Here is a 114,521-nt window from a genome sequence, read left to right as displayed (position 1 = left end):
AACTGTTGATATGGGAGTGGTGACTGTTTTGGTAGATTTGCCCCATTTAACGCTTATCCTCAGTGAACCAGCTGTGAATTTATTAATTGCAGATGTTACATAACTCTTCATACTGTAACTGAGTAAAAAATAAAACAGGGAATGCTGCCCCTGCCTGGTGAAACTGTGTCATTTCACTGTAAGTGAATCACTACTTTACTTACTGTCCCCCCAAGTACCTGCTTTACCTGGGCTGCACACTGCAAGCAACAAGGTATAATCTCTGTAATAGAATAATGGTTGCATAAAGCCACATATCAAGTCTTAATAAGTTAACTTTATATTTTATCAGGACCCCATCTGTCCTGACTCCATCACAATCAGGTTGTGCCTATAGGAAATCAGAAAACTACTGAAGTCCAAACAGAGCTTTCAAAAACACCTCAAATTACTCACTATGCAAAATAGCACATAATAAAAATATGCATGCATAACTAATGTTAGTACACCATTTAAATTTTGCAATAGGACCCAATTTTAGTTACTTTATATACATACATAATATGTTAAATATACTACACAACTACAGATCACAAACTAATCGAGCATTTGCATCAAATTATCCTTAAACAGAATTGACTCATTGAGGCCCATCTGGTAACCTAGGGGATTCAAACAGCCTATTGTGAGTGCTTTAAAAGGCTGTGTGTGTCTCACACACACACACACACACACACACACACACACACACACACACACACACACACACACACACACACACACACACACACACACACACACACACACACACACACACACACACACAGTAGCTGAGGTTTACCAACTCAAGGCTTGTATTGCCAAAACCTGGAAAAAAATGACAGCATCCATGTATGGAAATCAATAATCAGACAACTTATTGTTTTTTCTATTAATTAATTTATTTTTAATTGTCTCAGCGTTAATATTCCAGTGTTTTAGGACTTCACTAGCTGTAAAACGGATCCATGTAATAATCAATAAAGGGAAAAAAAACAATGGAGAGAGCTTTAACTAGTAGTGGAGTTTCAGTGTACTGTATACTTATGGTGAGTGATACTTGTGCATCATGACGTACAACAACTGCTTTTGACTTAAACTTACCCAGTCATATGTAGTCAAAAGTATGACACATTTTTGTGATCTTGAATAACAATCAGATTCACATCGTTTGACATACAAATGCAACTTTACACCCATAAGCACCAACTCGCTCACACACAAGCACACAGTAATGGAGGGGCTGGTGGAGTGCTTCATCACAGGCGTGCATCTGGAGTTTTGAGGCTGTCTAAGTGCTGCTGTGCAGGCTCTAGTCATACTCCAAGGAAAGTCACAGCTGTGTCCCTCTCCTCCACCAGTTCAGCTGCAGTGGCATCCATCTTTGATTTGGAAAAATCATTGATTGCCAGACTGTCCACGATTTTCCAGGTCTTGTTCTGAAAAAAAGAAGTACCTTCAGTTTTGTTCTTTGATCTATAATGTTTCTAGAAATCCCCAAAATTTTATTTAATGCAAACTTTAATTTAAAAAGAAACAAACAAAACAAAATCAAAACAACAAAAACCCTATTCAATATAAAATCCACATCCAAAAAAAAGACAATGGAGGGTAATGCTAGTCTTAAGCTGCACTGAAAAGATGATGCTAGCTGCTAGAAGAATGGAGACAAAGTGAGATCGAGGCTTACCTGGATCTGGACAGGGAATGAGTAGATTAGGTCTTCAGGGACTCCATAGGAGTTGCCAGTTGAGTAAACACCCATAGAGGTAAACTCACCCTTAAAAAGGAAAAAACCTCATTAAAAGTGAATTTAAAATAAAATGCAGCCTTTCCAAATACTTTGCATCACTGACAATAGAACCATATGTAACCTGTCAGAAATCTGAAGCCGTTTTCACACCCGCAGCATTTAGTCCATTTAAATCAAACTCTGGTTTGTTTTACCCCTCTGGTGAGGTTCATGTGTGTTGGTTAAAACACAGTAATGGCACTCAGGTGTGGACCAAAACAACCGCACCACAACCTTTTGGAGGAAGTGGTCTTGATACGGTTCCAAGTGAACTCCAGAGCAGTTCGTTTATGGTGTGAACCTGAGCTGACCACGACAAAAAACAAACAACGACTACTTGTTTGTCCAAGTTTGAGCTTTTTTAAACACACACACACACACACACACACACACACACACACACACACACACACACACCCCTTAGTGAGGACCCTCATTGACATAATGCTTTCCCTAGCCCCTTACCCTAACCATCAAAAATGAATGCCTAATCCTAACCCTTATCCTAAACCTAACCATAACCTAATTGTTACCCTGACACTAAAACCACATTTTGAGCCTCAAACATGCCTTTAAATATGTGAGGACCGGGTTGTGTGTCCTCACAAGTGACTGCTGGTTCTCACAAGTATAGTAGAATGCAGATTTCGGTCGAACGAACGACAGACAGGTACTACAGATGTGCAAAGGTCTGTGCAGACTAGTAACCATCTGTGAAATGAATGCAAAGTGTGTCCAGAACACAGGACATTCTTTCTGCATTTACTTGCCGCAGACACATCTGGCCAGTGACCAGACTGAATACTCAGTGGTTTGTAGTGATGCATTTTGGTGTCCTTGGAGTTCTCTTGTATCTTTTTCTAGTGTTTTGATTTGTTTTCACACAGGAAAAAAAATCCAAGTTTATAAACTCAATCGTTCTGCTACGATGAAGGAAGTATAAATAAATGAAAAATAATCTAATTTGCTACAGTGCATCTTGAGTATAGGATCTTGTTAGATTTAGGAACCTACAGTTTGTCAAAATAGTTGCAAATTAATATCAATGGTGCAAAGGGGGCATCATCCTAACATGTCAAAAATAATGGTGGTCACCAGTGCTACCCCTCAGTGTTCTAGCAGATGCACCTATAGTGTAAACTTGAAAATCTTCGGTGAGGACCTTTGACCTTGAGTTTTAAACTCATCTGAGATTTTTAGTAGATGCACCTATGGTATCAATATGAAAAGCCTACATCACCCCATTCCAGTTATTGCATTCACAAACTTGAATGTCCATGCCACTGTCTGCCCAATGACAATACCCCAGCAGGCTTTTACAGCTGAGGGGTAAAAAGTGCAAAATGGATCTTTAAACGTCAGAATAATTACTTCTTATCAGAACAGTGCAACATGCAAAAATTCCCAAATGACCGATATAACAAACAGATGTAGGATTTACCTCATGGGTGCCTGACCAGATGTCTCTCATGTGGTCACAGATGGCCTTGGCTGCAGACATGGCACTAGAAAGTTTCCTGGCCTTGATGACTGCAGCACCTCTCTGTTGCACAGTCTGCAAAGTAAGAACATGGGCCATTAAATGAAAATGCAGGAGTGTTATTGAGCTCTGTGACTAGGTTTGATTTTGAGAATCAGTTCTCTTTATCAACTGGACTCATGTAAATGCTGCCCCTGCCTACTACTACTATACTTACTGTCCCCCAAATATCTGCTTTACATGTGCTGCACACTGCAAGCAACAAGGTATAATCGTGTTCTCCCTTTGTTCATAAGTGGCAGATTGACACAAGGACCGGTACACTGTTTGTAGCGATGCAGAGATTGTTGTAATGAAGAGAGCTGATCATGACAGTGAAGCTGTCAGGTAAGGACAGGAACATAGGGTATTGCTACAAAATGTGTGAAGAATAAGATTAGAGACAAGCACCTTCTAGGTAAGGGTTGTTTCAGGCATACCTACCTGAAAGAACCCAGGATAGACCCAACAAATATGACTTGGAGGTTTTGGAAACACACCCTGAGGATTTTTGACCATTCTGCAAATCTTTGAGGTTTTTGGTTCCCAAAAAAAACAAAACAAAACAAAACAAAAAAAAACGCATGTTTTTGAATGTCTTCCAGAAAATATTTTGCTTGAAGGAAAATTACATGTTTGCTAGCAGAAAAGGGGCCTCATACAAGTGCTTATAGTTTGTCTTTAGAGCAAGCTCAAGGCTGACTTCTCTGTAGCCATTATCACTTAAATTTAGTCAGTGGTGCTCAAGGCTCCAAAATAAATGTGGCATTTGAAAAACTGAACTCCAAACCTATAACCACATAAAATTAGACTGTTTGCCTATACAGATGAATAATTTTGCAGTTCAAATAGACTTGGAAAACAGGTGAGTATATCAGCTCAGCCTAAAAAAGGGACTTCATGTCTTACTGACATCTGCCCGCATGAACAGTGACCGGAAAACTGACTATTGTGCAAATTTAAAAAAAAAAAGAAAAAAAAGAGCATTGTTAAACCACAAATGTAACCACTAATGTTCAGAACCATTAATCTTATTAGGAGTGTCAGGATGAAGAAAAGATAGAACAATGAAGTAAAATATGAGGATTATATTATAGGCCTTTTCTCAAGCACAGCCAAAAGCATCCGAGTGCGAGTACACTCCAGCTATAAAATATCATGCTTTCATCTAGAAATCAATAACTCACAGTAATGAAATCGCCTTTAAGCCAATCATCATCCTTGATTGCATCAAAGCAGGTCAGCTCACTGCCGGACATGTTGACCTTGCAGTGGTGAACATCTGGGTATTGTGTGGAGGAGTGGTTCCCCCAGATGATCACATTCTTCACCTGAGTGGCTGGAATACCACAGCGCATTGCCACCTACAGGATACGAAGAAAAGCCAGGTTTGCAGTCAGCCAAGATTAACAATGTGGCTGCCAAACGTCTGAGACCACCATCAGAAAGTGAAAGAAGTGAGAGGACTGTACCTGAGAGCGAGCCCGGTTGTGGTCCAGACGGGTGAGGCAGGAAAAGTTCTCTTTGGGGATAGAGGGAGCAGACTTTGCTGCAACCAGACAGTTGGTGTTGGCAGGGTTTCCCACAACCAGCACCTGAACACACATAAACCAATTTAAAAACATATGCCATGCAGATTTTATGTCTTATTACTATCATGAGTAAATCGAGCAAACTTGTATTATGCAACACCGAGAAGGGAAAAATGTTTTGGCATCAGGAAATACTTCATTAGGATTTTGCCATTTTTCCCAGAAGCACAAAATGTTTAGGAAACATTTCTATTTGGCAGAGGCTGAGAAGTTTCTTTCAAATTTGCTCACTTGACAGGAAGGGAGTGTTTTACATCAGAAAATATGCTTCTAATTACCTTCACAGTCTTCTTGGCATACTTATCCAGGGCAGCTCCCTGGCTCTTAAAGATGGCCACATTCGCTTTAAGGAGGTCCTTCCTCTCCATACCCTCCTTTCTGGGCATTGAGCCCACCAAGATGGCTGCATCCAGGTCCTTGAAGGCTACCTCCTCTTTGTCAGTGGGTATGATCTCTGTAGAAGGAGAAAATTAATTGACAATAGGTTTTTAGTACTTTACTCTTTGGCAATTTGTCAACTTTGAACCTTGAGAGGGATTATTAAGTTCATAGTGGAATTTGTTCCTGAAGGGAAGCAGTCAAATCAAATGTGACAATTGGAAAAAAATGAATTCCTTTTAAATTAATGGCACATCAGATCTTTACTGCAATATGGGAACATGGTGTCAGCTCCTGATAAAAGTTGCATGAGTAAAAGTTGCTCACACACACACTCCCTAAAACTGTTATAACAAAAGAACATGAGGTCCACAGGAAGTCCTTCCTGTTTGTGTTGTGCATCTGACATTTACAGTGTTGACTCTTTAATTGTTTGAGACAAAGCATCACTCTAAAGTGCAGTCATAAGATTTAGAAAAATGGTGACCAGTTTGATGAGAACTGCATTTATCTTTGTCTTGATGTGCATGAGGTGTTGTCTTTGCATCGTGGCTGGCTAATACAGGGGCCTCTTTCAGCCCCCGTGCAAACAAAAGCAAAGGACAGCACCATTGCAAAGTAAAAATTCCAGGTCACAATGGAGATGGCACATAGTGGCGCCTCATGACTGAGTCCATGACAGCAGGAACGAAACACACAAACAAACAAAAAAAAAAAAACTGGGTCCATACAAGAAAACGAGCCCATTTGTGCAAACCAAATCTTTAAAGCATTCAAGAAAAACCACCACCTCCAACAAAAATGGTGTAGGTTCCTCTTATTAGCTAACATCTGCTCATGGATCATATTTTGGGATATGTAGGTATAGAAGGAAAGGTGGATTAAAACATTTACAAGGTGATCCCTCTGCCAAAAAAAAAATAATAATAATAAATAAAAAAATCCACACACACACATGAAGAAATGGTATCTGTATAAATGGAAATAAAAACAAAAAAATAAAAACACCATTGTTTGCCTCCAGCAAGGCATTCTTTTTCATGAACGATGGGAAGATTGAGCGTGAGTTGGAACAGCAGATCTCATTTGTCATATGGTCGTTTAAGAATTTATTTAAGTGTATTGAAGTATCACAGGCAGTTCTATTATTAACAATAGAAAAGGCTGAAAGCAAAGAAAAGAAAAAACAAAAAAGATAATTTAGCTACTTCTGCTCTCAAATATCCCACTTGTCAAAAAAAGAAAAAATGCCTATACAAAAAAAAACTAAACAAAAGAACACCCAAAAACAACACCACAAAAAAAAAAAAAAAAAAAAAAAAAAAAAAAAAAACCCCACACACTGGCATTGCTCAATTATTAAAGGACTACCTTTCAGAAGTGGAAGGGCACAGTCCTGCAGCTCCATGACTACACCTTCCAGGACCGGCAGCATGGGGGTGATGTCCAACAGGAGCAAAATGATTGGCTGCCAGAAGAAAAAGGAAATAACTGAATTTAAATGCAATTGCATAATAACCCCTGTATACAATTACATGTCAGCAGGAGACTTAGTTCTCTGCGACAGCATGGGAAGGCCTAAGCCATGTACCAATTGGATCAAGTGCTCTTGGCACAAGATCCGCTTCATTGACTTCAAGGACAGTCCAGGTTGATCTGGGCGGTCATAAATAAGCTAGTGTAACCTGATCAATTTCCAAAGGAACAACATACAGTATGTGCAATGTCATCCCAGATATGACCTGGAAAATTTGTGACAGTCCCAGCTGTCAGTTTTATGGGTGCGCCTGGTGACAGGCAGAAGGAACTGAGTGTTTAACAAGCGCAGGGCAAAACCCTTCTTTACCTGGTCTTGGCCAAACACATCTCCTTTGGCAATGCTGAACAACAGGGAATAGGCAATCTGCCCAGCAGCACCGGTCACCAGAACTCTAATAGGCTCAGCCTGCAAGACACAAGGTGAAGAAATCTGCTGTTAACAATCACAGTATTGAATTCTCTCATAAGACAAGCATGAAAGTTTAACTGGAGCTGCACGTGGGCTGGGTGTCCATTCTTGTCTAAAAGATTTAGTAAAGCAGGGGGTGAGTTCAAAAATAGCCCTGTGCCTGCAGACACGATTTAGGGTTGCATAACAAACGAGTATATACTTGGGGGATCAGGTTCATCGCCATCTTTGACACTTATTCGATAGCATCAATTTAAAATAACCAAAATAAGAAAAGTGTCACGTGACTTTGACACGAAAGGAGACTTTTTAAATAAAGTCAACTTTTGAGTCCTCTGGTTGGCTGCGTCATGCCGTGAGCTAGAAACAACGCATACCTTACTTTGTGAATTTCCTGCATTAGCAGGGTGAATATCAGTTTAATCTCCAGTGCAGAAAAAAATAAGTTAACCAACATATTTACTGTATCTACTCACCATACTGCCAAGACAAGCAAGACGTCCCTCACGTTTCTCTGTTTCTCCCACTTGTCGCTCAAGCCAGAGGTCACTCGTATTTAAGCTCTTTTGATTACGACACTTACAATCGCCAAACGGCAGCTTGAGGATCCATGTAGTTGTAGTTTTCATCGTTTGTGTAGTCTTTTAGGTATTTTTCAAATGCTACATAAATAAGCCAGCTTCAACAAGAAAGGTATTAGCAAGCAAATAAACAATCCTACAGACTGCAGTACCGTTACCAATGCTATAAAAAAGGCTCCTCCATGATATCGATATTTACTGTGCTAGCTGGTTAGCATAGCCTTGGAAGATTCGCTTACCGTTGCTTAGCGACCTTGCTAGTAGCGTGAGTGCAGTTTGTCATTAGCTTAGCAAACAGATGCACAGACAAACAGATGGTGCATTTAATTTGGCAGAGCAGTGAGATGATCAGGTGAGACTATCTTTATATATCGAGGTATAGTACAGTTCGTACAAGTCTACGTTAATGCTAGTTGCTATCTATCTGTAGTGAACAGTCAGTATGAAAGTTTTGTAGTAGCTATTAAGTTTAAGAAAACGCTGAAGTCAATCGGGTGGAGAAAGAACAGACACTGCTGCAGCCCTCGTCAATGAGATAATTGAGGTGAGTTGTTAATAACCTGCTTCTTTCGATATCCCCGTGTCCTTCATGGCGGCGGTGTTATGGACCATTCTACAATTGCAGGATATTTTCTGTTGTCTCACGTGAATTTGAAAACAATTCATGCACAAAATACTAGAACATTTATTTGTTGTGTAAAATTAAACCTGCACTGGGACAAAATGTAAACCTAGTAGTTGAAAAAGTGGTCCCAAAATATTTAAAATGCAAAACAGCCTCCCCCCCGCATGTCAACTAACAGTAAAATACTTAAAATACGTTATAAATCTTTTGTTGTTATTGTTTTTCTGTGTTTGTTGACATATTTCTCCTATAATACAGCAATAACTCAGAACAATAATTATCCTCTGCAAATTTTGTCCCACCGTATATGCACAACCCTGATACTGAAACCTATTCAGTCTGGGAAGGGAAAAGACAGAACCGTCCCGAAAGAAGACGAAATGGCACGATTGAGTTGTGTGTTAACAATATGGGTCAACTAAAAGTCAGACCTCTTTGATACATTTAGCATTTTTCCCTTGTAGTATGTTCTGACTAGACTGAGTCAATGCAACCTTGTTACCCGTGTAACCAAAATAAAATTAATTAATTTAGGTTTCCTTCCTTTTATATAACTACATTTATCCTTGACTGTCACAGTGCATTAGGTTCCAGAGCTCACATCTGTCAATTACCTGTTTTGCGCCACTATGTTAAATACATATAAAGCGAAGCATAACAAAGTAATATTTTATTGAGAAAAACATTTCTGTTTACCTGAACATTTTTTTTCTAATCTACAAATTCAAACTCATATATCCATTCTGCATACAAGTGTTTAATCTGTTGCCTTTGTAATGAATAGTATTTTTAAGATTTCAAAATAAATGCTGAAATTCCTAATAAGGGTTGACTACTGAAAGGTTGGTTAAGATAGATTTTAAGTTGCTTAAGTTAACATAAATTAAGTCTTAATTTAATGAGTATTTAGTATGAGGGTGACTATCTTTAATCTAATGGTCAAAGATTTATTGAATAATACTTTTAAAATCAACGTTTCCAGACTGAAGTATTGGCAGCAGGGTTGTGCCAAGCATAGCATACAGTAACTAAAATATCTTATAAAAAGTGTATTTTTGATTTTGAAGTTGGACAGATACATTTTTTTTAACAATTTTTTTGTTTTTTTTAAATATATAACAGAAATTTATAAAATGAAAGGTTGCATTTTTTTAAGCATAAATTGTTCTTCAGTTGTAGTTGTGCTAACACAATAATCTTAATAGTTCTTTATGTAAATTCTTTTTGTAGTTTTTTGCCTTTAAAGTAATCGTCTGGACCTATCATAGCCAAGGTATGACAGAGTGAAGTATTTTTTAAAGGAAAGTCTTTAAATGTGTCTTTATTTGCCCATTATTGTTAAATTGTGCTTGAATATAAGTTATGATCTGTTTTAAACGAGTCCTCTCCTGTTGTGAGTCTCCTCACCTGTACTTCCTCAGGAAGGGAAGTGTTTCTTTCTGCTATCTTGTTTTAAGTTGATCGGTTGGTTGAACGTGAGCATCAATATTTTATGGCTTCATTACAGGCTCATTACATGACTTGAACAAAAAGCAAATGAGATACTGTTACACCTGAATGGTATCAGACTTACTCCAGACTAAACCGAATACCAATTACATTCACAGCCCCTGTTTTTAGACACTTTGCTAGTAAATGAGTCATATCAAAAAATGATATATATATTTAAACTGTTCAGTTCAATTCAGTTTTATTTTTTCCCTAATCGCTTTTTGACGCAATACCAGGTTGGACCTGTTTTACCTTCAGAATTGCCTTAATTCTTGATTTTCTCCATTGGCTGCACATCCATGATGTCATGCTCCCATTCCACACCAATCCAAAAGTGGTGTTTTGGCTTAGATCCAGTCCAAACACCACTGTGTTTTATGAACTACATCTCAAGATTTGATGGCTGTGGAGAACATTTGAGTTAAGTGAACTCACTGTTATGCTCAGGAAACCAGTGTATTCAGAAGTTGGGTACAATGCTCAGGTAGGATGTGGTGTTTACTCAGTGTCCAAGGGCATGTGCAAAGAAAATATTCCCATTATCCCATAACACCATTAACCCTGGAGCACCCATGGGGTCAGATCCGACCCTATGGGTTCTCCAGGGTTAAAGCACCACCAGCAGCCTGAACTGGTGATATGAGGTGGTTTGTATTTTATTTTCAGCAAGTTCTGATCACACTGTCCAAATGTTGAAACAGAAATTAAGACTCATCAAACCATGCAGTGTTTTACAAACCCTATATTATCCAATTTTGTGATTCTGTAGGAATAAATCACCTTTCTACCGCATTCTGATGCATGGTCTGAACTTCAGGAGATCAGCCATTGTCTATGTCTAAACGGATTGAGTTGTTGCCGTGTGATTAGCGGATTAGATATTTTGGGCAAATGAGAAGTTGAACATGTGTATCTAATAAAGTGACTAGTGAGTGTATATTATTCTGATTGAGGTATTGATAGTTTGAGCACATTTGTTTTGGTTCGTTTTTTGATATTTGGGATTGTTTTGGTTATTTGTAGATAGGAGTAGGCGTATTTGGACGTGTAAGGGATGACAAAGTGGCTTACTGATGTCAAAAGCTTTAGGACATCACAGTTTCCCCCCCCCCCCCCCCCCTTTTTTAAATTGAAATTGAAGCAATTCAAGTTAAGTTATCATCTGTCTGTATAATGGCAGTGTGACCACTACACTCGCTGATGTATTATTAAACTAGTGCTGTAGTCTGTGCTGTTGTGAATTGTGAGAAAAGGTAAAGCAACAAAGGATAGACTTTCAGGTCAGGACTTTATCCTAAACCAAGACTAGAAAAACAGTAGGTTTCAAATGATTTCTCCAGACTTAAACTCCATCGAGCTGGTTTGGGAACTGGACAGAAGGTTTTGAGTAAGTAAACTACAACTGCAACAAAGCACTGGAACAAACACAGCAGGAGTTTTATCCACATTAGAGACAGACTGCAATGAGTAGACGTGTTTGGCTGATGAATGAATGGATAAATTTGTCCAGCACCAATCAATAACATCTCAGATACGTGGACATATTCTTTATCCATACTTCTGTGGCAAAATTGTTTTTATCATCTTATAGGAATTGGAAGTGAAAAGCGATCTTATACTCCTCATACCAATTTACTGTCTTAAAGATACATTTTTGTAATTATTATTCCATTGCAATAATGTTTGATTGCACACAGCTGCAGACTAAAGTTTGCAAAGCTGAAATCTTGCTTGACAGCGGTCTAGCGACTGATGGACAAGGGTCAAAATAATTAATCAAATTACATTCACATATTTTCCTCAGTCCAAAAGTGTCTGTAAAGCCTAAGGCACAAGATTAACCCAAACCACCACCAATTCTCTATCCAAAGCCTAAATCTGCCCCATCTGCTAGTGACAGAGGCCTACACCAATGCTTCTCTTCTCAAAAGGCTCTGAATTTGATAGCCTGATTCATAGCTGTTTGAAGCAGCTGCTGCAACCTGGCAGTGCTCCTCTGAGGTGCAGGAAGATTTTTACCCCTCTGCGTGAAAGGTACTTGTGTCTTTGAATGATATCGGAAAGGGACAAACAGGTTTTCACAGCTTTGTGTAGGGCTGCTGTTTAAACACAATGTCTGCATAGTATTATGTTAGTTTTTTAAGAAGTGAGATATTGTATGGTCTACTTATTTACATATAGTTTTTTTTTCTTCACTTGCCTCCCATTTTATAACATGAAGGAGTGAGATTTCTGGGGGGGATATATATGCCACTGTACCTGAGATGGAGCCAGGATGCACTGTGCTTTAAGTTAAACCACGAACCCAAAGATGGCAACTTTTCATGGCAACCATATTCCTGTTTGTTAACTGTATAAGCTTTATAAATAAAAGCAAAGCTAATAATGCAAATTTGTTGTGAATTAATAAGTTAATACAAGTATTTTACCTCTCAGTGGATTGATTGATGGATTTCCCCCTCTTACAGATGCCCATTAGAACTCAGAAACGGTTCATTTGATGTATGAAAAACATTAAATCTTGATGGATTCAGGTTGGACTCATTAAAAAGACACAAATATCATTTTCACAAAGTGAAAGTTTTTTGACTGAATATGGTTCATAGTTATAATTAAAAGCATAGTTAAAAGTTTTCGTCAAAATGTGGTATTTGCAGCTGACTTTTAAATCAAAACTCTGAGCATAACCTGCTTCAGTCTAGTCTGTGTCCAGCATAAGTTACCGTATCACTTCTGACCCAATGAAAACTTTGATTTTAAGCCCAATATACCCCGTTAAGCCATTAATATCATGCGTTCCACTCCATACCTCTGTGCGATCAGGTGATTTTAATATTGTTTAATATTAGAGATAATTAATTTTTATGTGAATTAGGTCAAAATCACACTGTTACTGAAATTTGTCAGCATTGCCTTGTTGTATTTCTTTTACCTGCTTGATTTAGAAGTAACTCCATATTTTGCTAACTCAGTGATAATGTTGTTTACAGGATATTCACCTGCCTTTCAGCTAACCTACAGCCTCAAACTTGTTGACCCACTGAAATCATCCAAAATCCCCCAAAGGTTTATAATGACATGCCACGTGACCGTGATGACTGCGCATATTCAGAGGAGTTTGTTGTTGCTGTCACTCCCGTGTTTATTACCATGGCAGTCTCCACAGTCAGGTTGACATGAGGGGATTAGCATACTTTTCTTTGTTAAAAGGAAATCGGAATGAAACCAAGAAAAGCAGCAGCACACATGATAATATCTGGTGCCAGTTTATTTGCAGAGCAGCCTGATGTTCTGTGTTTGTGTGTGTGCGTGTGCGCCAGGTGAAACCGGAGCACCGAAAGAAAAATAGAGGTGTGAAAGTTTCCCCATGCACAAATCTTAAACCACAAAAACACACTCACACATGTGCAGTGTGATCACTCTCAGTGATGTCTAGATTTTATGAACATATATGTCCACACATACAAAGTACATTTCAAAATCTGGATAAGTGCTTGTCAGCATTTCCTTTGTCCACTCGATCACCTCCTCTTTTTTTGTTCCCTGACCTGTTCACCTCCCTCATCTCCACCCGCTCTGTCCTCTTCTACTTTATCTCCCCTTATTCTGCTCCTCCACTTGTCCCCGCATAGTACACCTGAGTGACCCTGTTACATGGGAGGCTGATAGCCAGCACACCCACCGGCCTCTATATCACCCTCTTATCTGCGCTGCTAGACCAAATAGCCCTCACAGTGAACCGCCAGACACCATGAGATAGTGGGCTGCATTCACACGAGTGCACATGCACACATACGCAGCAGATAACTACATCACTGTCACTGTTATCTCTCATCATATTCAATTTCTGTATCCTCGTGCCATCACCTTGCTTACTTGTTGGCATATCTGTCTCCGCAGTGTCATGTCTCTGTCTTAGATTAATTGATGAAGCTTTAGATCAGATGCAGCAGATGATGTTTGTTCCATTATTTATCTACACACTGTAATGCATGCAGGTGCTGTGTTGTTTGAACTTGTGTGGCCCCATCCTGTTGGGATATTATTTGCAGTAACCATAATAATTCACTAGATGTCAGTATATGGCTACAGTTTACCTGTAAGTCATAGATGACTCTTCACGCAGCACTTGGAAAAAACTGCTGATGGATTTGTATTGAAGACTATCCAAAAGCACTTGTTGCTGCAGCAGGCTGGCAGCAGAATGGGAACAGCTGTCAGTTTTACTGGAATTTGACATGAAAAGGGATTCAGACCTTTTTTAATCTAGACCCACGCCGTAACACGGCACTGCTCAGTTGTCTTAAACATGAAAACCATTTTTGCAACAGTGCATTGTCTAAACCTATTCCAAAAAATATACAAGGAAAGTTTAGGAAAGTTAGCAGTCACGTGTGCTTTAAGCAAGAAGGTGTGGATTAAAAAAAAAAATCGTGGGGTCAGTTTGCACAACATACACATACCAATTATACACAATTATATACACAAATTATACAAGACACATTCAATGCATCATTTAAACCCATATGATGAAATACAATTTAAAATGTGAAGTAAAACAAGTAAGGACAATTAAGAAAAAAAGTGAAAATGGCAATTATTTAATGATATACTGGGGTTGTTAGCACTGTATAAGAAGAGCATACGTTTGTGAAAAGGGGTACATGGAAATGGTGTTAGTGAGGTAGATTACCTAATGTAGAATGTATTACCTAATGTCTAAGCAAGGATTGTGGGACATAAAATATTAAAAGTCTGGTAACATTGCACATAAAGGCAAACAGAGAGAGACAAATGGTTAAAAAGAAGCTGGGTAAAGGTCATGTGTGAATGCTCGAATTCTACACCCAGATTTGTTCTCAACTTTTTTTTTTTAAATTGTGTAGTTTTTACTAAAAGTTCAACCTAACATTCCACATACGATTTATGCTTTAGCTTTAAAAGTAAAAAAAACAACAACAGTCTTTTGTTTTGTGATAAATAAAATAGAGTGGATCAGATCTTCTGAATCACTGATAATTAACGTTCTTCCCCTGACCCCACTGATTTTAATCTTTTATTTACAATAAAAAAATTATCCTAATTGAATTTTAATTAAATGGTCGTAAATATAATAGTACCAGCAAATTTTTTAATTCCCCTACACAAAAATCATTTATGTTAACTTCATATTTCCCTCCCATTATCTGCACCTGAACTGCTGTAGGTCCGGGCCTATATATTTTCAAATAAAAGCTAAATCGGTGTGTAAAAACATTTGATTTATGTGAAATTAATACAAAACAAATATTTAGAAACCCCCCTCCCAACTTTAAAGATTTGGTGCACTTGCAAAACTAATATGAGATGTAGAGGAAATGTCACCATACTAAACTACATGTTTGGTATAAGTAAACATGTATGTTCAGGTTTGGGTTACTTTATTTATTCCCTTTAGATTTGGTCTGCAGTCATCCATCCTCACATATGCGCTCCCAAAAACAAAAATGATCATAATTTTGGGCTTCATCTAACCCACAAAGTAACATCTATAATTTTCTAATTTGTGTGTTTGAGGTGTTGTTCTGAGGTTCTTAAATCTTGCCCTGACAAATGTCAGTTCTTGCATAATTTAGACTAAAACTTAAAAAAAAACCCTGAGCTATAGCTAAACATTTTCTAACTAAACTGAAATGGGCAAAACAGCTTTAAGTGGAAACTTACAGAAAGGTCTGACTTGAAAACAAAACTAATCAAAAATACAAGACTGTCATAACTTTGCTTACCTATGTACTGATATTTCTTGAGCTGGTTGCTTTCACTGTCTGTGATTGAAACCTGAGAAGCACTCTGATTATGTTGGCATGCTGTGAAAATGATGATGGTGATGATGATGATGATGATGATGATATAAAAAAACAACAACTAAGCCCTCAATCAATAAGAACACAGACCTCTGCAAACACACTAACGTAACTTTTTGGCACTGATGCAGAACTATTCAATTAAATCTCATAATGTACACACACCGAGCCATCCTCAGAGGTGTGTTTCTTCCTGTGAGCAAGCCTCACTCACACTCTGCCAATCTCCCTTCCTCTTTCTCCCAGAGGTGTTTGCATAAGGAAATGGTCCGTGAAATGGGTTTGATGGAATCAAACTCTATATTAAGACAAATACATATTTCACAGCAATTGATGGACTGATTGATGGGGCTCTGTCTTCATTTCCTCAGAGAAGATCTTTATCAGAAACAGTAATATGAAGGATCATGGCTCGGCTTGTTTCGGAGGGGAGAGTTGTTCACTTGTCGTGTTATGACTTTGAATGATTCTTGCTAGAAGTGTCTGTAGGTGTATTTATGTGCTTCCAGAGCACCTTTTCTCTTTACCATGCCCACAAGGGGGCACTAAACTGCCACATGTTGTGCATTGGGTCCTCACTGAAAACTTATTCCCTGTTCTCTCTGCTGTTGACGGCAACCAACGCATGGAAAACTCACTGAAGGATGACCAGAAATGCTGCAGCAACAATATCCTGGACCCACAGCCAGTTGACGTGGTGGCAAGCTCGCACAGGAGAGGACAGAGTGGAATGTGGTTCACATTTGTTTTTATCAATGCAACTGTTGTTTTAGCATAACAAGTCTGGCTCACAAACCCCCCTCTGACCCACCCCAGCAAGCCCACTCGCACCACCTTTCATTAACTTCAAAATCCAAATCCATCCAACTGGACCAGCGATGGCAACTTGCTGCCGATGCTGGCGGTCACACCCCTCTGCACAGCCATAATGGGCCGTGGCACAATTGGGGGCCACGTAACCGACAGCATTCCAGGTCCTTCCAAGAGGCCAGTTGCCTGCAGGTTACCAGCAACACCGCCTGTCCCTGTTTGTCTGCTCTTTCTAAAAGGAAAGAATGTTTTCCCCCACAACATGGCTGTGTGGGGATTAAGGCCCATTCTGAGTGGCCCCGGGTCGTGCAGCAGATGTTAGCCAGGATAGCACTCGTTGCCGTGCCGACAGTGAGCCGGCGGGATCGTCCCACCCAGACGACGTTAAGCCTATGGGCATGCATGGGAGAGAAGGGGGTGAAGGGAAGGTTCTGTCACACATTATAGAGAATGGCGTTGGGAAACTTGTTTCCACAGTCACATGATTCATCTGCACTGTTTCACATACAGTGTAGAAAAATATTGGCACTCCTCAAAGAGCTTTTGATCTTCCCCTCAAGGAAAATCACAAGTAAAGCGAAAAAAATATTGTTTATTCTGTTAAATAATTATTTTAAATAGGATTGTATTTACTCAGTCTGGTTTTAAGTTGATTGGACAGCTAATGACTAATTTCACTTTCCACCAATCACAGTTGTGACTTCACCTGTAAAGCAAACTGGCTGAAGCAAATCTATTAGGTTTTTATATGCCACAGGAAGTCCATGACATTGGATGACTTCAAATGATGAAAGGTAAAATTACTGGTAGTGACACAAAGTGGAGGCGAAGTAGTAGTAGTAGTAGTAGTAGTAGTATAGTATAATTATTTTACCAATCATGGGTACGTATATAGCCTTTCTTTAGCCTGGCACACATAAAGCTGAAAAGTTGTGGATGGCAAGGTTTGTGTTTTGGATACTTTTGAGTGACATGGAACATCTAGACCATAAGTGTCAAACTCTGGCCCAGCCTAATTATATTTGGCCTGCAAAGCCATACCAAATTACTATTAGAACTGGCCTACTGGTATTATACAGCTAATATATATATTGTTTAGTATTAAGCTTTGCTTGTTCCATATTCAGTTTTTCAGCAACACTTGTTTGAGTCCATAAGAAAAGATTCATTCTTATATCTGGAGGAAGATTTTTTTTTCAATAAATATTAATGTTAGCCCGCGACTTTGTTCCAGTTTTGCATTTTGGCCCACTGTGTATTTGAGTTTGACACCCCTGATCTAGACAATAATTTAGCTGCTTAGTGAGTGGGTATTATATTATAGGTGTCTACCAGGAGCATGATGGCAAATACTTAAATTGTACTTATGCAAATAATAATGGCCCTGTAGTTAAAAGTCCAACTTGTTAAAGACTGTTAAAGGAGTTGAGACTTAAGGCTTTTGCTAGTGTTCTTTTTAACTTACCCACATAATGATGAGCAATTACTAAATGTACAGATGGCATTATAGGTAATGGAAACATGAAGTTTTTGGGGGGGGGTTTAAAACAGGATGAAAAAATGGTTGACAGTCAGCTGTAGCTATTCAACTAATTGTGGTAAACTTTGAATTGTAGGTGTGTCAAAGTTTGTATAGCTGTTTGATGTGAAAGATGAGCTGTTTTCTTGAAGTCAGACAGGGCTAACTGCAGGGTGAATGTGTTTAACACGGGGCCCTGTTCAGCCCCTGTGCTACTCTTAACTGTCAAGCTCAATGGAAACAGGATACAGGGCCTGACAAGACATGACTTGACCCAACGATCCTGCATGTACAACAGAAATGAGTGCTGTAAAATTTCCCTTTAAATAAAAGCTCCCAGGCCTCAGGTAGAGGACCTGAGCTTGAAGTATAACTGAACCTGTAAGACTCCATGTGTGTGTCAAAGGGAAGTAAAGATAGGTCATGAGTCTAAAAGAACACAACACTGAAATGTGTGTGCGTGCGCACGCGTGTGTGTGCATGTGTGTCATGGGGTGCAGGCCATGCCATTCAGTCCCATAATGACTGTACTCTTGGAGGAGTGTTGGGCAGGACAGTGCTGTTTTTACGCATGGCTGGATGCTTGGGCTCTCAGACAGATGGAGAATAGCCAAGTGTGTGTGTGTGTGTGTGTGTGTGTGTGTGTGCATACTTGTGTGTGCACTGTTGTCTTATTTTGTACTCTGATTTTAAACCTCCTCACCAGTTTCACTGACCTCTTTATTGCAGGCAGCAAATTATCAGACTCTGTAATGATGGAAAGCTGAAAATGCGTCAGAAAACCGTAGCGACACAAAGGCCAAACTTTACCTGGGGTTTTTGTTTATTATACAAACCCTTTGTAACCAAGGTAATGGCTTTTATGCGTATGCATAAATGCATGCAGTTTTTGGAGATTTTAACATTTCGTCTAGCAGATAATGGTGAACAGGTATAGAAAGAAATTAAGAAACTGGTTTCCACTTAGGGCTGCTCGATTATGGTCTAAATAATCCTTACTGATTAGATTCATTAAATTGAATAGATTCATATCAAAAACATTATATTGCTTGACAGGGGATGGGCACTTTCACCAGAGATGCTTGCCTGGAAAAGAACCAAAGATAGCACCCCACCCCTAACTGCTTGGAAGTGACTGCAGATAGCTGGCAGACCTTTAGCGTTACCTGCTGCAGTTTTCACTTTGTCTCATTTCTGTTTATTGTTCTTGACTTTTTGACAGCTATACTCTGCTTTGGCTTTGCATGTTTCTTATGTTTGCACAGTAGCAACTAATGTTGAAGTTCCACAACACCTGGTAGTTTGTAGTATTCTTCTATTATTTTTGTTTTTCTGTTGACGCCAGAGCATTAGATTCTATTGGGCACCTTTAAAGTCAAGGCAAACTGTACTATATATAGTCTAAGAAAAAAGCTAGGTAGCATGGTCATTTAAAAAGTAACCTAGTTACTCTTTATATATTCAGAAATATTTGGTTAAAAAGTTATTCTTTTTTCATTTGTAGTTTTTATGAAATTGTTAAGTTTGATTAACCACTCAAGTGATATTCCTGTTACCTAAACAACAGCAAGAAATCCACTGATGAGGACCTATACTTTTCCTACTGCTGTTTCATATTTATATTAGTACTGTGTTGATTTGTTGGCCTTCGTGACTTCGGTCATACCATTATGCCAAGATTTTATAGTTAAACTTCACAGGCAATTTGTTTTCCTTTACCAAATACTTGGTAAATATGATTTTAACACCATCTTTGACTAAATTCCTTCAGAATCTATGAATTGGACAAGCTGAATAAAGTTTGATTATTACAGCTGCTGTCATAGAATTGGTTTTAATCTGTAGATTATGTTCATTGCAGTCTCCACATAGACCCTGCAGTGATGCTCATGACAGACAACTGCCAGCTAAAGAGAAGAAGAGTTGGGAGTCGATGCGAGAAAGGATTTTATTTCCTCTTCTAAGTTGACGGCAGCGGTGGGAGAACAGAGATAGGACACCAGTGTCCATCTCTGAGGTCACAGCAAAGAGAACAAACCTCTTGCTCTGAGTGTCATCGACGTCCGACCGCTCTGCGCCATGTCAACCTGTCAGAAAGACAGATGGACAGAGGGAGGCACTGCTTGCTGAGAGGTGTCCAAGGTGTCATGGCCTCGTCTGGGAGGTGACAGACAGCGTGTGTGTGAGTGTGTGACGGCGAAATAAGACCGCTGAGAAGTCTAGGGGACGTTCATTGTGACCTTTCATTTTGCCTCGGTCTATCTCTCTCAGTGCTTCTGACAACAACCTTAAAAGGCCCTGGTCTTCCTGAGACCTTGACAGGTGTGTATGTGTGTACCTGAGTGCGCATATGTGGTTAAGTACACAACAGGGAAGTTTCAGCTAAGGTCAATGTTTTCTGGATGTGCGCACAGACTCAAAAACAAAGCTAACGCCTTTCTTGGTCTTGAAACTTTGCAAAGGTGCATTATACATCGACCATTCAAATCAAAAACTAGTTTCTCTGTATTGAAATTGGTTTGTGCTTACTGGTATTAAGGTGCTTACACCTGCGTGTGAGAAGAAAAAGTAGTTAAGTGGCCAATCACTTTTAATTAGTGGATGTACACTTGTTAACGCAAATATCTAGTCAGCCAATTAGATGACGACAAGTCTGTGCATTTAGGCACATGGACGCGGTCTTTTAAAGTTTAAAGTGAGCATGAGAATGAAGAAGACAGGTGACTGAAGTGACTTTGAGTGGTTGTTGGTGCCAGATGGAAAATGTTATGATGTCGGGGATCATTTCTTGGCACTCTTTAATGTTCACAGCATACCTGAGTATTGTTGCTGACCATGTCCATCCCTTTATGACCACAGGGTACCCAACTTTTTTTGTTTGTTTTTTAACATGATAATAAGTTAACTAGTCCCCAAAAGCCTCCACAGCCACCCAATCTCTGTAACAACAGAGCACCTTTGGGTAGACAGGGAGGACTGACATCATAGATGTGCAGCCAACAGATCTGCAGCAGCTGGTGATATTATCATGTCAATATGGAGCAAAATAATTTCTACAGTAGTGTAGTTGTGGCAATCACTATGAAGTGCACATTGTACTGGTTACCAGCATTGCTGTCGGCTTTATGTTAATACTTAAGAACTTAATATTTAAGCAAGAATGATCTTCTGTGTCCTGATTATGAGAGGGATTTGCATCTATGTGCAGGAGTGTACTTTTTATTATTAACTGATAATTTTGGGCAGGTAATTTGCTTCATAAATGAATGAAAAAGTAAGACACTTTTTCATGTTTGAGCTGCATGTTTTGTGTTTTTATGAATGTGTCTGTGCACATTTAGTGTATGTGTGTGTGTGTTTGTGTGTTTGCTGTTTATGGTCAGAAGGTGAGGGGCAAACAACGGGGCACCAGACAGCTTTAAAAGAAGAAAATCCAACAACATAAACAAAACCACGGTCAGTGTGACATGCGTCACCTTCTCTGTGACAGGGGACAGACACCAGAGAGGCTCCTAGTCCCCGAGAATCTCTTTGAAGCCGAGCAATTGTGCCGGTGGTTTGGAAGTATTGCCTTTCCTGGCCTTAGGTGTTGCTTTAGGGCAGAACACTCAGCTTTTAGTGAAACACTTGCCTGGATTAGAACTATTAGCTGAACAGGAATGAAAGACCACCACCATCAAGTTTTTTTTAATCCTGGCTAAATGTAGAAATTTTTGCTTGTTCTAACATTTTATTGGCTTCAAGGTGGAAGTCTCACTCTCTTTTGCTGGGAGACCACATTTTCTGCCCAATCAGTTGCACATTTTCCACCAAACATCTCTTTCTCTCTGTCTCTCATCACCACTCTTAGTCATTACTGGTACTTGTTTGTGTTTCTGCTCCAGGCGTTGGGTAAATACCTCTGCTGGAAAAAAGGTTTTCCCCTCATTCCCACCTTCCTCCCTCCATTACCTCCTCTAATGATGTTTACGCGTGTGCTTAGAAGAGCCTCCACACATCTTTCTGTCTCCCCGTTCTTGTCCTTTCCCTCCTTTTCTTGTACTTACACACAAAAGCACAGGCACACAGAGAGTCCGAAAGATTGTGTAAGGAGAAAGATTTTGTCTGTATTTTATTTTTGTTTATATTATTTAACAGTCTCTCAATCTTTTGCAAATCATAACAAAAAAGAAAAGGGAGGATAAAATATAAATCAAAAAACAAATATTTTCAAATGCCTATAAAAATAGATGTGCACATGAGGAAACAGCTGATAAAGACAAGAAAAAAAAACATGTCCTCTTTGGCTTCGAAATTAGAAATGCATACCTTGTGAAATAATTGCTTAGTGGCCACTTATGTAAAAGTCGTTGTAACATGTCTTAAAAAAAATTTATTAAAGAAATCTATAGTTGGCAGATTAGGGCCTCCACAAACAGAAATGTAAATCTTGAGTTGTAGATCTCATAAGACTCCTAAGTGGCTGATATTCATGTCCCATGCAAAGATGCCTTTTTCTCTCCACCTTAACTTGTCATATCACAAGATGTGGCATTTTCCTTTGCTATCTTTTATGTTGTTAAAATAGAAGTGAAGATCATGGGACCACTAACCCTCATAACTTCCTAAAAACAGTTTTCATCACTCAGATTTTTCTCCTGTGGTTGTATTTTATCTGGCTATTCTCAAGTGTTGATACGGAGAGGTTCAAAGCCCTTGAAGGTAAATTTCTTTAATGCCAAAGATGACAGTTGGATGATGCGAGTCATTTCCCCCAAAAAGCCTGTTATGAAAGCAAAAAGGTTTCATAACAGCCCAGCCAAGAAATATCATACTCCATACTGCTCGTTATTTAAGGCTCTGTTTGCACATGGTAAGCCTCATTTATAGTTCCTAACACAGAGTTAACAGTGTTTTTTTTTCCCTTTTTTTCACTGACTAATATACTTAATTTTTTTTATTCTGTTTTTGTATATTTGTGTGCGTCTCCACTTTGTTTCCCTCTGAACTTTTCAACTCCTCACCTCACCTCCTCACGCCCTCCAAACCTGAACTAGTGCTTCAAGCGATCACCTGGTTTCTTCTGCGCACAACAGTAGACATGTGCTTCTAGACACAAACCCTCTTGACAGTGTCGTTGCCCAGAGGTCATGTAATGATTCGTTTTCCAAAAAATGGACAGATATTCGGATTCATGCAGAGCTACTGTACCTGCCGCCTGTTTTGAATAGTATTACCTTTGCATCATTTTGTTCCAGCTGTCCATCACTTCTATTCTTCTTCTGCTGACAGTTCAATGGGCTCCTGTGGGACTCTGTATAAAAGGTTTCCAGCCTGCTGCCTGGCGCCACTTTGCCCACTCTCTGCTCTTCTCTGTCAAACCGTCTTTCTTGTAATGGGACAGCTGAGAACATACACTGTACTTGTGGTTGTTGGTGCATGGTTAAGTACATACATTCGCCACAAGGCTTCACACCCTTCACTTTGTCCCCTCTTTATCTCCCCTCAGTGGGTGGAGTTCTGTAATGCCTTAGGTCTTTGATGAAACCTCAGAACTAGAGTGTTTGAAAGACTGGTAGGACAGATATGCTGACAAGAATATGACTAGAGCCCTGGGGCCCAACAGTAACAACTAAAGGCTATAATATTTATTACGCCACCATATAAGTTATAAAAGATGGATGTAGCCACCATGGAGGTATCAGTTGGTTAGTAAAGTGTTTTATGACTATTCAGAGGTGGGGCTCTGAGGCTTTTAAGGTAGCAGTGATTAAACCTTAACTATGGAACTTGGCTCCATTATTAAGTGTTTTACTTAACTGAACTGAAATAAAAAAGGTAGTTAAGAAATTGGTCTACAATTAGCTATGAAACCAGGTCCAAGTTCAGATTTGGGAGACAGACACTGTCTCTACTTTTAAGATTAGGCTTAAAGCTTTCCTTTCTGATAAAGCTTATAGTTAGGGCAGGATCAGGTGACTGAACCCTCTCTGGATTGTGCTCGGATAGGTTTAGCTGCTGTGTGGCTTCCCATGATGTACTGAGCATTTCTTCTTCAGTCACCTTTTTCACTTACTATCTGTTTACATACCATTCTGCTTTTAATTATTACTTATTATTAAACTCTATTTCTTCCATAGTCAGTTTTTGTCCTTTCTCTCTCTGCTCTCCTCTCTTTCCTCTCACCCATAACTAGTCAGCCTACTGTCACCTCGTGCATACTCATGGAGAAATAAATATTATGCCTGTTTTTAGACTGTATAGACTGTCAACCTGTCCAGGGTGTACCTCTCCTTTCGCCCTTTGACAGCAGGGATAGGCTCGGTTGGGAGCTGCTATCATAGCGACTTTTCATAAAAGTTTGCACAAGACTCGTCCATCATCTTATCTCCATCCCTTCTGTATATGGGCATGTAATAGTGTGTACATTCGAGCTCTTTGACTGCTTGCATTCTTTGTTTTGTGCTCATTGTTATCATTATTATATAAACACATTGGTTTCAAATTCTGCCCTCCTTCCTTTACTTTGGTACAACACTGAGAGCTTGAGGCCTTGCACCTCAAGGGTATGGTGAAGATAAGAGCTCATGTGAGTCTTTGTGCATCCTTTCATATGTATGCAAATATATGCATGTGTACATTTCCTTAGGAATCAAAAGATAGGAGAATATGCGCCAACCATAATATATATCCCTTTCCATGCATACGCATGTTCTGGAGTGCTGTGTGAGTTCACGTATCAGAAATTTGAGAGATTGGAGTGTACACAACGTAGGACTGATCTGAGTGCCTGAGTGTGTCCGCTGAATACATGAGTGCGGGTGTCGATGCAGTCAGTGACTGAGACTTGACAGAAACTCTGACCTTAGGTTTGAAAATACTGTATTTACACACTGCCCCACTACCCCAACTATCTTTCTCTGGGTGTGTACCTTTTGCTCTGTCTTTGTATGTTCTTCATGTTTGCCAAGTTTCTCTCCAAGAGCCTAAACAAAACAAGCCAGCAGCTGAGGGTGTATGTAGGAGATAAAACTTGTGGGGGAAAAAAAGTCATAAAATTTGAAACAGTGTCCTTTGAGAGCGACAAGACAAAGAATGAGGTGAGTCGAAATTGCCAGGAAGAGAGTGAACGCTTGCAGACAGGGTCAGAAAGCTTAATGCATTTCTAATAGGAGGTACCTCGGAAAAACTAGACTAGAAAGTGTGGGGGGGAAAAGATAAAAGACAAGGGACAAGTAGGTAGAGGGATGATAAGTGAAGGTACATGAGGAAAACAGGAGGGGGAAAGTGACAGACAAATTCGCACAGAGCCAGGTAGGTGAGAAGGGAACTGCGGTATGTGTGTGATGTTTAGTGAAGGTTTGTGTGTGTGTGTGTTGTAGGGCAGCGGAATGAGGCAAGGCTGTGATGGCCTTGTGTCAGTCACCCCATGGCAGCTCTTTAACCCCGTAATTTATCACATCAGTCTTCTTGCAATGATGGGGCCAGTGCACCGGGTGACAGAAATGCCTCTGGCATTTTCATCTGTCAGTTAGAAAGAAGCTTGGGGGAGAAGAAAACAAGAGTACACACCTGTAGGAGAGGATTCTTGAGATGTTATGTCACAAAACGAAGGCAGGCTTACCGACTGAGTCTCATTCTGATTGCAGTGGCTTGAGATCTGGACCACAACCTTAATAGACCCTCGATTTATTGCAAAGTTTTAACATCTCTTGTGAATATAGACAGTCTAGAAATGACAGTCTAGAAATAGACATGGCTACTGAATTCCTGTTATGAGACCTTGAGCATTTTGTGTAACATTTTTGTGTTGTGAAACCAGATTTAATAAGCAAGCAGTGGCTCAAACTGTGAATCTGGACGCTCATACATTGGTTAATCCTTCTTCCTGGCTCTTAACACTTACCATAATTTACAAAATGAGCTTCACGTTTTATTTAAAATCACACTAGCAATTAAACCCATAAGGTTGTCAGGAAACTTTACTAAGGGAGCAAGGGAGGTGAGGGTTGTTGCCATGAACTTCTCTACAACAGAACTTCATGCCATTTTGGTGCAACCACCAAAGGTTCACCTCTGCTGACCATTAAAAAGAATGCAGCTTTAAAGCAACGCAGGTTAGTGAGGTTAATTATTGTAATTGTAAACAAGAAGTTAAGAAAATTGCCCCACAAAAAAATTGAGATCTTTCCACATGCATGGAGGTCAATATGTGTTTTTTGTTTGTTGGATCCTTTGTTGGATGTTTGGTGTCATCCAAAGAAATGTGTTTTCCTCCAAAAGAATACCAGGATTACAATAAAAAAATGTTAATGTTTTATTTAAGAAGAGTTTCATTTCCTCAGGCGTAGGATACAGTTTTGTTAATCAAATAACAACAACAGTCTATAAGTAAGGTCACACACACACTCATTGATTTAACTATAAGGTACATTTTGATCCAGAAAACCTATAACATCTTCTAAAGTGCTCAAAACCACCTTTTAGGTCGCTGCTACTAGTGTTCCAGGACTTAATTTTGCCATTACATACAAACAGACTCACAAGGTTAAAACACTCTCAGCCATGCCGATGTGTCTGTCACAGACACATGCACACATATCGAAGTACACACTTACAAAGACACTTTCGGTCTCTCTGTCTCTCACACACACATAACTGTTCATACACTCAGTAACCACCCAGAGGGGACAGTGAAAGGAGAGTAGAGAAGAGATGCAGAGAGCAGGCAAGGTCGTAGTTCCTGTGGACTGTCTTTGAAAGGGGAGTCGTATGTTTTCCCTCCCCACCCTTTGATGTTAAAGCAGTCTCTTTACTAGTGTAAAGATGGGGTACAATAACCTAGACCCCCTCCAACCCCTCACCTAGCGCCTCTGTACACCCCCACAAAGCTCTGCAGGGGGACAGGTAACCCACAGCAACCCCAGCCAGAAACCAGAATGTGTGTGGCAGCTGTCCAGGACCTGGGCAGTACTGTGCGAGTGTGTGTGCGTGCACTTGTTTGTCTATGTACTATATGTATGCAAATGTTGAAGTCTTTAGGTGCACCAGTCACTGTAACAAACAAACAAGGAAACTTCATGCAGAGTAATGCATTGATTTAGCATTTGATATTTAAAAAGCACAAATGGTTCTGTTTAATAATTTTTCAATATTTTGTCATCAAATTATGCCATCATGAAACAAAAATTCAAATGATTTTCTAACATAGATGAATTAAGCAAAGCACTACACTTTAAATAACCAAATTAAAATATGATGCGCATAGTAAACATTTATACGGAACTCAGTCATTGACTTGTTTTAATGACCAGAACTTTAATAATAAACAAAAGCGAATAGACTTTTTTTTTTTTTTTAATCATTTTGCTTTTTTCTTTTTTTTATCAAGCTCTTCTCTCAAACCTTTATTTGATTTATTTGATTTAATGTCAAACAGTATTTTCATAGACCAGCCTTTAAGGTGTCGTGGATAAATGCAACAAAATAAAATGTTACAACCAAGACAAAAACTGGTGTTTTATAAATATAATAATAAACACGAATTCGTTTGTGTAACTTTATTAGCAGCGTCTTCCTGAAATGCGCCAACAACATTGAGAGTAACATCCTCCTCTCTGCCCCTTAATGCACTCTGGTCGCTATGGTAATGCGTAAATATTTCTTTCAAAATAAGACGCACAACTACAACATGGGAAAAGACCCAGGGAAACCAAGTTAACGATAAAAACCCTGAAAACCATAAATTTCACACCGGAGCTTAAACTCTCACGGCCCGGTACCAAACGACTCAGGGAACGGTACCGGTCCATGGCCCGGGGGTTGGGGACCGCTGTACTATACTGCTTTGGGTGACATCCTATTCTTAATAGGATGTCCACTCAGCCTTTGGAGCTATTACAGCTTCAAACATTCTGGGAAGGCTTTCCAGAAGGTTTTGAAATGTGTTTATGGGAATTTTTGATCATTCTTTCAGAACCACATCTGTGAAGTCAGACACTGATGTTGGATGAGAAGACACAAAGTTGTCCAAAATGTCTTGGTATGCTGAAACCTTAAGATTTTATTTCACTGGATCTAAGGGACTGAGCCTAACTTGTAAAAAAAAAAAACCCAAAATCACACAGTGGTTCTTGAGCTAGTCTGAACATCACATGAAGTTTGGAGGTCTGTAGTGATTGACTCTGCAGAAAGTTGGAGACCCCTGCGCACTATGTGTCTCACCATCCTCTGACCCACTCTCTGATTTTACGAGGCCTGCCACGTCATGGCTGAGTTGCTGTCATTCCTAATCACTTCTACTTCTACTTCAGTTGACTTTGGATTATTTAGTAGTGAGAAAGATTCATGACTGTACTTGTTGCACAGGTGGGATCCTGTCACCACACTGGAATTCACTGAACTCCTAAGAACGACTCATTCTTTCACAAATGTTTGTAGAAGCAGTCTGCATGCCTATGTGCTTGATTTTATACACCTGTGCCCAAAGAAGTGATTTGAGCACTTGAACTTAGTATTTGAATGGGTGATTGAATACTTTTGGCAATGCAGTATATGTCTCCTCATATACCTAGTGTGAACGATCTCACCCTCAGTTGCTTTATCCTGCCCAACTGCTCAGATACATATGTGACCACAGGGCTAATTTTTGTCCAGTACAAACTCCCCTATTTGTGCTCTCATTTTCTGTATCCCCATCAGTCTCCTTGTTTCCTCTATTTCCAGAGACCCAGACATCTCCTCAAAACAGAACCTTTAGGCTAGCCAGACTGGCAATAACAGAATGAAAGCTGTCTGAAATTAGGTTTTCAGTCCAAAAGAGCTGACTTCCTCTTAAGAAAAAAAAAGCTGGTTAGGGGAGGATGAAAGAATCCTCTTATGTCAGTAAACTCGTTTCACCATCACCACTGTGCCATGCTAGCCCTGTGTTATCTACGTGTATTTTTGTTGGAACTTGTAGTTTTGGGAGTTGAGTGGCAAAATGGGATTTTTTTTTTCTCCCCACACCAAGAGGACCAAGAGGGCAAAGATAAGAGAGAGTCCCCTCTCAGCATTAACTACAGAAAATAAGAGAGAGGGAAAGGCGGAGAGCATTAACTGCACAGATAGAGGAGTTAATGGCTAACACAGCAATGCTGTGAAACATACAAACTATACAGAGATCCTGCACTGTCCTGTGAGGAGCATCAACATTTATCTGTGGGCTAATCTGAGTTCATCCCTGGTTGGATTTTAGTCTCATAGATTGGGGCAGTAGTACATGTAATCAAATCTCTCCTAGGCTTTTTAATAAGTGCATATTTAACTCTCCTCAATTTTATTTTATTTACTTAACATCAGTTCACAACAACAGTCACTTCAGGGTGCTTCATATCTTATGTAAAAACCCTACAATATGACATGTAAAGCAGGATTTTGTCCAGGCTCAAAATGGAATTTTTGTGAGCACAAATGTTCACACATAAGCACATTTGGTCTGCATATATTTAAAGCAATGTGTTACCTTACTTAACAGAGGTCCATGCATATTCCTTTTATTCTTGGCAATTTGATTAAAAATGTATTTTATGCTTGAGTAAATTAAACCCCCACTCAAACAGAGCTGGTGGAGAAATATTTTTATTGCAGTTCTGGTAATTTTCCTTTGCGGGAGAAAACCAAAGCCTCACTGTCTAGATAAATATTAGTCCTCATTTCAGCTGAGTGCATTTATATCATTTATGTTTCCATTAGTTTATTCTTTGCTTTGCTCTCAGCCTGACTATGTGCATCTCCGTTCCTTAAGTTTAGGACAGTATGCAGCGTTACAAGAAGCATAAAGAGCATGAGAGTGAACAATCAATAGGGAGTAACTAACAGGGAAAGCTTTTCATTTGTGCCTTTCAGACATTTCAACTCCCTTGATGGCAACAACTAATAACTGCGACCCTCAGAGCAGTAGTGATAGCACTTGTGATTTTATTATTCCGCTGAGAAATGTTTTTTTTATTTATTTCCGAAACATCACAGCAGTTTGGTTATTGTTTATACAGTCTGACTAAAAACCAGTCAACAACAGTAGTACAGGGGGACACCAAACAAAGGGCATGAGAAGACAGCCACAGCTCAACCCTTTAAGGAAGCAATGGAAACTGCCTGGAGAATAAAGTGTGTAATAAAGAAGGAAAGCAGAGGCTGTGAATCTGGAATGCTGACTGGTTTGTCTGAGCTGTCAGCCCCAAAGTGTTCGTCCTTCAGTCCTCAGTGATGTGTGAATGAATGCGCAAGCATCACCGCTTGTGACCTTGTTTCGGTGTCAGTCTGAGTTCATGCACACGTCTGTCTTTTTGGTATGTTCATATTAATTAGTTGCAGTTATTCCATCTTACCAGTACTTCAGGTGTAGCAGGAAGGTTTGCCTCCAGAAGAGTTTTGTCCTGCATGCAGGTATTTGTCATGTGTTTTTTAAATAACACCTTGCCATTACTCCTACTCCTGATAATCGACTACTAGCACTCATACCACTAATACAGACATAATAGGAAAATCTGATTACACTGTTACATTTCCTATTTTTAAATGTTAATCTGGCTGCAGTGCTGTGCCATACTCTGATTATATGTTGATCTTGATAATATTTTTGTGTGACACCACTGAAAGTTTTTTTTTCTCTCTACTTTTGTCTTGGCATACTGTATTATCTGAATTAAACTTCACAAGCACATTGCAAGCCTACCAGGGCCCCACTGGGCCTGTGTGCCAGGATGCACTTATGCCACAGCCATTCGTCCATCTGTCCACAATTAAAAAGAATCACTTCTCCTCCTACAACATTTTCAGAATTTAATCAGACAAGTGCACATTGATCACCTAACGAGTCTTCACGTGTGTTCAAGGTCAAGCTTACAGGCACTTTTCTACTTTCACAAGAATTGCACCACCTCCTAGAGTATTGTACAGATTTTAGTGGAATTTGGCCACATTGATCATGTAATTAGTTTTCACTTACACTGAGTTTAAGGTCAAGATTACATTTGTTTTTTCTGAGCAATAACCTGGGGTTTGTGAGTGATCGTGAGCAGGGTAAGGTACTGCATCACTCATGTTCTGGTTAGTCAGTGCAGGTATTTGTTAATGCATCTTATTCGCTGTTCTACTAATTAATATGGGCTAAATCATTCATTGCTTCATCTAAATGCAGTGCTAGATTGCTGGTATAACGGTGCGCTTGAATTGAGAAAAAAAAAAAACAAACCCAAAAACTCCTGTATCTCTTTTCTCCTGTATGCATATTCTACCACCCACTCCACCCACTGCTTCATGTCCTTCCCTCTTTTATTTTTCACTATCACTAATAAAAACTTTGAAAAGGAAAAGGACACCACCTCATCTCTGGTTGTCATTAAAGTGTATGCATTTGTATTTGTAGGCCCGTGTCCCTACATGCAATGCTTCGCTTGACCCTTTGACATAAATGGCCCTGTCTATTATGTCTCCTCATTAAGATATTTATCTGTGGTCGTGTTTGGTCTGCCCCTTCTTCGTCTTCATTTGTTCTTTCTCTCACTTGTCCCTCTCCTCAGACTTGGGTTACGCACCTCCATCAGATGGCGTTCTGCCTGGCTGAGCTGCACTTGTGGTCCACTAAGGGCTCACTTCAAGTTAAAGGTACAACTTATCAACATGTTCAATCTCCCTCCCCTCTCTCCTGGATTCCCTCCTTTCCTCTTTCTCCCTCTGCCTTGTTCTGGCTCTTTCTGTCATCACTCACTTTGTTGATGCACTTTCTAAGTACTTAGATCTACTTTTGCAATCTGACTTTCACTTCACATCATTTTTCAATGAATCTGTTTGCACTTTCTCCTGATTTCAGTGTTTATTGCATCATACCTTAAATTCTTTATATTGTTTTTACCTTTTTTGAACACAAGCAGTTACAGAAACCAGGAAGACATCCATGTGTTGGCCAAGGATTCCAGATTTGTTGACAAGGAAAGATTTAATATCTTATCCACTTTCTAGCCTCCCTTCTTCCTATTTTGCTAAAATGCCTTTCCCACTACAAGGTCGCTAGTTTAAAAATACAAATAAATGAAACAAAAGCTAACTAAAAAGAGTCATCTGGCTTTGAGAAGCTTTTTCCAAACAGTGCTGTACAAGACCTGAAAACTATTGACATTGAGAAACTGCCTTGTTGGGCCAAGTGTGGTCTAAGTTTTACTTTTCTGGTAGTTTTTGTGAGGTACCCTACTCTTCACCTATCAGTCCATCTCGTTTCTCCATTTTCTTGTTTTCTCTTCCCTTCCTTTCTGTCTTGTCTTTCACAGTCTGCTGAGCTTCAGGCGAAGATAGTGTCTCTCTGAGGCTGTGTGTGTGTGTGTGTGTGTGTGTGTGTGTGTGTGTGTGTATATCAGCCTATGTGTACACACAGAGGTACGGGAGGGTGTTTATCATAGGTGACAGTGACATATCCTTATTTGTTTGTTATTTTTTTCTCCCCGCTGTGTGTGTTTTCTGCTATCTGAGAAAACGTGGATAGATCCATCTGAGGGAAGAGACCTGGTCGCTGAGGTGTGACGCTCCCTATCACCACCTTTCTTACATCATATACGCCTACCTCAGAAACAAAAGTATAGAACTTAGAAAAGCAGTACAGTGCTGTGAAATGCTGTGTGTGTGTATGTGTTCTGCATGTGCTAATCACATTTTTAATAACCGCTGACAGCATTGCACAGCTCGACTACTTTTGCACAGGGGGACCTCAACAGAAGTCAACAGATTTTAAATAAGGATGCTGATTTGATCTAGAGACTGCCACATGAGGACATCAACACAGAATTAATTGGGGTTTGTGTCCTTATGTGGAAAAACCGAGAATTTTGCATAACAAAAAATTCCCGTATGAAGCCTTTTAATTCCTTAATTGTAGACAAAAAAGGAAGCAAGCTTACAATCTTTCTGTTACTTGTGCTTCATTGCTGCTTGGGAACCAAAAGGCCTGATTTTGATTTCCGTGTGTCCGTAATTATTTCTTGTGTTGGTGCATCAAGTGGTGCTAATCACAAAGTCGTCATGTCCTGATGTTTTTTTACGAGGTGTCAGCGGGTTGACACCTCGGGTTGAAAGAAATAGAACGAAATAGAAGATAGGACTTTTTTTTACCCTCCTGTGTCCCCGGTCTTTGTTGTGGTCAGTTTTGTTTTTTTAGGGGCAGAAATATTTGTCTCTGTAGTTTTTTCACTTCTTTCTTTCCCTCACATCAATTCCAATAGTTTTAGCAGTCTCCCTCCAGGAATTTGCTGACTTTTGTAAGTCCTTATACTGATGCTATGATTATTATCCTTTATACTGAGGCAATGATTGTTGTTCTGTCACTGATAAATTAAACAGCTGTGGCAAAAAAGTGCTGAACAGGCAAACCATAACAGTTGCAGCCTGCATAGACCCGACATGTAGTTACTTTTCTCTGATTTTGTACGCTAACCATTATTTGACATTTTGCCCACTTAAGCAGGATACTATTAAATTATACGATTACAGGATATAATTAAAAGTAAGGTAAAATGTGGTGATCGACTTTGAACAACTCGAACTTTAATAATGTGTTCGTCTGGATATGCGACAGGACTTCAGGTGTCTCTTGGTAAACAAATCTTTCCTTGCATCATCTGTGTTAAATATGTGCTGTAGGTGTGCAATAATGTCTTCCGAAACCCTACGCTGTAACTTGTGCCACTGTGCACATTGCATAAATGCGTCTGCAATGACTGTGATTGGTGTATTTAGTAAGATTTTCTCCTGTGCATTTATAGCGACTACATTTTTTGCTGTACTTGGATAAAATGCAAAAGTATAAATCATGAATTTCCCGTGACACAAATGGATCACGAAAGGTTTTTCTTTCAAAACACAGATCCACGTGATTTGAGGACATCTTAGTCATTGTTTAATCTAGATCATATTATGTCTGTCAGAAAGCAACCCTAAACTGTTACTTAAGGCTGTGGGTTTTCAGTGAGAGGCATTTGCAAGACTGAATCTGTCCTAATTTTTAAAACCAAGCAATTTTTGCATATGTTTCCCATACGGTATGTGTGGTATATGTGTTTGTTTGTCTGTCTGTATGTGTTTGTGTGTCTGCCATCAGCCCTCCTGTTGTATTAGTGTGACCTGGCCTCAGGAGCAGCAGCAGAGGCAGCAAGAGTAGTGGAGCGATAAAGAAACGATGTGTTGTGCGAATCTGAAGCTGGCTGCTTATGGTTTTGGGGCCTGCAGGAATAACTCTCACAGAAAAAGTCTCAGCTCAGCAGTTTGTGTGCGTATGTGTGTATATTTATCTGTGCGCATATATGTGGGTGTGTGTGTGTTTTTGTGCTTGTTGCATGCCCTGTGTATGTCGGTCATACGTTTCTGTAGCTGTCCACAGACTCTTTATCTGCTTTTTTTAAATGTATATGTTGCATGTGTGTAAATCAGTGTTTGTCCCTTAGGTGGGATGGGTGAAGGCACACTCCTGTCTTTACTAATACCCCTCAGCCCCCCTTCTATATTGGCTCGGACCCCCCCCAGCCCACCCTACCACCTCCTCCTTCTCCCTCACAGGGTCTTATCTAAACTGTGGTGCTGGCAGACGGGACAGGCCACTGGCTGATAGCGATTGTTTATCCCACGGTGCGAAATTGCTGATCTGTCTTCTGCTTTTCCCTGACAGCTAGATGTTCATCTCTCTCTCTCTCTTTCTCCCTCTCTTGCCCCACAGATACAGATATTGGCACCTATCAGTACTACGATAAAGGAGAGCCAGGTAAATAGTGTTTATATTGGATGTCTGTTTGTGTTTAAGATAAGTTGCATTTGCCTTGTTTTTGGGACGTATGCGATTTCCTTATATATAAAGAAGGGCTTTTTGCTGCCTCCTGACACACAGATTATTGGCCCTGCGTATTTTGGTGTCCTACACACATTGACTTGTCCACATAGAGGCTATTAGTATGTAGGATTTACACCCTAAAACCTTATATACACATGCACATACTGCTCACACACGAAAATTATATTAGGCCTCCTTGGTTCTATCTCTTACACTGCCTGTGTTCCTGTTGACCCGGGGTCCTGCCACATAGCGATAGGAAAACTAAGCTGTTGACTTTCTCCTGGATCACATAGCAAGAGGCCCCATGCAGTCCAGCTTCATATTGCCTCAGGCCAGGAGGCTTCCCTTACCATCAGGAAGTGCTCAAATCGCTCTCCCACCGTCTTTGCTGCCTGGGGACGTTCTCCCTTATCCTTCAGGTTTCTCCCCCTTTTTTCCCACATGAGTGGAAACTCTCTTTTGAGAGGATGGGCTACTATATTATCACTAACAAGCTTGTTTAGCAAACTGCATCCATAAACTACTGGGGAACAGTTAATAGATAGCTGAATAGTGCCAAGTAAAATACATTTAATACAAATAAAACACTAGAATTATACTAAATCTTCTTGGAGAGTCTTTTAAAACATTTAACCAAACAACAAATGCTGTTATTTCAAAAGGCACCACTGACACTGTTCCACGTCCAAGTGAAGCCAACAAAAGATTGCTGGTTCAATTCCAGTCAGAGACCTAAATCCCTTTAGGGGTTGTGTCAGGAGGGGCATGCGGTGTAAACCTCTGCCACATCAAACATGTGAAGCTACAATTTGTGATAAATGAGCTGCCCACGTAGCACTATAAAGTACTGCAGTTACACATGTTTCAGTATGTAAAGTACAGTGACACACTTATATGGCTGAACTTTTAACATCACTCAGGCACAACAATAAAACCACTATCAAAGTGAAAATTCACTATGCTGCTGGGAAATCCTAGGGTTTTTTAGCACCTCGTCATGGGACATGAAGCATTCCCAGCTGGTCCCTGTGCCCCCGTTTATTATAAAAGAAAATGATCAGGAGCAATCTGACAGACAGGTAGACTTGCCTTCCAAACTCCCCAGATTTCTATCCAGTTGGGCATCTACAAGATATGCCAGAACAACCCTGATCTATAGAAGCTCTACGCTGTAACCCACAAGACCCAACAGATCCGCTGCCAGTGTCCCAGTGCCAGACACCACAAGACACCCCCACAGATCCTGGTCCATCCCCTAACAAGTCAAAGCTGTTTTGGTGCCACGAGGAGGACTCACACGATACTACGTAGATTATTTTAATGTTTTAGCTGATAAGTTTTTTTCTTTTTTGTTTTGTTGTTTTAGCCCAAGAGTCTATCTTACCCTGAGATTTGTCAGCTTATATAAAAGAATTGACATGTTTTTAATTCTGTAGGTTTTGCTTCATTTTCAGTGGAAAATATCAGGACTTGTCTTATCTGAAGACATTTCAATATTTTCATCTGCTGCAATTGGTGAGATGTTTTTGGCAAAACTACTGTACTTTTTTTTTTTAAAACGACTGCTCACATTTTTATGTTTGACTGCTTGGAAGTAATGCAAAGATCTGATCGAACTTGAAATTAATATTACTAATTATATAATGAATATTACTTTATAACCACAATAATTTAGACACTTGGGTTTTTATGCATCTAACAAAGGTTAATTGATATTAGCCTTAGCATTCATGTGGCTTTTTAAGTTTTAAGTTTGATTTGTTTGGGTGAACCAAAATCTAAAATCTGGGACCATCCTCTTTCACCTTACACACAGTGGTTTGGTTTGGTACATATTTTAAATGGAACGGGTTTAACTAATCGTATCTTCCGGTGTAGTGTAGATATAGACCTAAATATCTTTGTTTCATCAGTTCTGTAACATTCCTGTAATCTGTCGCAGTCTCACACTATATGTTTCAGCGCCTTTGTCATGGATTTCCTTTGCTTTGTCATAGTTTTCTGTTTTGTTCTTATTTTGTGTACAGTAAGTCTCCCTGTCTCGTCTCTCCTCTCCGTCTTCCTTTCGCTCTCATCAGGAGGTTTTCTCCCTTCTCTCTCATCTGAGAAGCTGCCTTCTCTTTCATTCCAATCTTCAGTGTAGAGACGATGCTCTTGCTCCAAATCCTTTCATTTGGAGGATTACTAAAGTGTGGCTTGATATCAGAGTGGAGGGAGGAGTGGGGAAGCCGTGGGAGGAGGAGGGAGGGGAGAATCACAATCCAAAAGTATCACAACATTTTCACACAGCGGTGTAACGATAGCTTGGGTCATGATTCGATTTCATATACAATAGATTACATTGGATTACAATAGAATTTGAATGTTTTCTTTTCTCTGTGGCATTCAGCTTATAAGAGAAACTTTGTATGCAAAACTTTAAAAAACTGCATAACAATGATCTCCATAATGAGGTGGCATGTTTTGAAATGTAAAGATCCCTACAGGCCTGTAGTATTACAAAGCCTCTATAAAAATGGGTTTTGATTTTTGATGTTTCTCTTCAACACTGAATGTTCATATTAGACCAAATAAGCAACGTTCAAGTTGAAAACAACTTAAAGCATTTTTTGGTATGCAGAAATTGCTTTATTAGAATTATGTGGGTATGGTTAGATTAATTTTGATTGGTGGTGACCAAAAAAGTCCTCAGATTTTCAGTAACAGTATGCAATATCACCTTTTGTACCATGTGTTTATGCAGGACCTCGTCACTTATAGGTACAAAGCTGAGAAAAGCAACATTTTCTACTTTGCATGTGTGTAAAGTTTTTTGGGTTTTTTTTAAAGTTTTTTTAGTTTTTTGGTCATTTAAGCAAAATTCACATGTTTTGTTTTGGGTTTTTTTTTTTTAAACACATTGTAAAAAAATTAATCTTTGTATATCGGTAAGACTTCAATGATTGGTTGGTCACTCTAGCCACGAGCATCATTAAAATCAGATTTTGTGTCTAGTTGTTTGTGTTTACCTTTGTTGCTTCCACCTGTCCCCACTAGAGGGAGACCCAAGCTCACTGGAGCAGCTCTGGGGGTCCCCAGCAGCCAGCCCCCCCTCTCCACGCTCCACAGCCCCAGAGCAGGTGCCCATGTCTGGGCCTGTCTGGCCCTTCACCCCCTTATCTGATTAATACTACTAATCCTGGAGGTGTTCCTGCCTGCCAGAGAGGCGGGCCACCAGACTGGCCACTGTCTTGCTCAGGGCAGCCAGGCCGTAAGGCATGGTTGTGGGTTGTACTTTGCCAACATGACCCCTTGGAGCTAAGGGGATGTTTGAGCTCCAGCTTAGTTTTCTTTTTGTGTCTACATCATATAATAAAACTAGATAGCATATTTAAATAATCCCAAATATTGTCCTTTTTTGTATTTTCTATATATTCCAATAATTCTAATAAATCCCTTAATATGGCTTCTTTATTGTTCCCAGCCATTTCCCTGGATCATCACTACTACAATGACAAACTCCAGTTCTGTGAAGGTAAGTTTTCCAGCAGTTTCCAAAGAGTGATTGTCACAATTGTGTCTTTCTTTGAGCTCTGGTCATCTCGCCATTGGATGACCATCCTTCAGAAATCACTGCAATACTCAGTCAGCTGTCCTGTTTTCCTCTTTTCGCTCTCTCCCACCCTCTCTTCCCTCACACTCGCGCTGCTTTTCACCCAGTGGTGGAATACAAACACCCTTATCAGGAGACGAACACTCATCCCCCTGCCCTCTTCTCCCTCCCCTCGCTCTCCTGCCCCCTCCTGCACTCACCCTCCACATTCTCATTTGCATGTATCTGTTTACCTCTTCTTCCCACTTATTCTTAATAGAGAAACCCCACTCCTTAATGGTTCGTTTCTATAAAGATGAAAAGAGAGGCTGTAAAATACACAGATAGGCAAGTGATTGCACCACATTGGAAACACCACTCCTTTATTTCCTTTTTTTCCCCCCACTGAACTTCATGTATATGTGTGGGCAGAAGCACAAATTCAATTAACTGGTTTTTTTTTTCATTCTATATGCTTCTTTCCCTCTGTTTAACCACTAGAGATGGAGGGGGGAGAAATGGAGGGCTGGAAAATTAAAATAAGGGGGGCCTTGGTGTGGTACTGGTTGAGATATGTTCTGCTAAATGTGAGCTTGCATTTAGGAGATAACTTGTATAAGAGCACCAGAAGTCCTTGATTCTCCTCAAGTATCGGTTTGTGTGCTTTAAAGGGACATTTTGCTTTCAGTAGAATATTTTTGCTTTATAAAGTAAAGTGTAAACAACTCACATACCTGCTGGTACTCCGTTGGTTGTACCATTAATTTATAGATAAGGAGATATGTCTTTTAAATGTCTCACATTTTTGTTAATAGCTCCAATCAGGGTGCCTGTCAATAACAGTCAATTAAACTTGAACTTTATTAAGTACTGTGTGGTGCATGTGTTAGTGTTATTTCGATAATATGATAAAGATGAAAATGATGTATATAATGCTTAAAAAATTGGAAAATATGCAGGTGAGGTGAAGGCAGTGGCGCAAATCAAAAGATACATCTATTCATTCATTTTCTTCCACTTATCCAATTCAGTAGTAGCAGTTTTAGTGTTGGGGGCACATATGACTCATGAGATAGAACTGCTCATCTACTAGGTTGGTGGTTTCATCGCAGACTCCATATGTTGGAAGCGAATCACAAATTGACCCCAGTGCATCCGTCAGAGTGTGAGTGTGTGTGAGTAATGGTTAGAAAGCCTTAATTAAAGGTATAGATTAAAAACACTGAACAGTCCTTTTTCCATTTACTTGTTTAGGTTTAGGGAAAAGTTGAAATACTTCTGCTTCTAGTACATGCTTTGACACTCTGGAAGTTACTAATCATTTAAGAAACTTTTTATTTGCAATCATTAAAAAAATGCATAATGTAGTTCTACTAAAAGCTAATTTCTTTATATATCACAATAAACATATATTATAACCTAATCAATTATATCACTGTTAAAAGTACAATGAAGAAATTACCAAAGTTTATTATCAATTTACATTCTTTAATGTATTTTAGGTATTATACAGTGTTACATTTAAGATAAGATGTCATTAGTGCCCTATTTGTATAAAATATGCAAAGTAAATCCAAAAACGCCTAATTAACCAGTTTTATCATTGGCTATCAAGCCAATCTTTTTCAGAGGCTCTTTAAAACCTCTGACTGTTCTTTTCAGTACTGTCATTTCCACCTATGCACTATTGGCTACTTCCTCTTCTGCTCCAATTTCTTAAGTTTACTGGAAGAGAATGGATCAACTCAAAAAGAGAAACTCTTTCAATTAGTGTTTAGAATATATTTAGAATAGAAGTAAGCGTAAGCGTAAGGCTACATTTTTTTGGCCTGTACAATGACGCTGCAGGCAATAATAACATGTAAATCTCCACATAGAAAGGCCTCAACTGACTCAGACCAGGACCCTTCTGGCTGAGTGCTAACCATCAAACATCTGCACCACGGTAAATGCTGTAGAACTACTCAAATGTGTCCACATGTTGTACTTTTCTCCCACTAGATTACTTAGCAGAGCAAATAACTCTGTCTTTAGTTCTTTCAGTGCAGTAGATTACAAACTTCCTGAGGTAAGGTCAGCTTTATTGCCAAAGCTTTCAGTAAGGAGTTCCCCATTGCCTCCTCAAACCATATTTGTGGTTGAATCATGTGGAGGTTCATTTCGCTGTCTGCACTCTTAGCAAAGACAATTATGCTACAATCCTGGAAATCTGATGTTTGAAAAGTGGTAAAGGAATTAGAAAATGGATCACACCTAGAGAAAATTGTATACAAACAAAAAAGGGACCAATTAGAAGGAAATAGACTAAACTGACTGTTCAAATGATTGGTTATTGGTGCAACAGATAAACTAATAAGTCATTACTGATTAAACGACTGGCTATGTGATCATTCCCCGTGTTCCCATGTATGTGTTTGGTGTTTTTTAAAAACTTCTCTTTTTTGTACATCTGTAATGTGCAAACATTAATACACGTGTTTAAAAAAAATCTTAATAGTTATTGGATTTTTCTTTCTGTTTTTGAACTCAGACATTAATTGTTTGTCTTGGAGCAGTGCAGCAACTCTCTCTGCATGCATTCACAAACACAATCACTGGCATGTGGACCGCCTGCCTCATCTACCTACATCTCCTCATTCCACCTGGCCTTCATTCCTCATATCGTCTCTTCTCACACTCAGATCTCTATTAACTTTTATCATTTCCGGGTTTTGGGCGCCACATTCTTCTCAATTCCCATGAGTGGCTTTTTAAAAAATGTCCGTGTCTGTGTTAAAAAGTTAAGTCACATGATCTCCCGGCTTTTCTTGTGTTTTTCCTCTGTAGCTCGAGGCTATTCGTGGACTCCCAGGAACCGCCGACCAGAAAAGCTACGCGATTCGCTGAAGGAGTTGGAGGTACCCGCCTCCTCTTTTCAGTAGCCCCCACCACCAACTTCACCACCACCATCCCTCCTGGATGCCCCCCATCTTCTTCCTCCCTCTGGGGATTTTTGGAGTTTTCCCTTTCCGAAACGGCCGATTGATTAACAAATAGGGGCATTCTCTCTTTTCTCCCTCTCCCTTCACTCTCCCTGTCGTTCCCGTTTGTTCTCCTCTCTCCCTCTTCTCTCTCATCACCTCTCTTTCGGCCGAGCTCTGTCATCGAGGGGGATATTTGAGGGGATCAGGGGCCTGCCTGCAGCCCCCTCATCCCTCCTCTTCCTCCTTCTTCCCCTCGCTCTCCTACCCCCCTCCCTTCTTCCCCTCTGTACTTGTAGCAGTACAGACCTAGCTTTGTTTGGAACCTGTCTGTGGCTGTCACACACACAGATGCACACACACACACTTTCCCCACCCATCCACCTCCCTCCTCTCACCCGTAACCATTGTCTGAAACTAGAAACACCCCAGCTCACCTCCACACCCCACCCTCCGCCTCCTTTTCCATCCCTCTCTCCTCCCATCCAATCACCCCAGCTGGGTTTGGAATGTGGCAGGAATGACTGACCTTACACACACACACACACACACACACACACACACACACACACACACACACACACACACAGAGTTGTTACCTGCACCCCTTTCTCAACCCTCTTCCACCTCTTCATGAGCAGGAACTGCTGCAGTGACCTCCTGTGGTGGCAGTTGCCTGGTACTGTGTGCTACCAAGACAATTTATGCATTAGAAAGTTAGCGAATTGTGACTCCAGAAACTTACACAGACATATTTTTTGCTGTTTAATTTCCCACTCTGTCTAAAGCACCTGTCTGGTCTCAGCTCACTTTTGTTGCGTTACTTGGTTCAACTCTGTCTCTTTGTCTTTCTCTCCGTTTGTCCATCGTGCTCATTCAGGAACTGTTGCAGACCAACACCTGCATTCACACCAGATGGAGAAACAAGCACTGCTGCCAGGTATACACCCTCCTAAGCCCAAGACCTACTGTGTGGAAGTAGAGACACACACACATACACTCAGATATGTCTTTGTGGGTGAAGTTTCAAGAGTTTCTCTTTATTATATTACCGCTTACTAGTTCATCTCAAACAATATCAGTATAATTACAACATGGCATTTTTAAAAATCCCTAAGGCTGATTTGCATGTTGCTAATCCTGGTAAAAGCAAGTTTCTAGTTTTTTTAAATGTTAGTAATATGTGAATTTGTTTATTGTGTCATCCCCGAGCACGATCATTTCTTTAACCCCAAGTGATAACAGAGTAGTGAATCTGAGAGTTAAGCTAATTTCTTTAGAAACTAAACTTGTATTAAAATATCAGTTTTATTTTGCTAAGATTAACACAGAAAAATCCCCAAATTTCTTTAGCATCTAACCTACTAGTCCCTCTTTAGGACTCTCGGTTTATAAAAGAAAAATGATTTCCTTCACTATTTTCTTTCTTTCTTGATATGAGCTAGAAAGACTCACTCTAGACATATTTCTAATATTAAAGATAATCTAAAGAGTAAACAAATTCAAACTATGCCACCAATCATAACAAGGATAAATAAACTGTATTTAATTCAAGTTCATTTTTCCCAGCTTCTTATGAGCATGAATGGAAGCCAGAAGCTGCTGTTTGAATTAGTAACATCATCCTTGGGTTGTAGTAGGAGCACGTAGAGCTGCACATCTCCTTTGGAGCCACGCATTTCTTGTCTTCTTTATGTCTTGATTATTGCTAAGTCAAAATCTGGTACATAGTCTCAACATTTAAGAAAATTACCTGGTTTAATTTCAGATGATAAACTTCATATGTGATGTCTTCTACATCACTAGAAGTCAATTTTCGCTGTTTTATGCAATGCATGCTTCACGTTTCCACATTAAAGTTCTTCCCAAAGTTACCTGTTGGATTTTAATTGTGATGTTACACTTCCTCCTCATAGGTGCACACCTTGTACATTATCTGTGACATTAAATGGGCTTTAAACTCAACAAAGGAGCTGCTCATTGTTGAATGGTGTAATAGAGAGACTAGACTAAATCTCTTTTAGCTGTAGTCATTCTGAGGTTTCTGTTTTTGTGTGTGCTGTCCTGCAGGTCATGCTCAGCAGTGGAGTGCTGGTGACCCTGACTGTACAAGGACCTCAGCTCGAACAAGTGTGTATAGACCGTACATTAGTGGGCCGACTACCAGCCAGCACGGTGACGCATGGTTAGTTGTAGAGGCACACTGACATAATGAATTCTTTACCCCCTAGCACATCATCACAGGACCCTAACTTAAAAAAAAACCCTACACTTTGAAGAAAGTGATCCTGGCCCTTACTTATTGACTTTTAGCTTTATAAGCAGACATACTCATATACTTAAGCCCCCCTATAAAATCAGGCTACTTTAATAGACAGACTTTAGGACTGCATTTTTAAAATGTGAAAATTGCAAACATTTGGACTTTTCACTGTATTTTTCCTGTCAAATGGGCCACATCAAGAGAGCCTGAACTTTTTATTTAGTCAGAAGTTGTCCGTTTTAAAAACATCATCCATCGTCTGCCATACTGCACTAAAGAAAGTAAGTAATAAATAAACTGTCACATGACAGGGTATCTTTTTACATCTAATATTCCATTAAATAACTGAAAGTTCTTTTTTTTCACCGTAGAAAATGAGTTAAGTAGCTTAATGTTTCCTTTTGTTTGTGTTTTTTGTACGATGGCACCGTTGTAAAACTAGGATGACTTAAAATAGAGTAATCTGTAACACATTTTTTTCTTGAAGTGTAAGCCCCAGACTTACTGGTGTATTGCTGAAATTACACTTCATTTTCTTAAGACTCTCAGGCTCATTAGTATTATAAATGGATGGTATATTGAACATTAAATTACACTAAATTAAAGGGGAGCAATTTGGAGAAGTTTCTTTTTTATTATAGCTTAGAAGTGAATAATCTTACTGGTCTCATGTGGCTGTCAAACTAAAATGAGTTTGACACTTATTTGTTTTTTAAAGTCCAGTGATTGTAGCTTTATGTTTCAGGCATTTAAAGCAAGTACAGTTTGATGTATGTTATATGCTTTATTGTAAAGGTATAATAAGAAATTTCTTTGCTTGACCAAACGGTATGAAAGATGAGCAGCGTTTGTATTGACTGAAGGTCTTTAGGCTATGTGGAACATGCATTTTACATTAAATTAAAGTGTTTCAATGCTATATATTTGTGGCCCTTAATTAGTGGCCCTAAGTGCTACTGGGTTTGACAGCCCTGATCAGCTGGTCCAAGACATTCAGGGAGCCTTTAGTGTACAATTAACATCATAAGACATTTTTGACTGTCGTATTGGTTACTTTGGTGCTGCTGATGTTAATTAGTGCTGTTGCAACCGGCATGCCCATTATAGTGTAAACAAAGGGCTTTCTGGTGTATTGTTTTTATTTTTGAATTTACTGAAAGAAATTCTGTTTTTTAGGTGATTTAAATATTCCAGAGGTTCATTGAGCTTTAAGCAGATTTACGGACACAAACACAAACAACCTCTCTCTGCCCACAGCAACAAACAAACAAACAAACAAATGCGAACGCATTAGCATTTAAATGTTCAGTTTTATAAAAACCACAATGACGTCTATACCTCGCACTTTCTCTTACAGCGGCGGCATAGACGCCGCAGTTACACCTGCTCACCCCACATGCATCTACCGTCTACCCTTTCCTCGCCACTCTGTCACGCAAACACTCTCTCGCGCCACACGCGCCAACTCAGACACACATAACAGGTGCCACAGGTGAGCAAGGCGACTCTGCTAGCTAATTGCGGGCAAATCCTTTTGTGCTGTGTGTGTCCAGGGGCCTTCCCTTAAGAGCATCCATCAGTGTTTTTCCCTCCATCGCGCGTTCCTCCAGGGAGTACCGCCCCCCTCGCGCTGCACTCCCTCGCTCTGCAGACCTGGCAGGAGAGAATAAAGGGCTGTGGACACCGGCCCAAATCTGCTAATTATTTCTTTCTTTCTGTATCAATTATTTGTTCATAACACCGCCCTCCCCACTTCCGCCCGGGGTCTCTAGACACTTGATAAAGCCCCCATAGTACACACACACACACAAATTGGCATACAGACATACACACACTTGTCCCCATATGCATACATTTGCGATTACAGATTTTTCATTTCTTATTTTTTTACCCTCTTATAGACAAACAAACACTTTCTGTATGTCCACTCACATTTACACACACAGACACACACACAGGTACACACACACTAACTCATCTCCCGCTGCGCTCCATTCAAAGCCTCAGAGGCACTAATTATTAGAGTAATGGTTGTGAGAGGGTGGGTTCCGGGGATTGTGTGTGTGTGTGTGTGTGTGTGTGTGTGTGTGTGTGCGTGCGTGCGTGTTTTCAGGGTGGTGCAGTCGGTTAGAGGTTCTCACATCTGCCACTTGTTAAATTAGCCTGAGACAATTAGAGTAGAGAGCCTTAGTGGATCACACCATCTAATGCTTACAATGTACAGTTACTAAAACAGTTTACAATTACAGTTTTAACTCCTATATGCGTGTGTCTGTGTGTTTTGGTTTTTCTTGTTGTGTAAGGACATATGTGAGGTCAACGTGTGTTAGATTTTTTTTATATATATCTAAATTACTGCCATGTCAGATAAGTTGAAAACTTACTTAAATTGCTGCTCATATTGATATTTTTTTCACCATCAGTTAATGTGAATATTATTTTCTTCATCGTTTTATTTGTTTAATGCATGAAAAGTAAACCATAACTTCCCGCAGCCAGCCTTTTACAGCCCAAAGTGTATGATTTTCTGTCATGTGTTAGACAGGAAATCCTCATATTGTGAGAAACAATATTTGGCATTTTGCTTGACAATTATGAAAATACTTTTCCTTCATTTTCTTTTACCCAAGCAATTAATTGGCTAAATATTGCAGCTGTAGTCGAATCTTAAATTAAACTCTAAGCCGCTGCGTAATGCCAAAGAATTCATTTTCATTGTCTGAACGGGATTGGACAACTTTCTAAATGGAGAGAAAAAAAGCTTTTTGGTGTTTGTATGCAAACGAAAATCCCTTTGATTTGCATGGTTTCAGCTAAATGTGAGGTTTGGTACTTAAAGCAACTGCATCCAGGTCTGTTTTTATTTCACAAAGCAACAAAGCACACTCGTACTCCTTTGTTAAACTTTGCATCCTGAATGCTGATTACGACAGTGTTCCTACCATGAGCTCTGATTGCATCATAAAGAGCTGCAGATTACAAACATTTTACACCATCAAAGTATTAGCAGCTTCCTTTGGCCGGTGGCTGGGCCAAGCTGCGCGTATGCTCTACGATTAAGCATCCTTAAGTGATTTTTTCATAGCCGGTTTCATTTACCACTGTTTAAATGTGCTTTGGTTAAGCCCATTGGCCTCTTATGTCAACATGCTGCTGAGGAGATGGCATTAAATGGATTTAGGGGACTGTGTGTGTGTGTGTGTGTGTGTGTGTGTGTGCATTTTGTCTGAGTACGTTTCGTGGGGCCATGTGTTAGCTTTGCCGTATGCTTGTGGGCGTGAATGCATTTCTACATGTGTTACTGAGTGTAGAAATGCATGCATAAACCGTGGTTGCAGGCTTGTCTGTATGAATGTATTTGTAGCTATCCGTGCATTTGTCTGCAATGGTAGATTTGAATGTGTCTAAAATGTGTGTGCGTCTGGGGTGTTCACGGGTGGGTCATGAAGGTCTGGTTCTTAATGCCAAATCAGCCACCTGGTCCCAGATTGGGCCACAGCCTGGGTTCACATCCCTTCCTTCATTTGGAAATGAATGGGATTAATCTTAATCCCGTTTATAGACACCCATCGAGATCAATACTAAACTGCATTTAACTCGATTTGTCTATAATCTATTACAAAGACGCTTACTACTGCATTAAATGTTGTTTTGTAAAGCTAAGGCATCGTTAATGGCTGGGGGTTTTTTTTGTTGTTGTTGTTGTTTTGTTTTTTAATGGTTTAAGCCTTGAACCAGTTTTAGTTACGAATGCTTTATAATCCAACTTCAACATGAGGACAACCTGACTCAGTTGACCTGATTTAAAATGCTAGTTTTTCTGCATTTCTCTTCGCACGTGAATATTTGCATATTAATTTGAAATTTTCACACAACAGGATAATTTGACGTGTAATCGTACCAATACCCTACGTTTATAAATACACACATACCATGATTAATTGCTGGTTAGATTTCTGAATCTCGGGGTGCAGCCTTACTCGTTCAACTCAAAGCAGCAGATATCCTGCATGTGTAACAACACCCCCACCCTTTCCATTTAATTGGTTTCATAAACAGATTAATTTGAAGGAGAGGGAGGCTTAATTGCTAATCAGCGTTTCCATGCAGCTCCTGAAGAGTTGAACAGGATCAAGTGTGTTCTTCTACCACAAAAAGGCCTTAGAGCTTCCAGTGCACTGACAGGAGGGGAAGAGATACAGAGGAGGGGGGGATGCAGGAAGGTGGAGATAGGAAACGAGTAGACTAGGTGAAAAGGAAAGAGTAGGAAGGAAGAATTATTGACGGGATGTGAGACAGATGCTCAAAACTAATGGAAACCGATGAAGGGTGATAAGCTGCATTAAAGTGTAAGGAGAGCATAATGTTTAGAAAGGATCTCCAGGACGCTGTACAGGTTGCAGAGTTAACAGTGTGGAAGCTAACAGGATAGGTCTGGATATTTTCCACATAAAAAGCCCAGTCTTTATTACTTGATGTGTCCAGCTGTCAGTGATTAATGATGAATATTAATGAAGCTATTGCAGACTTTGTAGATTTACAATCAGAAAAACTTGATGAATCATAACATGCAGATTTGCTACTAAATTATTCCACATTTTTCTCATGTGTTTACAAGTAAAAGCTGTAATTGTGCTCTAATAATATGGTTCTCCTCAATAGCACACAGTTGTGGTGGGTTTTTTTGTTCTGCTTTGAATGATGACATTTCGTGTGACGATGTCTTTGCCAGCGGTGCTGAGCGATAGGCTGATTCTGCTGTCCTTCCTGGAGCAGAGCCAAGTGGCGGCAGTCTACCTGAACAAAAAGACCCAGAACTCCCCAGAGACTGGCAGGCGAACAGACAAACTCTCACCCTCTGAAATCAAGGTACAGGTAACGCATTGATGGAGAAATGTGTGTGCTTAAGCATGTGTGTCTTTAGGTTGATGATTGCAAAAAGAGAGGGAGAAGTGTTTAAAAAATAAAATAAAACGGAGGCCAAAAAGAAAAAGTGCACTCAATGTAGCCAGCTGCTTGGGAAACACTTCCAGAGTGTTTTCTTGGATCAGTTTCACATTCGGTAGGGTACTTTTTCTTGTTGAGATTAAGTAAAACAGTTACATGTCCTTTCAGTGGACACCGGAGAGGAAATGCCATTAAAAATAACTATGAAAATGCTGCTAGGAAAGAAAAAAAACATGTTGAAGCTCAGTCAGAACCTGCTGGGTCCTTGATTTGTTATTGACCTTCTCCCTGTGACAGCTAGATAAATTACCAACTCTGGCTTGGAAAGTCCACTAAGAATAGTTTCCTCCAGTCTGTTCTCAATCTATATGGACGGTGGCATGATTTTTGTAATCTGTAGACCATCACTATGGATTTTGACAAAGATGTGAAAATTAAATCTTATTTAAATGGCTGTAAATAATAAACCATTAATCCAATATTTTTCTCATCACATTTTCTTAAATATGAGGTTGAACGCTCGGCCTTGTGGCAAAATGTGAAGAGGTTACAAAAAAAGAAATCTGTTCATGATCGCGAACACAAATTATTTCATTTTTGTGAAGTTAGAATGAATTTGAATGTAATGCATTTCAGTGGGAAGTATGTTTCATGTCTTTTGCATGTATTTTATCCAGACTGTAACCTGTGTCACCCTGCAACTAATAAAATGTTTATTAATAAGATGTAATAAGATGTTTCTGTAAACCTAACTAAGAGGTTTATAAAACATAAACATATATCCTGAACCTAACAAAAAACCTCTTACTACCTAAACCTAACACAGTTTCTAATGATAATTAATAAGGCAATTAGAGTAAAGCAGTTGAAGTCCCATGTAGGCCTCCAACTGTGGTCTGTGATGTAAAAAATGAAATGATTCACACCACCACCAACTGCTCTTTTCATGCTTTGAAAGAGGAAAATATTCCATTTGTACACATGACATGAATCAGCACATATGAGACCAGTCAAACGGAAAAATTGTTTTCAGAGACACACTTCAAGAAAATGAGGGTGGGAAATGGATTAAAAGTCATAAATATTTCTCCAACTGGTTCAGTTTAGTATTACATCAATACAATATACATTATCATGAGAATGTAGCCTTTATAGCTCACATGTTCCCAGTTTGACTCTGGCTCTGCGACTTCCCTGTTCCTGTCTGTTAATCTCCATTCAGGTGTGTATTGGGCTCCCTCTGATCTGAAGGTGTTTTTTTTTTGTTTTTTTTAGCTGTTAGTAATATGCTTGATTATGTGTAGGACGGTTCTTCCCACAAAACAAAACTACACTCTGTCCTCCTTTGCTAGCTGGCTAACCGCTAACCCTGGCATTATCACATTACTGCCAGGCCCTTTTGTTAAGGGCTGTGTGTGTGTGTGGGGGGGGGGGTGTGTGTGTGTGTGTGTGTGTGTGTCAGTGTGTGTAAAAGCAATCGTTGCTGCTGTGCGTCTGTCTCCAGAAGCACAGTCCTGATAAGACACCCCCCCGCATCACCCCCACCACTCCATATTGTACATCCAACACACCTCTGTCAATGCATGTGCACATACATGCATGCAACCTGCGACCAGTACACACATGTGTACACATATGCCCAGCTGCCCATTCCCTACAACACACACGCACACGCGTACACGCCGCACTGGTCCAGTGGGCTAAGCTGGAGAAGGGAGAGTAGGGGGCGTTGAGGGGGGGGCTAAACTAATCCGGCCCACAGAAAGTGGTTTTTGATTATTGCTGACCAGCAAACGCCAGCAGAAAAAAAAACCTAGAAGAGCGAAGAGATGGGTAGGGATGGAGGGGACATACGGGGGGTAGAGATAGAGTGTGTTATTAACCCAGTGATTTTCAGATTTTATTTTTTCTTTTCCATTTCTAATCTGTCAGTGATCTCCCGTTCAGCTGTTTGGAGCAACTCTTTGTTCCCTTTATCATCGGATGTAGCTCCATCATTTTCAGGCGTATTCTGTGTCCAAAGCAAATTTCCCCCCCCCGAGGGGGCAAGGAGGGCAGACATGGACCACTGACTCTCAAATCTGCTCCACTCATACAGTACAGCTTGTCGATTTACTAATTTCTGCATGTTCTGGGACTTTTAGACCATTTTCTTTTGTTGAGACATGTTTTTAGTAATTGATTTTCTAAAGACATATTCCCAAATTCCTGCTGATGCCCTTTTAGGGGGATTTTGATGTTACAACTGCTCTTTTCCTAGGTTTCAAACATTTATTTTGGCACAAACCTCTCATTGATCTATTACTGATACTGATCTAATTAATCTGGATTTCTTTTTAACCTCTTCATGTGCACTTTTTTGTTTCGTCCTTCACTCATTCATTAATTCATGCTTTTATTTTATTCCTCAATTCTCATTTCCCTGAAGCTATAGTGCATGACAGCAGCTTTCACCTCACTTGCCTTTCTTAACCCTCTCTCCAAACCCAAACAATCAGCTTTTTTAAAATTCGTTATCACCATTTATTCCTCTCTCTTTTGCCTCCTTCACCTCTGTCCTCCCTCTACCTATCAGGTTTTAGCCATTCTTCTGCAGAGTGACAGAGGTCATGGATGTGTGTGTGTCTCTTAATGTGTGCGCATTAGCCATTGACTCTGGTTCCTTGTGTTAGTGAGTATGGCTGAAGATAAAGAATATATGAAAGGTTTGTATGAATATGGGGCTGTGTGTGTGTACCTGCACTTTGTGTGTCTATCCAAGAGTGTTTGTTTACTTTATAAATCAATGATTGTATACATACATGCACATATTTATGTATGTGTGTCTATTTGTGTGTCTGTGTGAATGTGTGTAACCCGCCCACCCCCCCAAGCGCCACGAGAGCTCATTACTGTGCGTCTCTTTGTTGTGGCCCGTAGAGCGTGGCGGACCTTCCCAAAAAATATGCACATCACTAAAACAACAAGCCCGACAGAACAAAACGCACACAGACATTAATAATGGAAGATGAAAAAACAACCTTAGACATCAACAAAAACAGGATGGGGGAAGGACAGCAGAGGCACCAGGGGCTCCAGCCGTGAAAGTGTCAGAGCCCTCGGGTTTTAAAACAGGCCAGGAAGGTGAATCCAAATGAGCGAAACACTGAGATGCTCGCATATCTTTCCCATTCTTCATAAAATATGTTCTAACTTCAAGAATCTCTGTCTTCCTACTATTTTAATTGCCCATTTTCACTGTTTTGTATTTTTGTGTCCAGGTGGTATGTGTGGAGTTGGGCGGGTGTGGTCGTAGGCTCCACAGACATGTAGGTCTCAACAGTGTCCAGGATGTGGCGCTCTGCTGGTGGAACCAGGATGAGTCCAGTGAGGAGCTATGGCCCTGGACTCCCACAGATACACACAGGAATAACCTTGTCCTAATCAGCTGCTCACCTGCTGAAGGCCTGAAGGTACACACACACACACACACACAGAGCATAGCACAGGTATACTTATGATGGCTACATTAAACACAGGGAATTTCCAACTGTGCATTTCCTAGTACAACTTGTCAAAATTCTATGATAAAGGTTTAGTCAAACCGCTCAAAACTTTAAACCTCTTGTTTGGATTTTAAGACCTTAATAAAGGTTCCAATGAACACCACATGTAAGCAGTCGAACAAACCCTGTATTCATTAAAACAGAGGAAAAGGTTGTGGAATGAAAACTATGAAAGACAATTACCTACAGGGAAACCAGAGCGGTAATGGTCTTTGCTCATTCCAATGTTTTACTGGTTTGGAGAGGGTTAATGAATTGGTCTTGGATGCTTTTGGGGTTACTGCGGGTATATCAGACTTATGTGTGAATACATTTGCAGAAAATCATTACTCCCATCGTTTTCTTGGGAAGAAAGCTCCTACTCCCTGTGGAGCAATTCAAGCATCTTAAGTGATGACTGAGGTTGACATGGCTGGTGGATTTGAGCAGTGACATCACTCACAAGCCACCTCACCTACGGGGCATTTAGCTGGTTTCTTCTGACCTGGAGTCACAGTTTTATTCTGAGTTCCTCCTGACAGAACAAGCTCCTGATGCTATATCTAAAGCTGTGTGTGCTTTTATATGCTGTCTCATCTTTCAGTCACTGCCCACAGCACATGACCCTATGTTAGGGTGGGAACAACCAGAAAATCTACACTTTCACCTTCTCTCTCAGCTCTCTTCACTGCAATAGATTGGTGCAGCAGCCACACTGCTGCAGACAATCCATATTTCAGTCTCCTGCTATAGAGTCTTGCTATAGTTGTCCAACATATTGGGTCTGATACAATCACTGGTCATGAGCGTGACATGTATATCGCACAACTGGTTGGCGAGTGCTTCCTGGAGGTTGCTGGCTGTTGCAAACGGTGCTGAGAAAAACATTGTTTTTATTGCTTTGGTCGCTAACAGATTGCAGCGGCTTCCTGTGCTTTGCTTTGCTTTGGATACCTACATATGTGCAAACATTTGCTGACTTCTTGGAAAGGGCGATGCAAACCAACAAATGTTTGCAATGCCAAGACAATACAAGTGGTTGTAGACAAAGCAGAGTCTTCCATGCAAACCACAGGCAAATGCAGCAATAGCAACCAAAGAAATTGCAAGGAGATTTTTCCTGACTGGCTGAGGAGTACACATTTTTCCCTAATCATCAGTGGTTGCCAGAGGGTCACTGACCAGTTTCTAGGCCTGTGTGATTAGGAGCTTAGTCATTTGACCCTACCATGATTGTCACATGCCCAAAATGGTGGACAAATTAAGATCACATGGTTAGTGGTCATGTGTCTGCAAAACCTCAATACTCTTCCCCCACTTAGGAATAGATGCTTAATGTCCTCCACTTGAAGCAACAACTGCTCCCAAACTGCAGTGAGCACCTACAGCCTTCCCTCGCTTCAGACTTGAGGTGCTAATTGTCATCCCCGCCACTTCACCACCAGCAAACCGATCGGGTTTAAGCTGGAAGTCATCAGTCGACATAGCCAACAGAACCAAATCGGAGATGTGATCCTGAGACCCCCACCCTGCCACCGATTAGCTGCACCTAGAATCTCTCTATAAAAGAATCTGTTCACCTCTACAAACCACATATGTCTTTTACCTTAACTTCTTAGTTAAATTACCTGACTACAAGTAGCTTTGAAATAAGTTGCAAAGACATTCATGTTTTCTTAAAGCCTAAAGTGTGATTGATTATTAAGTCCATCTGTTCATGACTGAGATGAAGATTAATTAATCAGTGCAGAAATCCTCATACTTCCTAAGTGTTCACAGTAGATTTTGTATAATGGTAGCTGATGATTTGGCAAGGATGGATGCTCTCATTATTGAACTAGGAATTTTTAGAGGAAGGCTAAGTTGAATTTTAGTAACATGAACACATAATGAAATATAGTAAATACTTATAAAATACTTTTCAGTCTTTATTTGAAGCTCTCAGTATCAGTAACACAAAGTCATCCCATATATTTTTGTAGTTTCACACACAGGGAAGCTTGCAGACACACTCACCAGACACCAGCGAGGGAAAAAGGGGCAACAAAGCTGCTGAATTTGAGGAGAGACCTGTGTTATTCTGGATGGGATTGGGGATGGTGTGTTAGTCACCTCAAGGGTGGTACCTCTGTGTTGCACCTTCATGCATCACCATATGAAAAAAGCAAGAGAGCTAAGCTGTGGTACAGCGTGAAGGAGAACGCCCACACATTCACGCACAGGCTGAAACGCACATCCTCGTGCCCTGTGGCAAAAACCCTACCCATGACCCGATTCTGTGTCAGTGTAGGATTGGCCTCGTGCCGAAAGCAGATGAAAGATCCCAAATTACCAAACCGGGCTTAACTCTAACCCCGGTACGTGTACCTCAGTAAGCATATGCAAAATATTCGCCACACCAAAGAGAGAAGGGAGAAGGAGGAAAAATGAGCGTTACCAATCGCACACTAGGAAAACAAATTCACGCAGCAGAGAAAGAGGGAGGAATTGGAGGTGTGTGTGTGTGTGGGGGGGGGGGGGGTGTACATGAATATTGAAATAATCAAAGCAGATGCTGTTTGCTGGTTTTTCTTCTTGTTTTTGGAATGCTCGCCACATTTATCACACTCCTTCACCTAGTTTAGTCTGTGTCTCCTTCAACACCCCCCCCCCCCCTCTCATCCTTCTCCTCCTTCCTTCCTCCTCGCTTCAAGAACATTAAAGTCTCTTCATGGGGCTGCGCCATCGCTCTCTAATGAAAGCGTTTGTTGTCATTTTTCAGATGCGCGGTGTGAAATTAAGCGAGCAGTTTATGTAAGAGCCGTAGCGGGAATCAAATGCTGGGCACACATCGGGCGACGCCAGCTACTTCAATCACTTCAAGCTCATATATATGTTCCTTTTGTTCAGTTCGCTATCTGCCGCACTAAGCCAATTTTCTAGCCAGTCTCGGCATTTAAAAAAGTCTGATTTCTTTCCCTATGTGGTCTTAATTCGTATACCCCCCTCACCACCTCCTCCCTCCTCATGCTGATAAGTGGAGCCACGGAACGTGGGGGGGTAAAGAGAGGAAAACATACACAGTTGGTTTTTATGCAGGAGCCAGTTAACATTTTTAATGATCCTTCCTTCATACTTTATACACCCTCCCCCTCCAAACAAACACATAAATCAGCCATTTCCTGGAATTGAATAATCTTAAATGAAGTGAGATGAATGTTTTGTTTGCTTTTGCTTTTTTTCCCCGATTATTTCCAAACACTTTTTTTTTAACTGTATGTCTATCCTGTTATCTGTCACCAAACAGTCTGTAGTTGTTTGATCTGCATTTGTTTGTTGATTTGTGCTGTCTTTTAATTATTTTTTGACTTAAGAGTAGAGCAAAAAAAAAAAAAATTCATAGAAATTAAATAATTTCTAATCTATATTTTATTTATTCTTCACTTCAAGAACACTGTGATGAAGAGTAAGGGTGCTTTTGAAGCAAGATTGCTGGCAAGACTTGCTCCTTAAAAATTAAAAGCTGCAGTCTTAATATGAAGAATTAAAGCACGTTTCAGAAATGCACTGCAAAATAATTTGTACCATGAAAGGGTCTGGTGCTGAATCCAAAGTGTCGATTTACCCCCAAGCTCCGCTGCTTTTTAAACATCACACTGGGAGCACTGCTGGTACAGTTTTGCGTCCAGTGAACGATATTCCCTCCGTTATTTTCAGCCGGGGAAGGTATGAGGAATATTTTGGTTCGTAATCCCGCTGTGCCTGTGCATTTTCTCACATCAGTACTTCAACTCTAACCCCAAATCACATACCTAAAACTTCCCCAGTCCCACCCAGCTATCCCCCCTCCGCCTCCCCAAACACCCCTCATCCCTCGACTCTCCTCCAAGTCCCTCCGTCTCTCTCTATCCGTCTCTCCCTGTCTTTCTCTGCTCCGTGAGCTGGAAAATTGGCTTCAAAAGGCCACTGCTGTGAACAAGGGCCAGCCACACAGTTGGGCCCGTCCGCTTTATCTTTCACGCCATGGAGGGGGAAAAAAGGTGCCGGTGAGAGAGAGAGAGGAGAAGAATGGAGAAGAATAGTTTTGACCAGTCACTGAAACCAATAACCAGGAGAAAGCTACTTACTAGAAGTCTTTCTTTCTCTCTCTGTGTCTGTCTCCCTCTCTCCTTGTCTCTGCTCTCTTTGCATCTTTCTCCTCTCTTTATTCTTTTCCATTTCCACTCTTTCTCATCATCTTTTCTACATATTTCTGTCTGCATCCCCTTTTCTCTGTCTCTCGTTTGCACATCTGTTCACTCACTTGCTCACTCTCATTCTTGACCTGATTCATCATTTTTTATTTTATGCTCCCAGATTCAGGGAATGCTGTACATTCACATGCCACAATATACTCTGAAGAGTTCACAGGCAAACAAAGCTTTGCTTTTCTGGACACATTACGACACATCTCTACACCTTTTTTACAGGTCGATTGTTGTTTAAGGGCAGCTTGTTAAAAGAGGTGAAAAAGATTTGGCTTTGTAAATGATGAAGTCCCAGTGATTTGTAAATATTTACTGTGCTATGCTAAGTCTGTTTAAAATCTAAAGAGTAACACATCACCTACATCTTATTGTAGAGATCACACAGCCAACTGCAGGTCAACAGTTTTATCGTTTGTCTTTCTTCCTTTCTGGTCTTTAGAGTAATGTTAGCATTTCAAGATTATATTTTGGCCCTGAAAGGCAGAAACCTCCATAACCCTGCAAGTCTTGAATTTTCTTAAATCTCCTAATCAGTTGTGTTGCCTTCAGGGACATTTTGCTTGACTTTGCTCAGTCCAGATGATGGAATATGAGGCGTACCTTCGACTTAAAGATTACCTGGAGTTACAATGCAACTACACTGGCTGTAGGAGTGTGGGTGCTTCTGGCACTGAATGTCGCTTTTAGCACTATCAAATGCATCCACTAAAATATTTGAGGCACTATTATACTTAAGGCCAGTAAATACAACATATTTAAATACACAGGTCAATGCATAAAAAAGTGAAATGGTGAAATGACGGCACTCCATGAGAATATTCATTGTAACTATATGAAATACAAAAGAGTGACAGATATATAACCAAACACAGTACTGGAGGGATGGAAGACCACTCTTCCAAGAGATGCTACCCCCTTAATGTTTTGATGAATGTACCAATAATGCACTCTCAACAAATCAGTCAAAAATCTCCTTGAGGTGTCCAACTGGTTTGAGGTCGTAGCATATGCATCACATTAAGATTGGGGAAAATGGATGAGACCACTCAAATAGAGAGAGCGTGATTGTGTGATAAACCTAAAGTCAGAGCATCTTTGTGAGCCCACTATTCCCCTAGTGGGCTCACACTGCGGCAGCTAATCACCTCCTACAGTTTAACGGAGCCATCATCTGCTCACTTCAGCAGTCAACTGTTCAGGATTGCCACTTCTTCTTGATCTTTGTGTTTTTGAACTTCTTAAAACAGCAGTCCCCAACCCCCGGGCCACGGACTGGTACCAGTCTGTGAGTCATTTGGTACTGGGCCACGAGAGTTGAGGCTTGGGAGTGAAATTCATGGTTTTCAGGGTTTCTAACGGTTTTTAGTGTTATTTTTTTTATCGTTTTAATCGCTAACTCGGTTTCCCTGGGTCTTTTCCCGTGTGTTATAAATAAATCTTCTTTTTTTTGGTACAATTACTGGTTTTATTTTGTTGTATTTATCCGCAACACCTTAAAGGGCAGTGCATGGAAAATATTGTCGGACATAAACTGGTCCATGGTGCAAAAAAGGTTGGGGACTGCTGTCTTAAATAACTTAAATATTTTCATTGGTGAGGGGGGGTTATGGGATTATGACCTGCAGCCTCATGGATTGATAGACTCAGGGACTTTTCACAGCCACTGTCTCTATTGAAACACTAGTCAGTTCAGTAGCCTGGATTCTGACTTCCATAATCCACTTTTCTAGTGACTTTAATCTTTTTCTTTTACTTTCTTGATACCAATTCTGAATTAAATGTGCCACAGAGCAGGATTAGATGATGAATATTATGTGCAATGGTGCTAAAGCTGGTTTAATATTTAAACTGTGAATAATGTTGGTCAGAAATATTTATAGAGGGGCTGAGAGTGTAATAAAGCAATTATCATCAGCTGTGTTATGAATATCCCAACTTGGGTTGAACATGCTGTTATTTTCTCACGTCATACATGTTTTTTGTGCACATTGTACATTTTTAAAAATGTAAATAGTGGCTGCTGCAGGTTGAATCCGCCCATGTAGTATTTATTTGTTGGCTCAGAACTTTAGCTGCCTCTGCCCTCTGATCCCTGTTCTTGGAGGGTCATCTGTCAGGTGAAACGGAGCTGAGTCAGCTGCACCTCAGCCCCCCGATGGTGCCATGGTGGCATGCAGGCTCACAGCAGGCAGCGGGCACTAGCAAGCCGGGCATGCGATGAAAAGCTGAAAGGATGAGATGTAGTTGAAGGGTGGGGGGTGTCACGGTTTTTGGCACTGAGGTAGGTCTTATGAGTCCAGCGTTCTGTAGGGTGAATACGATGGACCCTCACCTGCTATGCATTTGTGTGCTAGTTTATTTTCACGCATGTGTCACTTTGCAGAAATTAAGCTATCCAGAGAACTGCACCAGCCCCAGGATACACCACCTTTTACATGAATTGAGCCCCTCTACCCTGCTGCTTCAAATAAACACACACATTCACACGCAGCACCCACCCCCTGGGGTGCAGCAGGAGCTAGCTCTGGGGGATTATAGGGAGGAAAAAAAGCTTTCAGGAGGACAGTCATCTGCTTCTCTCCTGCTGTAGACCATGGGCAGGCAAAAAAAACCTGCCTTCCTCCCTCTAAGTCCCTTTTTGGCAATGCCTGCCAAAAAACTGGGCCGAGCAGCTTTGCAAAAGGAAAGGAAGGCAGGCAGGCAGCCGATCCTTCTTTCTGTCTACACGGCGAAAAGAAATGGGCTCATTTAGCCAAAGCTGCCACGGTCAATGCAGGGCTCTGATAGAGGCTTTGGTAAGGTGAAATCCTTCCTAAAAAGCTCTTTTAGTGACTGTGTAACTGTTGGACTGATGTTTAGTACAGCCTGTGTTCTCCTGTCATCCACGTACTGTTCCAGGTTTCTTGTGGGTGTTTATCGACACTACCACCCGTGACACGGCCTGTCTCCCTCAATGTCAGTGCTTGTTTGCATAGCAGGACCATTGTACCCACGCAAACTGGTTGTAGGCCAGGCAGAAATAATCTACATTTTGCATTTGACCACTGGTCAAAAAAATTCAAGATTTCTTCATGTATCCAGTGAAAAGGGCTCCTTTTCTTGTCATTTGCCATGTCTATTGCTGAGCTCTTGGCTCCTCACACAGGTAAACAGAGGAGGTTGTTTATCATTATGTGCCAAGCCATGGCATGCTTAGGGAGAAGATGTTGTTGACCTTGAGTTAAAATAGAGCTCTTATCATTAGCTGTCTTGATTGACAGCTGGGTGTTTATGAGCAATATGGAAGGCTCCATTTCTTCCATCTCCAGGGGGTTTGGGGCTGCTGCCACGGCATGACTCATTTCTGTCTTTCTCTCACGTGTTCTGTCTTTGTCTCTGCCGTTTTATTCCAAAACAGGTTAGTTCAATAACAGTTGCATCACAAAACAGGTTTCAAGTTGAAGAGCATGTTAAAACAGCAACAAAAATTAAAAGATCTTTGACGATGAATACAGACTAATAAAAACATTTTTTAAAATACACTTGATCTACAGTAGATGCAGTCCTCTTCCCCTAAAGTTTACAGTAATGTTTTTATTCCTCGACACTGAGAGAAGACATCATCCTTCAAATCTTGTTTCAGCATGCTGGCATGCCTGTATCAGGAAGGAGGACTATGTTGATTTCAAACTCCACATTGCTCTTCTTGCCCTTTATTACAGTAGCTGTGCTTGATTCACCGTTTAAAATAATCCTCTCCTCATATTGGGCCTTGGTGGCCCCCTACAGTTCATGTCCGGTCTGAAATGTGCTGATTTAAATCCAGTTGTCTTCTGATTGGCTCCCTCTTGTAAACAGAAAGTTTGAACAGCAAATGAGGCATCTTGGGTCAAGCAAATTATTATTACAAATCATCCTCTGTGAATATGTGTACTTAATTTTCATATATAGATTCCATCTCAGAAAGGAATTTGCCAGACCAAACTGTGAAGCCTCCACCGGGGATGTCTGTAGACAGGCGTACCACGATCCTTCACACATGCTTCAATTTCCTGTGGAAACATTACATGCCAGGATATAGCCGTGCAAAACAAGATTACAAGATCATTTTTCTTCAACTTCGAAATTTCTCTTCATGCCATTATTTCTGAAGCTGTTCCCTTGTCCTCTCTAACTTTTTTCTCCTTCAGGTCCTAAGCTCAGTCCACACTGAAGGCAACCCTCTGGACTGCCGCTTCAGCCTGCTCCAGCCCTACCAGGTCCTAACAGTGGAGTTACCTGCAGGGCCTCAGGGATTCAGAGAGGAGTCCTGGGCTGATACCTGTGTGTATGAATGTGCACGAGGACGCCTGCACCGCCTTTCAGTCACCCGAATCCCGCTGTCATCTCACCCAGTCTCCTGCTCGCGTCACCCCTCTGAGACCACTCTGCTTCTTGGCTTAAGTGATTCCTCCTTAGTCCTGTACGACCAACGACGCAGGATCTCTTTCCTAGCCTCATGCCCCGTGCCGGCCACCCTCCTCGCCTGGCACCCTGCTGGGGCTGTTGTCATGGTAGGGGGAGGACAGGAGGAGCTGATGTGCTTTGATGTGGGCTTGGCACCTGTAAATATGGCGCTCGTATCAGAGGAGGTAGCTTCAGCTCCCACGTTAAGACTAGCTCAGCACCTGCGCTGTTCTGGAGGCCTGGCAGGACTGCAATGGGCGACTGGCTTGGATGGAGGCCCAGAGGGGACAGATATGCTCGCACTTTCTTTTCATGGTGGACCACTGGCAGCTTTGAGATTTAGACTAGGTAGGTAAAATAACATTGGACAAAAAATGGTCTTCTGAAATTATGAGGAATGTTTTGTTATTGTCAATCACCACAATCTTGTATAGGAAAAAAACAAGGGCTATATAAAAGATGCATATTGCTAGTGTGCTGAGACTGTTTGATAAATCTACAAACCATGGATATTGGCTAACTCGTGCTAACTTAACACATAAATTAAATAGCAGAATCTCATGCACTAAAATTCTTCTTGGATGTTAGGACAATTAATGGCACAAAAAGACATAAGCTTCAGATAATTGCTATACAAATGCTCCAAAACAAACCAACACCAGAAAAACTGATTAGAGGAGGCATCTTGTAAGGTTCAACCTCCTCGAAGTGGCCATGCTACTGACCGTAAACCTAAGTCTAAAGTTTAAGGCCTCCGTTTTGGAGGCCTAGAAACTGGTTAATGACCCTCGTGGTAATCACTGGTTGCTAGGGAGAAAAGTGGGTTCCCTGATCAGCTGGTGAGTAGTAAGTTGCTGTAGTCACCTATAGATTGCATAGAAGATGCCAACTTGCCTGCAAACAGCTGGCAACAAAGCTATGTTCAGCTGTCATGGAACTGAAGAGTGCAACGCAACCTGGAAATGGAGACTGTTTGCCTTCAAAGTAGAAGTTGCACTTTTTATATGGTTGCAGGGGTAAAGCACAACTTTCATTTTGAAAGCAAACATAGTGTGAGTTTGAGTATTTGCAGACAAGCCCGGAGACTTCCATTCAAGGTACGGTTGACCATAGCAAAAGCAATCACAGGGAGATTCCTGGTACAACACCCTGTTTCTCCTTGCAGTTAATTTCACCCAATGCTCTCCAGTAACCAGTTGAGGAATGCACATTTTGCCCTGGCCAAGGTTGCCAATGTGCTGCAAACTGTTCTTATAGTCTTGCAACTGAGGCCTCAACAAGTGTGCTGTAAGGACTCCAAAACCTTTTCTGAACTTTGTAAAGTTCAATATTTTAACTTCTAATTCATGGAGATTAACTTTTTTTTTTTTTTTTTTTTTTTTGCAAGTTAGCCTCAAGTGGTCACTCAGGCAATTGCAGTTTTTGACATTTGACCTGCTTTTCAGCCCTGGAGGTTGCCACTTGGAATAAACATAAAACAGATGGATAATGAGATCCATTTTTCCTGTTTTACCTGTTTTCCTGTTTTGAGTTCTTTGTATTTCTTACTCCTTCTGCCAAGAATAAGTTCCCTCACATTTGTTGAAATTTTACATTACACAGTTCCAAGTAGAAAACACTTCACTCCCTTTCCTAATGAAGGTGCCTTCCTCCCTTCAGACACTCTTGCTCTGTTTTGGATCTGAAGCTGTGTCTGAACCCGCCTGTGTGAATAGTGCTGTCAAGCTGGTCGTCCCAGTACCTTTCCACTCCTGAAGGAAGTTAATTTGTTGACAGGCGGGAAGGTTAGCGGGAGTCACGCTCTCAGAGGTCATTCAATAATCGCCCCGGGGCACGAGCCCCCGAGGAGCATTCTGGGATGCATTTTTCCGATAAATCGTTTACAGTGGCTGCAAAGTCCCTCGGGGTCCCCAGATAAAGTTTGCCAATCAAAATTTTTACGAAGCAGCCACCTCACCCTCCGAAGCACACTCACGTATTCAGCATCTTTAATTGTGACTTTGGAAAGAAGATGTGACAGTGGCACGCAACTCTCTACCGAAGTTTGAAAGCAGGAGAGTGAGGGTGGAGGGAGGAAGGTAGTAGAAGTGTGCATTTGAAATGTGTGTTTGAGGGGTGTGTGTGTGTTTGACTGTGTTTGCCTGTGTGCACAGGGAAAGAGGAGGGTGCCTTCCAACAATAGCTTCCGCTCCTCTGATCGTCTGCCAAGTATTTGATGAAGAAAGTCACTGCACGTCTTTTCTCCATGATAATTCTCCCCCCCTTCACACATGTGTGTATTCTTCTATTTCTGTGCTTCTGTTCGTACACACACACACACACACACACACACACACACACACACACACACACACACACACACACAGACTTTCACTCCAACTCATTTGTTTGCTTCTTCTCTGTATTGACTTGTTTCATAAGGCCCGCTACATGACAGAAGGAGTGAGTCGTGAGGCGGTTAGGAAGAAAGACTTGGCCAAGCTCCAAGTTCTCTCTTTTCCATAGGAGGCAGCTCTCCCTGGTGCCCCCTCCCACCCCCACCCCCCTGCCTGCACCGAGTTATCTCATCTGGGCACACGTTGGCCATGGCTGGGCCTGCACTGGTACAGGCTGTGGAGGGGCAGACTGGGGAATGTGCTGCACAGCACCCAAGAAAAAAATAGCAATTTCTTTTTTTTTGTACAGATGGGAAAACAGGGAAATATTAAAGGACAATGATGTAACTGTGTGTGGAGAATGAACCCAAGCTAATGCTTCTTTCATTGGCAATAAAAAAATTCACTAGGTCATCAAGGTAACTTGGAAGTGAGTTTGTTGATCTGCTGCGCGAGCAGGGTTCATACTCATCTAGCCTGGCATATATTGTTTGTCAAAATTAGTGAGCAGAGTTATCCATCATTTCTAAGATGGGTTTATGGTCTGTCAAAATTACATGTTTGATCGCAACATCAGAAATCCCCACTCGTTTCCAGTGATTTACCCACTGCACACCGTTATTAGCCACCTGTGCAGAGGTGTGAGAGGAACCAGATACATTACTTCACATGCTAGATTTTTTCCTTTTGTTTTTGTATTTGTTGCTCAAGGATTTGTGGCACGTTTCATGTGTGTGACCAAAAGCTACTTCATCATTGTCTTCCCAGAGAGAATGGGCTCTTTGACTTGTTTTTGGAGACAAAAAGTTGATCTTAAAACTGATTAAAACTTGAAGCATAGCCTATCATAGACGTTTTATATGGGTCCCATTGTCCTCAGTTCTGCATGTGTTTCCACAGTGTGGTGGTTATTATATTCAACTGACACCAAACCAGAGATGAAACACAAGCCCACTCATAAGCCAGTGCACTCCTACTGCCAGTACCCAGCATTGATTAATGAGGATGGAGCCATCTGTGGCCAGAAGTACTAACTTGAGTAGGTACTCCAGTAGCTTTACTTAATACTCACTTCTAAAAATAATATCCACATTTGCCTAATACTGTGCCTGGGTGAAACCCCTAGATTGGTACTAAGGAGCCAAAGTCTGCCAAGGAAATATCCCCCCACACCTTTACACCACCAACAACATCAAACTGACGTTTGACTCAAGCCAGTGTGACCCTACCATCTAAATATTGCAATAGAAATCTAGACTCAACAGACCAGGCAACTTTTTTTCAAATCTTCCTAATGCCTAAATTAATTGACTTGAGGCCATATGATTGGCTGATTTAGATTATTGTGCTAATGTGAAGTTCAGTAGCTAATGAGTTTATGTGACATAATAGTTCCAAGTTAACACGTTTTGGTTTTTTATGTTTTAGACCAAGGTCTTTCATATTTTTAGTCATGTTTATGCTACGTTCTGTGTTTCTCCATGCTGGTGCTGATCTTGTCCTGCTCAGTGTTGTTTGTGCACAGTCAAATAAGTCAGTGTGGACAGGTGTGATCCATTGTCTGCGTCAGCTTAGAGCAGATGTCAGCGCCCAACTCCTGGACTCATACATGCAGTTAAACACATACAGTACCCAAAAATCACACACAAGCAACTTAGCTGATGTATTAGCCACATTAGCCCACTCTTTAGGGGATTTGGTGGTTTGCTAATTGCCAGCTTGTCATTTTAATTGCTCATACCACCCCCCCGCCCTACAGATACTAATTAGACTAGAATCAGTAGTGAGTTTTTCTTGCCTGCCTGCAGCATGGCCCATTGACAGTACTGCTGTCAGTGATCACCTATTATGCCACTAGCCATGTCCAGAAATTTTGGTAAATATATACACTTTAATACATATACAGCAGAGTGTTAAATGTTGCATGCATGTGAAAAAGGCTAGTTCAGAAGTGAGGTGAAACTACTGTCAGAACATGGTCCTGTACCAACTCGTCTCACGCAAATCAGAATGAGCCAGGGAGTCCTCCATCTGCTGCATTATGTACCTTCGTGATTAAGTGACAATAGAGCATAATTACCCCTGGCATTCAACACCTTCACCTGTATATGTGCTTTGAACTTTAAGAAACAGAGTGAGACACCTCTGCTGCGGTTAAGGGTACAAAATGCCATTCTTCCATTATTCAACATGTTCCTTGTCTGCACAAACAAAAGCACAGTCAGTCATCACTGATCAGAAGGTACAGTCCATCAGAGCAGTCCTCAAATGATCTTAGGGTAAAGGTCACTCTATGTTACAATATCGTTTGCAGTAGCACACAGACACACCCCATAAGAGGCTGGTTACACCCTGAAAAGGTTTCCATTCTGTTAAAGAGCTAAATATTTCAATAACATGTAGGCAAGTTATTTGAACATATGCTAACATGCACTCTGCTCAGTGTTAAAGGATGAGAAGCTTGCTTTTATTTTGAATTTGCACACAGAAACTGATGGACACAAAGTACACATGAAGGCTTGAACACACTTCCTCTCTAATTGATTGACGAGTCGATGCTGGTCTAACAAATCTAGTGCTGCCTCAGAGTCAGAACTGATCCACTGGACACTCACTTAACTTAAGTAACTCCTCCAGGTTATTCTGCACGGTCACAGAATCATTATCACACCAACTGTTAAAGCCTAAAGAGAATTTTCCCTCTTTGTAGCACAGAAAGATGAAAATATACTGTATCATTCAATACTGTGGTGGACTGGTATTCATGAGCTGGGATAGGCCTCCAGCACCCGCGCTACCCTAAATTGGATAAACTGTTAAGGGTATAGATGGAAAGGAAAAGATCAATAATCACATACTGCTCTATCATCAAAATCTTAGAAAAAATATAAATATAGAAACGAAACAAAAAGGTATAAAAATGAAGCAAAAGATAGAAATACTGAATAAATTATTCCTATTTCTGTTGGTTTCTTAATGCAGATCCTTAAAAGTTGTTCTGAATGAATGCAATAAAACACATCTATCTTCTATTTCCCAGGATCCATTAGGGCATAAAGGAGTTGCTGAAAATGATGTGAATCATTTAGTGTGGTCTTCACAATGACCTACAGGACATTTTGTACCATTTTGTTAGACACCATCACCATAACGCCAAATGAGGAAAATCTTTTGAAAAAAACATCTTCCTTTCCAATTGATTCTCCGAGAGACTTGGAGAATCAATTGTGTGCTATGTAGCAGCACCTGATTAAACCTCAGTTTCCCAGATATGCATAAATCTTTGCCCTAGTGTTTAAATCTTTTTTCAGTGGTAGTTTTGTCTGAATTTTTGTTTTAGTATGGGACTAGGCTCAAACCATGTATGTGAAACCTATTGTGTCTGCTGGGTTTTCCCTTAATTCAATGCCCATCTAGATCAAAACTGGATTATTTCATAAAAATCTTTTCTTCGTCTTTTCTTAACCACATTATTATTATTTCTTACAAACCTTTCCTCAATATGACAGGAGCTCTCACGGGGGGACAGATGGGTCCAGGGGAGCTGCTGCAGCAGAGGCTACGTTGTGGTCAAGTCAGAGAGGCACTGGGCATACTAGAGGCCATGGACTGGAGCACCATGGGGGATGAGATGTACCGAGGCCTGAGCTCAGTCACTAACCACCTGCTGAGGATGGAGCTGAACCCAGAGAGAGAAGGTGGCTTTGATCGGTTTTACATTTCCTGGTGATGCTTATCAAATCGAAATCGCTGCTTTTCAAATTTCATGAGTCTAACCTAACCTGTCGACTTTCAGTGCTTGAAGATTTTTATTTTTTATTTACCTTTCATTTCGTCTACATTTTGCTGTATTTAGCACCTCCATGGACTAAACCTTATGAATGCTTAGATATATTTGATATATTTGATATATTTTGGATGTTTTTCTTTCAAATCTTAGTTTCCTTTCATTTAGTTGTTAACTTTTGCTTTTAGTTGGCTTTTAGTCAGTGAGCCTTTGATTTGGCACTGTCTCTTATAAAATAAAAAAGTATAAAAATCTCATTTTTGTGCAGAAGAGCAACAAATTTTACATTGTTAGCTTTAGAAACACACACATCCTTAAACATTCTTAGCTAATTTCCATGCAAACATCACATGCATTTCCTAATTTTGTGTGTGTTTCTGATCTGTCTGTAGCCCAGCTAGAAGCAGCTCTGGGTGTGTTTTATGCCCCACCTGTGCCTCTCTCTGATACAGTAATACTGGAGTACAGGGAGCCAATCAGCAAGTACGCCCGGCGCTTTTTTCACCACCTCCTCAGGTAACACCACTCACTCTGTGCTGTTGCTGTGGTCTTAATTAAATGGACTGAGGGAGAAATTTACTTTGTGCATGTCCTCAAGGGGTCAAGGACTGTGTTTTGTATAGCTCTCCTGAAATAAAAAAAAAAATGTAGACATCTAAAAAGTAAAAGCATTAAGAGTACATTCCTCAATCAGGTTCCAGATCTCTGAAGACTTTGCACAGACAAATACATGCACAGACTATTTTCAAGGGATTACTGGAACATTTAGTGCAGTTTATCAGCACAGGGTGGAGAATCAGAATAAGAAATAATATCCAAAAACCTCTTTCAGAAACAATTTAACACTGCTTATTTCCTTCTCTTTATTGCTATTAAAAATTCTAAAACAGAAATAGCTTTTGAATTTCATTGCACACACATACTGATGCAGCTTTGAGTCATTCATAAGGCAAAGCAGCACGCATGCACCTGTTTAGACTGTTGTTTCATTTTCCCTTCTGCCATGAGAGCCTTTTGAAACGCCTGTTTGACTGAAATAGACCCTGTTGTTCCCACACACTGCTGCTCACTGCTCTCCATCCCGCAATTACCCCCCGCTCCCTCTCCCTCTCTTTCTTTTTCCTCCTCTGTAGCCGAGCTGGAGCGTTGTTTGGCATCCCTCGTCCTCTCCTCTCTTATCACCTACCTGCATTCTTTTTCTCTCCATCAACATCAAATGAAGGAAGGCGCCCCCCGCCCCCCCTCCTTCCTGCACCTCCTCTCTCCGCTTGTGTTTGTTTGTTTCATGTCGGCTGTAGCCGGGGAAAGTTGAGGTGTTTTGTACTGGGAGATACAGCTCTCTCTCCCAGCTTTAATTCTGGATAATAGGAAAAGAGCTCGCTATTCTCAGTTCAATTATTGACAGTGTTGAATGCAGAGGTGCATGTGCATGTCTGTATTGAGGCGTGTGTCTACATGCAGACCAAAGCAAGCACGTAAATGTACCTTAGACTTATTTAACTATGCATTTTCATTCAAAGCATGTATTTTTAGATTGATGATTGTTTTGCTTTCATGTTCAGGGTGTTGTCTTTCTTTTTCACTGTCTCCTTTTTTCTCTGCAGGCACCAGTGTTTCGAGAAGGCCTTCCTCCTCGCTGTAGATTTAGAAGCCAGAGATTTATTCATGGTGAGTAGAAAGAAAATTTCCTTTTATGTGCTTTCTTGAGGGGGAAAAGAGTCACAAAAAGGGTTGTTGACATCAAAACAGAATCCACGAGGAAGCCTTTTTTTTCTTAAATAAAATATGTAATTCCATGGACATTAATTATCAACTAATTTAACAAATGAACTAATGAAAATAGCCAATGATTCAAGGTTTAAAATCATCCATATTTATGGGATTTGGTGCTGCTGATCAGTTATATAGCTCTTTTGAGACCATCTTCCTGTCAAGCCAACTTACTTTAAAGTGAATGCTGCTCACAAACAGACTATTTACCCAACAAGTGGGTTGCTTACAGTCAAAGCTGTGCATCTGAGACGACCATATAAGGATATCCCTCCTGTCTGACATCATGCAGAACCAAAAGTAGAAAGAACTGTGTGAAATTGAGTGTTTAGCAGAATCTGAACCACAAGCTTCTGGCTAACAGGGATTAACAAACTACGGTACACATATAATATCTCTGAAATTTAGAAACCTTTGAGCTAGAGTATAAATTTCAAATTTATATGCCATTGGCTTTTAAATTAAATGATATTTAAAATATGCCAGTGAAAATAGAATGGCATAGCATGTACCACACATGTTTAAAAGATCCCTTTCTTGCAATTTTAGTCCAAATTACCACTGCATGGACTGAATCTGTCATGACGTGTAACATGCTTACCGCCATTTTTCTTCATTCATCAATACCTGTATTTGTTTCGAAATACCTGCTTTATGACATTAAGTATGACACATGTCTGTAGACTATTGTTATACTTTATACTAAGTCTTGTCTTTCTTGGGCACCTTTTATAATGTATTCATTTTCAGCAGTCAGGTTTGAATGATGAAAACTCTGAATCTTTTCTTTTTTGTCTGTTGAAGAAAGTGTTAAAGTGCAAGGAACCCAACTCATAAAAATAGATGAACGGATACCAGTGAATATTTGGAAATTCTTTCTCATAATCACTTATAATATTACAGTAAAAAAGTTGTGAGCTCTGATAACTGTTTGTTTAAGCTTACCTTTATGCCTTTTTTCTCTTAAAAAAATCTGGAATCTGTGTACATGAACCTTTTCATCAGGTCTTCTTAACATGTTTACTCTAGATTATGTTAGTGAAATAAAACATGTTTGGTGTATCTGCTCTAGATGGACTCCTGAGGGTTAGATGTTGACTCATGCGCTATAGGGAGCTTCTCTGCAGCTCTTCCACTGGTATAAAACCTATTATAATTGCTCATTCACTGTTGCACCCTTGTTACTTTCATTTGCACATGACTTGTAACCCATACAAGTGTGTGTGTGTTGCGTGTCAGAGAGCAGGTGTGATCTCAGTATGGGCCTCTATCTTTTCACAACCTCCACGGCCTCAGCTCAGCCTTTTCCTCTCCTCTCATCTTCGCTCTAACTCGTTCTTTCTTCCACTCCACGCTGAAATGCTCCTATGTGTTTGACCCCCTTTTTCATGGGGCCCCTTTTGCTCCATGCTTCACCAACACCCCAGACATTAATACAGACCCTCTTACACACATACACACCCTCCTCTTGGTCCCTCAATCACACTGATAGCACTGGTTCCAATTCCCTCCCCACTAAGTAGTGCTGCTGGGAAGCCGAATTGAAAAGGTGGAGTCGAGCCTGTGAACCTTGAAAGAGTGCAAAGGAAAGAGGGGGGCAGAGAGGGGAGGGGAGGAGGCTGTGGTGTAGATGGAAAACTAAATGATAAATGTAACACAAAAATGATGGAAGGGGGAGATGAAACTGTGTCCAGATGAGTGAGAGGGGAGAGAAAGCTGTAATCATAATACATTTCAGTGAAGGGTATGAACTAGCTTCGATGGGTGGAGTCAGTTACAGGACAAATCAGCCCGAGCGGAAGGCGGCCTGTACTGTCAGCAAAGTAGAGGTCAAGAAAATCAGTCCAGAAAGCCTCTGCCATATTTTCCATATAGCTTCATGTACTTTCACAATCTTCTTCTGTCATCTTTTTTTTTAAAATGATTCGATGCAGACATGATAACTTGTATCTTTAGTCAGAAGCACTAATGTGATTGCAAAACATGATTGTAAAACATACCTCTGTCATTGCTCTAAATTCTTCTTTGTCTGCCATATTTTCTTAAAAACATCAAGATTATAGCTCCCATTTTTAGCGACTATAATTTGTCATGTATTTGAAAAGATATGGGACACAATAAACAATGTGGCTCTGACAGTGATAGAGAAGCCTTCCTAAATAAGCTTCATCTCAGGTAAAAGTCCACAGACCTTTTTTGAGTAATGTTGCCCCTAAACAGACAAGAAGATCTAGTTAAATCACGAAATTGTGATTAGTGTATTACTAACTGGTAAAATGAGGCTTTTTCTTTTTTCTTTAAAAAAAAAAAGCGATTTCCCTCACAGAGAGGATTTGGATCACAGCAGCAAACAGAACGTGACCTTGAAGCCAGATTGTGTGAAGCTGGTGTGATTTTTATCCGGCACCGTTGTGTCCACTGGCTCTCGGGACTGGGCGAGATTTCATGGGTATGGTTGTGGAGCCAGGTCACTCACTTCTTGTTTGAGAAAAGTAAATGTAAAAAATCTACGCATGGAGATAAATGCATCTCTAACATATATATGTAAATATAAAAGTGATGTATGTGAGAGAGCTGTTTCTATGGACAGGTGACATCTTTCTGAGCTCTTGAACATCATTTGACTGCCCTATTTTACTCTCCTTTTTTCTTTTTCTTTTACAAACAAATTTCAGAGACCGAATTACTAAGCATCTGCGGATCCCTTTGTGGTGGCCCATTATGGGAATTCTCACCAAATTTAACAGATAATTGCAAGTCCTTGTCATGCTGGATCTGTAACAAAGTTCAGGCTCAGTCACAACAACCTTTTTCAAGCACTTTTTTGCCTCAGCGACCAAGAGAGCAGCACCTCATTGTGCACAAAGAGCGAAAGAGAGAAGAGAGAGAGAAGGAGGACGTTGACATTTCACCCCTCGCTCTGTCCTTCTGTCTAATTAGGTTGTGTTGTTGCTTTAACCCGCTGGTTTGCTGATCGAGTCGAGGTGGAGGAGGTTAATGAGGGCAACCCCCACCTTCGCCAAACTCTTTTTAACTACCAAACTCGCCCATAGAACTCAATAACGCACCGTCGACTTGGTAAAGAGCACACACATGCACACAGATAACATGCTCACCTCTTCTAGAAATGCTCAGCATGATACACCCCCTCTATCATCAGACCCCCGTCCCCTCTTGCCCCATTGTTTCCCAGCTAACAATAGAGGCCCTCCAAGCCTTTTTTCCCCAAAAGAAGAAACCTTTTGTTAAAATGAAACACTTGTGTCGGGTTAAATTGAGGGGGAGGAGGAATTGGTGGTGGTGGTGGAGGTTGGTGGGGTGTATGAAGAGTTGGTAGTGGGGGTTACTGAGTCGTTTGCATTTTTTAAAAATAATTGATGCTGTTTAGTAGCTCCCTAATTAGCCTTTGATAATGAGTCGATAATGTAACCAATTAGGTCATTCGTCAGCCAAGTCAAGTTTTCTTTCCCTCCACCACCTCCCCTTTTTCTTCTTCTTCTCTTCCTGGGTTTTTTTTTGGCTCTTGATGTAGCTTGTTAATTAAATCAAATTGTGTGATAGCCGAAATCTGATGCCGGCTCTTTTGTTCCCCAGTGAGGGCTTGTACTTTTTCTTGTTAGATACACAAGCAGTAAGGCGAGCTGCATGTTTTCGGTTCACCCTCTATCTTCCTCTCCTATCTGATGCCAGGCTTGGCAGTGCTGTAGGTGGAGGAGGAATAGCACATCTTTGGCAGTAAGCTCATTGTTGTTGCTTAGATAAGCAATTAGCACAATTAAAGTCCTTAAGGCCTATCAGATAGAAGTCAAACACAAGACTCCTGGATAGCAGATGTGTCAGAAAACAAATGTGAAACGGATACGCTCATGTACAGAGGATTAAACTTTATGTCAGGTTGTTAATATGTTTTTGTGTGCATGTGTTTGCACCACCCAGCAAAAACTAATTTGGTTAAAAAGTAAAAGGTGAAAAGGCATCTTTTCACATCATTGATAAGATTTCCAAAAAACAATTTACATGTAGATCTGTTTGAAAACTGAAAGGAAATCTCTTCCTCTTCAGCACCTTGGCAAATGTGCTGTTTGGTAATATTGAGTTTGGTGTGCTGAAGGTGTAAGTTTTGACTGTGCATAGGCTCACACAATAAACTATCACCTCATAGCAAAAAGGTTCCTGGTTTGATTCCAGGCAGTGTATAGCGTTTGTGCATTTTTTCCTCCAGAGACATGTATGTTTGGATGAGTGGTGATTCTAAGCCGGTTGTGGATGAGCAGTGGAGAATACAGCACTGTATGAATGTGTGATTAGTAGCATAAACTGCTTTGAGAGGTAAGTGAGACTAGAAAAGTGCCAATGCTTTTCCAGTCTGGTCACATTAGTGAATGGATGGATGTTGTGTGGCTATCTGATCACAACCATTCGACAACCAATTAATATGTTGTAATAAAAAACAAACAAAGTCTCTGCAGATTGGCAAGTAGAACTGTTACTGAGATTACTGATGAAGTGTAGGAAAAATGCTTGGAAAACCATCATAGTAACTCGATAGTATATCTATATCAACAGAGCAAGGAAGCCTATCCTATCGGTTTATTCTGTGTGCAGACTTTTTGGGGTCACCTATTTGAATTTTTCACCAAACTCTATTTTTCCTTTCCGCTTTTGCAGCAGTGTTCAGGCTTGATGATTTAAGCAGTGGGAATGATCATTGTGAGGCTCAGGCCATTTCATTATTACCACTGTTAGCAAGAAAAATTCTGCTGCAGTCCTGGAAGTCTGAGACACATCCAACCTTCGATAGGTGGCTGAAGGAATTAGGAAGTGCGTGACACCTAGAGAAAAGTAGATATAGTATGTTTTTCAGGTCTCTTTCAGAAAATGTGGTTACTAATCACCAGTCTGATAGGAAAGTTGTAATTAAACTTTACTGATCTTCAGGATTAGCAGTCACACTGCACTATGAATACTTATGTATCATAGTTTGTATGTGAGCCTCTGTCATTGTTCTCTCTGTTTCATTTTTGCATATTTAACATCTTTAAATATGTCGCGACTGGACGATCTTTGGTAGAATTGGGTGGGTGGAATTTTGTCCAGGCTTCTTCTTACTATTTAACTGAATATTCGTTGGCAGCCGTTAAATGATAACTGTGTCCTTAAACATTTCAGCAGCCACGTGAGCTCAAAATTTAGTTTATTATTTAGTTAGAACTTGTAGGACTCACAGCTATTTGTGTGTGTTTATCACCAGGGATAGCCGACTAGGTCCAGGTAGATATTTTCCAGTGTGTCTGCTTCAGAGGTAATCATCAGGATTTAATGCCACCCCCATGAATCAAAGAGCAAAAGCTGTGCCCGTACTCATTCACTAATCCCTGCATGTTGAGATTTCAGACGTGTATAAGTGACCATCATCATTTTGACTCCGGGCTCACAGGTGCATCACTGGAATTCACAGAGCTATCAAATGCCAGGCATTACAAGAAATAAACCACATGATCAAACTGACCTTTACGTATAACGCTGCAATTTGAATGTATGAGTGGAATATGTGTGTACTGTAAATATACCAATAACCCATTGCTTTTTAAGTGATGTGTTGTCCATGTCCACCCACTTGATTTGCTTTTATTAAAAGTTGAAAAAGGTGGGCAACAAATAAGAATACATTCATATTTGGTTGTTAGTTTGATGTCACAAATAGGCATTGATTTATAAGAATAAACTGTAAAGTTTGAGGCAATAAGGAAAGGCACTAAAAATGCACTGAAAATTACAGAAGAATTAAAAATCTACAAATATCTGATTATTATTATCTGAATTATTTTGCAGTCTCTGCAAACGGCCACACATCCATAGGGCACTGAGTTTATATGCTGTTATCGCTCCATAATAAGCTTTTGTGCACACATGCTCGCCTAAAAAAGTGCAGTGCACTTTGTGTATGCTCATTCTCATCGATCCTGAGTCCAAAGCCAACACGTCACACTGCAAACATACAGACACGAGCCCGTCAGTTAATGTGCTGTAAGCGCTGCTGTGTGCCAGTTAACCTAATCCCTCATTTATTTGGAGGTAACCCAAATATCAGGCAATATCGGGCTCTTAGCATCCACCACCTCCCTCCCCTCTACTCCCCAAATATGGCCCACTAAAACGCCCCTCTTTATCGGTGCGGTTAGCTGGCTCGCTGCAACCCCTAAAGCTCTTATATAAATAAGATTAGTGTCGCGTTTGAGCGTTGGGGAATAAGAGGTGTAATATCTGATGGTTTTATATGCAGTATTATTGTTATCCCTTCTTAGTCGGGTTGATACTCCTCTCTCCCTTTCTCTCTCTTTCCAGCTCTCAGTTGTCTCTCTATCGTTTCGCATTTGTTCACTCGTCTTTCACTGGGTCTCTTTCCTCAGATTCAGACAGCATTATGAGGGGCTAAGCTGGAATAAAGTGCCCCAACATCAAATGTTCATATTGTTCTGTTCTGTCTGTCATCCCGCTCTCTCTTTCTCTCTCCTTGTTGTTGTGAGTTTTGCTTCCCTTTCGTCTTTTTGCGTCTTGTTCACCCTCTCCCTTCCCTTGTGCTCTGTCACTCACGCGCCTCTCCATCATTTCACTGTACTGCCTCCTCTCCCTCCTCGTCTGTTTAATCTTGTGCTGCTCTGTTTGTTATCAATTAAGAAGCCTCACTCATATCTAATTGAGGGGCCATGTCTCCTCGTTCACAGGGGCTCAATTGGCCACCTCAGTCCTGGGAGCCGATTTAGGCTCTTTTGAGGCCATTTTGTTGTCGGCCATTTTCACATTTCCTCCTAACTCTTCGCCACAGAGGGCAGGCACCGCACTATAATTACCCAATCTGTTCCCATTCATACTCCTCAATTTCAGCACCTCTCTCCCACTCTCTCTCCCCTTTACTCTCGCTCTCTGTCTGCTTCAATCCCTCTCTGCTCCACACCTCTTTTGGAAACCAGCACCCCCCTCTCTCTTTCCTCTGAGGGTACAAAAGCTGGGTTACAATATGGGGGTATTAGGGCCGGGTGCAGACTCAGCTGGGGGCTGGCTTTAGCCAGCTGAGGGTTATCCATGGCGAGCCCTGAGTCACGGCAGTGATGTCCTGTGATGTCGCTGAGGCGGAAGACTTTCCTTAACACGCTGTACCCTTTGATGGAGCTTCAGGCCCTGCACTCAGCCCGGGGAAACCCTGCGACTCTCACTCAACCCTCATGGGGTGCCAGGATGAGGGTTTGATTCACTCCCACTTCAATCAATTCAAGAGGTCGAATGTTACAGAGGTTCTGCCATTATTACTGCACAGACTTTAACATTTTCTCACATTTGTATAGTTTGTATATTTGGCCTTTTCAGCAGCGTTGCTAACACATTCACAGGATGCAACAACTGCAGCAACATGGTGATGATGATGATGCTTCCAGTGTCTTTACATGAAAACAACAAAGCCAACCTTTAACATTCTTCCTTTTATTCTGAAATTCATTGAATGAACTAAGCTGCTTCACTCTCAAAATACATGCAAATTATCTATAGACTGATCATTATAGTATGTTGTATTTGCCTTTGATATCCAAAAAGTCTGATTAATTGGGTGTCCCTGAAAGCTTAACACACATGCAAATTAAGAAAATGCCTGAAAACAATTTGACAAAACAAAGTGAATAAACACAACCAAATACAGAGCTCCCAGGGTCTTTCTACACTATAAACCTTTTTTTTTTAGTATTCATATTTATCATTTCTAGATAAAACCTCTTGCGAAATATGCCTCGGTTTTCAAGGTGGTCCAAGCAAGCATTCATACAGTGAATGGAAAACCTAATAACATAAAACAACCAACAAACCGAAAGAACAAAGAGTCCAGAAAAAACAAAGTTTCATTTAATTGTTTAAACAAGTGACATGATAACAAGCAGTGGGTATTTAAAGGTAATTAATGTATTAACTTCCTTAGATACCAAGAGGACAATTACAAGTATCTGATGTGACATATAGTTAAAAAAAAAAAAAGCAGTACAAAAAAACTTCTCTTTGTTTTATGTTGGTCAAATTCAGACAGTTCATAAAGGGAAAATAAAGTTGAGACCTCAACTAATGTTTGGAATTTCTACTTTCAACTTCAGTGCATAACAAAACTGTAAGCTTGAAGATGAAAAGCTCGGGCTCTTTGAATGGGAGGATTTAGAAACACGTCTCATTTTGTTCATTATCAATCCAGAGTGTGAGTTAGAGGAAAAACTACAGTTTTACTGCCATCTGATCAAAATTGCAAATGAGAACGTCTCAGCTGCAGCTCTTCCAAATCTGATGCAACAGAAACGTCTCTCTGAACGTACCAGGCTGGACAGCCTTCAATAAATCTGCAGCAATTGTGTTTTGTAACCTGGACACAGAACGTGTGGCTCTAGGGGGAAAGGCCCTTTGCAAAACGCTAGAAGCACCTCCTTTATTTTATTTGTTTCTGGCATTTTCGAAGCACATCACTTAAAGCATTATATAGATATTTTTGTATTTTTCCACAATTTAATAAATAATGAATTGACCTCTGCCTCGCTTGTGGAAGCAGATGTAATACTCCTACAACTGAGATGTAATACTCAGTGTGGTTGTTAATGAATATGTGGCAGCGCTGGGCTTTAAATCAGCCACCCTCAGACATCATTTAGCCACATTATCTCCATCTTTGTGGCCATGTGAGACTCAAACAGAGAGATACAGAGGATACATGCTGTTTCCAATATTGTCGCAGGCTGATATCGTAATGTGCTCAGCTGGATATGTTTCTCCGTAAAGAGAGAATACCAGCGTTTCTGAAAGGTGAACAGTCCCTCGTCTCCTCTCACACTTTTGAAATGTGACTGATAACATCCTCCGTAGTTCAAAACCAGGGAAGCGGGCGTGATTGTGTGTGCACGTGTGTGTGCAGGAGGTTGGTGATGGTGTGGGGTGCAAGAAGGCTGATTTCAAAGTTTTTTGAGGAACCGGCATTTCATCCAAACCGGTGCTCCTTCTGATGTTGGGCTTCAAACGGTTCATTTTTTCCCCCTGTCATTTCATCTGTTTCTTCCTTCTCCCGCCAAAATGCCGCATCTCCCCCACCCAAAACCCCTCAAATAAAAAAAACCCTATTGTCATCTGAGCCTAGATTCATTTTAGATTAACGTTCACGTTTCTTTCTTTCTTGCATTACCTTCAAAGGACCTCCATTATGTTGCCAGTGATAAGGGCGAGCTGGTGCTAGCAGATGTGGCCAAGAGGAAAGCTAATGAAATCGAGGCCCGGACCAATGCAGGCAACGGTAAGAAAAGTAATCATCATGTCTAACCAAAAGACACTAAATGTGACTCGTTATTTCTCCTCACATCTGAAATGGGAGGTGGATACCTGATAACCTCGGTAACTCACCCACTGTGACACACTTTTCTCACATCTGAGAGCAGATTTTTTTCTCGGGCTCTAGCCTTCCTTTAACAGCACAGAGGAGAATCATGATTGCCAGAGTAATAGCTGTGTCAAAACTCTGAAAACATGTGCTTATTTGGTATATAAGAATGAGCAAAAGTGAGATTCTGCAGGAAATATTTGTCACAAATGATATAAAGTGATGACTACACAGTGGACAATTAGAATTTAGCCCCACACCGTAGATATTTCAAGATTACGTTTTATACATTTAAGACAAAGTCTTTAATGTCAGGCTAATGAAATGTAGTCTGACACCAGCAAGAGGAGGAAAGACCCAGCTTTTCTGTCAATTTTCAGCCTCTGCTGCTGCCCTTTGACAAACACTCCCGAAAGCACATACCAGAGGGGATCAAGCTACGTTCCTGATTACACACACACACACTCAAAAACACACCACACACACACAACTCCTCACAGAAGCTTTGAGGGCCAACGGGTGAGCAGACTACATTCAAATTTGTGAGGGAACTAGATGAACATGTCGGAAGAGTCCTTCATTGGTGCTTAAAACACACTGGAAGGCTGTGCGTGCGTGTGTATGTGTACTCAGACATCCAAATGAAGCAAGAGAGGTATTTAACTCGACTGTATAAGGTCAAACCCCTACGGCTGAGTGTCTGTGTGTTTGTCTGTGAATGAAAATGAGCGCTTGTCTAACTGTGAGGCCTGTTTGCATGCAGTTTTTTTTTTTTTTAATATTTCAAATGTGATGCGTAAAACGCACACTCCTCCTCGTAAGCCTCTTAATTATGTCCTCGATGATTTGCCTCCATCACCTGCAGCGTGTCCTATCCTTGGACAACAGCACTTTAGAGCAAGAGGGACAGAAGGGAGAAAGAAAAAGGAGGCATGACAGCGGGAATAAGAAGGAGGGTGAAAAGGGAAAATAAATAACAAGTGAGGAACGAAGAAAGTGTAGATAAAGTGTAAATAAAGAAGAGGGAAAACATCAAATATTAACTTGCCAAAGTAAAGAAAACAAAGAAATTAATGAATATTAAACAACGTTGGTTTGTATGGCCTGCCTATATTTTTCTTTCACAGTCAGAAGTCTGGGTCCTGATCAGTCCTCACAACTTCACTGAATAAAATGATAATATTTAGTGCAAACTTATCTACTTGATTCAAAGCTTATCCTGTGTTGCTGCATAGCAGTAGATGATGTTTCTACAGCATTGAAGCTTCATTATGTGTCACTAGATTTTACTTTACTTGCAGTTTCGTAATATGGGACATAAAGTCGGTAAAAAGAAAGTACATCGCAAGTCTTTACATAAAAGGGGATAATCCACATTGCAATACAAATTGCAGCTACCTGTGGAAAAACCCGAAAACTGGTGGTTGTCAACACCCGTCTTTATTGATGTAAAGTGAGGTGCAATCACAGGGTATAGAGGAAAATAGTTAAAGTCCCGTCACAGTATTTGTCAGGTTGAGGTCTGGAGTGGGCCATCACAACGCAGATTCTTTTCTTTTTCCAGCCATTCTGTTGTAGATGACCCAAATTCGGCCAAGCTTTATCTATCACACAGATGGCCTCATATGGTCGATTCAGTGATTGGAAGATGCCCAGGTCCTGTGGTTTCAAAACAAGCTCTAATCATCACCCCTTCACAGCCATTCTGACAGTTCGTATGAGGTATTTTTGCTGATATGCAGTGTTTGGTTTTCATCAAATGTGACACCAAACATCTCCACTTCTGTATCATCTGTCCAAAGGACATTATTCCAGAAGTCTTGTAGTTTGTTCAGATGCAGCTTTGCAAACTTAAACCATGCTGCCATGTTGTTCTTAGAGAGACGAGGCTTTCTTCTGGAAAACCCTTTCAAGTAGTCCATACTTGTTCAGTCTTTTTCTATTTTTACTGTCATGATTTTTACAATTTAGCATGATAACTGAGGCTGTAGAGAAATGTACCTCTTGGTTTTTTGCAGGTTCTCTGAGCATTGCATGGTCTGACCTTGGTAACATTAAGAGTTAACTTGCATGCACAGTCCTGTGAAAACTCGTTTTCATGTGATTATACCGTAAATTAAATAAAAAATGTTTTCTTATTAAAGTTTATTTGATTAATAGATTTAAAAAAAAAAAATGACACAGTCAGCCGTCAGAAGGTCTGAATTCATTTAGAAATCACACACACTCATGACAGTGACACTTAGTGTTGTCACAGCCCTTGATGAGGACTGTTAAACTGATCCCATTTTATAAGAGTGTGTGTCCCCTTGTATGTTAGACAGACAAGCAGACAGCATATTAACAGAGCAGAAAAGCCAGGTCATAAATAATGAGTGGCTTGCTTCAAGCAGAGGGCTCCAGTGAACAAGTCTCGCTTTACAGACACACATGCATGCATGCGTGCACGCACACAAACACAGCCTCTGGCGTGTTTGTGACACACTCACACATTTATCATTGGGCATGTGCAAGCCCCTAAAACAGAAGCAGTAAACGGACTGATTGTTAAGGAAACCACTTTAACTTTTAAGGTGGCTGTAGCTCAGGCGGTAGAGCAGGTCATCTACTGATCGTTGGTGGTTCCATTCCTGGCTTCCCCCTAGTCTGAATGCCAAATATCCTTGAGCAAAATACTCACCCCAAGTTGCTCTTCGATGCATCCATCGGAATATGAATGTGTGTGAATGTTAGTTAGGAAGCACTTGGTAACAGCTTAGGAAAAAGTGCTTGTGCGAATGGGTGTCATTGGGTGATTGCACAAGTTGTGTAAAGCGCTTTGAGTGTTCAAGATAGAGTAGAAAAGTGCTCACTAAGAACCAGTCCAAGGTAACGACAAGAAGTCAACTTTCGAGTTTCGGTGCCTTTCAGGGTTTTCAGTTAAATTCAGTCCGTACCTGCATGTACTAATATGTGCTTTGCAAATTAATCAGAGTGTTGTTTGCTGTTAAAATATAAATAACATCTGCAGGTATGTCTGGTTGTTCTCATCATCACATGGTCTCCTCCTGATTCCTTCCTCACTGACTAAACACAGACTGTGTCATCAGTCACATGTTCTCTGTGCACAAAGTTCCCACAGTGCAGCTTCAGTCACCTTTGCCCCACATTGTCAAAAAATTCAGTTCAAACACACTCAAGAAAGTTGTTTGTTCTCAATAGAAATCAAGCAGACACACGTGTTTGTGTAAACGTGTTCTGGTGGTCGTTTGAAAGCAGATCAATTCTAGTTTCTTGCTGCTCAAGAGAAACTTAAAAACAGATCGTTTTGTTTGTGAAATCTGAAATGAACTCTATTAGGTCAACCTGTTGTTATGACAAAAGCATAAGCATGACCTAACCCCAGCTTTGTTCTGAGCTTTGAAAGAGTTTTTCCTCCCTCTGTATGGATTTCGGTCATGAGTGGCCAGCAGTAACTTTCACTGGAGTACCTGTTACACATTTTATTTAGTTAGTTAGTTTTGTTTCGTTTTTTAGGACAGATAGTGGGGGATCTGTTCTAAGGCAACAGTGTAAGACACTATTTAACTGAACAGCATGTGTAGTTTGTTCGCATCTGTTTTCTTGCTTTAAAATGATAATTTATTCCATGCATCCTTCAGTTTTCTTAACTGCTGATCCAATCCAAGGTTATGAAGAAAGATGCAGCCTATCCAGGGTGTCACCGGGTGAGAGAGACAGGTTACCAGTCTATCACCAAACTAACTTCACCCACTTAAAAAAAAAACAGAAAAACAAGAACCAAATGATTAGTTATTTCCTTTATATTACTTACACCGGGCCTTTAGATTGATTCATCATCACTGATGATGATAGATTGGTTCTGTGGAATCGTTTGAGGAACCAAACTGTAGTTTTCAGTCAAAGTTTGCTGCATCCAAGCTTAAAGATGTTGCATCAGATCAGAAGTATTCTTGTTAAGGTTTTTTTTAGTTGTGAACCATAAATTTCTTTACCAGTCAGACTGTCATTGCTGTGTTCTAGTGTAACATGCTGAGCCGTCTTAGGGAGAACACGGAGCACAAACAACCTACGGCCATATTTGGCTCATCCTCTTCCCCACAAAGAAATACAAATTGCAGGTTGTGCCTTTGACAGTGTGCAGGTGGTGAGAACAGGACTTCCATAAAGCAAGTCCAGAGGTGCACAAGGAGAAAACATTGAAGGAGAAACCAACATTCAGCTAGACAGTATATTGAACTTTTCCTTCAACTGTGTGTGAGTGGGGTTTTTTTTGCTGTTCTCCACCCTGCAATTTTATTTATTTGATGCTATGTTTTTTTGTTTGTTTAAATGAATGTATTAGCTTAAAGCCTAATTCTGCTAAAACCTAAAACTGCTGTCCTTTAGCCAGACGTCAGAATAGCCGTTAAATCATTCAAGTTGCGTTTGAGGTTATATCCTGAGGCAGTTTTACACCTGAAATTACCTGCAAGTACTGAAAGGCATTTCCAAAAGCGAAGCATGCGGTGACACAGACCACCCTGAAATATGATGCCCCCGTCACCACCACCACCGCCCACTAAGTCATTAGTGTACTGTTGATTTGTTGCATGAGAGCGTAATTAAATGGGAACAGATGAAATGGAACTTGCTACATTTACTCAGGTACTTCACTATATTACAGTTGCTGCTTTCTACTTCCGCTTCACTATATTTTGAACTTTTATTGTACTACATAAATTGAAAATATTTTGAAATATAAAACTATTAGTACAGATGAAGCTAAACAGCATCTTGAGCTGCAAAATTAAAGTGATATATATATTAATTAATCACTGTTTATGATCCAGTAATGTTGTGCATATGAGTCTATGTGGTCGATACTTCTTCTTTATGTACTTTTAGTATATTTTGATGCTAAAACTTTGGTCTTGTTATTGAAGTAGGATTATGACTTCCAGAATCACCTTTTTTAGGATACAGGAAAACACATGAGCCCAGATGTCTCTGCCTCCGTCTTCTGTGCCAACTCAAAAAGTCTTTGAAACCCATCTGCAGCTACCTGAGTTATAGGACAGAAAAACTACTTGCTGCGGTTTCCCTGAGTAGCAACTGGGGAAAAAACCTCATCTAGGTCATCTCCACCATGTGCTATTTTACACAATGCAGAACTGGAAAAAAATAACACTGGAAAGATGAATACATCTCCTCATATTGTTTGACTCATTTTTGTATTTGTTTTCTAAAAAAAAAAAAAAAAAGAAAAACAAAATGACTCATTTCCAAATCGAGCGGTTGTTTAAGGTGGATGTCAGTCTAAGACTTGGAAACGGCCCATATGTGCATCCATTGTAAGTCCCGATGAACAGAGATTCTGCTGTCGCTTGTAGACAAACATAAACGCACAATAGAGAACACACATTTCAGCTTAGAAATGGTCCCTTTTTATAACAGCATTGGAAATCGCTTATAGCTGTCTGGCTGACAAGTGTGCTGATTTGGATAGATAGAGCATTGTGAGAGGCAGAGTAGCGAACAAGTGCGAGGGAAGGCCCCTTTCTTTTCCCCTCTATCTCTTTTTCCTTTGAGTAGCGTTTTGCCAAGAGGAGAAGCCAAGTTGGTTTCCCGATCGTTCTGTCTCCCCCTCACAAAGGCTGACATGACTGCAGGGCTTTTCAACAGGCAAAGAGATGAGAGCTTTATCTGAAGATCCACTTCTCCTCCTCCTCCCTCCCGCTCCCTCTCTTTCCCTCTCTTCTTGGTTGTTGTGGTAAAAGCCTGTTAGCTGCGGTGTGTGTTGAGGGAAAGCAGCGTTTGTTTCTTGCTTCCTTCTCAGCTCTTGTCAGCTGCTTTGTTCGCACATCCGCCGTTTACTGTTTGACATCTTGTCTCAATTCAGAAACTCGAATCGAGTGTTTATCAGTAACAAGATGATCAAGGTTTGATGTCCAAATTAGCAGAAACAGACGCTCAGGCACTGTTCGCCTTATACAAACCATATTTAGAGGAGAAATTGTAAGGCTTAGAAACATGCTATAGACCGAAATATCAGCACCAGCAGCTGCCAATAAACAGAGCAACATCTTGACGCCAGAGAAGCACACAGTTTATTAGTATATGTGTAATGAAAGCAGTGACACAATCTGGGTCACTTTATTAATTTTTTGCTCTCCCTAATCCTTATATTTGTATTTTGTGTTAAAGAAGATCTTCAGAGAGGCAGAAGTGATGCCTGTGGTTCCAGCTTCAGTGACCTTCAGGTAGCGAGGACGCAAAGTGTAGCGGACCCTCCACGCTCCCCATCAACACAGTGAGTCACATGTACCATGTGCAGTTCCACATTTGTCAAGTGTTATCTGTTTAAACTGGTTTTCAAACAGGGTGTGACATCCTTAGATCTAGAACCATATTTGTATATTCATATCAAAGCAAATTTTCCAGATTCTCCTCCCTTCTCCTCCCTTCTTGAGGAAGAAAACAACACGTTAATGCTGAAGCTTCAGTATGGAGAGTCCAGAAATGAGTCCGAGACGGTACGGTGGTTGTGTCTAACTTTTATGTGGTCTATGATCAGATTAAAGTTACAAAATCTTGCCTTTTTATGACTGAGAGACATTACAGCTTTTACACTGATACCCGATTAGTCATGGACGCTCTTTTTCAGGACATGCGTGATGGCATCAGAGAAGAGGCACTAGAAAAAGACTGTAAAGTTATCAAAGTGGTGCATATGACACTGTAAAGGCTGTAAGCTTTGGACTGAGGTCCTTTAATGTTAGTACATACGCTCACCAGCCAATCATTAGATACTCCTTCCTAGTACTGAGTTGGATCCCCTTTTTGCCTTCAGAACTGCCTTAATTCCTCAAGGCGTAGATTCAGCAAGGTGCTGGAAACACTCCTCAAAGATAAGATGACATCACACAGTCGCTGCAGATTTGTCCACCGCACATCCATGACGTGAATCTCCTGTACCGCCAATTAATGAGCAGTTATTTGAGTATTATGCATTTAATTATGAGTGATGATTCATCTCTGGCTCTCTTCCACTGCATGCCTTTTGTCTTGTGTCCCTCCCCTCACCCCTAACTGGTTGCTGCAGATGGCTTGCCCCTCTGTCAGCCTGGTTCTGCCAGAGGTTTCTTCCTGATAAAGATGGAGTTTTTCCTTCCCACTGTCGCCAAAGTGCTTGCTCATAAGGGGCCGCCTGATTGTTTGGGGTTTCTCTGTGTTATTGTGGGGTCTTTACCTTACAATATTAAGTCACTGGGTATTTTCTGTTTTTAAGACCATTCTCTGTAAACCGTAGGCATGGCTGTGAGGGGAAAATCCCAGCAGATCAGCAGTTTCTAAAATACTCTGAACATGGTGTGGTTATTGGTGCGAAACAGGCTGCTGAAGTTGCCTTTCCTCCTCATTCTGATGGTCACAACTTCAGTAGCTCGCTTTGATCATGTCTGCATGCTTAAATGCACTGAGTGATCGACTGACTAGATATTCGCATTAACGTAGTAGCTGGTGAGTGTATTTTATGTCCTTCTGGATAAAAACAAGAAGCAACAGGTTTTGGTGAAGCGTGATTTGCTGATCACTTTAACCTCTTTCCAAACACACACAGTATAACACTGTTCCTTTACCCTTTGTGCATATAGTGCGAGAGAATTAACCACAATACATTTGTGGATCAGGCAGATAAACAAACGTAAACTTTCTATAGTGTTAAGAGGTTACAAATGCAGGCGATACTATACTGTCACAATCATTTGACACTTTGTTTTTGCAAAAATGTTGACTTGAGCTGCCATTTATATTTTAAAAAAAAATTTAGTTCAGCTCACTACAAATAAGGCATCCAGACACTGCTACGTTCCCCCAGAGGTTCTGCATTGTCTGCTCATGAATCGTATGAGAGCGTCTGTGGCCAAATGACCCAGCTGCAGCCTAAGAGCCTTCACTCCCAGCGACATTTCAAATGTCAAAACCACATCAGTTCCGGGTCTTACGCTTCCAGCGATCCCAGAGTTGAACCGGGAGCCACATTTTTAAAACGCCACCAGAGTCCATTTTCACTACGGCTCAGTCTCCAGAGTGCAGACCAAACTCAGTGTTTCAGAGTGATTGTTTAATACAATCGTCCACATGAATGACATGTTGAAACAGTGTGACTAAAGACGCGCTGAAAGCATCCCTCTCCGTCTCTCACACACAAACATACACACAAACACAGCCACATCCACGGCTCTATTATTGTGGGATGGTGGTGGGGTGGGGAAGTGATGGAGGGGCCTTCCTTGTCATACCCCAACTAACATATTGGAGTATTTATATGGGATTTGTGTGCATTAGATAAAAAGGCACTCTTGTTCTTTTCATCCTCATAGGCTTTTCATGGCTGTTTGACTGTAACACTGATGACTCTCTGCTGCACCCCCTCCACCCTCCAACCCCTCCACTCTGCGTTTCTCTAAGCCCCTTCCATCCACCCCAAATCCTTTCCTATCGGCCAATTTAAACAAGCTGGGTCCAGAGAGAGAGAGAGAGAGAGAGGGGAAGAGACAGAGATGCTGTGTCCTAAGCTCTTTTTAAAAACAGTAAAAGGAACGAGACGAGGGAAAAAAGAGCGGTAAAGAGGGTTAGGGCGATTTGGCAGCCAAAAGCCCAGTCGTACTACCCCAGGTCTTCCCCTGCACCACTGACAGAGGCTAAGAAAGCAGATCCCCAAACCTCCCCAAAGATAATGGCCACAGAGAGGAAGAGACAAAGCTTCTGCTTTTTTATTGCACCCCCCCCCCCCCCTCCTCCTTTAGAACAATTTTTATATTGAAACACCCCCCACCCCCCCTCCTCTTTTGTAATCTGGTCTCCGATGAAGTTTCATTGTTTCTCATGTGAAGCCAGTGACAGCTTAGCTGAGATTGAGTAGGGCAGGAATTATAGCGCAGGCGTTTTCCCGTTTGGCTCGCTGAGAAAAGAGCGGAGAAAGAGAGGAAGGCGAGCACAATGGCAGTTTGGGGGCTCCTCGCCGATTCCCGCCGCATTCCCCAAATCCGACTCGAAGTGAGAGAGAACAAGACGGAAATCTGGGAAGCGTCCCAACGTTCCTTTGATGGCTGCTGGCCTCTCTCGCTCATCACACAGTCTTCTGTCAGTGGAGGAAGGAGAATGCAAGATTTCATTTTTTTATTTTTGCTTACTGGAGGCCAAAGTTACTGTGAGCATTCAGAGCGACAGAGAGCTGAGAATTTCCGTTAACAGTTTAATTTATGATGATAAATGATAACGATAAATGCGCTGACTGTGACTTCTTGGTGTGACTTAATCTAAAGTTGTAAAGGAAAAACTAAAAATGTTCATGTTTGAACATTTGAAAGGTTGAGAGAAGTATCTGCTTGCAGTTCAATTCTGTCTTACCGACCATTTATATTTATATTTCTGGTAATGCTATAGAGAAAAAACACCTTAGTTTTAGCAGTTTCAGCAGTAACAGTGGTGTGTATCTAAATCTGTGATGGAAACGGACAAACCAAACACTGTAAAACTAAAGTTTCAGATTCATTGAATTCATTAAATCTCTATCTGAAATATAAACTAGAAGCAGACTTAAAACCTTAGTGGACAAAGCAAACCCAAGATGAATAAATACAAAAACTTTTTTTGAAATAAGACAGCTTTAGTAGTTGAAAAATTGGACAAGGGGAAATAGTCAGGTGTAAAAACCTGCGCTGCTTTCACAAGGCCGAATCATCATAGCCAGATAATTGGATGGGAGCTCTCTGAGGTGGCAAAGCTCATAAGGTGCTTTGAGTAACCAGTGGTGACCAGAGAGGTTCAAAGGGGGGAATGAAACATGAACCAGCGACGGGATCCTGGAAAAAGTAGTGGTTTGGGGACGCCCAAAAAATTCCAAACCACAGCCAAATGGTCAATAAAATTATTTTCTATAAATCAATGTATTGCTTAAAAGCATGGAGTAATACAGGCTTAATGTCTGCATTGCTTCCTTCCTCTTTTGGGCCAGTAGAAAATCTCATGATTTCACACTTCATGTCAATCTGTCGTTAAATTTCTCTTTTATCAGTTGCAGTGAGCTTTTCCTGAAACTGCATAGCTTAGCCTGTTAGCCAGCTGGAGAAGCTCGTGAGTGAGTCCAGACCTGCTAAATCAGTGCTGGGTTTATAAGAGGGTTCATGGATGATTTCTGCTTGTCTAAAGATCTCTGCCTTTCAGGATTTGCCGCTAATGGTTTTGTGCCAGATATAGAACCTTAGAGGCTAACAGCATATTTACTTTATCATAATGTTTCTGGTCTTATCTATTCTGTGCTTTGTTTTACGAACGTACTCATTCGTTCAGTTTTAAACAACATGAAACATGTGTCACCAGCTCTATTTTCTTTCGTCAGTGCTGATGGAGCAGCCAGTCGGAGGAGACAACAACCAGAGACCTTACATTTGACCGTCAACCCAGACGTGCTCAGGATGCTGAAACAAACAGGTAAGTCTGCAGGTATAAATGAACAGTGCAAAACTCTCTCGGAGGATGACATTGCTAGTCAGCTTTGGTAAAAAAGTGAAACCTGTCTTATTGTAAAGAAACCATAGCTAGGTTTGATATCAATGTCTACTAAACTTTTTACTTTTGAATCAGTTTAGCTTTTTTTAGATGTCTTTCCAACATCTTGGTTAGTGTGGCCAAGGAGAGGAGAAGTCAGGGCATCTCTACTTAGACTGCAGCATCCTTTGACCTGATTGCAGAAGAGGCAGAAAATTGATAGATGGATAGACTGATGGATCATTTTTCACCTGGTTTACATCTAGACTGAGTTTAGATGGAAACCTAGCAGACTTTATTAAATGCTTAAAAAATGAAAACAAGAAAATGATTAACCTGAAGATGATGACCAGAGAAATACAGAGTTTTGTGTATGATTTTGTGTATGATTGAAGACCATTCATGCATGTTAGATCTCATCCGTGTCAAGTTATTGTGGCTTTCTTATTTAAAGAAGTCACGCCAACATAATTTTTCTCATTTGTACAGGTACTTATACCTGTACAAAGCATCTGATTTCTTTCTGGCTCGAGTTACCTTCCCTTCCCAAATCTAGAATTTAAGCCAAAACTGCAGATCTAATAATTGAATCCACTATGTTTACGTTCCTTTGACTTTAGATTAATCCACCCTCCATTTTGCTGTTAATCATCCCAAACTGCCTACAAGACAACAAGTGCTTTCACCAGTAACAGCTGATGGAGAGAGCGTGCCCATTATTTTAAAGAGCAGCTAATAATGTTCAGCATTTCAGTGTCAGGGCCACGTTTTAAGCCCCGCAGCAATTCTCCGGCGACATTCAGCCTGCTTTTTATTCTCTAAACGTCGCCTGAGTGCTCTGCTCTCCCCGTCTCAGATGTCTGAGATGACTAACTGGTCATTTAGGAAAAATACCCATTAAGAAAACATCACTTCTTCTTCTTCTTCTTCTTCTTCTTCTTGTAGCTGCGCTGGATCCTCCCTCCATCCTGCTCTCTCCATTTTAATAATTCCATTTTTTCCTTCTTTTTTTTTTAGGTGATTAGCAATTGTCTCTGCATCAAATCGCTCTGTCATTCCATAATCCGGACTGTAGGCTATTGAGGGGAATTTGCATCACCGTTTTAAATATCTGTATATGCACGTCAGGGTTTTAATGTCAATCATAACCTTATTAACGCAGCGCTCAGAGCGAGAGAGATCGCCATGAGTGACAACGGTTTACGTTCGTTAAAACCCAGAAAAGGCGACGTGTCCGACCTGCTGAGCGAGCATGTAACCTGTTCAGGCGTTCAGCTGCGTGTGTTTACGCGCCGTGGGGCTGTCGTGTGTGATTATGCATGTCTAATGTTTGGTTGTTGTACTTGTTTCAAGTGTCATGGCTGGTTTACGGCAGCATCGAACATCATTCTCAGATGCCTTCTGTCGTTTTGTTCTGCAGGAAGCAGCAGAGCTGACGGAGACGGAGTGAATGTAAGTTGACTGATAGTTAAGTAACGCGGTTGCAGAAGCTGCAGTTTAGTGCAGAAAAACATGTAAAGTTTTGCATTTATGATCAGTGTATAAACACGTATTAATGCTAATAATGCTCTGCATTTACAAGCAGTTATGAGGACATTTAGGAGTTTGTTAATGTACAGTTTTTATAAGCAATCACAGCTTCTCATATTAAGACACATTAACTCAGAGCTCGCTGTGATTTAGTGCTGTCGTGATGGCAGAGTTTCATGATTACTGCGCTAAAAAAGTCTCACTACGGGAGTTATTGTGACACCTGTAGAAAAATAACTAATACAACCATCCTGTCAGTGAGTTACACATAACTTTATTTATTGTCATTTATATAAACTTTATATAAAAATCCATGGACAGTCTATAACCATAACAGTGTAATCGCTCATTTCTGATGTTCTTAAATGTGCACTACTGGTCTCGCTCTGTTTGGCACGCCGTGATAGTTATATGGAGTCCCACACCAACAGTTCAGCTGACTGTAATTCATGAAGGTGAACAACTAGAAAAGTGTGGCTGTGTGGATTTATCCTCAGTGAAACCCCAAGATCACAAGCAGGGAGACCAGCGGCTGAAAGACTGTCGCATAAGATCGCAAAAACAATCCTTAGCTTCCGTTCATGGTTCGAAAAAATTGGGGCATCAGTAAATCCATGCTTCACGTGAGCGATGCAAACCAGAGCAGTCGCTGTTTAGCATCAGTGACATTTCCCACATTGTCCTAGATAAACTCATAAACTTTGCCCCACATTTGGTTGGTTGGAAGCTGCTAACCGTAAATGCAATCATTATCTAACAGTGCGGTGAAAGGACACCTTTGCAACAGCGTCATAAATGTGACTGCTTGCATTGGAGTAATTTATACAGGTGGACGTAATTAAGTGGCCAGTGGGTGTCAATCTTTTATTACCTGAATTATCTTAATTACTGAAATGAGGGTTAAATTTATAGTTGCTGATAATAGATCAAACTGCATGAATTCAACTTATAGACTCGTAAACTGAAACGAGAACTAAATAAACAATGTGTGTATTTATTTATATGTATAAAAGTAAACAAAGAGAAGTTATTGCATTAGAGTTGAACAATACCTGGAAGATGTCTTATTGGACTGCTGTTTACAGTGATTAGCCAATTAGATATTAAAAAATTAAAAATTAATATATGCTGTTATTTTTATTACATTTGATAACATTTATATTACATTGGTCACTTAGTTCTTTTTATTGTTTTTACAGGATTAATTGTTCAACAGACTGTTGGATGATGAATATAATAAATGCAGAAATGACTGCAGCGCCATATGTTTATATTTATATAATAGTCATTATTCATGTTTATTAAGGGGGATGTTTCTGTTTCTTCCTCAGGATGATGACGACGACCCCGGGATGCTTCATGTGGTTCATTTAGGGATGGTTTGAAAAGACTAACGAACAACAGATAAGACTTTATTAATCCCAGAGGGACACAACATCTCACCAATAACAAGCACAGTAGTTACTTTGCTTGAAGCTTAATCTATAAAGGGTTTAAAAGTCCCCTCATTCACAGCCACACATGGAAAACTGTTTCTTTTTTTATACCTGTCATAGAACATTTCAGCCAAATCATAAACATGAAATTCACTGAATTCAGCTTATTTCGTGTCTTTGTGAAGTCTAAACCAAATGAACCCTTGAAGGAAACACTTACCTGCTTCTTCTTTTAAAAACACGGCAGAAAATGTTTAAAACCTTTACATTAATCAGCCTGAAAAAATAAAGACTCCCATTTTACACTCATCTCACTGATATTGGATGTTCCAGGCTTCCTCTGCACGCGCATGTGTGCGTGTGTGCCGAGTAAATGTGTGTGTTTGCGTGTTGGACGAGATTACAGGCCGCAGTTTTATTCATGAACGGGAGCCAACCAGCGACTTTAAAGCATCGCGCGGAGCCCCTTTCCTGAACAGCAGCCATAGCCGTGTCAGAGCTGTCGACGCGCTGCGCTCACCGACTAATCTGACAGCGCCGCGCGAGCCCTAATCCCTCACTGTATCGTAATCTATTTACTTTGCATTCTAAGAGGATTTCCACCAAAAAATATACAAGAAGCGATGTTGGAAATGGACAGAAGATCAGCAAGGATGCTTTTCTGCTGTTTTTTTTTTTGTTTGTTTGTTTGTTTTGTTAGCTTTAAAAAAAATCATTGTATGTTTTTCGGGGAGTCAATCCTCTACGAAAGGGATGGGTGAAAGGAATTACATTTCTGACTGATACTAATACTTCTCTTATGTAAACATCAAAATGTTATATTTCCCTTCTGATGATAAAGTCACACTGCAGAGGCAGCTGGAGATAAGTGGCATCTGTCGCTGCCTTTAGTGCATCTCTTGACACGTTTATAATTTACAAACCAAGGCTGCATTATCTCCTGATTGTTTGACTTGACAGCTTGAATAAAAACTGCAAAATTGCTTAACAGGCAAACACGGGTCCCTCCCATCCCTCCAATGGCCTACACAGTCACCTTTTTGACATGCAAACAGTGAAAGCTCATAATACAAATGAAATTTCATAATACAGAAAACAAAGTGGGAGACCAAATGCTCTCCTCGGTTACCCTTTAAGCAATTATGTCAGCTTTGTGAAATCCTAAATAGTTATGCTTCATTTAAAATGTGGCCAGCAGCTTTTATTTATGAAACACCGCCTCACGCTCCAGTCTTTGCCATCCGAGATGACTTGCAGAGATAGGCTTATTAGTGGTATTAACATACTGCGCGGCGTGCTGGAGCTGTGAAACGGCCTTGTTAACATTTGGAAATGAATCAAGCCTCCAGCATTTGCTATTATCCAGGTTATCTGCCTATTTCCCCCCCCCTCTCTGTGCAACAGCTGTGCTGTTTCTCTGCACTGCGTCTAATGATGGCCCTGATTGGACTGATACGGTTCCCCCCTCAGGGGGACGTTTGTATGATTTATAGGTTTGTTTCTGATCTCTGCGAGAGAAATCCCTAAAATATTATAGACAAATATGTCAAGACCATTAAAGACATCAAAGAGACAAGTTTACTTACAACGGAGAGTTTTTAGAAGGAAGAGATTCCCTGAAAAACAAAGAAATATACTGACTAGTGTTACGGTTTCTCTTTGTTGTTGGTTCTCAGGTGATTGAGATGCACTTTGCTTAAGGATCACACTGCGATCGCTTCATCGAGAAAAGTGCTCGGTTATAGTTTAGCATATCTAGTTTTAATATCTGTTCCTGAAAAAGCCTCACAGACAAAAGCGTTATATCTTGATTCTCTGATTCGAACAGTTTGTTTTTCCTTTCTTTTCTTTTTTGTTAGACTAAACAAAAAAATAAAGCACGGGTAAATAAAATAAATATGATCTGATGGGTCCTGTTATAGATTCTGGAGACTTCTTATGACAGCAAATTATACACACGTTATAGTTTTATCAGGCTGATACTTCATGAATGTGGCTGATTTTGTCAGATTTTCTTACAAAGTTTTCTTTTGATGTACACATGAGCTGCAAAACACTGTTAGTTATTTTCTTTAAAGAAAATTGAATTCTGAAATCCCCAAAAGATGCATTAGGATTTGTCTTCTTTTGATTTTATGAGCTGAACTAACTCTCAGACTGAAATAAATGTGCATGCAAATAATGTAAACACGTATAGAAATCTATATTTCCTCATGCGTGGTCCAAGTAACTTTATTTCTTTGCTGTGAGATTTTAATTTTGAAGGTTTACGGTCATAGTACTGCATCATTTTTATGCATTTCTGCCCCTGGCATCTGTTTGTGAAGAGAATCTTGTCTCTGAATGAAAAAGAAAATGTGGCCAACACGTCAGACAGCGATGCGTTGACACACAGAGACGACGTCCGCTGCGGGGAAGCGCTAAAGCCTGCAGGCCAACCAGCCCTCCATTAAGCCCTCCCAAGTCTGGTGGGCTGCAAGGAGAAGACAAGTTGTAACTTGGGATGATGAGTGTGCTGCATCCTTTGCAGATGAGATAATGTAAGCACTCTTCAGATACCTCTCTAATCTATCCCCTCCTCGCTGTGACGCAACTGATGCATGAGGAAAGAGGACAGGAAGTGGGGCTGTCATCAGAAAAACAAAAGTCAGATATGAGGGGTGTCGTCCTTTGCAGAAATCAGCGAGAGCTGCTTTCGCCGGTCCAATCTTGTCTGATTTCCCTCCATCAGCCACTTCAAGGGAGGAAAAGGAGGAAGAAGGAAGTGCGTGACTGCTCAGCTGATCTCAGAGCAGCACAAAAGCCTCCAATCATTTAATTTAATGGTCTACAGCAGGGGTGCCCAATCCCGGTCCTCGAGAGCTACTGTCCTGCAGCTTTTAGATGCATCCTTGTTCCCACACACCTGAATCAAATGAATGGCTTGTTATCAGGCCTTTGCCAAACATGATGGCATGCTGAAGAGATCAAACCATTTGATTCAGGTGTGTGGGAACAAGGATGCATCTAAAAGCTGCAGGACGGTAGCTCTCGAGGACCGGGATTGGGCACCCCTGGTCTACAGTAACAGGACTTCAGTGGAGACGGTGTTGGTGATTAGCAAAACCCAAGTAAGATAATGGCAGCAGTGGTGTAGGAGGGCAATATCAGTGTAAGCAAACATCTAGTCAAATACATCTGATTGTGCCCTGCAGTTTGGACTTCCTTTGCATGTTGACAAAAAAAATGTTAAATCTCAATGTCACCATTTTATTCTACCCATGTCAATAAAAATGCCAACTTTTCAGCCTTGTTGCCCCCATCAGACCTCTTTACCTTTGGCTAATTCAGCACCACATGCCCATGGTTCAGACGGTGCAAGTTCATTTGGTGTTTTGTGAAACTAAACTGATGTGTGGCTGCTGGTTCTTGTCCCTGTGCATGAGTTAACAGCAGTATTTTAAAGAGCAGAATTAGACTTCACAGCAAACGAAGTGCACGCAAGGTCCCAGGAGGTCAGGAGGCCACAGTTCTTGTCTCCTTTGTGAGCTTTTTGTGTTTTGCACTTCTTTGTTTTCACTCACTCGTTTGTTTAATTTTCACTCACTGGATAGGTTTAAGAAAATATTGTGTTTAAATATGCTCCATTACATTATAAACCCGCAGGCTCATAGTGATGCTTAAGAGTACTCAGCGCATTTAAATGGGACATGGTTCCCACTTTTGCTGGTAAAGCAATTTCCTGTAACTTGCCGATAAGTTCTGTGGTTTCACCCACCGTTCTGTCTCCATATACAAGTAGTGTTGAACCACAGAGCTCCAGCTGCCCTCAAATACCGACTAGAAGCTTGTCCTCCATTCCTGATGTGATGGTCTCAGGAGGATCCACTGACTTATTTTCTCCCAAAGTTGAAATATTTCCACATCTTTATTTAAACTTTGTGGATTTCCATCGCTAACATAAAAAAGGGAGGATTGTTAGATGCCATGCGAGTGAATGAAAGTGGGTCTTTTTAGTTATTATTTATGGGTGTAAATTTGAAATTAAGTCATTAATATCAAACTTTTATATAGAAAGAGATCAAAAGCATGCTAGCTACTAAATTTACCAAATCATCACGTGCATAAGTGCAGCTTCACGTGGCTCCTATTGTGGTTGTAAATTTGTTTACCGGCCTTCATCCTTCATTATAATGAGGATTCTTTGCAAATTAGTACAATAAGCCACCTGGGCCTACATGCACAATTTTCTGCCACAAAAAGCATTTTGTTTTTAAATTATGCCTTTTCATGCTTGTTTTAAGAAAAGCTCTCACAAGTGTTGGATGTCTCACTAGCTGGAAACTGAGAATCACCAACAAAGTGACCAGAGCTGTCTACCTGACGTAAAGAGAGGTGACCAAATCTCTCAGCACGCTTCAGGATCAGGTAACCCGTGTACTCCTTTAATTCCACAGAAATGGGACGGCTAAGACTCTATGTACAAATTGTCCCTAGTCTGTCCTCTGCTGAACTAAACCTACAGCTCCCAAACCCAAGAGGAATTTCATGAATGCTCTCAGTGCCTAGTGCCACAGGGGTGACTAAGCTGCTTTCACTCCACCAGCTCGGCTGCGCCGGCCGCCTGGACTCAGCTGTGAAATCCTCGGTGGTACTCTCGGCTTCTTTGAGTCTCAATGACGAACTCAAGGGGTTGAAGGGTTTTTAGGCCAGAAAACATTTCAAAATTACTAAATAAACCAAAACAAATCAACCAAGCTACCCTTTTTTAAAATTCCCACACCTGATGTTCAACTAAAGAATTTATAAGCAGGAAACTGAGGCCTTGCCTGACAAAGCACAGAAACCTGAGACGGTGGCCCGGACTACTCCCATGTTGGTGTACAGTTGACCCCAGATCAACCTCTCAGGTAAATTTAATCCTCCTCTGTATCACCCTTCACTCTTCATACCGGCCTATGAACACAACAGGATGCCAAGGTCTGGCGACAGTCGGCAGCCAATGAAAGACAAGCGTGAGTGCTGTTTTTTTCCTGTCCTGCATGGAAATGGAAGACAAGAAAACAGTCCCAGCATGCAGGCTGCTATCGGTGCATCTGCCGGGCCTTTCGGATCTTTGTCTTGCACACACATACACACTGACTTATCGAAGCCCAGGAGTGCTCGCAAACCAAATACTGGAGGATCAGTCCGGTTTCTGTCTTTATCTTTTCTGTCTGTCTCTTTTTTACTTTCCTAGATACAAATCTCAAACCACTCATGCGAGGACCGTCCGGCATGGTTCCAGTTCATTTCCTGGACAAAGTGTGGACAAAGTGTCAACAGTTTCCAGTCCACCCACATTCACACACCTTAACCGCAAAAGATGAGAGGCCAAAAGGTCAAATCAGCTGACAACAGGGGGACGTTGTGCTGCGATCGATCGTCCCGTTGAGCAGAATATGAAGGTGTCAGACCCTCAAAATCAGGCTTATACAAACACTGGTCACACTAATAGTTCAATAACACCCTTTTTAATTATTAAAATATCACATATCTAATATACTCCTGCAGGAAAACTGCTGCAGCACTCTGTTTTTGTATCTGTGGATTATTGTTTTAAGGCTTTAATTCTCCCTGTCAGCATTTTAGAGCATCGCATTGCCAACATTCAGGTGAAAGAACTGATTATTTGTAGTTCTGTTTATCCGTTATGTTGATTAAACGGTGTCCTCAAAACACCCCCATGATTCCGATCAACTGAAGTCCTCCAAGAATTCAAAAACTGATTGCAAAACATGTGAGATGAACAAAGACAGAGACTGTTTGGCTGGATGATATCATATAAATATAAAGGTTTCTCATTGGTGGAGCTCGGTGGAGCTCAGGTGAGGCCATGTTTTGTGTGTTTAGCTTTTCTGCACGTTATTGTTGTGAAACGTGGGGAAAATATCATTTGAATTTGTGCATTTTTCAGCAAATTTCTTGTTTTAATTTATAATAATTTCTGTCTTATTTTCAGGTCGATAAATATTCCAGTCCAGTTTTCAGATCAGTCAGAACATTTTAGGATTAGAAGACAATGTTCCAACACATTTACGTCGTTTTAGAACTACATCAGGTGTAAAAAGAAGTGTGGTGCGTTTAATGTTGTCTTAGGGAAAACGAACTACATGTCTGCGTTGTTAAGTCAATCTGATAGCTTCCCCTGTAGTATACATTACTTGAAAATTTTTAAATCTTAGTGTGTGAAACAGTAGAAACAATGCAAACTAAACAATGTGGTTTTGTTTTTTCGACCTTTTGCTAAACATTTAATTCACCATCACCTCCTTTAAGCTTGAACAGAACTGCACTTGAATTCACTCCTGATGGATTTAAGCCAAATAATTTCTTGACTTTCAAAGGTTTGAATTCCTTCGTTTGACACCAAAATTAATAAGTCAACAACTGAAACAGCAACACTAATATATTAATTATTAATTAAAACGATCGGATTATTTTCCAGGATTTTTGTAAAAACTGAAACTTCCTTCTTTTTGGCTCCTTTCTCATTTTAGGTGGGCCATTGCTGCATTTTCGCAGGTGTACCAAAGTGCTGCTTCGTGCGCTTTATTGCTCTCTAACGCTGCGCAGAATCAGATTGCATTTGCGGGAGTAGTTTAGCCTTAAATCCCAGATTTTAATCCCTGCATTGTTCGCACTGAGTCTGATTACAGTCTGTTTTACACTCTGATTTCCTGCTCGACTGTTTAATTGGAACCGCGGCTTCGCTCGCTCAGAGGAAACTAGATGAAAAGCGCGTCTTTTCACTCCAGCTCGTGTTTGAAGGTGAGCAGCTGCCTCACGAGAGACCTGTGGCTCCCTCAAACTCCTTAAACCATCGCGCAAGAGCGGCAGCAAATATTTGTTTGATGCAAATCCGAACAAATCCGCCGCTCGCTGCGCTGTTTGCGCGTCTTGGCGCAAACACGTTTAATGTCCTGGTCTGCAGATATTTATTCAGCTGCTGCGAGACTCATTTGCATAAAGGGAGAGATAGAGAAATGGAGGGAGAGGGACAGAGTGGGAGAGGGCCGGCTGCAGCTGAAACGGACTCCACACGAGCAGGAACCTGAAATATGTATCGATCAGACTGATAATCTGATCAGGGCAACAGGAAAAAGAAAAAAAATCTCCTGAATTTTACCTTTTTATGCTTCAAATAGACTCAATTTTACGTCGTGACCTTTCCTCACAGGCGGAATAAAACTGCTTCTGTTTGTTTGCGTCGCTTTCAGAGGCCTTAAAGCGCCAGAACGACCCAGATTTTACCGGGGGAAAAATTCAAAGTCAAAGCAGTTTCTTGTTGTTGTTTTTTTTTTTACATTATTTGTTGCTATAATTTCCATTTCTGGTTTGGATCTTTTAAATCAAACAAAACCAGAGACTTCTGCGTAAAAGTGCATACATTTGTAGGATTTAACTTCTCACTGAGACGTATTTAAAAAGCAGAACTCAGTTGGCAAAACTGTGGCTTTCATTTTAAAAATATTTGAACCAATAAATGCAAAAAAAAGGAAAATAAATTCCAGCGTTACTGTTCTCACCTTTTATATATTTTAAAAAGGAGGATAACTTATAACTTTGTGTTTCAGACGTTTTGTTGATTTTTCACAGACAGAAGTATAGAAATAATCAGCGAGAGAGACACACAGAGAGAGAGAGCCCTGTAATAATAAACAGAATTCAATTTGTCTTCATTAGCGGGCAGAAAAGAAAGTGCGCACAACCTGCTCATTTTCTTTGCGCAAGGATGAGGGTTTAATTGGGGCAAATAATTAGCCTGAACCTCCCGCTCTCTGTGCGGCCTTCATTGCTCTAAACGCGTCCAAAACAACCTTGCCAGTGCACTGACGCGATTTTTTAAAACGACCCCCCTCCTTCCTTTTGATATTGCCCCGGAGCAGAAACGCATTAAACACACACACACTTACATGTGACCCCCTAACCTGGCCCCACCTACGTAATTACCGCATCAGAGGCGGTGAAATTCCTGCAGGATATTTTGGAGAAACCAACTCGGGGCGCAGGAGTAATTATCACGCCATTACAGCGCTGCGTTCAATTACGCCTCGATCAGCTGTCTCCCGGCTTACTGTTTGGACTGTTTGGTGAAGGAGGTTAACTTTAAAAAAAAAAAAAGATTATTATTTTATTTTAAAAGACACTTTGCTTCCCTAAAGCAAGGAGAGATGTCAGCATTTCAATTTAAAGGCAGACACTGAGAGGATTAAACGGCTGCTCTCTAAAATGGAAATGCAAGCCTACACGGCGTTCACGGCTTGTTTTAATTATGGACTAATTTGCATTTACCCCCGTTATAATTAGGGGATGGGGGTGGGGGGGGACAAAAATCAACAAGCTTTTAAATAAAAGTGTGACTAGTTCAAATAAGAGAAAACAGCAGTGTCGAGTTTGTAATTTGATGGTGTACAAAAAGAAACTCGACTCCCTGTTGGGAATCAAAGTGAGACAAGGAAAAATAAAATATGACTTAACGGATCTTTATTGGATGAACATGTATGTAAGGGTGGTCGCCTTTAAAGATACATTCAACATCTCACTGTCATTTTTGGAGCTATAAATCCACATTTTCCTCTCCTCCCCCAGAAGAGTTAAAATAATAATAATAATAATAAAAAGCTTTGACTCCAATAACAAGCCAAGTGCTGCGGTTCAAACATGTCCCAGAGAGGTGGTCTGCTTTGAAAACGTGGAAGCTAGAATAATAATTATAATTATAATAATAATATCTGGAAAAAAGAAAATGTCCCAGAATAGTTTCTGCATCTATAGTTTAGATTTAGAGTTTTCCCCAAGACATTTCAAATTTTGCTGAGTAAAACAAGGTGGATATAAAAGCTGAACTTTATGGCCAATTTGTTCTCTTTGGAATATTTGGGAAGATTTACATACAGTTTCTTTTTTCTTCTTTCTTTCTTTCAAAGTGGTAATAAACAATTTTAAATTCAGAAAAGAAAAAAACAACAACTAAACATGGTCACTGTAACTGACCCAAATACATATTTACATATTTCAGCTCCTGTGTGCAGCTGACTAAAAATCTCTGTCATCCTAAAATAACAAATTCCAGAAAATAATAAAAACTATACAGGACTCGATGGAGGTAAAGAGGGCACGGCAGGCAGTTCCCGTCGGTGCACCAGAGGGGAAAATATTCCTCCCATCCAGAGAGCTGGTGGTCAAAGGAGTTTGGTTGAAATGACTCTTGGAAAAACAGTTTTGTTAAGCTTATCCCAAGGAGGGGTGTCTTTTAAAAAAACAAAAAAAAAAAAAACAACCCTTTTTCTTCGTCTTCAGGAAATCTGCTCCTGATGCTTTCTCTTTACAGGTCTGTCTTTTTCTTTCTTTCTTTCTTCTTTTAAACTTTGAAACAGGACGAGCGGGAGAAGGAAGTCCGATTCTTGAGCATTCCTGCTGCTATCTTGTTGTCTTATGGTTCATAAACTCTTTTGTCTTTTTAAAAAACAAGCAGTAAGCTAATCTGGAAAATAAAAGAGAGCAGACAAGCAGGGCGGGCAGTGGCGGGTGGGTGGGGAAGAAAGCCTGATCACAAGACTTGGAACCTCCAGGACGCCTGGTCTTTGTAGTCCAAGCAGTCTGTGGTGTTAAAGTTGAGCTTCCATGAAGAGGCGGCAGTCTGCTCTTTGTAATCCAGGCAGTCGGAGGAGTTGAAGGCCAGGCCGGAGCTGCCGTACGCCTGGTGGTGGTGGTGATGGTGGTGGTGGCCTGACGACTGGGAGATGTGGTGGTGCGGGTGGCCCGACATAGATGAGGCCGTCATGGGGCTGAGCTGGTGCGGGTGGTGATGGGAGTGCATGGGGGCTAGGTAGGAGCCGCAGTCCACGCCGCTAAAATAGGAGCTGGAAGGGGTGGGGTAGCCCTGGCCATAGCCCGGCGTCTGGTTGTAGGACATGGGGTAGGAGGTGGCGGCTGCAGCAGAGCCTGACATGGAACGCTGCATACAGGAGGCATTAGATGGGGGCCCGGGCTCAGGGAGCGGGGCCACGGCAGGAGCCGGAGCGTTTCCAGGGGAGATAGCAGGGCTCCATATAGAGGAGACGGTGCTGATGGAGGTAGAGGTGCTGCTGAGTGCCGCTGGGCCCGTGTGATTGGTGGACGAGGACGAAGAGGAGGAAGAGCCCGTGCTGGAGACAGCAGGAGGTGTAAACTGGCCGCTGCTCTCAGATCCGGTACTCTCCCGGGCCGGAGAGGACTTCTTCTTGGGCGGCCGGGCTTTGGCACTGCTGCCGCTTTGCTGCTGCTGGCGACACTTGGCCCTCCGGTTCTTGAACCACACCTACAACCACAAACACCAGCCAGGAGTTAGCAACCCTACACGACACCGGCCTCAGCATTTCAGGAAAAAAAGAACCTCCTGGGCCATGGTGGGAGTACATTATGGAGGAAAATTGGGGGTTATTAGCCATCAAGGTTCATTTCCACCCCGGCCCCTTGGCTTGGACCAGCCAGGGGTCTAATTTCATACCTGGTAGACGGGTCTAAGATAACAGGCTATTGAGTTTCACCACACAGTAGAGTAACTCTAGAGCACAGAGAGGGTATGATTGTGTAGAGCATTTTGCTTTACACACATTCTGAAAATAACTCGAATTGTGCCTTGGATTTCCCCTAATGCCTTTCAAGGAGCAGTGTTTGTTCAATACTGGAGTACACCAGTGAGATGTTTGGAGTATATGCAGGTTTGAGTCTTGGTTTCTTCATATTTCAGATCGAATTACACGACCTGTACTTGAAGAGCATCAAAAATGAAAAAAATAAATACAATTTTTAAAAATAATTGAGTGATTCTGCTGTAAAATAATCTTTAGTAAATTCAGTTTGTTTACATCAGCCTACCCGGGTCTATGATATCATCATTATTATTATTATTGAAATTAAATGAAGTACTATGAGGTTTGTGTGACAAAACAAAATGCCACACAAACCAGTGTATTGAGCCAAACACAAAACAAAAAAAAGAAATAGAAAGGCAGCTACTAAATTTTACTTTACTGAGGAACTAATAAACAAACCAAGGTGTGTAATTTTAATTACACTCATTATCTAACCAGTATCTAGCCATCTGCATGATTTTTGTTGTCCTTTTCTTCTTAAAAATCAGTGCATTACTGGGGTACATACAAGGCCTAAAGTTACCCAGGAATCATTCTTAATTTCCCCATAATTGACTTAAATATTTGTGACTCTTAAAAAAAAAAGATTAATGATTTAGTAGCATGAAAACGGGGACATAAATGTACCATAATCTAAGATATTTGCCTGTACAGTTTGTAGCTTGCTAGCTGGAGCGTTAACCGATAATTAACCTTTAATTCAGACACAAATGACGTCATTAACAGTCCCTCAGGAGATAAGGGAAAATGTATTTAAATTAGAGGTTTTTGAAAATAAAGAAAATAAACTCTTTAAATAAATTACTTTGAAGTTCATAAGAGTAAGTTGACATCTTCGTTTGACTATTTTAACTAAACTTGCAGGTCTTCATTGTCCTACTTTTTAAAAATACGGTCAACCACACTAAAGACATTAACTTAATGTCAGCGGAAGCAGAGATTAAAATGTCTTTTTTTTTTTACTTTTTATTTATTTTTGTACCTGGACTCTTGATTCAGGCAGGTTGATTTTCAGTGCGACCTCCTCCCGCATGAATATGTCCGGGTACCGGGTTTTGGCGAACAGAGCTTCCAGGACGTCGAGCTGGGAGCGGGTGAAGGTGGTTCGCTCCCGCCGCTGCTTCCTGGGAGTAGCTGCGGGGAAGAAAGGCGACACAGAGGGGAGAGAAAGACCGGAGAACCGCGTCAGAAACACGGAGGAAACCTGTAAATAATGTCGGGTGAGTGGTAGCGACATGCAAGCCTGTCCTGCTCTGCTGTTGGCTGAGGGTTAGAAAAGAAATTGTGTCTTTTTATTTACTGTTTTACGTTTACATTTTTGTTGTGTGTACATTTTAAAATTTGTTTTTACCATTTTAACAGTGAAACACGCAATGTTATTATTATTATTATTATAAACGTTTCTTGTTGTTTAACTCTAACCCCTTGATTTGGAGCTCATGTTTACTGCGCATGCTTCTGTCCAGGTGCTCAGTGTGTGTGTGTGTGTGTGTGTGTGTGTGTGGCTGAGAGAGAGAGAGTGAGAGTTGGGGGGGGGTCCTACCTGGGTAACCCACTGAGGGGTGCAGCAGGTCCATGGCAGCGCCACTGAGCCCCAGGCCGTTGACGCCATAGGGGGGCTGTTTGAGGTAGGACATCATGCTACAGGCGGTCACTGCTCCACCCAGCTCAGGCCAGCGGTTCAGTTTCCCCCGATGCTGCAGCTTGGCGGGTCAGGGGGCCGATTCCAGCTACTGCACGGAGAGGAGACACCGCAAACAAGTGAGAAGTTTGTGCGCCACCAAAAAACAAGATGAATCCCGACATGTATGCATTTCACACTGATGACCACTGCTGTCATATTTTATTATTATCATGATCATTATCACCTCTAGCTCTTCACAAATCTCTTCCACTCACTCCCCCTCCTCCCAAACCACGGTTAACTGAAAAACGCATTTATTTTCAAATAAATGAAGAAACCAGGAAATCATAGTGTAGGAATTTAATTCAAGCTCGACATAGACCTTTTAATTGGTGCAGAATACTATGAACTTAAAAAAAAAAAAAACCGTGTTCAGGATTATTTGATTATTTTTTAGGATTAAGAGGGCCAAACGGCCCGAGACTCGAGCGCATTTTGCATTTTGTCTCGTGTGTGTGTCCAACTATAACAACGTTTATTTACAGCAGACCTGCAAATTATTCCAGCCCTCCAAAAAAAATAATCACGCACGCGCACTCTTACTGCGACATAAACTACAAAAACACGCGGGTAAACATTTCCGTAGTATTAATAATTCAAATCAAAATAATCATCTGCCTTCTGTTTTTTGCGCTCACATATTTGTATTTGTTTTTTCAAACCTGCAGTTTTAAAAAAATTTCCTAATTACCGGTGTATTTTTCATACAAATCTGGTTATTTCACACAACAAAAGCAAACTTAATAAAACTTATGAATAAAATGTGTGTGTGAGGTGTGTGTAGGCCTGCACTTTCTCCCTCTCTCTCTCACACACACACGCAGAGTTACAAAACGCTAGATTATCTGTGTAGTTTGACAATCAATTTAAAAATACATATATAACAAAAAATCTCTGTTCTGGCTCTTTCTGTTTCTTTCGGATCGTCAGACTTCGTGTGCGTTTTTGACCACAGCAGGACTCCTGTGGCTCTTCAGTCCTCGGCTGAGAATTTCAGTTAAAAGTCCACCAACGTGAAACGCATTTTTCTCCAACAACCAGCTTCTGTTATTATATTTAAACCAGGCTGAAGATGTGAGGAGTCGATTTTTGTGCTTTGTTTTAAAGGTGCACAAAGTGAGGACCAAATTCAGCTGGAAAAAAGTTCAAATTTGTTTAATTTTGGATTTTTACTGGATTAAATAGATAGATTTAGCATTGTATTTTTAGTAAAGCAACGCTTCGGTCTTCTTTACTTTTCGGCTCTTAAACAAAGAAAAACAAAAGAGAGAGAGAGAGTGAGAGAGACAGAGAAAATTAATAAATAAAACCCTGCATGGTTTTATTTTTGTTTCTAGTAAAGTACTGCTGGTTAAGTAAAGACGCAAACCTGAAGGAAAATAAGCAAAATTATATACATATTCAGCAGCTCCTAAAACATTTACACACACAAACACACACACACACACACACAAAGAGTCCGGGTGGAGAAACTAGTTTGCGTGCAGACTGATCTGAAGCTTAAAAACACGCAACCCGGGAGTGTGAATTAAATTAGTGGGGTTATTTTAACAATGACCAAACCAAACCTCTGCGTGCCAAACGCGTATTCCAGCAGCTCTTTAAAAAAAACGCGCTTCCAGCTCAGCCAGGCCGGAGTGAAAAGGCGAGATCTCCGTGCAAATGAACTCAATTAGAATTTAGATTAGACCTCCGGGGAGAGAGAGCGTTTCAGAAGGGTCCTTATCAGCAAAATAAATTAACAAAAACCAAAAAACACGCCTCTCCAATTATCTGCTGAGCGCTTCAGAGTCTTTAATGGACAATTGCTCTTAATAAAAATAAATAAAAACTTACAGGAATGAGAATATTAAAAAAAAAACAAAAAAACAACAACAAATAAAGGAGGAGGAAGTTGGCTCGATTTATCGGCTTCAAGATGAAGTCCTTGACAGTGCTGAGTAATTGATATCTGCGCAAAAATTCAATATAAAAGTGCAGCGGTACAAACTGAAATCAGGTGCGTGGTACGGGTTATTCATGAAAAATGTTTCAGGTTTTTTTTTTTTTTTTTAAATATACATTTTAATATGTTTTTGTACTTTAGCTATAGGGTTATTTCGTGAATGAACCGCGGCTCAGAGTTCCTCGGAGCGAAAATGCACACAAACCAGAAGATTTTGCGTAAAATCAGCGAAAGAAAACAGGAAACTTTACCTTGTTGTTCTCCTTCCCTTGTCCCGAACGCTCGAACCGCAAGAGGCGAGTAAAAATTATCCAGCTGCAGGAAGTCTGCGGGGCACAAAACTCGCGCAGCGGCAGCAGACTTTCTCAGAAACAAATATCAGTGCGCAAACCGAGCAGCATCACCAGCATTGCCGCGTCCTCGGTGCGGTTCCGGCCGTTTTTACAGCCAAATAAATCAAACTCATTTGCTTTCAGGGGGTTTGTCGTTGTCTGTCAGAGTGTTAAGGTGATTTCTAATGGAGATGGATGGAGATTGATCACCTTCTCTCCGCCCCGCGCCTCTATGAGCGGAGGATCACCTGCGGATCCGCCTCCTGCAGCCAATCAGCGAGGGCTAGCGAGCTGACGGACGGCGCAGGCCACCTATGGGCGAGCAGAGGCAGCCGGGGGGAGCCCACTCCCACTCATCTCCCCCCACCACCCTTCCTCCTCCTCCTCTTCTCAGTCCCGGACCACAGGAACCACAGAGCGGTTTTAAAAAGATGGAAATGTTTCGTAGGCCTGCAGGGGAAGGTGCTTCAGAGGCTGCAGGCCTGCGCTCTGCTGTGCGTATAAGAAGAATTTAGAAGGTACTCGCACCTCACAGGAACCAGTTTTTTATTGTTTGCATGCCGGGTATAGAGCATCTTTGCTGGGATTGTCAGCAAACTTTAGTGCTGACTTTTCTCCACCTAAAATACATATTCTGGGTTTTTGAAAAGACCCCCCCCCCTCCCCCACCAAACAAAAAACAGACGAACAAACGCTTCAATGGCAAAGGTTACAAATCAAGATTTAGTAGCAATAGAAACCCGAGGAAACCCCCGCTGTAGTTTGGCAGTTATTTCCTAAAAAACAATACACACATTTACGAGAAAAGGCCTCGAAGCTTCAGCCACATTTCTATCTACGGTCACCGTTTGCCATTTTTTAAAAACACAAACAAGTGGACACCGAAACAAAAAACAGAGGATAGAAGTTAAAATTATCCATTTTGATTTTTATTGTGATGCCCCCTCCCATCTTTTATTTTTTCTCCCACACACACACACACACACACACACACACACACACACACACACACACCACACCAGTCTCATGAATATGAATGAGGTTTAATCCCCATTTAGAATTACATTTGAGGATGGTTGACGTAAAGTTTAATAGGGATAGACCTCCAACTCACTGCGGAGGAAAAAGAAGAATCCACAGAAGAAGAATCAGCAGCAGAAAGCTGCGGTCACTGAATCAAATCCTGTGTTGATGTTTTTAACACGTTTTTAACCCTCCGCACTTAAAGAAAAACACTGCGTATGCTTTATGATTTGGCCTGAGTGGTACCGGGTGTCGGAGGGGGAGGGGGGGATGCTGCTTCTTATTCTCTGCAAAAACACAAACTTTTGTAAATGAGGCCCGAGCTGAAAGCGAGCTAATGCTCAAAAAGAGAGGGAGAGGGTGAGAGAGAGCAGGGATGGAACTTACAATTTTATGTGTGTGTGAGAGTGAGGAAGAGGAGGAGTATCAAAGTGGAGGCCGATGGGACTTAAAGTCATCGATGAGAGCACTTTGACAGAGAAACTTGAGCATCAAAAGTCTGCAGAGCACAATAATAATAATTACAAAAAAAATAAAAAATAAAAAATATGTAGGTTGTGTGCGTAGGCCTGCAGTGATGCTTGTTACAGACGCACCTGAACGCACCTTCCTGTGCAGGTCCGTGTTTTTACGCAGAGGCCAAAATCAAAGAGAAATCAGGCCCGTTTGATTGAAGGGAGGCTGTGTGCGCAGAGAGGAGGCGGCCTAAAGTGGAGGTATTTGATTTGGGTTTCACGCACCTTTTATCCATTTTTTATTTCCACCACATCTGAAGTCCGAGCTGTCAGAGGGCCGGCGAAGGCTCTGACCGAAATACCACCACCCCTCCTTTCCTCTGCACATGCACACACAGGCTCCGTTAAATTATGCAAAAAGGCCATTCAACAAATATGGCCCTCACAACACAAAAGAGACGGTTTATTCTGACATTTCCCCTGCATTGCTTTTTTCCTCTGCCCCTTCCATCCTCTCTCGATGTGAGTAAGACCCCGAGATAAACCCCTGAACAAGTATCAAGTTATCAAGTTGCACCAACCTTTTGTAATAAGAGTATTTTGTCTAATCCCAAATTGCAGTTGAATTTTCTTAATGCTGAGCTGGTAAAGCCTGGGATTAGGCGGTGAGGAGAGGAGGGGGAAAAGTTTTGTCCCTTCAGCCGGCAGGATTGGAAGCGGGGATCTGTGGGGATGTTGTCGGTGCTTATTAAAACGATGATGCATAAAACGGACTGTTGTAGGAGCCCCGGCGCTGCACGCAGAGACCGCGGCTCCCTCAGGTGCAGCTTTTTTGGACGGCGGCGCGGGCGAGGGAAGTGAAAAACGCAGAGGCCGAGCGGCGCTCAGCACCTGTGAGGTGAGGCCAGGAGACTTCAAAGCTCAGGAGATAATCCATTCAGCTGAAGGATCCTCAGCTGCACAGCAGCGCCGAGCCACCGCTGCTTTTTTTTACGCAGTGCCTCGCTCTTATTCAGCGAAAAAAGGAAAACGACTCCAAATAAATTTTCACTCCTTCTGCTTCTGCTGGAACGTTAAAGAAAGCCGGGCGATGCTGCGGAGGTAGGACAGGTCTGTTTCAACTGTTTTATTCTTTAAAAAATGCAAAAACGCCAAATTAAAAACATGTAGTGATTCATTTAAAATGGTTTAAAATAGTTTTCAGTGAAGTTGAAGTAATTTAGAGGAAGTTAAAACTTTTAAGAGTTCAGTTTTACGCATGAATGATTGTGTAAGGACACAGCCTTTAAAATGTTGCATGTAAAATAATTACATGCAACATTTTGCAACATTATGCAAAATAATTATTTTACATAAGTTAAGTGTAAACGACAGGTTGTGTGCATCATTTTAAAGATTTTTCTCACACACACACACTCACATACACTCAGCACCGTTCAGGCTCTGCTCTTTTTCCTCCAGATCACAGGCGCCCGCGATAAACGCGCTGCAATACAAAGTCAAACAAAGCGCCTCGGGGGACGCAGAGTGCGTAATGTGCGCGTACAGTCGGTCCCAAGCAGAGAAGAAACGAATCAGCAAATTAATTTGAAAGTATTAGAAAGGCCGGGGAGGACGTCTGCTGTCACAACCGATTTTCCTGCTTTAATCGGGGATGGGAGGCTGCCTGCAGGGACGGAGAGGAGGGTTAAACCGCAGACACTTTGTTCATCCGGAGCTTTTATTGCAAGAACATTTTCCACAGCTCATTTCAGTAAAATGTTGCAAATTAAAATGGACACTTTAAGAATTTAAGGGTGTGATTTTTTTTCTACATCTTTGAAAATTAATACCAATTGTTGTGCCCGCCCTCCTCCCCTCATCCGTGGCTGCGGGTGACCGAGCCTCTCCAGCTCTGCAGCCCGTCCTCAGCGCGCACAGGAGCGGCCCAGAGAGAGGTGTGAGAGAGGGGGGAAAACATCTGCTCGGAACAAAGTGATCTCTCTAATCTTCCTCGGAGGAACCTGCTCGACACCGACCTCAAAGAAGAAAAGAAAAAACCCGCCAATTTTAATTTATAAACACGCGCACAGGTCGCAGGGGAATTGAACAGAGCGCCGAATAATAAACGCAACGCTCGCCGGTGGAGGCGGTGATAGGGGCCACTTAAGTGCGGGGGCTGCAGCCAAAGGCGTGCATTTCAATAACTTTTTAAATTATGTAAACAGAAAGAGGAGGAAAAACAGAGTTCAGATCGAGGATTGGAGATATTTCTTTAAACTGAGAGTAAAAAATAAATACAAATATTTGGAACAGAGTTTTGAAAGTGCGTGCGCGCTTTGAAAAATAGAAAATGAGTAAAAAAAGACAAAACATTAAATATAACAAAGATTTAAAAATCCACAGCGGCTAGGTTTTTAGTTTTTTTAAGAAGAGGCCACACAGCGCGTCTTGTGGAGTATGAAATCATAAAGACTTTATTACTGAAGACTTGGGTTATGACACTGGAATAAATAATCAGATAAATGTTCACACGTAAAAAGAACAGCTGCACAAGATGTGGAGCTCTAAGAGATGGAAGCATATTTCTCTTCTTCTGAATACAATAAATAGAAACCAAAAGTCGTTGAGCAAAATGAAACGTGATGGTAGATTCACTTAACAAGCAGCTTATTGGACAAATGACAATAAATAATATATATATATATATATATCTGTTGTTTTCTGACTGCATGACTCCTGATGGAGGGAAAAAAAGATTTTGGAAGCTGTTGGTCAGAGCAGTGATGAAAATATACAACAAGTGTTTGTTTGTTTTTTTCCTTTCTTTGTTTTGGTAAACTGCTTTCAAGCCAAGACGATAAAAAAGCAATAGGAAAGTCAAGATTTGTGAACAGTAATGCTTCCCAAGTTAAGATATTTTACAAGTAAAAAGTGAGATAATTAAAAGATACGGTCAAGTAATGAAGTAGCTTGAAAAGAGCGATGTTATCTCTTTGTTTTTCTTTAAAAAGTCTGACTGAAAAGTCAACCCACCTCATCATCTTCTGAATATGATGGGGGGAAAGAAAAAGAAAAGAAAACAAATAAGAGTAAAATTTCCCCCATTGTTGTGCTGTACCTCAAATCCACCACAGACTGTGCCTGGTCTCCACATTCAGACGGAGCGAGCTGCACACAGGCTGTGCGCTGCCCTCGTCTCACACGTATTCATGTTTGTTACACAGGTACCGTTCTCGAGAAAGTAAAGCAGAGTTCAAATTTTAAAAAAAAATAAAATAAAAATAAAGGGGGACAGTCCGAGTCCGTAAAAAGTTGGTGCAAAGGTGTCGCAGGGCCTCTTCGCTCAGCCGAGTCTCTGCGGTTAATCTGACCCGAACATAAACCTCAAAGGGATTCCAATAACTGACAGAAATGTCTCGACTCCTCTATCAAATAAAATGATCGATAATAATCATGTGATACATTTCTTTTATCGGCTACATTTGTTGGTTGTGTTTGCTGACAATCACTGAACGACGCACTTCTCCTCTTTCTTGGCCATCTTGCCTTTGTTCTGCTCCAGCGTCCTCTCCAGGTGCTCGTCCTCCTCCTCGGCCCTGCGGACGGCAAAAGGTCAAAAGGTCAGATGTCTCGGGGTGGGGTTGGGGTAAGGGGCAGACAGGTAAAACAGCTGGTGCCACGGTGAACGCCGCTGCACCACCTGTGGAGTGGCCCGGTGCCAGGGGCCACGTTCTGACCTTTTACCTGCCTGCGGTGCCCTGGAAGGGATCCCACCCGTGCAGGTGCGCCGCAGGGCAGGCTCGCCGAGCTTTCTCTACGTCCACAGCTTCTTGGGGACGTCTGTGACACCACAGGAGCGCCTGCTGTGCAGCTCAGTGTTTTTATACTTGTGTTCAGTGTTTTTAAGTAACTTACTCTTTTTCCTGGGCGTCCAGGTCCCTGACCAGCGCGTCTCGCTTGTTGACCAGTATGACCAGCTCATCCAGCAGCAGCTGCTCCCGTCTCTTCTGGGCCTCGGTCTTCTGCCAGTCTGCAACACAACCAGAGACCTGCAGTCAGCGGTGGAGACACTGAGGATATTTCTTTTCTAAAAACCTCACAGGCTGCAGGATGCCTACATCTTCTTCTGGACTGAACCTGTAACTGAAGTGTTTTCAAAAAGATCTTTGGGTTTCCTGGATGTGGCTTCATTTATGTGAGGACTGCAGATGATCAGAAAGACGGAGAAACAGTTTCATCACCTCACTGACCTGCTGGACTGTGATGGAGCGGGATGTAAATGTGACGTGTAAACACGCTCCATCAGGTTGCGCGCACAGTGATGACGTCATGTTAATGTGCAACTTCTCGCAGGTATAAGATGGCTCTCGTTCTTTTATAACCTCTAACTTCTCAGGAACACACAAGCTCTATTAAAGCGGCAGCTCTGCTGAACGACGGCATTCACGATCGTTTGTATTTGTCACATTTTTAGTTCTATCCTGAAGTAAATTAAGTTTGAAAGTCTCCTAAATTGAGTTTTAATGGTCCAAAATCCTCCACAGAAACTTATGAATAAATAAATACCAACCCCTGAATGTCACCTCCTCAGCCAAACAAACAAACAAACACACACACGTAGGTGAACCCCTGACTCTCGTCTCTCAGTTCTCCAGGGTCTTTGCAGGAAGGGGCCCCACAGGGCCCCACAGGGTCCAGGTGGGACCCTGATCCAAATCCCCTCAGCCTCTCCCTGGAGGAGGGGGGCAGCCCACAGGAGAGCGCTCGCTCCCCCTGGGGCTCGAATATCCGCCTGGCGCCCTCGGCTCTGCATTCACCCAACACCAGGGCAGCGCTCCTCCCTCCCTCACCCCAAAAAACTCACCCTAAACACTCACTGCAACCTTTTTGTGCAGTTTAAAACAACCACCACACTTAGCATGCACAGACAGGACAACATATGCTGTACATAAATTAAACCGAATGAGATTCAACTTCTCGTCGTGTCACACACACGGCTGCCGGTTGCAGTGTTTTATCCATTTCACTGCCTCAAAGCTGGAGAAAGGCAGGAAATCTCCTTCTGCTCCTCAGCTCAGTGTGAGAACGTGTCTCCCTCTAAAACCTCCCTCCATCGTTTCATAATAAAACTGAAAAAAAAAATCAGCTTCGTCCCAGCGAGAATTCAAACAAACTGAACTTCTGTGGCGCGTAGGCAACTTCACCCCTCTATCAATATTTAACCGGCTATTGATTCGAGAATAAAAGGAATGTTGTAAAATGTCAGTCCCAAAATAAGTGTGGCTTTATTAAAAATAAATATCCCCCCTCCTCCTCCTCCTCATTGAGTCAAATTGCGGCAGTCAGGCTGTGTGCGTGTCACGCTGGGCCCAGTGGGTTTGTCCTGAAAGGTCTGCGCTCTCTTCATTGGCCCCGCTCGTCCCTTTGAAGTCGACCACAGAGCGAAATGAACACAGTCCCAATATTTGGCTCTCTAGCCCCCCCTCGTTATTTTTCTCTCTCTCAGGGAAGCAAATTTACTCTCTTCTGGTTTTTGTTCAGGAGTTAACAAATACTTCAAAATATGTCTGAATCTGCACCTCGAGGATTTGTTGCTCCTTTTATTTATTTATTTTTAAACATGTGGTTCTTTAGGAAGAATCAGAACAAAGTGTGGGGAATATTGGGTGAGTCATCAGCTTTAGCTAACTGAGACAGGAATGTATGCCATAAATCTCCCACAATCCTCTCTCAGAAGAGGAGGGTTCACGACGAACGAGGTGGTTTTTATTTTTTATTTTTTAATCTCCTTCAAAGGATTTCTCAGCCAAAAAGCCAAAGACCTGCTGGACCCGGGGTGTGCATGGGAGGGGAAGGGGACCCATGAGTGAGCTCACTGCTGTCAATCACATGTCTCAGAGTCCCGCCCCCCTCATTAGGAAGGTAAACAATAAAAAGAGCCGATGAGCGACGTGACCAGGCAACACCAGAGCGGGGCAGGCTGGGTAACCAGAGACGCAGGAACAAACAAAACAGCCTGCAGCCACTCAGACCACCCTCCCCCCCCCCATGTAAGCCACGCCCCCCTCCATAAGAGAGTGGGAGAGGGAGGTTAAAGACTTAGGAGTGTGTACAACTCACACGGTGGGTGCGTATTCAGATAACTCTCACCGTGCACGCCAGTGGTAACCATGTGAATCTGCACAAGGCACACAAGAATGCGCTGGTTCAAATCCCCATGAACACCCCCCTCTTCTCTCCCTGCTCGCTATCCCCGACGCTAAATTTATTCAAGAGAGCAAACCGGTCCAAAGCCTCGTTCTCTCAAAGCGGGACGAGGCCGCCCTTCATGCATCCGAGTCCGTCTGGCTGCCTCTTTTTCTGTTTTATACCAAAATACGGCGACATCACATCGGAGGGTTTCAATCGCAGCTTTTTTGGACACGGACACCAAAATACAATTTATTCACCTTCATTTCTTTGCTTTTTTACCCCCCCTCCTCCTCTTTAGGCCCTGACAGCTGATTTCGGCTGAAATCCAAGTGTCATCAGAGAGAGAGGGGGGGGGGGGGGAAGGGGACTGATAATTAAAAAACAGCTAAAAAGCAACAAACACAAAGGCTAAAAATTGCAAGACAAAAGTTCTCTCTAAATTACTAAGATTGCTTTTGTTGAGGTTCGAATATAAAGGAAAAAAGTTTATATTGCAGTTTCAGAGCAGTTCATCCTCTACTTGGCCAAGAGATGACTGCATAACTGCATGTGACTTAATCTG

General features: G+C 41.1%; 4 protein-coding genes across 12 annotated transcripts in view; 1 reads left to right on the top strand and 3 right to left on the bottom strand.

Moving 5' to 3' along the window:
* Positions 1-895: 895 nt before the first annotated feature.
* Positions 896-7,876, bottom strand: mdh1ab (malate dehydrogenase 1Ab, NAD (soluble)). The gene is made up of 9 exons (XM_085296239.1): positions 7,724-7,876; positions 7,146-7,244; positions 6,671-6,767; positions 5,200-5,375; positions 4,802-4,924; positions 4,517-4,693; positions 3,252-3,365; positions 1,709-1,798; positions 896-1,457 (listed from the first exon to the last, which is right to left on the bottom strand). Exons 1-9 carry the CDS (start codon positions 7,874-7,876, stop codon positions 1,335-1,337), a joined length of 1,152 nt encoding a protein of 383 aa, XP_085152365.1. The 3' UTR covers positions 896-1,334.
* Positions 7,877-7,932: 56 nt separating this feature from the next.
* wdpcp (WD repeat containing planar cell polarity effector) lies at positions 7,933-93,876 on the top strand. Of its 5 annotated transcripts, none has more exons than XM_085296234.1 (18): positions 7,933-8,180; positions 31,658-31,742; positions 34,834-34,878; positions 38,411-38,461; positions 41,345-41,415; positions 42,359-42,418; positions 43,549-43,663; positions 48,474-48,610; positions 51,949-52,140; positions 60,608-61,211; positions 66,748-66,936; positions 67,418-67,541; positions 68,630-68,693; positions 78,006-78,105; positions 84,376-84,481; positions 88,574-88,665; positions 90,143-90,174; positions 91,584-93,876. In XM_085296234.1, exons 2-18 carry the CDS (start codon positions 31,682-31,684, stop codon positions 91,635-91,637), a joined length of 2,097 nt encoding a protein of 698 aa, XP_085152360.1. In that variant the 5' UTR covers positions 7,933-8,180; positions 31,658-31,681; the 3' UTR covers positions 91,638-93,876. The 5 variants fall into 5 exon arrangements, with proteins under 5 accessions (XP_085152360.1, XP_085152361.1, XP_085152359.1 ...); XM_085296235.1 differs by having other exon boundaries at positions 7,933-8,372; positions 84,379-84,481; XM_085296233.1 differs by having other exon boundaries at positions 7,933-8,372.
* A 6,300-nt stretch (positions 93,877-100,176) lies between these two features.
* On the bottom strand, positions 100,177-106,512 carry otx1 (orthodenticle homeobox 1). Its single transcript, XM_085296232.1, has 4 exons — positions 106,227-106,512; positions 103,890-104,079; positions 103,329-103,480; positions 100,177-102,009 (listed from the first exon to the last, which is right to left on the bottom strand). Exons 2-4 carry the CDS (start codon positions 103,984-103,986, stop codon positions 101,260-101,262), a joined length of 999 nt encoding a protein of 332 aa, XP_085152358.1. The 5' UTR covers positions 103,987-104,079; positions 106,227-106,512; the 3' UTR covers positions 100,177-101,259.
* Positions 106,513-110,213: 3,701 nt separating this feature from the next.
* Positions 110,214-114,521, bottom strand: part of ehbp1 (EH domain binding protein 1) — a 163,499-nt gene continuing 159,191 nt past the window's right edge. For all 5 annotated transcript variants that reach the window (XM_085296229.1, XM_085296230.1, XM_085296231.1 and 2 more), the window contains 2 exons: positions 111,683-111,797; positions 110,214-111,363 (listed from right to left, as the gene is read on the bottom strand). In XM_085296229.1, coding sequence (XP_085152355.1) covers positions 111,273-111,363; positions 111,683-111,797 — 206 coding nt within the window. In that variant the 3' untranslated portion in view covers positions 110,214-111,272. The remainder of the gene's footprint in view (positions 111,364-111,682; positions 111,798-114,521) is intronic.

Source organism: Mchenga conophoros, linkage group LG13 (genome assembly GCF_057382185.1).
Source record: "Mchenga conophoros isolate Kocher_MC1m ecotype Shallow Benthic linkage group LG13, M_conophoros_male_GT1.1, whole genome shotgun sequence".
In the NCBI taxonomy this organism is placed as follows: Eukaryota; Metazoa; Chordata; class Actinopteri; order Cichliformes; family Cichlidae; genus Mchenga; species Mchenga conophoros.
Note: the sequence above shows the minus strand (reverse complement) of the source record. Positions and strands in the feature narration are given on the sequence as shown.

Bases quoted from the DNA above. Each gene is read 5' to 3' on its own strand.
- mdh1ab (XM_085296239.1), bottom strand. From the start codon at position 7,876: ATGAAAACTACAACTACATGGATCCTCAAGCTGCCGTTTGGCGATTGT. The intron at 4,925-5,199 runs GTAATTAGAAGC...ATGTGTGTTCAG, and splicing joins ATGCCAAGAAGACTGTGAAG to GTGCTGGTTGTGGGAAACCC. The intron at 3,366-4,516 runs GTGAGTTATTGA...CTTACTTTGCAG, and splicing joins TTAAAGGCGATTTCATTACT to ACTGTGCAACAGAGAGGTGC.
- wdpcp (XM_085296234.1), top strand. From the start codon at position 31,682: ATGGCGTTCTGCCTGGCTGAGCTGCACTTGTGGTCCACTAAGGGCTCA. The intron at 42,419-43,548 runs GTATACACCCTC...GCTGTCCTGCAG, and splicing joins GAAACAAGCACTGCTGCCAG to GTCATGCTCAGCAGTGGAGT. The intron at 68,694-78,005 runs GTGAGTAGAAAG...TTACCTTCAAAG, and splicing joins AAGCCAGAGATTTATTCATG to GACCTCCATTATGTTGCCAG.
- otx1 (XM_085296232.1), bottom strand. From the start codon at position 103,986: ATGATGTCCTACCTCAAACAGCCCCCCTATGGCGTCAACGGCCTGGGG. The intron at 103,481-103,889 runs GTAGGACCCCCC...TCTTCCCCGCAG, and splicing joins CCCCTCAGTGGGTTACCCAG to CTACTCCCAGGAAGCAGCGG. The intron at 102,010-103,328 runs GTACAAAAATAA...TTGTGGTTGTAG, and splicing joins TGCCTGAATCAAGAGTCCAG to GTGTGGTTCAAGAACCGGAG.